A 144179-nucleotide genomic window follows, 5' to 3' on the forward strand; every position below is an offset into this window, starting at 1 on the left:
CTTATCTGTCAGCTGTCTCCTTCAGGATTTGGGGTATGATGTCATCAGCCTCCGTATAACAGTCCAGAAAAACATGTGCCATGTTGCACTGGATCATGCATGGTTCTCCCTTTGCCCTTTCAAAGCCGCATGGTGTTCTCCCTTCTCAAAACCCCACGGAGAACTTAGCTAAAATGCCTGCCGCCTGTTTTTAAACCCCTGACTGCGTCCACTGATGCAGTGGGTGTGGTAACCAGTTCTGACCATTCACAGCACCTTGCACAGACTTTGTGTGCTCTTCCACACCATCCCATGGTCCAAAACCCCTCCCATCTTCTTGGGGCCTTGGGTCCTGATGTCAATCATGATATTGTTCTGTCTGGTTTTGTTGCTTTTTTGGGCCTGGAGCTGAAACAAAACTGAGGCCTAGATGTCATCTCTAGTTTGATGAAAATTCTGTCTCTGTGATCCGTAGACCTGAGGCTTTGATCCTAAGATTATTTGTTGTGGGCCAGAACCTCATTGTCTTGAGGGCTTAATGTGTAAAGAAGTAGTCATGCAAGAGGTTATATGGGAGTCACATGAGGCTATTCTCCAGCCCCTTATTTCTCCTCCAAGGGGGTCTACCACATGTCTAGTCATATGCCAGGGAAGAAAAAGACAGAGAAGGGTACGAACTTCATGACCAGTGATATGAAAAGTCAGGGGGATCTAAACGACATAACAAACGATATGCTCAGGGGTTTAAATCGTATGACCAGAGATATGCTAGGGGAAGAAAGGTCACCCTCAGTGCGAGGTACCATCCTACAATTGTTTGCTGTGCTTTCCACTCTGGATGACCTTCCATACCTGGTCTAACATTTTTGTTTTGCTCATGCCTGTCTAAATGCCTACTACAGTTTCAGGAGCCTTGTTTGTATCTACTTCGTGTTACAAGAAACTATTTGCCATCCATCTGAGGTATATAAAGGCACTGTGAATTAAACTTTGGTGACTTTGAATGCAAAAGCATGGAAAATCCCATTGTTCTTTATTACTTATTTATAAAGAAAATGTATGATGCTCATATTGGCTGCTTACTGGTTGACTTCAAGTACTTACATCAATGAAAAACGGTTATAAATTCAGAGCTGGTGTAAAGGTCCACTCAGGTTAACAGGTAATATTTAATTTTGCATAAGGCTGCCAATTTTAATGCACTGATGGTCTGTGTTTTCTCATTGCAAAAGCAAGATTATATATAGCAATATTGATGAAAATGGGAAGAAAATAATTTGAAGGTGGTGGTTCTTGGTCCTAAAAGTTGGGAAATTAATAGCAATAGCTAGAGCCCAAAATGTAACAACTTCCCCTAGTGCATCAGGAAAATAACACAATGCCTTTTCCAGTCAAAGGTTTCTACTGTGTGAAGATAAATGGTTATAATAATATTCAGCACTTTCAAACAAAGATCACAAGGTATTTTACAAACCAGTATGTCATAGTCTCAAAATGGGATAAATATATGGGTTCAAGAAATGTGAAAAACTTAAATAGAACTAGATGTTCTATTTTATAAAGTAGTATTATAAACAAGCTTCCAGAAACCTCTGGTCTCTAGAGAAGCTTCTTTATAACTGCATTTGGAATAGCTACATTTTTGTTCAATCACCATATTTCACAGAATATTGTAGCATATATTATTTGGAAAGTTATTAAGGATATTAAGAAAATTGTTGTACAGTTGAATTAAAAGGATAGATAAGAATACTTAAAGTATGAATATATTATCTTGTTTTTTAAAAGAAACTATATATATATATATACATATAGGTATAAATGCATGTATATATGATACAGAAATGTATTCACAATATGTTCACAGTTGTTATCTGAGTAGTAGAATAAAAGGTGAATTATGAAAATATAATTTTACTTAACATTTTGTAATCATACATATTACTTATGTAATTGAGAAATAACAAAAAGCAGAGAACATTTTTAATAAATATAATTTTATTTATTGATATTGAATTTATTGGAGTGACATTGATTAATAAAATTATATAGGTTTCAGGTGTACAATTTTACAATATATCATCTGTACATGTATTGTGTTTTTGCCACTTCTAGTCAAGTCTCTTGCCATCATCATTTATTCTCTCTTTACCCTCGTCTACCTCCCCCAACCCTTCTTCCCTCTGGCAATCACCACAGTATTATCTGTGTCCATGGTCCATGAGGGTTCCTTTATTTTTTCTTGCTTAATCCCTTTACCCCTCTCACCAAGCCCCTCTCCACTCTGACAGCTGTTAATCTATTCTCTGTATCCGTTAGTCTGTCTCCACTTCATTTGTTAATTTATTTTAAACATGATTTTAAATAATTATCTTATTTCAGAATCCACAACTAATATTTAGAGAGTCATGAGTCTTTTAGACCTTAGGTTATCATTTGTGTTAAAACTAATGCAGTGTTACAGAATATACTGGTTAAAGGTTTTTAATATTTGAATGTTTCCTCCATATCTTTATATATCAATTACAGCTAAACCTTAACAACACAGGTTTGAACTGCATAGGTCCACTTATACATGGACCTTTTCCAAAATACTATAATGTGTTTTTTTCTTTCTTATAATTTTTCTTAAGATTTTCTTTATCTCATTTTATTGTGCAAATACAGTATAATATATATAACACAAAAAATATGTGTTGACTGTTTGTTATTGGTAAGGCTTCCAGTCACCAGTAGGCTATTAGTAGTTAAGTTTTTCAGGAGTCAAAAGTTATAAACAAATTTTTGACTGGGGAGGGGGTTGTTCTAAGGGCAACTGCATATTTTTCATTAATTTGGATCATAATTTCAGTGCTGTGAAAGTAAAATTTCCATTCCATTGTCCATTTCTAAATGCCATCTGCCTTTTCTAGAAGTTCATAAATTAAATCATAAAAATTCAGTTATAGAGAATCTCATGTGGCAAGTGCACATTAGATGCATTACATGAATCATCCCACTAATATTCATAAAAATTACGTGACTTAGACATTAGTGTTTCCATTTTGTAGATGAGGTACACTTAAGATGGAAGAGGTTAGGATAATAGCCCAAGGTCTAACACCCAGAAAATATCGATACCAGAATTTAAAACCAGATCCATCAAAATCCAAAGCCATTATTTTCTACTGCAACACTAAGAAGTTATCAGAGGGACAATCAATCCATATGAATTTTGAAAACTTATTTAGAATCATTCATATATTAAAATATACTTCATGGTTAATTTAAAATCTCCTGGGATTTCTTTCTGACTCCACAGAACTTGAATCTTGAACCACCTAGCTGGCCATGTCATTAACAATGCAAACTTTTGGCAGAATTCCCTGACTAAAAGTGTCTCATGTTAATGCTTTTTAATATAGTTCAGAAAATAAAAGCAATTAACAATTTACACATGAAAATAAAGTATTTTGTGTACAATTCCCATGAATATTTGTCTAATCTGTCTATCACCTATCTATTATCTAATCTATATTTGCTAAAGAAAAGATATGCATGTGCTCTATAATCACATTTTTACTGAAGTCTTGCAGATAGAGCCTTGCCTAATCAAGGTTCTTCTATGTAGTCAAAGAAGAATCTGCCACAGATTTCCAGCCACGTCTTTCATTTTCATTTATTTGTTTATGACTTGCCTGAATCCTACACCTCATCTCACACTCTTGAGAATATCTTTGCATTAATGTATTCTTTAGATATTATCTCCACCATTCTCGCCGTGCTCTGCCAAATTCCTATGTTGTTACCCTTCTATGTTTTTTTTTTTATAATCATTACATGAAGCTCTGTAATAAGAAGACCAGTACAATTCACTCTGTACTGGTGTTGGATCCCAAGAAAACTATATGCTTCAAGTTCCAGTTTTCCTGAACTTGAATTTGATTCTGGGTCAGATATACTTTACAGAAGCTGAGGGACTTACTGTGACTATCAAAGATATCTGGGAAACTGACCCTGGCGTTAAAGCCATAGCTCTGGTCCAGAAAAGTGTGACCAGGCTGTTTTATTTTGTGGAGGATGCATGTGTTTGTTGATTGAAGCCTATGCTCTGGAATGACTGTACTGAATCTTGTTTTCATTATATTTCATGACATATAACTAAGATTGATGAACTTCCTGTGTCTTAATGTGGTGGTTCCCAGCAAATATCCACACAAGCCTACTTCAACTGCTCATGTATAGTCAATCTTAGAGGGAGCACTTCAGCTTTATGAACATCTGAGATGAGCCTCATTCATTCAAATATTGACATGCCAAACTGTGAATTCTAGGATGAAGATTTTAGGGGTCCACCAATATGCATCTTTATATCTACTTTGAAAAATGGTGCTAATCTTGCTTCTGAGTATTCTGCTGGTCGGAACACTAGTTTTTTTTTTGTCATTATGTTATGCAAGTAGTTTTGTACTTTACCTGAGTGATAGTAAAGTTGATCTCTCTACTAAACTGAATTTGTTCTTAACATTTGTCCAAACAGTACGCTACCATTGAATAGGACTAACAAAGACTCAGATTCATTACAGTAAAGTTCTGTGAGGAAACTAGGATAAACAAGGGGAAGACTATAATTCAGCGATGCCAAAGTTGTTCTACTAACCCAAGAAGGTTGGGAATGACTAAGGCCTTAGGATGGATAAAGAAGGTAGAGTTTAGGGAGAGAAGGGGGATAAATAAGGGAAGGGTTTAGTTAAAGAACATGTATAAATGACTCATGGACATGGAAAATGGGGGGGATATGATTGAAGGAGAAGGGGTGTGCTGGGTGGGGGAGAGCATTGGAGGAAAAATGGGACAACCATAATAGAAAAAACAAAAAATAAATTAATTAAAAAATAAAAATTAAAAAAATAAAATTAAATACAAAAGAAAAAAAAGAAGGTAGAGTTTTTCAGTGGAGCATAAAGGCTATATCATGAACTTTTGGTAGTCTAGCTCACTGGTAGATTCAAAATTTTACAATGACAGGCTTTTAGTAATGCTATAGTTAAAAAGATTTAAACCAGCAAAGGAGCTAATATAGTATAGATGAGATTACAAAATATGGCAGCTCATTAATAGTAATCCTTGAGTACTATGAAAAGGTGTTGCTAGGGCTTACATATCTTGGATAAAAATAAAGATTCAAGGTCAGTAAAACAAATAAACCAAAGCCCATAAAAGAGAAAACTTTCTTAGGATCAACAATTTAATAACTGCACAGCCAGATTTAGAATACTTGTATTCTGACTTTCAGAACAGTGTTCTTTTCAAACTCCTATTCCTCTCTTAATGTTTTTGTTTAAAGCAAAGGTAATCCTCAGGGCAGATACATTCCAAATTTTGCTTACCACTACTCAATTTTTTCTCCCATTTGTACTCAACTGAGTTCTTCCATTTCATTCAACTATATCCAATTCAGCTTGTCTGGGCACAGGAGTTTATGTTTTAAGACCTATCTATATGTCACCCTTTCCTGTCCTCCTGAGTTTCCAGAACTTCATTGAACTCTACCTTTCAGCCCCCAAAATTTGCAGAATATTTATATTTATATTATTTATGGCCTGTTTGCTGGATAAAACTATCAAATATTTACTATAATCAGGTTCAAGTGTATGCATACACGATTATGAATACATTATGCACAATAATAATAATTTCTTATATTTGAAAATGTATACTCAATTACACTGTGTTTACATGAAAGTAGGACTTATAAAAAACTGAAGGTTTATTAATTTCAAGGACTAGTTGGCTGTGTTCATTTACAGAGGATGTGTTCTTGTACAGTGTGTAATTGTGTTCATCATACACAATGGAATTACTACAGAGCATCTATTGTTGGCTTAGAAGGCTGCAACTTTGGACAATAATATGGGTATAAGATGTCACAAGTTATTCACTAGTAGGTCCAAACATATTACCTTCCCTTGGCTCTTTGTCAAGTTGTTTATCTTGTCCAAGTTATCAATAGTCTACAGGCACATTATTATTCTTTGACTGGTTGACATATCCCTAAAAGGTTAGGACCATAAAACTGCTGATTAGTTAACTATAATACCCCAAAATTCATAGAAACAACAGCTTTTAGGTGAATTCTGATGATTTTTATGATCTAAGCTTCAACTACTCTGTGACTAGGGCTTGAGAGATACAACAATAAAATGATTAAACCTTGCATTTCACATTAATATAATCTCCCAGCTTATATATCAGCAGAACATACAATGCATTTCATAGGATATAGAGTCTAGAACTAAGAAAAAAATACAGCATTAAGTTATTCTTTCTTGTGTCATAAAATCCCCAAGGTAACGTGACTGAAAATTAAGTTTGTGCTCTGCTCAAAAGTTCCTAGCGAGAGGTATGAGTGAGGGCAAACCACATTTTGTAGGCCTGGCGGTGCATCAGCCAGAAACATGTTTATATTTGTTAGTCCCTGTATTTTAAATACTTACAGAATACTTTTTAAATGATGGTAATATTTATTAATTATATAGCAGAACTGTAGGCACATTGGAGAATACAAAGATGTATAAGTCATTACTACTGTTTATTATCTGAATAGGCCCACAAATATCTTTATATAAAATTAATTAATAAAGTAAATAAAACTAAAACAAACATTATTCACAGAAATTAAAATTATTATATATACATCTTTTATGTGAATAAAATAGCATATTTTATTATTTCATGTGAAGAGAAAAAAATCAGAAAATACAAGTTAAAAAAATCAAATTTTAATAGATACTGTTTCTAAAACTTCTTGCCCTAATGGTATATATCCTATCAATTTGTATGTATGTATGTATAGGTATATACCTGACTGTATGTGTGTATGTATATGTTTGTACATTATAAAGAAAAAGATAGAAGGAATTTTGAATATCTCTTTCAACATAAGTTATATATATATAAAATCTCTTTCAACATAAATTATAAACACACACACACACACATTTTTTAATGACCACAGACCAATTATTTAAGTACAAATTTTCTTATTTATTTAAGCAATCCAATATTGATACTTTCAGTATTTACAAGTTTTTGCTATTATTTTCATATAATAATGGCATTTCTAAACATTATTAAATATTTAAAATATATTTTTAAATAAGAAGTGGCCAGGCCATATATTATAAATGGTTGTGAGATACTTGACACATATTGGAAAATTTCTTTCCAGAAATTTGGTAAGAATTCACACTAAATTAACAGTATATTAAAATGCCCCCACCAAGGCTGGGTATTGAAAAATAAAATCCTGAGAATTAAAGATTAATATAATGAAGAAAACTGTAAGTCCTTAATCCAACATGGATTTATTCTGGTATAAAATGCGATGTAGGGATGTGTGTGTTTGTGTGTGTGTGTGTGTGTGTGTGTCCATGTGCGTGTGCGTGTGCTTGATGTTAGCTAATAATTCTATTGACATATCTTAATTCATTTGGTCATCCTACTGATTTAAAATGCCAATTTAAGATTTATTAACTAAGTAATTATGTTTAATTACCTTTGCTTTTGACCTTTCATCATTCTTGCATTGACCTATCCATATACCCTGTTGTTGTTACTATACTTTCTTATTATTGGTATGTTTATAAACTTTGTAATGATTGTGAGAGAAAGCTCCTCCCATAATTTACTATTTTAATTTTAAGTGTGTCTATCCAAGTAATGTTTAGTCAAGTTTATGATGACTTCCCGAAGTTAAACTTCAGATTAAAGTTATCTTACATGTGAATAGTTATCTAAGAAATGTTGCTATATCTCTCTTTCAAGTTTTTCCTATTGAAGAAGAAAATATATTTCATCATTTTCATCTTTCCTTTAAGTTCCATGGAAAATTTATGTAGTTTGTGGCATAAATATCTGAGAAATTTATTTTAGTTAATTGCTTAAAATTTTATATTTTTCTTGTTATTATATATAGTTCCCTATTTTCTATTTTAACTGTTTATCATTAGTAAATGGAGAAATTTGATTTCTCTATCATTTTCAATATAGCTATGCTAATGTATACATTAGATCTAATAGGATTTTAGTTAATTCTTTGTGTTTCCAATGTAGAAAATGATATAATTAGCAATTAATATTTACTTTTTCTATTTTGGTTATAAATTAATGGAATTTTTTACATTTTGTTTTCCCAATTAACTATATTAGATATTCCAGAAGGTGTTGAAAAAAATAATGGCCATAATGTCCAATTGTTTTTTCTTCTATGTTTAATAAAAATGTCTCTAGTGTCTAGCTATTTAATACAAGATTTTTTTCAGCTTAGATAAAATATTATGTCAAAAATGACAGATTATTTCACCATGTCATTATAAATTTTGTTGTTTCTGTTATTTTAGCTTTGTTTCTGATTTAATTTGCTTCTAGTGCTTAATAATGAAGTATACTAACACCTTTTACTTTACATTTTTTACGCTCTTATTCCCAGTTAACTTTTTTCAATTAGAAGCACATGCTGAATATTGTTTTATTGGGCATCTATTATTTTGACTATAATATTTTTCTCCCTTGACCTACTGATAAAATGTACTTTATTAATAAATTTTCTTATACTATTCTTATTTTACTTATTAATAGTTTTTATATGCTTCTACTTTAAGTTTTCAATATATTTTATATATGAACATAGTTTGTAATTTTCTTTTCTTGTACTACATAGTTCAGGTTCTAATAATCAATTTCTATAGGTAATTTCAGTGAAATGAATCTGTAAAATAAGAACAATCTCCAAAATTGATTGTTTTAATATGTTGAAATTTACCAGCATAAAAGACTATTGCTTTATGGGACATATATTTTTATAATATAATGTGTTTATGAAATAGTTTCATCTGAAATGTGAGTTGCCAAAGTTCATTTGAAAATGTTTTCTATGTTTACTTATTTTTATAAAAATGAGAAAATCATTCTTCCAACTACCATTTAAGAAAAGAAAGGACTAAGGTTATAAGTTTAAAAAAATGAAACTTTACAAATAAAAATTTAAAAATGTAGCATACATTTTCCTCTATGCCATTTATATGATAGAACTATGGGGGAAATCATAACTGTAGAATTAGAGGAGCATGTATTTTCAGGTATGTAGGGTTGTAAAAGTCCATTCACATTTGTACATATAAATCATGAGAACTGTATACTATTTGGGCTTGTGATGATGAATTATCCAAAATATACTTCAGTTAAAGTTTTTCAGGAGAAACAAGATGGCGGAGGAGTAAGTGGAAGCTACACTAACTTCCTCCCAGAACTAGTCTGGATTTACAACGTAATTTTGGAGAAATCATCTGGAATAAGCAACCGAACACCAGCTGGAGAGAAGTCTTATTACCACGGAGAGACAGAAAAGGCCGCTACATCACAACGTGACCGGTAGGGAGTGCGGAGACGCGGAAGGGCTGGCTGGGCTCCCACGGGTGGCAGCTGAAGGGACTGAGAAACAGCTCAGCAGCCGGGGATTCCCCCTGAGAAGGGCAGGGTCTAAACCCCCAGCTGAGCTTCCCAGCCTACAGCAACAGAGTGGAAAGTAAAATAGTATCCAGCTGAGAAAAGCGAAAAGCCACAGGGTTTCTTGCTAGCTGGAGAGAAACAGCTGGAGAAAAAGAGCTCTTAAGTGGATCACATACAAAAATATTTTGGCCCCCACTTACCCTGGGCTCAAGCGGAGGAAAGGCAGAGAGGACTGGAGATGCTTGGGGAGAGTTTGGTGTGGTGGCTTTGAGGGGAGAGCTGGGGAAGTGGCCGGCTGGGTCCCAGGGCTGACTCATCCCCATACTGCAGGCAGACCATTCCCGGCCAAGTGGCGTCAACCTGAGGGGAAGCAAAGGCCCTGCCTACAGGAATTAAGCTGCCACACCCACGGTCCTTAAGCCTGACCGCTAATCACAGATTGAATAGATTAACAACTAAGAAGCCAGACAAAGGCAGTAGATCCCTGGAAGTCTCCAACAGGCTGCCTAGGCCCAGACTGGTACATGATCTGACACCACCAGGGGCAGATCCAGGAAGTGCAGATCATTCTAAGAAGCACCAACAAACAATAGGAGTCACAAAAATGGGGAGACAGAGAAATAACCCCCCATCAAAAGGAAAGGTAGAGTCCCCAGAAAGAGTGCTAAATGAAATAGAGGGGAGCCAACTATCAGATATGGAATTGAAAGCATGTATTATGGAGAAGCTCAATGAGCTCAGCGGAAACTACAAAGAACTCCAGAAAAACTACAGTGAACTCCAGAAGAACTATAAGGAACTTACTGAGAATTATTCCAGCATCAAAAAGGACATGGAAGCTATCAATAAGAGCCAGGAGGAAATGAAGAATACGATCTCTGAATTGAAGAACACAGTAGAAGGAATTAAAAACAGGCTAGAGGAAGCAGAAAATCGGATCAGCGAGCTGAAGGACAATGTAGACAAAAACTCACAGACAGTGCAACAAAATGAGAAAAGGCTGAACAAGACTGAAGAGGCTCTAAGACAGCTGCAGGACAACATGAAACGTAATAATATCCGTATCATAGGAATTCCAGAAGGAGAAGAAGAAGAGCAAGGGATAGAAAACCTCTTTGAAAAACTAATGACAGAAAACTTCCCTAACATGAAGAGAGAAAGAATCATGCAAGTCCAGGAAGCACAGAGGGTCCCAATGAAGATGAACCCCAACAGGCCCACTTCAAGAAAGATCATAATTAAAATGCCAACATTCAAAGACAAAGAGAGAATCCTAAAAGCAGCAAGAGAGAAACAACTAATAACATACAAGGGAGCTCCAATAAGGCTATCATCAGATTTCTCAGCAGAAACACTACAAGCCAGAAGGGAATGGCAAAATATATTCCAAGTAATGAAAAACAAAGGCCTACAACCAAGAATACTCTACCCAGCAAGGCTCTCATTCAAAATGGAAGGTGAAATAAGGAGTTTCCAAGACAAAAGAAGGTTAAAAGAATACATCTCCACCAAACCAGTATTGCAAGAGATGCTAAAGGGTCTGCTTTAAGAAGATGAAGAAACAGAGAGAGACAGAGAGGAACACGAGTACAAAGGGGGAAAATGACAATGAATAAGTACTGAAAGAAAGAAGGAACTTCTACCATTTGCAACAACATGATTGGAACTAGAGAGAATTATGCTTAGCGAAATAAGCCAGAAAACAAAAGAAAATTACCTTATGCTATCACCTGTCAAAGGAAACTAATGAACAACACAAACAAATAAGCAAAATTGAACCAGAGGTATGTAAACGAGGAATAAACTAACAGTAACAAAGGGGGAGATGGGAGGGAGAGAAGTGGTAAGAAGGGGAAGGGTCTAGTCAAAGAACAGGTATAAATGACCCATGGACATGGACAACTGGGTGGGTACTGAATGTGGGAGAAAGGAGGGACAGGGTGCAGAGAAGCAAGAGGGGGAAAAAAGTGAGACAACTGTAATGGAAAAACAAACAAACAAAAATTTTTAGTGGGGGGGAAAAATAAAAATATAAAGAATAGAAATGCAAGTTCAGTGAATATTAGAAGGACAAGGTTTTTCCTTCACACTGTATATATTTTCTCCCTATCTGATCCCTCCAGAATTTGGCACTCTAAAGAAGTAAGTTATGACCTAAGTTTCTTTGCATAAAACTAATAAGACCAGTTGTTAATAACGATTGTTTTGACTAAGACTTTGACTGGAATGTCATGCCTAAAGGAGACATGCTTGGGCTTTGGTTGTTACCAAAAAGCCCTGAGCAACTGGGACTGACTTTCAAAGGTAATAAAAGTCCACGAGATAAAAGGCCTGGTACCTTGGATGGATGAGCAGTCCATAGCAATCTTTCCAGGGAAGGAACGAAGGTTGTTTTCCTGAAAGATGGCTAGAAGGGACCTTAAAGCACAATGGAAAACCAGGAGGACCTGGAAAAGACAGGTGTTTACAGGCAAGGCTGTATGCCAGGTATGTGGCTCAGCTTCTGTGCCCTAAAGGGCAGACTGAAGGTCACCCTAAATGTTCCTTACGTAAGTTCCAGCAAAGCAGAACTAAAGATCATAAGTGATCATTTGCTGCTCTTGTTGTGTTTATGCAAATGAACAGGATAAATTAAAAATGAACTTAATGCAGTCCCTTTAATGACAAGGAGGGTAATCTTAGGGAGAAAAATCAAGACTCAAGGAAGATCACAATGCCCAGTGGTAGACTATAAAGTAGTGCAGCTAACCGTCTTTAAAGTTTCTTTTCATTTAAAATTTGTTTTCATTTGAAAGTTAAACTATGTCTGTGGCATTATCAAAGATGTTTAATTTATAGGCAAGAAGAATGTCAAATGCCTTGCAACTGGATGTCTTTCCGATAAGACAGTCCTACAGATCTATAAACTTGTGTGTGGGTTATGTTATATAAATTAACATGTGTTTTCTGTTTTCAAAGGGCATAAGCCTATGATCTCATTACCTGAGTGATTGTCTGTACCTATAGGCCTCACTTAATCCTGTCTGCATTGTTGCCTCCTGAGACTCAATGGTTTGGCTGAACTAAGTGGCTGGGTTGGTGAAGAACAGGGTGGTCTGTGGGCTTCACTTTAAAACTGGTTTCTCTTTTCTATCCTAATGGCTTGGACAGAAAGAGCCCAGAGGCCTGAGAGGGGGGAAACCTAAAATATTTCTGTCAGTCCAAACTAAGTATAATGGGCACAAGGGTTTTGGACAGGTGAGATGTACCTGGCATACCTTCCTCCAAAGAAGCCCTTCTTTTCCCTAATGTGGGACATTGAAAAATTAATACCTGTCTTTTGTCATCTAGTGGTTACGGATTGAATGATGTCCTTTAACCCTGTTGCCCCCAGAATACAACAAGGATGCCAGCCTGTTAAACCAAGCATGCCATTGTCCAGAGACAGCCAACCAACCTGGAGTCTGCACGATCCTTCCCCTTGTAGGAAGGCCACCCTCCCCTCCACACCCCCACTCTTATTAGGGATTTCTTGACCCAAGGGTAGGTAGGACGACGACCATGTCCAGCTTGAAGCAGCTAGAGGAGCTCGAGACCTTCGTCCATTGTCCTTTATAAGATTGTAAAGGGTCTTAAGTCTGAGAGGGAGGGATTGTTATTTTTTATTGTTAAAATATTTAACTAATTAATTAATTATTTTTTAAAAAAGGAAGAAGAATATATGAAAGGGTGAGCCATGGGCATGGACTTGGGGAGGGGATTGTCGAAGAAAGGGGGTGCTGGGCGGAGGGGAGCAAAGGGGAAAAAATTGGAACTATTGTAACAATATAATCAATAAAATATACTTAAAAAAAAAGTTTTTCAGAACCATGTGTTTGTTCATTTCTTTATTAAAATTATAAAATCTATTTTTCATGAAAATATTATGTTAAGCATATGCTTTTATACTCAATCATAAAAATAAGTATATAGGGAGATTGAACTTGTCCATTTTTTTTTTCTGTGGGATATGCATTATATTTTATTTTTTATTCCCCACAAGACTGTGTAACTGATATGAGAACACAGAGTACAAAATATTGAAGAACCTCAGACCATGCGAAACATAGACATTTGTGTTTATAGTCCATGGAAATATTGAATCAGATGTAAAAGACAATGATTATAATCTGGGAAACAAAGTAAAAAGTAATACTGCAAATGCAGTAATGAGCCTGGGAGGATTTGACAGAAGTACTAAGTGGGGGTTAATATTGGGGATAATAAAAGATACAGCACAAATGCAAATAGCTCACGCAGGAAAGCAGGAGCTATTTCTATGACTGTTGAATATCTGCCCTCACATTTATTTCTTACAAGAGTGGGCACGTCAGACTGTCAAAGAGATCACACAAACATGTTTAATTAACAAGTTTTATTAATAACACATTGAGTTTACATTGCTCTTTTCTTTAAATGTAAGATAAGAAGATTTATTTTTCAGCAAACATCTATGGATTACCTGTGGTTATAGATCAAATCAGAAACCCCACCTAAGTTTCCTCCATTTGTTTTCATGTTGGAATGAAAATATCAACAAAGAAAAGGAGAAACAACATTATTTTTTAAAGTAGGGACATAGTTAATGGCAGTAATTCATTATAAAATAATAACAAATTAATAAAGGTTGGACACATTTGAGGAGAAAGAGGGAATTGGGGAAAATTCACAGAATCAATAAGTAACACACATTTAACCAAATAAAAATGTGACAAGAAAAGACATAAAGGGAAGTTAATTACAATTTAATTATATCTTTTTATGTGTCAGATAATGTGCCAGAAATTTTCACCTGCATTATGTATTTTAATACTCAAAACAACCATGGGACATAGTATTATTTCTATTTTAATGTGAGAAAAATCAGAGGTTCAAATAATAAAAGTCAATTACCACAGTCACTCTGTTAGCAAGCTTCAGAGTATAGGTAAGAGTCAATCCCATTTTACTCTGCAGTTACAAAAGACAGGCTGTGAGCAGATTTTTGTTTAGCACAGATATTTTTAATTTTAAATTACTGACCAACATTTTAAAAATAAGGACTTAAAAATAATTTTTAATCAGATATTTGTCAGTACTGAGCTGATCTGCAGAATCTAGGTAGTAGTGATCCCAGTATAGAAGCTGCCATTCTTGTTGGCCAAATCCCCATTGCTAGTGCAAGCATATGCACCTATAGCTTTCTGAAACAATTCATGTTTTCACATTACCCTCTGTCCTCTGATGCACAGACATCTACTAAAAAGAAGCTAGAAACAATGCCAGGGGAAAAAAAGTGAGATAATTCACTTAACATCACACACAAGCACAAACATGACAAGCTATAAAATATAAAGGAGACTTTTAAAATGAAATCAAGGGAAAGCTGAAGAAAATAAAAAAAATTTCAAAAAAAAAAAGACTTTAAAAGGGTCTGGGTTCTACTAGACTGATACACAAAATTTAAAATAATGTATGTTTAAATTTTAATTTATTTTTTGATTATTCTGTAATTGGAATGTCCTCCAACAGTTAAGTTAATGTATGCTTTTTTAAGATAAGCATGTCAGAAAAGAATTCTGAGATAATTAACACATAGTGTGGTGGGGGAAGTTCATACATAATGCTCCAAGGCTGAAAATCATCTTGCACACAATAGCAAGTTCATTGTTAAGCATTCTTTTCATGAAGTGTTCTAGCAATTATGCATACACAAAATACGCATGGTGATTTCTAAAATTAACTAACACATTTTTACACATGTGGGAAAGCATTATTTTATTTGTTTATAATACATTAAAAAACTCAGAGGATTGATGATGGTACCCTGACTTCATAAAGGGAATTACTTGAAGAAAGTGAATTAGGAAATTTTTCTTACCATGCTGTATATTTATAAAACTATATTTACACCAGCAATTCATATTATTCTATATCATTCAAAAATTGCTTAATCTGTTATTTAAGATTCTTGAGTATTTTGCTTCTGCTGTTAAAATATGGCATGAATGATGTGATTTCTTTATAATCATCAATCTAATTTGATTATTGGATATTAAAAACCCATAATTCAGATTCCTCTACAAACTTTTTATGTGTTTGTTGGTTTGGTTTGGTATGGTTTGGTTTGATAGAGCAGTGCTTAAGTATGAATTCAGGAACCAAGCTGCCTTGATTCAAATCCTGCTTCTGTCATTTACTAATTTTGTGACCTAATGCACTTTCACTTTCTTAGTCTATGTTAACAAATATTATAAATAAATATATAATCACAATACCTCTCCCCTAGACTTTTAAGAGAACTAAATGAGAAAAATGTATATAAGATACTGAGCAAATAAAAGTCTAATATATGCGGTCTGTCTGGAAAAAGCCTAACCATTGTTAATATAAGGAGAACAGTTTGCATGACATCAATGTAACCTGGCAGCCAAGGAAAGTGGACTGGAATGTGCATGCATGAACAGCGATGACTTCACTGTACTAATAAGTGGAGGTGGTAGATGCCATTGAATGAGCATGTGTAGTGTGTGGCTGTCACATTCAAAATGACTGAGAGAATAGAGTAATGAATCTGCATCAAATTTTGTATTAAGCTTGAACATTCCTCTATGGAAGCTATTCAGATGAATCAGAAGGCCACAGATATAGGCAACTGGTGATTGGCAGGTTCATCACCACAATGCGCCTGCTCATACATCACATCTCATACAGAGTTTTTTTGAAAAACATTAAATCACCCAAGTGGCTCAGCCCCACTAGAGATCAGATTTGGCACCCTGAATCTTCTTGCTTTTCTCAACATAAAATCACCTTTGAAAGGAAAGAGATTTCAGACTGTTGATAAGATTCAGAAAAATATAGCAGGGCAGCTGATGGAGATTGGGAGAACTGTGTGAGGTCCCAAGGTTCCTAAGGGGACTGAGACGTCATTGTCCTATGTACAATGTTTCTTGCATCTTGTATCTTCTTCAATAAGTCTCTCTATTTTTCATATTTCTTGACTGGATGCCTTCTGAACAGACCTTGTATACCAAATACTTAAGAAATATTAGCTATTATAAATGTTGTATTAATTAAACTACCCTTCCAACTGGCAAATTTCCACATTACCTCAGATGCTATCTTTAATAGAAGAAGGGAGAACTCAAAGGAATAGATTAATTTAATTAAACCTAAAAAAGTAGATTACTCAGAGGATAGATTCTTTCTATTCTAAGTTGTCTGAACACATCAGGGCCAGAGCCATCGTAAACAGATTTATTACATTCCCTCTGTATTAAGTGAGTGGGTTGAGTTTGCACAATTTTTCAAAGATTGAAATATGTCCCACAAGCACCACCAACTTAATTCAGGATTTGGTTTGCTTTCAAAAAATGGCAACACAGTGATAATGCATTTTATTTGATTTTGTTGTTGTTGCTTTTTCATTTGTTTTTTGTTTATACTTGCAACTTTAAGGAACACTAGGCTGAAGAGCCATTTGGGGATGATTAGACATAACCTTCATAACACCTTACTCAATAAAAAATGGTGATCCTAATTTTCACTTGATATGTATATAAAATTATCAACAGAAAACCAAGGGCTGGCAGTGTTTCATATTCCATAAGGGAGAACAAAGCTTTTTGATATGAGAGAATCAATAAGAAATAAGTTTAAACAAAACTACATCATTTGTTAACAGAACAGCCTATCTTTCCATTCTCATCTTGCTCGAGTTACATTGGCTTTTCAGGCCTTTGTGCTAATCATTTCTTTTGTCTGAAATGCTCCTTACTATACTTGTCATGTGACTAGCTCTTTGCATTTGAGGGGGGAGTTGACATAATGAATATCAGAAGTCAGCTCCTCTAACAGGCATTTCAGAGTACCCTAAATAAGCTACATCTCCTAGGCATGCTCTATCATCTTTCTTCTTCAACATGTTATTTCCATTATTCGTCGGCAGCCGTCCGTCTCGAGAGACGATGGTGTAGCTTCTTAAGAGTCTATCTGCACCGCCGAGAATGGCTGTGCAGTCCGACTCGGGAGTGACACGGTATCTGTCTCCTCCCGTGTTGAATCGACATCTTGCGATGACGCTGGAGTGTCCTCTCCAGTGAAGCTGAAGCTACGGAGCCTGGGCAGGGTAATATGGAGGGTCTGCTGTTGCCCATGCAGCAGACCCCCCCTCTCTTCGCAGCTGAAGGGTCCAAGGGAAAGACGGAGTCAATACAGCTTGGTTTCAGGTGCGCCGCAGGAGTTGCCGGTGTTGACTACAATGTCAAACCGCCTTAGGGACTCCGGCTCCGGATTTTCTGTCGGGGTTTACTCCCTTAGCCTTTCCCCTGAAGAGGTATGCCGCAAGGCAGCGGAGGTTTTTTGGAGTCAGAGTTTTCCTTCTCTGTATTTAGGTCTTATTATTTTATTTTTTTAACTTACCTATATTACTATAAAATTCATGAAGATAAAAACCCTTTTTGCCTAATTCACCACTATATCTGCAACACATAAAAATTTGCTGAGGCAAATGAGAAGAGTCCTTGAAAGTAGTCAGTCAATAGTTGGCTAAACCATCCATCTATAATGTACATGAACAGTAAGAATAAGGGGTCTATTTAATTGTATTTCTTAGGCTGGAATAAGCCCTTCATGAATAAAAGAGCTAACTTTGAAGATGTCATTCTCATGCTGAATTTAATAACAAAAATAGATAAATTCTAAGAGATGAATGCAATCAGCTATATGCAAAAGAGAGCAAAACTGTGTGGCTTTTGATTGTCTGGTAAAATTGTATAATTGAAACAAAAACCTTGGTTTTGGTACTTATCTTGCTAAAGTGAACAAAAGAATGTGAATAAGCTGACAGGAGTTGTTGAAAGCCATTATAGACAGAAAGAATCAACAAAGGAAAAAAGGTAAGAAAGAGCTTTGTGTATGGAGGTTGAATTAAAACACCTTTCTAACAGGAACAGAGAATTTGTGTTGGGCAGTAACTAGACAAATTTGGGTAAGTAGAGCATACCAAGTAACCTCAACCTTGAAAGCCAGATAAAAGACCTCAGAATTAATGTGATCATTACAAATTTCCCTTTCCATGCCACTCTGTGCAAATCTCTAACTTGAACTCTGTGTTCTGCCATGTCTGCAAATATATGACATTCTCAAGAGCAAGGACTGTGTGCTATTCATCATTGTACCCCCACACCTAACACAGCTGCTGACATCTGTTAATCACCCCAGAAGTTTTTTAAAATAATAAGCCATGAGAAACCTCTTAATGCCTTTGAACATTAAAATCACAACTTAATAGCTGTGTTTTATAAACATGAAATTCAATGATAGAATTCAAAGAGGAAATGTAGGAGGCTAGTGCCAGAAGGTTGGGATTGATACCTAGGAGATCCAGATTATCAGTGGTGGAAAGTAGGAATAGACTGAAAGAAAAAATACTTAAAAATACATAAATATAAACATAATAAACATATTAATGTATAAAATATATAAATATATATTTAAAATTAAAATATAAAAATAAAGTACATAAAGAATTTCATATATTATTGATTTGATAAACAGAATAAAGAAATGAACCTGTGAAATATGATCCCAATGTTTTGCTCATGGGAACTGAAAAAATAAATTTTTTACAAAGGGAAATTCATCATGAAGTGTGTCTAAATGGGTGCATAGGAAGGGGTTAAAATTATGGAGTGGATCATATCATCATCCACTTACAATTCTCTCTCTCTGCTCTATATTAGCTGAGAAGCTCAACCAAAAGTATTTTACTTGATTTCAACCAAAATAAAGGTTTCAAACAACTAAATGGAGTTGATGTAACAGTTAGAAGATCAAAAATTGAGCATGAGATATTCTTGGCTTTTTCTCCATAAACTTAGGGCTCTTGTACATTCTCCACTATGCTGCCCCCTGCCCCTTCCTCTTTTCTCTTTATCTCCCCTCACTTGCTATTTACAAGAAAACAAATCAAAACGTTTTCCAATTTTTATTACACAGGACAGTTTATTTTCACTTCTAGCTCATTTACAAAATCAACTTGTTTAGAAAGTCTAAAGGTTTGGGAAACCAAGAACTTAGTGAGATGATTGATGAGGATACATACAAAGGGCTGGCTATTTCCAACTAAGGCAGGACATCTCTAATGGACAGTGCTTGCTCTGGAGTGAACCATTTGGCTGACAAAGACTTGTCAAATGCACAACCTGATCTAAGGGCTCACCTTCCCCAATCCTCTCCCTACCCTTTACTTTCACAGCAGCAACATTTCCAAAATCCTTTTATACTCTTAACAACATCTTAAAATCTGCTTTCCAGAAAAATTAGATTGTGGCAGCTGGAATCTAGAGTACTCTGAGGAAGATGGTGCTGGGTTGGAGCTTTGCTAGAACATGTTCAGTCACCCTCCAGCTGGTAATAGTATCCTATACTTAGGGGGAAGTAATGTGTGGAGAGCCTAAGGAACTTGGTGGCAGTTCAATTTTTAAAAGTATTGCCCCTGATGAAAATGAATGATGTGGAAGTAAAGGTGAGTACAATGTCATGATACAGGCTTTTGATATTAATCTTTGGAGGGAGGAGTATAAACACAAGGATAGCAAAATTGCACGGTAATAACCATGATGTAGGCTAGTAATGGAAAACTAAGGGTTACTTGTAAATAATTTAAAACTGAGAGAGAATGTCTTGGTAGTTCACAAAGTAACCCTCTTATCTTGCTCTGATCAAATAGATAAAACTAAGATTAAGCCCTGGACTGGGAAAACAGTGTGCTGAAATTTAAAGATCATTTAATGTTTAACCATAATGATTCTGAGACAGGGCCCTAGTTGGGAAACCCTGGGACTCTGACCCAGGAGGGGGACATCTGGAGAAAATGCCCTGAAAGATTTTGACTCCCCAGATTTCTCTTAACACTCTGAACATTCAGAAATGACCCATTTTATTCCATTAAAATCTAGCAGTCCTCCAATATCAGAAAATAATACAAAGGGATTTATCCAAGGTAACAGCTGTTTACCCAGAAAATCAGGAGAGCCAACTCTTCTCCTGGCTTCTAGACCTATAACCAGAATTAACTCATAGCATAATCCATCCAGGCATTTATATGCCTGAATTGTCATGACAGATGGTAGAGGGTAGAATTAAAAGACCCAGGGAAGTGAGTATTATGTGAGACTGTTTCAGACACAGAAACTATTACCTGAAGAGACAACTGGATTCACATCGTGAAAGATAATGCAGCTTTGACAAGAATATACTGTAATGTTTCCTCCAGGCCTTTATCATAGACCTCTTTTCATTTACTTTAGCCATTACTTATTGACCATTTACTATACACTGGTAAAAGGGGACTACACAGAAGTTTTGAGGTAGTTGGGCACAGAATTTAAGTTGACACTAATATCTGATTAACTAAAGTGACTTGTGGCTCCCCTGATTAGTGGGGTCATGTGGGTTTAGGTAATAGATACCAACTAAAGTCCAATTTAAAATGTTCCACTGAGTTTAAAGACTCTGATATCTGAATATATATTTGGCATTAACATATTCAACCATTGGAATAACAGTTAAATTTGTATCTTTTACCTGCGGGAATAAGAGCAATTATAGTTTGGAAGGCCACAAAGAAATTTCTAAAATGCTTACCGCTTCTTCAGCTATGACAATAAAACAAACAAAAATATGTATTAAAACCAGAGGAAATAACAGAGATAAGTACCATGCTGAAGGATCTAAAAGATGCAGAAATAGTGGTTTCCATGATATCTCCATTTAATTCACTGTTCTGGCTCCTGCAAAAAGACACCAGATCAATCCTGAATGCCAGCAAATGACTATGGACAAGGGTGGACTTAACCAAGCACTACCTCCAGTGGCAACTATTGTAGCAGATATGGAATCTTTGGTAAAGCACATTAATAGATCTCAGGTACATGGTATGCATCTGCTAATTTGCTAACTATCCTCTTTGCTGTTAAGGCATCAGGAGTAGTTCTCATTCCCTTGGACTAAATAAGAGTACCCAGCTACAGCTTGTCCCAGAACGATGTCAACTCTACCACATTCTGTCATAATATAGAAAAGAGAGCTCTAGATTATTTGGATATTCCACAGAATATTACATTGATCCACTAAATTAATGGCATTTAATAAGGAAGGATAAGCAAGAAACAGCACCTAATTTGAAGGCCTAGGTAGGATATATACATTCTAGAGGTTATACGATAAACCCTATAATGATTCCAGACCCTTTCATTATAGTAAGGTTTTTAAGTCTCCACTAGTTAGGACCATGCCAGGACGTCCCCTCCAAGGTGAATGATAAGCTGCTGCACGTCGCACACCCTCCTACAAAGAAGGACATTTACCATCTACTAGGCCTCCTCAAATATGGCACTTCTATGAGTGCTGCACTGCCATAGATTAGGAGACAAGTGAGACTGCCAATTATTGTTTTACATCTACTTTATTTTTTCCAACCTTATTGAAGTGTCATCAACAAATAGCAATTGTATCTATTTAAGGTGTACAACATGATGAAGGCTGCAAGCTTTAAGTGGGGCCCAGTTTTGCAACTGTTCCAGGCTGTAGTGTGAGCTGCTGCTTTGTGAGCCAATGGATTCAATAAATCCTATGGTGTTGAACTTTGGATATTGGGGAAAAAAAAGGCAGAATGGTGTTTATAGCAAGCCCCACTGGGTTATGGGATTCTGGAGCAAGAGTGTGCCATCTTCAATAAAGACTTTTAAGCCACTTAAAATATAGTTCCTGGAATGGTATTGAGCACGGTAGAGAAGTCTGGACAATCTGTAACTGTCCAGCATGAGCTTGGTACTGTCAGATTCACCAAACCATAAGTTTGGTTGGTTCGGAAGAAATCATTTTTATGATAGAAACAGTATATCTGGGAGTAGACCAGGAACAGGAATAGGGTCAAAGGGCATAAGCAAACTGCATGAGAAATTAGCCCAGACTCCTGATATTCCCTCTACATTTGCACTAATTCCCCTCCTTCAGTTTATTTCTATAACAATTTGGGGAAATCATGTATAATCAGCTCCAAAAGAAGTAAAATCATAAGTTTATTTTACCTATGGATGAGCCTATTATATGGGAACCAGTTGATAAGGAGTGGTGGCTTTGTTACAGCCTTCCAAGTTTAGGCTTAAAAAACAGGCATGACATATGAGCACTTGAGTATTTACTTTGTGTGGAAGGAGAGTTAACCTGTGGTCATATTATATTCAGACAGTAGACAGTGACACATAACTGGGTCAGCTGGTTAGGGACTTGGGAGGAAAAATATTGGAAGATTGACAGCAAGGAGGTCTGCAGTAAAGCATATGGATGGGCATATATATGAGAATGGGTATAAAGAGTGAATGTCTATTAAAAAAGAGGCACTAGAGAAAAAGAAGAAATGTACAACCAGTTGATTTTAGTTGATTCAGAACTATCAGCAACTACCATATTACTGTCATGATGGGGATATGAAAGACAAGACTATCATAGAAAGGACATGAGCTATGCATGGGCCCTAAAGCATAAATTATTTTTTCCTAGGCTAGTCCAACTACTACTACCACTACTTCTGAATCTCCAAAATGCCTACCACAAAGACCAGTGCTTACCTCCCATATGCCAGTATTCCTCAAGCTGACCAAATGACCACTTGGTTCCAAGTTGACTATATTGGGTCCTTCTATCATGTTAGGCTATGTGGTTTACTTTCATAGAAGAGTGGAGGGTTGCTTTTTCTTGGTTCTTGGCTTCAGCCCGCACCAGTATCCAGGTGCTTTCAGAATGTTTGGTCCACAGACATATAGTTCCCAGACAGCTTCTGAACACAGGATTCACTGGTTGTAATGCATGATGTATCACCCAGATGCTGCTGATCTGACAGAATGCTAGAATGGTCTGCTGAAGGAAAAGCTAAAGCACCAGCTTTGAGGCAAGGTCCTGCAAGAATGAGGTACCATTCTTTAACCTGCTTTATATGCATTAAATTGGAGAGATTTATATATGTGAAGGCCAGTTATGCAGTTAATCATCCTGTAATGGACAACATAACTTCACAAACAAAGAATTATTCAGTCCTATGTGTCAATAGTGCCAAGACTGAGAAAAACTGTACTAAAGATACAAAGATAATAAGGTCTCAGGCCACAAAAACTTTGTTGCATAGGCTAACAGTTATTGGTAAAATCAAGTCAGGATAAAAATTTAGTACCATGTTATCCTGTTTCCTGTTCTTTCTCTTGTGATTAAACTGCTTTAACACTATTCATTTCAACTTGAATTTAAAATAGAGTAATTTTGGAGCAGTCTTCAATATTTCAGGTGATAACATCAGAGTGCCCTCTACCATTTGTGAATGAATAAAATCAGCCATGCTAGCTCAACAGTGCAAGTTCAAAAGAAAAAGGAAAAGAAGTTTCTAAAGGAGAAACTTGTTAAAATGTGAGATTTCCTTACTGAATAAGCTTGGAAACAAATTCTCTAACATGTGCACTGTCACAACTCCAAACAATGAAACTCTCCCCTGCCTTAAGGGACTTAAATATAGGGTTATGAAGACAAGGATGGAAATTTTAAATAATTTTTTCTCATAAGATATATATTCTCTTCTTAATGTTGTATGTGTTATCAGTGACATTTTGCACCTTATTTGCTAAGAAAAAGAACTTAAATGGGAAAACACAAGAACAATCAGAAATATGTCAAACTCTTACTATTTAATGTATACTCTTCAGTTTGGTAACTGTTTTTTCTGTTTTCCTAATTATTATTAAATAATCTATAAATACATAGTAGGAAATAGATCTTGGAAAGTCAATCGATTAGCAATTGTTCAGATATTTAGAATACAGATGATCCCCAAATTTTGATGATTCGACTTAAAATTTTTGGACTTTACCTTGGTGCAAAAAGCAAAATATATTCCAATTTTGAATTTTGATCTTTTCCTGGGTTAGTTACGGGCAATATCTCTCTCATGATGCTGGGCAGTGAGCCCCAGCTCCCAGTCAGCCACCTGATCACAATAAGCAACTGATACTCTACAGTGTTTGCATTGTGTCAGATGATTTTTCCCACCTGTAGTTTAATATAAGTGTTCTGAGCATGTTTAAGGCAGGCTAGGATAAGCTGTAATGCTTGGTCGGTTAGGTGTGTTAAATGTATTTTTTACTTAACATGGGTTTATCAGGACATAACCCCATCGTAAGTCAAGGAGTATCTGGATATCCAGTGTTTCCAGCTATAATATCTTCTTTTATACCAATGCATCATTCATACTGTACCAAATCATGCTGTATAGTTAGTTAGAGTGTAGTCTCTCCTAATCTCAGCTGCAGTATATGAACTAATAAAGTTTAATGCCACAGGGGTTGTATCTAAATATGCAACCAGTATAGTTATTTTGCCTGAATTTACTAGTAACTTTGAGTAGTAAATTAATTTCTCCTGCCAAGACATTTTATTATTTTTGGTTAAATTGAAAGAACTAAAGGTTACTTCAAGGAAGAGGTCTTAAATCTAGCTAAAAGAAAAAAGAGAAAATGAGATTTGTATTTTAAAAGATTTACTGTAGAATCAACAATGAAGCACACAAAAAGAAAGGTTATGGAAGGGAGAATAATAGTACATTAATAATGATACTCAGTGGAAAAGGCAATTTTTAAATGTCTCATTTAATAAAGTGCTAATAATAAATACAACTAATTAAAAGAATTTTTGGCCTTGTTATTAAATAGTTTGTTATTAAATACATAAGGCAATCCTAAAAATAAAAAAATAAACATAGATTAGCATTCCCTCCTGCTACATACTTAAGATGGAAAAATTATTGCTTAGTTATAGTATATAAATTCCAGTAAATACTATTTTAAAGCCCATAAAGAAACTTAAAAGTATTAACAAAATCCACTGGAGTTGCATATTTTCATAAGAGAAGAAAAATAAGGTATTTGAAAATGAACATTATTTCTTTCATTCTTTATCCTCTCAATTATTATACTTGTGAAACCAAATTGCTTTTAAATAAAGAAAAAATGTTAAATTTTCTTTTTAAAAATAAATTATACAGGGTAAAATGAATATCAGCAAATAAAAATAAAATAATTTAAAGACTGTAATGCAGTTCAAATTAAAAATTTACTAGTAAGTGAATAGAAGAATTACTATTAAAGTTCAAAATGAATCTTTCTTACTGAGTAGCAGATAGATTATTGAAACTGAAGTCAATTACCAGCTATGGAATTTATTGTAAGGTCATTTTTTGCTATATAAAAAATAACCTCAGAATCTACAACAACAATTTTTTTTTTAAAATAGCTCACAGCACTTTGAATTTCTTAGTGTTAACCAATCTTAGCTGGATTACAAAAATTCAAATGGACTGGGCTCCAGACTGCAGGTGCTTTCATAACTTCCCCAATCTTTCCTTCTAGACAAGCAGCACCCTCGGTGCTCTCTGTTCATGGCTTGAAAATAAGTCCAACAGGCAAGTGGTAACCTGGAAGCTTCATAACATCTCAGCTGGAAACTAGCATACCCTGGCTTATACATGCATCTCATTAGGTAAAGCAAGTCACACGGCATGACCAATATCAGTGGGTTAGGCAAATCTATTCTCGCCTCAAAGAGACACTGCACTTAAAAAAATAGCAGGCCAAAGTTTGCTCATGCATGACCTTGCTATGAGGGAAAGTAAAGAATTGGTCACAATAATTCAACATATGTCATAAATGTGATCTGTGTTTTCTCTGTATACTATCTGCCCTACCTTCTTCATATTATTGATGGTACATTTCATAAACAGTCATGGAATATAAATTGCTTATTTTTACATGCCAAGAACTCTGCTAAGTGCTCAATACACACACACGCACACACACACACACACAAATATATGAATCTTTTAGCTGAATGATACATTTTATTAGTTAGGGCATGCTATGCTAAGCTCATGTAATAAATAGACCACCAAATGTTAGGAGATTCATGCAACAAAATTTTACTTCTAGGTAACACAGAGTATATTTCAGGTTGTAGTTTTTTAGGTGACTGTCTTCTAAGCAGTAATCAAATAAACCACACTGCTAGTATCCCATGACGCCATCTTGTACGTGGTTTTTCTGGCTGTCACAGAAGTGAAAGAAAATGTGAAAGTTTGTGCAAGGAGTTTCAACTTCAAGCATGGAAATGGAGCACATCATTTCTTCCCACACTTAAGCTAGTCACATGACAATTATCAAGTTTCGATATCCCAAACAAGCTACTACAGTTTGGAAAATATAGTATCCAAAAAAGTCAAGGTTATTAAACATATAGGTATTTTATGACATAGTTCCCTTTTTTGTTTACCAACTATCTGTCACTTTTCTTTCTACATTTAGAACAAACACACTTTTTATGTTCCCTAAAAGGGAAAAGACAGAGTTTTATTCATTTATGGTATCCAGCTCACAGCCCGTGATGTTTAAGTCATACACAACACTATCCTTGGGGTGCTGATGTCCTGTATAATCTCCTGGAAGTCTCAGTAGTCATTCTCATTGACCACAAAATTTAGTTATCTGTAAGACCCATACACTCACACAATATATAGAGACTGGGTAACCAGAATCAATACTGCCATTTGGAGAGGCAAATAAGAGGAGAGCTCATGGTCATCGGTTTCTAGGAAACACTGCTGAGCTGAGATTGTGCAATCCCTCTATCCTAGAAATGGCAAGAGTTATTTGTTTTTTTGTTGTTGTTTGTGTGTTTGTTTAATGATATCTGAGTGTGTTCTGTGGTAGAACTATCCTGCAAATGGCTTTCTTTGACCCCTGGCCTCAAACTTTGGGAAATTCTTCCTACTTTATTACTTAATTTGTCTATATATAAAAATGTCTTGGAGAACATTACTCATGCAAACCCGTAGAGTTTTTGAAATGTGCATGTTGCTTAAGAAAGTGGAGGCCTGAGAAGTTGTTTTAAATCTTAAAATGTCTTAAGTTTTTTATGGTCCTAATTTTTCTCAGAACTTAGTAGGTTCAAGATCTATTTGCTTTCAGTCTGTTTCACACTTAATTTTCCTTGAGACATAGTTCTCAAATCCACTTATATATTTCTAATTTCTCATTCTCATGCATGTCTCATTCAACTTATTAGTGGCTATTTTTGAAGTTTTCAGACTTGAATAGGAATGCTATAATTTAATCTGCTATTGTCCCTGAGTGACTTGATTCAATTGAAATATTTTGCCAAGGGTTTGCTAGAAGATGTATGTCTTTTTTTTTTTTAACTTTGTTTTTTCCTTTATTTTTAAATTTAGTTTTTATTGTATTTTTTTATTGCCATTTACCTCCCTTATCCCTTCTTCCACCCTCTCCCCCACCCCAAATCACCACACTGTTGTCCATGTCCATGAGCCCTGTTCCTTTTCTTTTTTTTTCTCAATCGTTCCACCCACTAACCCTTCACCCCCAGAGCTTTTGGTGTGTTCTCTATCTATGATTATGCCTTTATTTAGCTTCTTAATTCAGTTTGTTCATTGGAATCCACATATGAGTGAAGTCATATAGTACTTGTCTTTCTCTGACTGGCTTATTTCACTTAGCATAATGTTCTCCAGGTCCATCCATGCTGTCACAAAGGATAAAATTTTCTTCTTTTTATGGCCAAGTAATATTACATTGTATACATGTACCACAGTTGATTTATCCACCCATTTACTGATTGACACTTGGGAAGCAGCTGAAGAAACCACAAACACCAATTAGAAAAAATATATATGCACCCCTATGTTCATTCCAACATTATTTGCAATAGCCAAGATTTGGTAGAAGATATATTTCTTAATTTCTTAATGTCAGTGATTTAAAATTAGTTTTTTTTTCAACAATGCAAAACTCCATAAACTCTTTATATTCTATTAATTTTTGTTCCCATTCTTTTAAATCCTCTCTTAAACTTATTTTTACTATAATTCTTTATCTATTTAAATTAATAGTAAATAACAATCTTTACTAAATGATGGGTTTCAACTTTCTTCTCTATACCCACAAGTTTCAAAGATACACAAGTAATCATTATGTTGCTGCTGCGTGACTCAATTCTTCCCCTTTCTAACTTCTGATTTCAATTTTATCTTTGTTCACTCTCTGAGTTCTAAGCCTATAAATTTTATTTTCTTGTAAGTTATAGCAACAATTCAAATTACCAATATCCTATTAGTTAGGGTAGTCTAGATTATGATGCATTAACAAGTAAATCAGACAACTTAATGGCTTAACAATATTTTTTTCTTACCCATTTGAATTCCAGTGTATGCCAGAGATTCTCTTGGATGCTTCCTTTAAAAAATGACTCAAAAATTCAGGCTGTTTCTAAATAAGTAACTGCTTTCCATATGACTGTCCTGGTCATCGCTGAAGTGGAAGAGATTGTGGAGGTTCACAGAGTAAGCCTTATACTTAGGTATAGAACACATTTATCCATATTGCATTATACAGAGCCCAATTGTATGGCCCTACTCAACAATATAAATGCAAGTGAAAATGGGAATCACAGTCCTTCTATACATGCAAAAAGGTGAAATGAGTTTGTTAAGCATCTTGTCAAGGCCCTATACCTACAAAAAAATCTTAATATGCATTATATTAGGTGAGTATAATCTTTAAAGAATGATTAGTATATACCTGAAACAATACAAATATCCAATCTTATTCATCTATGTTTTTGAGGATAATTGATAATATCTATTCATTTGAGAAATATTAGTATATACCCAATAAATGCAGTTTTCACACCAAATTAGGATGAAACATTTACATAGCCTATACAATTCCAGCTATTTCAATTTTAAACCATCCTAATGAGGCTATAAATAGTCATATTTAATAAAAGTACATGATTAATGGGCCAATCCAATGGGCATTAATGGTGTCCCAATCAGAACTACAAGAACAATGGATCAAATCCTCCTTTCACCTAAATTTAAGTAAATATAGTCTCTTATGGCTATTGTTTCAAAGAAAGTAGAGAGACTTAAAAAGAAAATAAAAAGAAAATGTACTGGCTATGAGTATGATATAGACATACTATTTTGATTAAATACTCATTATGTACTATTTAATATAAACAGTTATACACAAGGTTAAGTTATTATTTAGCCAATCACTGTGCAATATTTAACATGTAAACAAATTGCTATAATTACAGTGACAGGACAAGGAAAGCTAACTAATTTCACAGTGCTTATGGCAATTACCAAGAATGAGAAATTCTTCAGGCATTGTATCCAAGTGTGTGGATTTATTTACTCATCCATTTTTTCATGTATTTTAAAACATTGAATGAGCGCTCAAGAATCCTAAGCACTGTTTGAGGCACAAAGTTATATTAGACAATTTTATGGCAGAATACCAGAGAAGAAAAATGAAAATAGAAGAAAGATACATTTTTGGCTCATGTTTTTGTTGTTGTTGTTGTCTGTTTACTTTTGTATTTATTTTGAAAAGATGCTATCCTGGGGGAGTGTAAAGTAAAATCATGGACCAGGAATTGGAACACTCTTCCATATCTTGACCCCATCATTTTTTAGTCCAACAACATTTGACAGGTAATTACACCTTTCATGATTACTGGTCAGTGACAGGGTTTGGATAACAAAGGAAGTAATAACTACTGAAAACCAAATAAGGCAATGTATATAAAAGTAGTTTGAAACTAAATTATTATAAACTTTAAGGTATTATTATTATTTCTAAAATAGATTCTGTTTTAGGTGAGGATTTTTCTCCTTCTTTTACTGTCTTTTCTTTTTATTTTTTAACTTGTGTTTTAGGCCATAAGGGAGCCATTATTTCTAACCTTTTATCTTTTCATTCTTTCTATTTCTCCTGATGTATCACTCCACAACAAGCTATCTTTTCTAAACATGTGAAATGCATTTATAATCTTTACTAAAGGAAGACAGGAAATACAATAAAAATATTTTTTAAATGTATATCTACTGATCAGGATGAAAGATATGAGTGATTTGTAGTACAGCCTGTTATCAAAAGTACTGAATGCTGGGGAATGTATAAGACACGTTCAAGAATCAATATTAAAACCTTACTTAGTATAGTTTAAGAGGGCAAGAATGACATTCAGCATTGCATTTTACATTTTGCTAATGGATTAGAATAGCAACTGTCATTTTGAGCTCCTTAGCAACAAAATTCACTTTATTCTGTGAACTTGTACATGAAAGAATATCATAGCATTAACATACTTCTCAAGGTAGATTGAAATGCAAGGAAGATGATTGACAAAGTATTTTTCCCCTGTGTTTCATGTATTCTTGGTAATTCATTTTGATAAGAGAAATCTAAGTTAAACTTAATTTTTAAATGTAATTTATTGGGGTGATATTTGTTCACAAAACCATAGAGATCAAGCATACAATTCAATGACATCTTCTGCATACTGCCACATGTGCCCATTACCCAAAGTAAAATTTCTTTCTGTCCTCACTTCCACTTACTTTGCCCACCTCCACCTTATAATCACGAGGTCTCTCTGAGTTTTGTCATAATTGACTAGGAGGTAATAGATTCTAATTGTTAAATGCAAGTAATATGTAACTTTTGTTTGCATGACTGATTTAAGAAGTATCCAGAAGTTGAATTTTTACATGTTAACATAAACACAACATGAGCAGTATAATGAAGTGATTAAAAAAATAGGTAGAGCACCTGATAAAAATAGCTATTTCCTTATTTTTAGTTTTTCCTTATTTTTTAGTGGAGAATAAATCTTAAAAATATACCTGAAAATAATCATGTTATTTATATTTAATAAAGGGTTTTGTGTGGTTATTTCTATTCTTTCTCATCTTTTTAAATGTATTTCCCTGTTAACCCAAGTGCTATATGTATAAAAATATTGAAAGTAAATATATGCATGATATTATACTCTAAATTTATTGATTTTCTTCTGTGTGGAAAAGAAATTAAAATACCAAAATTCTATTAATAATATGAAAATGGCTTTTATTGTTCTTAATAAGGCTCTCTAAATTTCTATAGTCTCTTTCAAAATCATTATACTGTATTCTGATTACATTTAATGGTCATCCATTTCTTAAATACCTGTATAAAGCCAGGGAAATTAGTATGGCTCCATAAAACCACCATGAATAGGATTGGCATTCAAAGTGTTCTTCCTGCTCCTACTGGCCTATTGTCACACTTGAAAGACAGTTCTTGTATAAAAAGAGGTGAAAGGCCCAAAAGAAAAATTGTATGACTGTACTTTTGTTAACAGCTAAATGACAGGTATAGAGGTAGAAGCCAAATTTAAATCAATCATACTAAATCTAACACACATTCTTCTGGGTGTGGGAGAAGAGACTGCTAAAAATCTGGGATAAAATAAAGTAAAAATATTATGTTTCAAATAAAACACACAGAAGATATACAGCATGAATTATCTGCATAATCATGACGATTTTCCTTTTGCCTTATTCTGCTTTATTTCTTTTAGATTCCACTGTTATCAAACCCAAACCACCCTCTCCTTTTCTTTGTTTTCATAGAATAATATCACTAATTTAATTACTGAGCGTGCTCAGTGTCTTTCAGCAGCCAAAGTCTTTAGTATGTACCCAATAATTGCTACAATCCTCCCCTCCTCACTTACTTTTCATTGGTGTTTTATGAAACCTAAAAGCAAGCCAGTGAGTTAGCAAGCAAAGACCACAGACATCATTCCTATTTTTGCTGCATCTTGGATTGCCAGTATAATTTTCAGGAATGACAGCTAGTCAGCTGCACAGGCATAGAACCCCAGGTGAAAGCCTATGCTGCAACCCAAGATGTCAGTTGACATTGAGCCAATTACTTCAGCATCTCAAAGCCCGAGACATAAACTGAAGACATGAATAAAAATCTTGTAGGGTTATCAATAAGATTAGAGATAGTGTTTATAAAGCCTTCCACTTAGTGCTGGCACAGAGGAGCATTCAGTGAAAAATGGCTAGTAGTATTAAAAAGAAGGATTATATATATGGGACCCATACTTGGTGATATTTAAAAACTTTAAATATTTTTAGGTATAGAAAAAGTAAAAACATCATTTTATGTTTGAGTGCTTCTAGAGCACTAAACACTTTACAGAGTGGAATTAGAGGCATCCTTGATTTTTTGCTTACTGAAGTACTTGCTACTTGCTATTGATTTTACAAGCATGACATGAGCCCTTGGAAAGAAGAGTGCAGGTAACAATGGTTTAAAAAGGAAAATATACACTGAAGTTGGTTTTGAGATTTTTGTTTGTTTGGGTGCTAGCTCACAAAATATGTCAATGATCATATAAAATGTGTAATACATATTTAAACTTCTCAAAGATAGGTGAGGTAATTAGCAGTATGTGGCATGCCTGTCTATCCCTAAATTGATAAGAGTGGAGACCCACCCAGTTATCTAACTATGCCAGGCATTGGTCTAAGGGACTCACAAACTTTTTTATTTCAGTTTGCTGTATTCCTGACTTCTTTTTATTCCATAATTTTAGCATTGTATTCTGAGGTTTATAGAAAATAATTGTGTAAGAATATAGTTCAAATCCTTTTACTTCTTCCTTTTACTTACTTGTCCTCCTTATCAATGGGCTCTTCAGTATCACAACCAGCAACCCCTAAAATTATTTTGGCACCAATCCTCTCTTAACTCTTTTACCCATTAATTTATAACATCTTAATAGTATTGCCATTCTATAGTTCTTTTTTTTTTTGTCTTTTTCAGTATGATCTACCATAAAAGCTGTTGACTAGCTTCCCATCATAGATCTCTCTGCCTTTAATCCTTCCTCCATAGAGTTGATATAATTACATGTTTAGTAAACTATGTTCATGTCACTCCTCTGCTTTAAAGTCTCTGCTAACTCCTTAGCATGGCTTCTGTGGCTCTTCACAACAGGCATCTTCCCACACTTTGAACCTCAATGCTAGCCACTCCTCACACTACCACCCACTCCAAGCTTTATAAACATCCCATATAAACAGATTCCATATGTTTGCTTCTACAACATCAAACCTCTAACTCTTCCAAAACACAATACCAGGTCATGTCAGCAGTGAAAAATATGGCAGGAAATAAACAGATAAAGCAATAAAATTTATAAGCATAATTTTGAGGAAACTCTTGAAAGTAAAATCTTTAAAAATAAGCTTCAACCCAATCATCACAGAACTAGTATGATACAGGAACTGGAATGACGGGATTTCAAATAATAACTATCCAAGGTTGTCTCAAGATATCTGAAACATAGCCCCAGGAAAGAATGGTTATATTTATGCCAAAATTTCATCTGAACTTGGAGACTGCATCTAGAAATTCACTTAAAAACTAGAGATTAAGAGAAGCTTCACCGACCTGAAGATAAAGAAGTCTTAAACTGAGAAGTCAAAATGTGCATGTTTTGCAGGATGGCAGAATGACTCACATTATACCCAGAAGTGTAAAGAAAATATAGATTCTGTATTTTTTCTTATAACTTCTCCATCTTTCTCATTACCCTACAATGGCTAGGTAGCCGAAAAAGAAACTAAATCTTACTTTTATTTGCTACTTTCAATGCAATCCAGTCATTAAAATTTTTACATTAGAAAATGTGTCTTCTTGAGTGACTCAAATGCTTCAATCTTCTCATATCGTCTAAGATGTCATCTGGGTGTATAAGAGTAGGGTCATGCTTATGATATAATATTGTAATGCTGAGAAAAAGGTCTTGTCCTGTTAATTTGTAATGTGCCCTGGCTGATATGCTAATGTATAATTTACCTGAACTGCTGTTTTTTCTTGATCCTGTTAGCAAGAGCTGCTAATTTCTGCAGCAAATGATTTCTTATTGTTTCTTGTTTCCTAATATGTAGGGGCCCTCCAAGTTGAATTGACTATTTTAATTTTTGCTGTTGTTTAAATTGCTCTGTGGTCTAATGGTATCATCTACTATGAAATTACCTTGCCCTCCAACACATTGCCCTCTGAGCCTCTATGTGTCAGTGATGCACAGAAAGAGAAGCGCTTGAAAGTACAAGCTAGACCTTTTCTTTGCCTAGCAACACTGTTCTACACCGCGTCTATGAAAGCATTCAATGTTAGCTCAGGAACACTATGCAGTTTTCTCCCTGCAATCCAAATGATTGGCTGGACAAATCCCACACAGAGTTGACCTCAATCTGAACCCTGCCCCTCCAATCATCGCATGCTTTTCAATTCCAGGGCTGAAAATCAGGGCCAATGGCTGCCCTGATCTACACTTCTCCAGTCTCCTTGCTCCTCTACTTCTTTCTTACAAATTCCTGTGAAAATAGAGATAATAGAATTTTCTCTCTTTCTTTTCTTTTCTTTCTTTTTTTTTTTGCACTGTATGCCTTTCTTCTACTACATCAAGTTCTTTCATGTAAATTTTCAAGCTCAGACAATATTATGTTCTATAGGAAAATGGAAACACAACCTGTTGTCTCACAGCAATGCCTGATTTTAAATCTATAAATTTCAACATTTTAATTTAAATATCAGTTTATAAATAATCTTTCTTTTTCTTTGTATTCCTTCTGAACCATATCAATGTTGTTAACAAAAGTACCACAAGAGGTACTTTGCAGGGATGGAGATCTTCTTGTAATTTTGACACATACTTTCTACCCTTACGTAAAATCAAACAGATTCTTTACATAAAAAAAAAAAAAAGCCTAAAGAAGAGATCAAAAACAGGATAAATAAAAGTCATGTTACATAATGTATAAGACTGGGGGTAGCATTTTTAAATTAAGTGTAATTTGTTTAGTTTTACAATTTCTGTCTTTGTTTTGAAACTGAAGATGTTAAATATCTTCAGGTTATATACTAAAGGCTGATTTTTTTTCTACAGAGTCATTGCTGAAAAGTACATATCTGAATTAACAAAAAAAATTTAAAGGTTTTGTTTATTTTTAGAGAGATGAGAGGGGAAGGAAAAGAAGAGGGAGAGAAAAATCAATGTGAGAGAGAAACATTGATTGGTTCTCCTACATACCCTGACCAGGGAACCAAACCTGCCACCCAGACACGTGCCCTGACTGGGACTTGAACTGGCAACTTTTTTCTTTGCCAGATAATGCCCAACCAACTAAGCCACACCAGTCAGGGCTGAGTTAACAACATTTAAAAAAATATTACTATCTGATATATGGGAATAAGGTTTTTGTTTCTACAATGAAATGTACAATATTCTGAAGAGTTACTCTGAGAGAAAAATCATATAAATTTTCAATACAAATGAGAAAATGTCATATTAAAAACAGATTGATTAAATATTGACAGGAAAAAGAGAAATATTGAGAGGAAAAATAGAAATAAGGGGCCTACTTCTAGATACAGCATGTGGTATTGGAAATAGAGAATGACTAGAAAACCAAGACATAAAGCTGATCATTATTTAGCAGATCATAAGTGAGAATTACTCATTGTAATGCTCTATTTTTAATCATCTGTTATTTCCTTTTCATTAAAAGTCTTACTCAAAACTGACCATGTGGAGAAGTGTTTTGAAATTTTTCTATCTATAGGTTCAGGGAGCACAGATTCCCCCAGTGTGAATATTTTAAAAATATGTGTCTTTCACCTTTACTTAAGTACAAATTTAAGAGTAAGAAGTTCTATTTACCCTTGGACGGTGTGACCCAACAAACCAGATTTGTATTATGCAAGATTCTTTTTTTCAATATTATTTTAGAATAGTTTTAGATTTGAAGAAAACTTGGAAACATCACACAGAATGATTCTATATACTCAACATCCAATGCCCTCCACTATTAACATCTTCTGTAACTATAGTATGTTCATTGCAACTAATGAATCAAAATATACTACTGATGAACCAATATACATTTGTTCGAAAATAATAGAATACTAAATCAAAGCAGTACTAATTGTATTAAGAGTAGCAGTGGTGATAATTGAATGGTCTGAGACTATTTCAAGTGTTAAGCATGGGTGGAATCAGGCCTCAAATGCTGTCAACAAAATCCAGCCCCTGTTTTAAAAAATATTTTCTGCCATAAGTTGCCTCTGCTTTCCCTTTGTTAGTATCATTCAGACAGAAATTCCCCACATGGAAGAAAAATGCACAGCAGCTTCAGAGTCATGTCTATATTCTCAATAACCTGAGATATAATGTTTCCAATAAATCTTGACATTGATCTTTAGTGTACTGAATCAGGTCATGTGACCCTTCCTGATTTAGTCACCATGAAAAACTAGACATGTGGATTGGCTGTATCAGCATCACATTCCACCCCTGGATCTAAGGATGAGATAATGTTTCCTGAATAACTCACTCCAGTTATGGGACAAGTGTTTCTCATGAAAACAAAACAAAAGGAAAAAAAAAAAGCCTAAGGTGCTGATAGAAGGAGAAAGAATATATCCTGTATACTAAGAAGGCAAAACATATCTGATCTCTACTGCAGATGGGTAGGTGTCTGAATCTTTAAAGAATCTCTGAGTATATTAGATTATAATCATTTCTAGTCTTTATTTCAGATTTTTAAAAATATATGGTTGGGTCTTTCTATTTCTATGAAAATGGTTAGAGAAGAAAGATGTTTTTCTTTCTTTTGTATTCATTATAATTGCTAGTTGGTTTTCTCTATTTTTAAGTAAAAATAGAGAAAACCAATTCAGGCTTAATATCTAATGAATATTTCCCTCATCACTCCATGACATAGAATACCCTGAATTCTTCTAGCAATATATTTATGGTATTCTATATACATAGTGTTTTACAAGAAGATTAAATAATAAATAAGGATGTTTCAAGTTTTTATTCAGGTCACAAAAATTTTTCTTCATGAAAATAGCAACAATAGTTAATACTTATTAATGGTCCAAGAACTGAGCAAATATTTACAAACAAGATATTTTGTAACTCATAGAGCAACCAATTAAGATTATACAATTATTAGTTCCATTTTATAGAGGAAGCAACTGAGTCAAAGGGACAAAGTAAAAGGTCACAAAACTAGTAGGTAGTTTTATTAGAAGCCTTTAAAAATTTTTAACCTTTTCTGATGGCCTTTGGCTAATTTTGCACAACTAGCCACAGCCACAAAGATACCTTTGTGTGGATTCTGACCAAATTCAGATGACCACAGCATTATCATTCCTCTCCTCATGGACACAATGCACAAATTTTGTCCTTTGTCCAGATTTCTTGTTGATGTTGAGGCATAAAACTCCATGACAACATTTGGTCCCTACACCAATGCAACTTGGAATTGGAAAGAAATTTTAACTCTGCAGGTAAATTTTTGGTCAACATGAGAGAGCTGAAAGAAGAGAATACATTTTTCTTCTTTCTTCTTCTCCCATGCATAACCTTTTCTGAGAAACAATCAAAATAAGGCTTCTTGGGAGGTAAACTTATGATATCAAGCAATCAGTCACATTTAGTATCATGTAGTGGTGAGTTTGAGAGTGTACCCCTGAATCAGTTCTTGCTTCTTTTCTGCCTAACTTTCTTTGCCCTCACCTCTGTTTTCAATGATTTTACTTTTGAATAAAACATTAAGTCATTGCTTCAGGCCCTGTTTCTAAGAAACTCAGTCTGAGACAGTTTGTATCAGGAATGGCCCTAGAAAGTAGACCCTTAGGATAATACACTGAAGCTGCATTACTGATCAGTGTCACAGAAATGATTCCTTTACTAATGTTATGAAGGGCAGATGATTAGCTCTGGCATGTGCTGACATCATAATTACTAAGGCTTTCTTTTGTGGTTAATTGTCATAAGGTGCAGGTGAAAGATAAGACTTTATGATATGAGGTACACTTATATGGTATGGAAACAATAATAATAATGAGTGTTGATTTGGATGGCTTTTGTTAATGATACTGGAAGGTTTGAAATAGAAAATTATAGGCTTGCAGCAGGCAATTGCCAACCTGAGGGACTCTGAATGCCAGAGGGTCATTATGGCTTCATTTATACAGTCTTAACATCTATGGACACATGGCACTTTACAGAAAATCAGACCCAACATTTAATTTTAAGTGTGACAGAGCAACAAAAGGGACCAAATATATTGCGTGAGAGATGTCTTCTATTTAGTTCAGGATTGAGGCTGGAAAAGAGAAAGATTATGGAATTGGGATGGGAACATTTGTGTGGACATAACTGGTAATTTTGAACTCTATATTCCCCTGAACAAAAACAGAAACAGTTCTTCCCTCCTTGACAGAAGACAGCAGATTTTTTTCTAGCTTGGAGCACATGCAAATACCTCATTGTGGAAATGTTTCAAAAAAGGAGTTTGTGCTCCTTAGGAGCTGCCCTACCAGCATTTATTATATCCAGGCTCATTTCTAATCAAGGGAATTCAATACTTTATTCAAGACAAATTCATTTAATCACCAATTGGAATTGTAGGACCTGATTAAAATATACAGGGTAGGTAATTGTGGTGGTTGATCCTAAAAGTATCAGAGCATAGTACTGAAAAAAAAATCTTGCTATTAGTTGTTGTCCCTGGGAAAGAGACTCTGAGATGTAGATTTGCATACAAGTGGTTTTTTGTTTTTGTTTTTGTTTTTGTTGTTGGTTTTTTTTTGAGGTGTGCTCTTGGAAATAGTGCTTATTAGGGGCTTAGAGAGTGAGATTGGGCAAAGGAGGAGCTGAATTGGCATGATGAAACTAAAGAAGGGGCCTCCATCAATCCCACAAAGACTTCTGAAATTGAATGTCCAAGTTTTCTGGAATTAAATCAAGGAAAAGGGAATTTATGTGGGCTGACCCCTGGAGGGAAGGGATCTTGTTGAGGCATCTCTCTGTGGCCAAGGGCAATACTCAGAAACAAACTCAACCGTGAGGTATCAACCAACACTTCCAACAGTTGGGAAGATCACATCTCAGTCCTGAGTGGAGAACTGGGCAGTACATGATAGCAAACACTGTAATATGAGAGAATTTGTGGAATTTAAGGCACTCAGCGACTGAGAGTCAATTCTCTGTCAGGAAGTAGAGTTAATTTTCATAATCAGTTGAGATAATTCTTTGAAGCTTGAACACGGTCTCCTCAGCCTACAGTAAATAAGGGGGGATGTTAGTATTTCTGTGCTGAAATATGAACAAAGAAAGAAATACTCAAGGAATCAGTAATGTTAGAATAGATTGTGATATACACAGCTTGAACACACACCATCAAACTATTTTCCTAAGGTATTCCTAGAGGCCATGTCTATCACTGAAACAAAGCAATATGAAAGTCATTAGTAGGATATGATATGCAGTACGCTTTTATGGTATGAGAACAATAATAATAGTAAGAATTATTGATTGGGATGGATGTTGTTATTGATACTGGAAGGTTTGAAATAGAAAATTATAGGCTTGGAGCAGACAATTGCCAGCTTGAGACACTTTGAATGCCAGAACGCCATTATAGCTTCATCTTTAGGAAACTTCATGTTTATTGTCTTTTGTAGGACTTAAATGACAGAGGGAGATGATGCCACAGAACTGTGCTCTCTGGGATCAATAGCAGTAATAGTATTCTGGAATGGAAGGGGTAACATGAATAAAGTGGAAATCAGGGTGTCTTTATATACAGTTTCTATGATGGCAAATAGATGAAATAAATTGTGTAATAGACAAATTCCAGATTTAAGTCAGTTCACAGACCAAAAGACAACTGATTAAATGGGAATCTGGAAGGCTTGAGAATGGATTCAGCAATATCAATGCAAGTAACTTAAGTAAATACTCCCTTGAACTTTTCTAAAAGATACTTGTAGCTAATATTAGGATAACTGTGCAGTGGGAAACAAGAATGACAGATATTTTAAAGGCTGTTAGATAATGATTCTGAACTGAGGCTGATACATGAATGAGAGCCTTGGGTGCCAGGTGATCAATGGAGTATTTAGCCCGACTGTCACATAGTACAATGTAGCCAACATGTCCATACAACTAACCTCTAGTTACTCCCCTGGTCCTCAAGTGAATAATTGAATCTGACACATTTAACAACTGACTGATCCTTACATAGATTTATGATCTGCAGAGTAAAAGCCATCACAGAAACAGAAAAAGAATAGTTTATAGAATGTATAAAGGAATACTATATTGCAGGAGGTATTACGGTGGTGAGTATTACTATCAAAAACATAAAAAATACAGGGGGAATGGTTTCTATGACATTCACATTCAGTTTACCTACAGAGCTGTTAGGGAAAAAATGTTTTTAGTTGACCCTGATTGACAGATAACTATGTACTGACTGATTACCTTACACTTACTTACGCAGCGTGGTTTATTGGTGCAATACCACACCATCATGGGCACTTGGCACACATAAGTTGATCTGGCAATTTCATTCTTCTTAATTCCCAACTGTAGGGAGAACCAAATGCAGTCTATCATCACATGGTAGGGGCAGCAGGGCACATTCACTGAGTGCCCCATGGCTATGTTAATTCTTATGCTTACATTTGTGATATACTCTTCAGTAACATTGCTCCTTTTGCTATTCTGCAGAACATCATGTACGTCTACTATAATATGTATCATGCTAATTGGACTCAATAGTCAGGAAAAAACAAGTATCTATATGCCCAAGGAAGACAACAGAATGTCATAGAGTGAAAGGAAATCATATTGAAGATGCTGGGGGCTCCCATATTAGTGAATATTTAGGGGATCGAGTTGACTGGAGCATAGCAGAACACTCTAAGATGAATAAGAATTTAATACACCTCATTTTTCCAAATTACAGTGCTTGGTGGACCTCTGAATTTTTTGAGACAGCATATAGTATACTTTAAAATACTGTTATGATTCATGTGTTGAGTATCTAAAAGAAAATCTGCCAGTTTTTAGTATGGCCAACAGCATGAGAGCATCCTGCGCAGTTAAGATTGTGGTATAAACTTCACTGTCCCTTAAAGTATGTGACCCAGAATATCTGATAGTGCTACTGGTATCTATGGTATATTTAGGATGCTATATTGAATCTCTGACTAAATAGTAAGAAAAATTGACATGTAGAATCCTAAGCTGTAGAGCAAGGTCAAGATTTCTTCAGTGAAGAAATTAATCTTAATAGAAAAACAAAAAAACTTCTAATATACTAGTAGGTTCTAGTAGAGAGAGATCCTAACAATGGGGAACCAAATGTTGCATTACCATATATATTTATCCTAACATGGGTAGTGTTAGACCTGCTGAATAGTAAGTTTGGGAGTGTGAAGCTGTAATATACTGTACAATGAAAATGGTATGCGGGATCTAATGGGAGCAGTTCTAGAAAGTATGATAAAATCAGATTAACTAATGGTCAGAACTCCCATATCACCTGCTTCTATTGCATTGATGTCTTGCCTTCAAGAATATGACTAGTGTCTTTGAGAAGCATTTTCTGTGAACAACTGATACAGAGAAAAATAAAATAAAATCAGCCCTGTTTCAAAAAGGAATTGGCTTAAAGGAGATGCAGTCCTTTAAATGAAAATCTGTGACTGATTGGACCTGTACCTCACCTCTTGGGGAAGAAGTGAGGACATCTTAGAAGTGCTGTATTTTATTAAGTAGCTGTGTATTATGGAGAGCATCAATAGGTTTGAGGACCAGTCAATCAGACAGACACTTTTCATCTTATTGCAGATCATCTCTACTTCACCATTTCTGGAAACTTTGACTACTTATTTTAGACTAGGCCTCTATTGTGGTAACCCACTCTGTGTGGACTCCCACCAAGTTCACCAGGCAACGTCCAACATTGTCTCATCTCATGGTTATTCTGAATGCATTTGGATTATGGGTATACTCAGGGCCACCACAAATGCAGCTAAGAAATGCAAATGAGATTGCAACCCAAGAGATAAAATTTGATCATGAAGGGTTAGAAGCCAGATGATAAATTCTTCTGTTTTCTGGACCCAGGAATAAGTGTCCTGAGAAAAGCTTGTTTATTTGTTCTTTTGAAAGATAATCTCATGATTTTGAGTTATGTTTGACACACTAAGTAATGTCCAGCTTAGTAACATTTGCTCTCCTGCTTTTATTTCCTTTTTCCTCACTTTTGTTTTTATTTTTATTTTTTAAGGAGTGGTGCTGAAACCTTTACTTCAGTTTCTGCTATCTGGACAAACCAGGCTAAGATAGAGAAGATAGGATTAGAGACCAGAAAGTCAGATCTTAATTTGCTCTTATCTAGTACTATCCATGAACACTTCAAATGTCAATAACCTACCCTATGTTTGACCTTCTTCTTAAATAGCCTAAATAAGTATATCATTTTATGTTTTTCTATGTTTTATATATTTTTCTCAAGATTTGTTGTATCTTGGGAAATTAGATATTAGTCTTCTGCTAGTTAAATTCTACTCATCAATTCTCTGTGGTTATTTTAATATGCACAGTATAGTCCATTAAGAATTAAACTGAAACCATCCTATACATTCTAGTTAAGATTAATTGCAACTGTGGTGTCTCAGTCAGACATGGAAACTTACTTCATTGTCATAGTAGAAGTTATGGCACTAAATATCTATTAGGGTGATTAATAAAACCTCTAATTTTTATTAAATAAACACATTTTTTAAACATTAAGAAGAGAAAGAAGCTGAACAATTATATTGTGTAAAAAGCAGTTACTATAACCTTGAGTTAATCACATTAATTGTCAAGACAGAAAAAAGGAAGCTAACTTGACATTTTTAATAAAATACATTAGGAAAGAACAATTTTAATGGGCATCTATTATAACACCAAAATGTTTTTTAACAGTTATTCCATGTGTGTTTTTGTACAAAACAAGTGTTAAAAATTATTTGTGGTGCATTAAGATAAAAATACACATACAGGACTTCCAGCCAAGATGGAGACTTAGACTGACATGCTCTGTCTCCCTCCACAACTAAGAAGGACTACAACTACCCCCAAACCAGAAATAACCAGAAGTTCCAGAAAATAAAACTACATGGAAGTCCAACGTATGAAGATATAAACAGGCGGTTCTCGTCCAGATGCGTAGGAGGGGTGAAACAGCAGCAACAAGGATAGAGGCAGGACTGCGAGAAATGCCAGAGGAGCAGTCCCAGCTGAAGTTTAGACTCATCAGCTTGCGATTCTAACACTGGGGAAGACAGACCCCCATTGCTGTGGTCTGTGAGGCCCAGAGGGTGTGGGGATGGAGGAAGAGGCTCCCAGACTCTCAGCGCAGAGTAAGGGCAGGAATCCACCTTGGACCCCTGCCCCAACACGAAGCGCCACAGTGTGGTGGAAAAGGTCGCAGGGTTGAAAAACTGGACGAGGGAGAACCACTCCAAGACACATTATAATCAAACGGTCAAAAATTAAAGATAGAGAATCTTAAAAGCATCAAGAGAGAAGAAAAAAATTATGTACAAAGGGGTCCCAATTAGACTATCAGCTGATTTCTCAAAGGAGACCCTGCAGGCAAGAAGGGGCTGGAAAGAAATATTCAAAGTAATGAAAATCAAAAACCTATAGCCACGAATACTCTATCCAGCGAAACTGTCATTTAGAACTGAAGGGCAGAGAAAGTGTTTCCAGGATAAAGTAAAACTGAAAGAGTTCATTAGATCCAAACCACTGTTATATGAGATGTTAAAGGGACTTGTTTAGGAGAAAGAGGATCAAAACTATGAACATTAAAATGATAACTGTATCACAACAACCAAAAACAGAAGATAGGGAATTGAAACAAAGGCAAACTAAGTAAGCAATGAAAGTGGAAAAAGAATTGTAGGTATGGGGAACATATTGGGGGGAGGTCAGCGGAGATGAGGGAGAGGGGAAAGAGAGGGAGGTGATGCAGGAATTAAGAAGCACAGTAGGAGGGAATGGAGTAGACAGGAAGAGGTTGAGGAGAACTGTATGCACAACCCATGGACATAGACTAAAAGGGGGGGCAACTGGAGAAAAGGGGGTCACTGGGTGGAGGGGAGCAGAGGGAAAAGAAATTGGGACAACTGTAACAGCATAATCAATAAAACATATTTTAAAAAAGTACACACACACACATAAACAAATACAAAGATAATAAAAGACAAAAAGCTCGACAGTTAGTTCTAAGATTCCTAGCAATCAGGACAAGATGGAAACTATATATCTTGTCAACTGTCAAGGAAGTTAACAGACCAAATATGCTAAATAAAGACTATAAAATGTAAATTGTTAATTGAATTTATTGGAGTGACATTGGTGTATAAAGCTGTACAGGTTTGAGTATACAACTCAATAAAACATCATCTGCTCACTGTATTGTGTGCCCATTGCCCCAAGCAAAGTCTCTTTCCTTCCCCATTCTTCCCCGTTTGACCACCTCCACCTACCATCACCCACGTTCCCTCTGGCTATCACCACACTGTTGTCTGTGTCTATGTGTTATATATATATATATTTGTTTAATCCCTTCACCTTCTATAATGTAAAAGACTTTAAACAAGAAAAAATGCAAATACATTTATGATTTTTTTTTGCAAATAGATGGCTATTATAAAAATCCAACCAAAAATATCTTTAATATCTGCCCATTGCTTTATTATACTGGAAAATATTATGCAGTCAGAATTATCAAGAGCTATTCTTTTTGACATCTTTTCTTTAATCTAATTTAAATCATTATTTAAAATATATTTCCCGATGTTGGCAATGACCTCTCATGTTAACTAATGTTAACTTTCACAGAACAGATATGAAGATCCAGGGGTAACCACAATAGAAGAAAGAGATCTTCCATATAGTATTTCTATATTTATAGCATATTATGTTTTTTAAATAATTCTACAGTATAGTAAAAATAGCTTATTATTTTTGCTAGGTAAACATGGACTTAAACCAAGCTTCGGACATGTAATAGTTATGTAACCTTAAGCATGTCATTGACATTCCCTTTGTGCCTCAACTTCTCAAAAATAAAATAAAATAAGACTATATTTTTGATGTAAGCATTAAACAAATACCAACTATATGTTTCTACTTCTATCTTCTTGTAATTCCAGGATGGGTATATGGCAGTTAACACAAAGTCACCAGTTTAGAAGTCAAGGTCACTGCCATCCCTATTGAAATACTAGATTTTGTATTTGAATGTACAGGTTATTTACAACTATGAAAGGATAAATAATGTGTTTTTTTGGATTAATGAATACAGTTTTAGAAGTACAACCAATTATTCTTTTTAAGATTTTAAATGTTTCAATAGTTGTGATAATGACCAAAATTTTTATTCTAAATTACTCTTCCTGCTTTATTAAAAGACTTTGATTCATGTTCAGAGTGATCCATTAATTTGAACCTATTTTAATACCTATAACTCTGAGTTCGAACTACAATTTTGAGTGAATATCATATTATGATGTAGTTGTGTATAAGTAAAACATGAAAACTAAACCTCATGTAATGTTCCCATGATTTTTAGGCCAGATTTCAGAGGTCTTTGCTTTTTTTCTATACTGACACAATTTTTTAAATGTATGTTTTTCTTCCTGTAAACAATTTTAGCAAAATTTTTCTTATCACTAGTGCCTCTCCCAGTACAGATTTCAAGTAAGACAAACCTGTGTTCAAACTTCAGCTGTAGCACAGGCAACTCAGCCAACTGTAACATCTGTAGACCTGAAAATTTTTATTACTCAAATGAGACCCATAGTAACTGCCATTCATGGTAGTCATAAGCATACACCTTTTAAGCAGCAGGCACATAGTAAGTTCTCAACAACTGATAACAATCATTGTTAGGTGTTTCTAAATAGCTGATGAATAAATCAATAAATGAGGCAAATACTATGCATCTATCTCAGTTAGGTCAAGCTTTTTTTTTCTCTCCATTGTTCACCGTATATGAACTAATTCCAAAGGAAAAGAAAAAATAAGGTTTGTTAGTAACCAGGATACAATTTTGCACCACTGATTTCTTTCTTGCTTTGTTCATTTCTATTTATCTTGATCTGCAATGTTGAATTGACCTGTTGCTAACCTACAGTACTCTCTTTCTCCACACCTGCATTTTAAACCTTAGGTACAAACAAACAAACAAATGAAGGGGGGGAGCATGCATTGGAAATAACTAAGTAAAGAACTAGTATAACAAATGTAACACCCCAAGAGGTCTAACTTATGTACAAGGACAGGTATCTCTTAACTAAGGCATACATATATTCTTGTATTTCACATTTTGAATATTATTTGTTTCTCTCTGCTCTCTATTTAGTAATTTGTACAGGAAAAATTCTTTGTAATCTAATTGGTATCACAAAATGTGAGAAGAATGAGGAGAAAAGTAGGTCAAACAGTTAAGGTATTTGTTATTTTACCAGATTTCTCTGATTGTAATTTGAGTTTCAGTTAACTCGAGTTGCTCAAGTTATAGATTTGAAGAATATTTAAAAATTTGTTACATAATTATGAGATGTTTGATTTAATTGCTTTTAAATCATGCAAAATATGAGAGCTTGCTTTTTAATTGATCTTATGACAAGCAATATCTGTGCTCTTAAAAACATGACCAAAAAATACCAATTGTAAAATGTTCATACTTTGAAAAGACACTAAGGCATTTTTTTCATGTTAGAAGATGTCCCTCTCCCTATTCTGAAATTTTAGCTTTTCCCCTGCTGCTCTTCTGGACATTAATAAACACTTCATTAAATTATTACCTTGCTCCACTGTACTTATCACATTTTCTAAAATAGATGTTGTTTTTATACATAAAAATAAAAATCATAACACTTTTTCATTAATATTTTTATTTATCATTAAATTGTCTTCCTTCTTTAGGTATGATTGATAATGAATTATTTTATTATTTAAAATTAAATTGTGGTCATATTAGGGCATCTTTTAGAAATGTAAAAAAATAGTAAAGCATCTTTTATATGACTGCTAGCATTAGATCAAAAGAGTTTAAAATAGTCTTGAAATTTATTTCTATTATTCTTACATTTTTATAATTTTATATTAAAATTGACTAGGTACACTGTGAAGCAGAAATTCTAGCAAATATATTTAGCTTTCATAAATAGAAACTAAAATTTATGAGAGAATGGCTATTATTTTAGAGCATGAGTATGGTTTTTAGAACTCTACAGGTATTGGATCTTGAGGACTGTAGAAAAGAATTAAATAAGAATATAGCATAAATCCTTTTACCTGAAACTACTGCATACTCTCCACAGTTCAATTAATGGTTCACTTAATTTATAGTGTTAGAAAGCATAAAGGAGAATGTCCCTGAATTATAAAAGTTATTTTCATTTTGCATGGTATTTGACATCTATTTATTGAGCCTTGACTAAGAGCATGGCATAAGTATCATCTCAAATTAATCATCTGAGCATTGAAACCTCATTATTGGTGTCAGTTTTAAGTTAAGAAAATATAATATCTGAGTGATTTGGATTTGGTCGAATAGTCACTAATTGAAATTGCTTGCCAAAGAATGTGAAATTTTATGAAAAATGTGAAGTATGTGTTTTACATTCTTAGAACTTTGTTTTCAACATCCAGCTATAACATAAATCCTTAATACCCATTTTCTCTGTCTTAATAGTGTGAATTCATCTCAGAAGTCCTTCTATACTTACATGTGTTTAATGTATGAGATTCATATAGAATTGTCTGACATGTAAATTACATATGAAGTAATAACAATGGTTATCTAAATGTCAATGTTCCTTTGAGACTATATGACTAAAATTAAAGTTTAATTTTATTTTTCAATTTAAATTTTGAACATAAGGAAAGTGGAGAAATATATAGGCATGACATTTTTAGAACTTGTAAAATCATACATTTTCAAGATTGTAATTGCTTGGTTTAATTTAACAAAAAGGTGAGATACAAATTTTTTCCTAAATGCTACTCAGATCAATTAATATGACACCCAGTGTTAGTCTTTGTTTTCTCAGTATTTCCTTCTATTGTCCTCTAAACATTCTAGGTATTTAATTTTCAATTAATCTGCACATATTAATCATACATAGTTCTGTTAGTCTTGTATGATCATTTAGAAATTTCAAATCATTCCAAGAAAAAAATACTTAGAATTTGTAATATTCAGCTTCTGATATTGTGGTCATTGTTTCGTATACTAGCTAGATTACAGGAATTCTCTGAACTCTACCATTGTCGCTGTCATCAAATTGTTCAGCATTTTAGGCTATAAAGGATGAAGTAACACCTCCCCATTTCTTCACTCTTCTTTAATCTCATTGATCCTCAGTCCCCTCAACTGTGACAACTGAGGACTTCGATATCCATATTTTACATTGTCAGCAGACACTCCATTACATATGTGTGTTAGTCAGGGTAACCTAGGTTATGTGGCAATCACTTTTAACCCAAAATGCCAGTAGTTCATAACAATAAGATATGCTTTGCCTTCATGCTATATGTCTACCACCAATTGGCTGAGTACTCCATTCAAGTAGGTATGTAGAATGATGATAGAGCTTTAACACTTGTACAGCAGGTAGAGGCTTTAGCATGTTGCAAATTCATGCAGAGAAACAACTCTATAGTCCTCCCATCAACTCAAACGTTGCTGGTAGCTGTGTCAGAGGAAAAGATGAGCCAATAAATTGTACATTGGCTTTTTCTCAGATTATTTTGGTAACAGCAAGTCATAAAATATGCCTAACTATAAAGGGTGGAGAAAATGTATCCTGACATCTAATGAAATGGAGATTTATAAATATCTGGTGAGAAGCCCTAATGACCACATGTAAAATGTATAGTTTAATGATAACCCACAGTAAGAATTAATTATCTCAGTTGTTATTAAAAGGTTTTCATTTATTTATTAAACTAAATTTCATTGAAAATGTATTCATCTTAAGTACTGAGTTAGGCATTAGGAATATTTGGATGCATAAAACAAAGCTTCAAAACTTAAGGATACTATTGTCCAGTGTTTCAAGGAAAGAATTACCTCCTTTTCCAAACCATTTCACCAATTTTTTTTATTCCTCATGATTCATTTACAACTTGCCCAGCAAAGACAGTACCTGAGGCTCCTTTCTCTAACATTGGTAATTTTTCTCATTCTCAGAAATGTTACTATTCAAATGGAAGTCCCATCTGAAATACCAATCTCTGTTTCTTGCCCTCTAGTTTCACTCATCTTTAATTCTCCTTTCATCAGCTCTTTACTCAGAGCCATCTTAGAAGCTTGCCAACAACCAACTTCCCTATCCAGTATGGTGCTGCCACTCCCACCCCCACCAAAATTTCATTGCACCATATACCTCTTGTCAAACCATCACTATAACTACCTTAGCCTCTGTATTTTTCTTTCTAACTCTCCCTACTCTTTCTGGGTCCACTTAACTCAATTTCAAGGTTACTCTACTTCAATAATTTTTGTATTTTCCTTTTATTAAAATTATATTGTGTCCAAATGTTATAGTGAAACTGTCATCCAATATCCAATCTGAATCCACCTCATTTATCAGTTATCCACTTAGTTGCAGTAACAAAGAGCACTTTAAAAGAAACTCTCAAAATGCACAAATAAGATCTTCTTCAAATATGTGCTTACTGGCCAACCTGGTTTAGAGTCTGGTGAGCATCTAATGTATAGTATTACAAAGAAAATTAATGCATGGCCATGAGTTCACTTTTCTTTTCTTTTTCTCCATATGATTGTATGTCATTTCTCTTCTCCCTCATCTTTATATTATTCTATAAATAATTTCTAAAGTGTTAAAGATACTAAATGTTCTACCTATAAATGTGACATCACTGCCTCCCATTGCTTATCACTTATTCTATTCATTTTTTCTTTCAATCCAGCCATTCTTAGGGTCATAGAATTTTTTAATCTAAATATAATATAAACATTACATTTGAAATCTGGTTTAAATTTGTATTTTGCATAATCTTTCCTTACTAAAACATGCATGAAGGCTGAGAAAGAATTTAAAATTCACATCATAGACAAATACTATGTCTGGCACATAGTCTAGTACGAAACTCTAAAATACAGATAGAAGTAGAAAAAAACTGGCAATAGAAAAAACAATATCAAGAACAAGAAATCATGACCACAGAAACAACTCTACCAGATCTGAGTTGACAATACATTCTGACCTCATGTCATTAAACAGAAATCACCTAAAAATAAACTGTAATTTATGGCCAAGATCATAGTTTACATCAATCTGAATATTTATGCCAGCCAGGGATTTGTCGTTATTTTTAAGTATTAAATGAAAAGAAAAAAAAAGAAAATATCTGTCTCATAGTAGGCATGCATTATTTATTGAGACCTTGAGGTGTAATAATAACACAAAATAACCTTAATAGCATTCTACAATAAACATAAAGTAAAATTATATTCTCCAAGACCATCTTTTAAGTGGCCATAGAGCTGAAAATCAAATAAAATTAACTTTTCTTTCATAGGACCCCAACTTAGTTGATGTACATATTCTTTGAAGGCTAATAAGAGATCTTTGGAAGTAATTTCTGTTTATTGCATTACTAGTATATCTTTTCTATTTTCAAGGGGCAAAGTTATCCTCTTCTACAAATAAAAGTAAGTTATTTTCAGAGGATAAAGTTTTATCCATGGTGAACATTTTCTATCATTTTTTTCCAAATGTGCTATTTGCTTTGCCTTATTTTCTGATATATCATAAAAGTGATAAGCCATTCTTTTCTGCAGGGACATTCTTTTCTCTTAAAAAATAATCGTCAGTAGTTATGAAAAAATGGGGCCCAGAACAGCTCTTCTTTTAGAGTTGTAAGAGTCTAGTTCACAAAAAAGTACTTCAGCTTTGTTTACACAGGAGATCTAAGTCTTCAGAGTTTAATGTAAGTAGTGAAATTTTTTCTTCTTTCTTGCTGGTGACAGTTCTATGTATTTTCCAAGTACAGCCAACAAGCCAGTGTGACAATTTTCATCTTCAAGTCACAATACTTACCAGAAACAAGAAACAAGCCTCTCAAATTACATTTACAACAAAGTAGCAAGACAAGTATAATCTAACTATCAAAGGGATGTTTCACTAAAGTGCTCCTATTATTGTGAATACAGCCTAGGTATAGTTTGTCTTGATTTTATTTAGACAGCCAAAGTAGTGCTAAAAACAGTACTAGTTACCCACAGTTTTAAATACTAGTGACTCTGAAGGGCAAGGTCTGTTTTGCAATGATTTTGTTAATGATAACCCTGCCAAAAGCTTATAACAGTAGGTTTAAAAACATTCTGTTCCAAAGAGAAGACACGTTTTAAATACATTTTTGCCTGCTATTAATCTAGTTTAATTTTAGAAATTCAATACTTTTTCATGTCTATAAAATTGGTAGCACCTCTTTTTAAAATTGCATTAGGTTATAAACCATATACATTTGTTGATATTTGACTTCTTTTTTCTCTACATACAGGGGGATTTATGTAAGCCAATCTAAAAATTAATTTAATAACAAATTTCGGGGCAAATTTCAGGTTTCTCAAAAAAGTGTTCATGCAGAACTCTTCAGTGACTAGGTCACATGCCAGTTAGTGGTAAAATGATTAGAATGATTACTTAACATTTTCTGTGGAGTCAGAGTAGAATTTTTTTAGTTTGTCATGTCTCTCATGACCTTCCCTGCCTCTAGATTTCAGTACTTGGACTTCTGCCCTCCTCCTCCATTTTTTAGCTCATACTCATTCTCCAGTTTTTAGATTAGAAGCATTAGAAGAGAAAAGGCTTTCCTGACACCACCACAGATATGTCAAATCCTCATTGATTATTTTTCTTCATCACCCTCCTTTACATAATTTTCACACATGTAGTTACATAATAAATTGTAATAATTGGCTTGTTGTCTCTCATTCATGATAGATATATGAGAGCTCCATACCAGGAACCATGGCCACTGGGTTCCACAGTTTCTGACATAGGAAATTACAGGGTGTTCAGGTGTTTCCTATACTTGTTTACCACAAAATCATTTTTAGCATCCTGAAGAAATAGAGTTTCAGTTACCAAACCAGCAAACTAGAGTATTACTGAATCATTTGCATTATATTAACCTATTAAATGATTCACTGAATTTTAGTAGTTAAAAGAATATGAGATTTTGTTAACTAATCACCAAAAAGGAACTAACTCTACAGTATTAATAAACACATTTAGACAAAGATTGTAAATTTGTCATCATGTTTAAAACACAGTTAAAAATAATAATTCTTCATTTATAACTGCTATTTAATTTTTACTTTGTAATATAAATTACACAAGAAGCAACAACATACATGTTGGGCTTTATCCAGAAAAACCATGTGAGTATGTTGTAACATTTTAGAGAGGGAAATGTAAACATGTTCATTTAACAAAATCACATGAGTTTGCATTATATTGTGCTGCCTATCTTTACTAACTTTTAAATAAACTTTTATTCCAGTGAATAGCTTAATTAGTAACATACAGTAAACCATCTAGTAGAGAAGCTAATTGCTTGATTGCCAAATAAAATAATAACAATTTCCCCTACAGTGAAAGCTCCACCACTGTAATTTGGTTATATTATACTTTACTCTGCAGGGAATATTAAAAACACAAGATGAGCCAATGTTATCCACTATGTTTTTCTATTTATAGCATGATGCTAAATTGCTACCTTGATGTTAGAGCTAAGGCATCAAGAACAGAATACCAAGGGCACTTCTAATTCTCAGTCACATTTACTTTGTGGATGTTAACATAAATGTAGATATCAAAAGAGAATGGCTTGCTTACTAATCATTTATAGTAAAACAAATTAATAACAAGTTTTAAGATATGTTATGGACAAGAAATTTTTGGAAAATAAAGCTGTTGCATAGTTTTCAAAACTGATATGGTGGGTTTTTTTAAACACATATTACCCATTTTAGTGTTCTGTGTATGTGAACTTCAAATAAAATACAGATAATGTTGTCTGATAAACTCTAATAAAAAATAAAATTACAAAAACTTATATATGTTGATAAAAATAAATTTGTTTGTTACACTACAAAAATTAGTTATTTAAAAAATTCAACAATATTATCAAAATAATAACAATATGTTCTCATCTATGTTAATATAATTAGATAAGTAAAGTCAAAGAGCCTTTATCCTGCAAATCATTCAAGTAAATTTAAGTAATGATTAAAGGAACACACATGGGTAAAGTCACATCCTTAGATGATGACCTTACTGATTCTAAAATAGGTCACCTGTCAGGAAGAGGGATGGTTTCTCAGTCATCCTTATACCATGTTCATCACAAGAATCAGATGCATGATGCAAAGAAACTGTTACCTCATAGCATTTTGGCTTGTAATATATTTTTAAAAGGAAATATGAACACATAAAGGAGGCTTATCTTTTTTCCATATTGCTAGGGGAAAATGTATGTTTATTTGTTCATAAAATTTAGTTTGATCAAAAAAAATAAAATAAAATAAAACGACAAACAAAAGCCCTAGCAGTGTCTGAAAAGCTGCTACCCATAAAAGTGTTATAAACTCCTCTATGTGGAAAATACACAAATGTGCACATATACCTGCAAACATATACATACACAAGGTGTGACTATGAAATAGCAAGCTCAATTTTCTAACAGATAGTATTCTATGTTGTAAAGTTACGTGTGTGTGTGTATGTAGAGAAGGAGAGACAGAAAAACACAGGAATACATATATGAATATGTGTATGTATTTAAAAATATTTTAATCCAAATTTCTAGGTAAGACTTGACTAACAGATTTGACTGATTTTATCTTATCAAATTACTTTAACCACTGTTAATCTTATATTTTCTTTTCTCTCTGTAAAATAGTTACTTTTTAATTTTGTTTTTATAATTAACATAACATTTTTATATTTAATTTATTTTTTTTGTTAACAAACTTGTTTTCTTTTATATGGAGTTAATGTAATTTACTATCATTTGACTTAGTACAATCAACAGTGACTATGTTTATACATAAATGGCCATTCTTTATAGATACCTTTAAATAGGTTCTTGAAGAGGAATGACTGAAATACAAGTTATTAATTTATTATGGTTGTCTATGTACATTTCCATATCACCCTTAAGAGAAGTGTATAATACAGCTGACATTGCAAACTGAGCAGCATTTGATAGTAGCATTTAAAAATCTGGCAATGCATCCCCTGGCTGGTGTGGCTCAGTGGATTGAGCACCGGCCTGTGAACCAAGTGTTGCTGGTTCGATTCCCAGTGAGGGCACATGCCTGGGTTGCACACCAGGTCCCCAGTTGGGAGTATGAGAGAGGCAACCATACACTGATGTTTCTCTCCCTCTCTTTCTCCCACCCTTCCCCCCTCTCTAAAAATTAATAAATGAAATCTTTTTTAAAAATGGGTAGAATGGCAATAAAAAAATCTGGCAATGCAAAATGAAAAAAAATAGGATAGAAAATTTTATTTGTAAGTCTCAGTGGAAGAAGTTAAAAATTGCTTTACAGTATATGCATTTACATTTCCTGTTTTTTTTTTTTTTTTAATTTTCTCTTTGAGTTCTCCAACTATTTAGATCTCTTTTTACCTTACAACACATGGACAGTGTACATGCATGTTCACAATGAGCTTAAGTAACAGATGTTATTAGATACATAAGTGCTAGAACTGGATATCAAAAGTTGGGCTTTGGTCTTAGACAATGTCCTAATTTTATTTGCCAACACTGAGCCACTACTCATCATTTTAACCCTTCTCTGTCCCTAGAGACTGAAATATGTGGACTTTGTTAATAAGTCCCTACGCCCTACAACTTAGAGCGAGCAAATTGAGAATAGGTTATTTGTTTTCTAGTCTCCTAACTACAGAGTTGCTAAGGATTAGCTTAGTCCCTCCATCAAAAGTAACGTCAGGAAACTCTTCCACACATTCTCTGTGTCTCCCTTTCCAGACACTAACTCTATCCCTTTGACTTTGAGTTGAAAGACAGATTCCTCTCATTCTTACAAAAGCCAGAATTATAACTCAATTTTGCGTGTTCTGGTTTCATGTACTTTCTATTGTGGTTTCAGTAACATTTCTAATGAACAGAATACATAAGTTTTTCTATAAATCAAAGATAGGGATGGTTAAATTCATTTTGCCTTTACTCAAATATCTTAACTGTTATACACTTTTAGATTGATAATTATTTTTAATAAAAATTTGGGAGATATTACTTCATCTTCTTTTCACATCTTTTGAATCTGATGAGAATTCTGCTATTAAAATAATTGCTGTCCCATTGTGTCTTTTTTATTTTTCTCTTAACCTTTTCTTCTTTTTTAAGATTTTAGGATTTTCATTAATATGTGCAAAGAACTGCCTTTATTTTTATAAACCCTGCTTGGATCCTTATGTGTGTTTCAATCTGAAGGAACATTTTGTTTTTTTAATTTGGATAAATTATTTTGCATAATTATTTTGCATAATGTATATTTGCATGATTGCATAGTTTCAAAGTCTAGATTACTTGCATGATACTTGAAAAAAAGTATAATTTTACAATGGAAAGACAAGACAATGACCCGCTAACCCAACAATCAATAATAGTATTACTAATGACAGACAACCAGACAGCACGTGCCTTTCAGTAGGAACCTAATGCTGTTCATCTTGCTTACAGAATCCTAATTTTATAATCATACTCTTGATAAAAAGGAAAGATGCTTTTCTGAGAAAACTAACTCCTAAAATAGTATTGTCATGTGTAGCAATGCTGAAAAACATTTAAAATTAAAAGTAATTTAGAACTTAACTAATTATCCTTCCAAAAATGCTATACAGACTTGTGAGCTCTTAGAATTTTCTTTACAAAGCTTCCTACCATTCTCCCTCATTTTTTCTACTAACTCAAGTAACTGGGGGGAACCTTACCCTCAATGATAACGAAAATGTTTAGAATAGTTAAAAATAGTGTGCTTGCTATGCCATTAAAATATCAAGAAATATTTCTTAGCTCCAAGACAACCTTCACCCATCATGGCTGCTCCCCTGAGAGAGTTTGTATAGCTTTTTAACGCTTTTCTTTCTTATTCATCATGGTCACTCTCAATCATGATTGGTCAACTTCCAGGAACTTCTGAAGTCTTACAGGCTCTTCCTTACTCCTCACACTTAGCCACAACTATGGTTAACATTTCCTCAGCAGCTTACACTTTTTTTCATAAAGCATATCAGTTGTTAAAATTACTTCTGAAGAAAATTTAAGCTCTAGGAGAAAAATCATATATATTTTATTCACCCCTATATTCTAGTGCTTAGCAAGCAAAATTCCTGGTATATAGTAGGAATTAAACAAATGTTTGATGAATGACTAATAAATAAGTGAACACTTATTATTGCATTTTTGGTTTGTTATTTTATATACCTAGGTAGTAAAGTTACATTTCTCAATAATTAGAATGACTGACATATGGTACCTGGCTAACATATGCTTTTTTAGAAGTTATTTCAACTGCAACTTTAAAAATAATAGTGATATTTCAACTCATTGATGAAATTTAACAAATTTAACCATCAGTTATATTGGATTGCACTCATATTGTTCAATATCGTCAAAGATGTTTAATAACCTGATGCCAAAATTGACCACTTTATTAAATGTTTGTATTATAAGATACTGTAAAAAAGTTACTTGAAATTTTTTCCTCCAAATTCTGTATATATTGTCCACATATTTAATTTTTTTAAAGATTAACTTTTACTCTGTATTACCACCCAATAGGCAATGTATTCTTATTTTCATAATCTACTCTTATCAATAAGGATGATGTAAATTATAGTTTAATAGTAGTTTCTAGTTCCCATAATTTTCTCATTTGATGTTTGTTTAAATAAGATTTAATGTTATATATCCATGCACTTCAGTGAAAACTTTGGATTTGAAACTGTAAAATATTTATTATTTTTATATACTGGATATTGTACTCCAACTGGGAATGACCATTGCATGATATTGATAAGATAAATGGTGCAAAGGATTGTTCTAGTAATCAATGTGTAGAATGCTCTTCCTAATTTATGAATTCCCTGAGGGCACAGTTCTCATGATTAAAATTGTCCAGAGAGCCCTATCTCTAATGGAGAAGTATGAATTCCATTGATGATCAATCAAGAAATCTTCTCTTGGAAACCATAATCAGGAGGCAGTGTGGTGCACATGGTTTGGTGCCAGTTTTGTATCTTACTCTGTGTCCTTGGACAATGTTAACTACAACATTTTCACATTATCTCATATGAGAAGTGAAACATTTTCTACTCACATATCAAGGTTGGTGGGAGACATTTTAATCATTCCTCTTTTTAATTTTTTAATTTACTTTAAATTTCAAAAGCAATAAATTCATTTACTTTAACCAATGAAGCAACACAATGAACAGCTTATTATTTTCTTTCCACCATTATGTCTGATTCCAACCATGGTAAGTGTTCATACCCCTATGCATATGCCTACACCTTTTTCTTCTTGTTATGCAAACATTTACAACATATATACAGGCCACCTTATGGCCCAGTTTTTCCAGGAAAATCAGCTTAAGATTATTTTTCTAATGTAATTATTAATAATGCTGCTTTTGTCCTTAAAAGTATTCAGATTTGGACAATAGATTACATAGTCACTCTTTTTCAATTATTATTATTATACCTGTAGTTATTAGCATAATGCTTGTCATTTGGTAAGTTATACACAATGGCAGGTGTTGTTATGAGAATTCTTATTTCTTAGGCATCTGCCAAATATTTAATAATGCAGTTATAGGGAGAGTGGTTTAATAACATCAGGGTTTACAGTTGCATGGATTAAATGCTTATTATTAAAACACTTTGATACCTTTTTATGGGTAAAATTTAATATTGCTTATTCAAACAGGAAAAAATAAACTCTGTGATCTTTCATTTATAGTACTATTCCAGACTCTTATTTTATAATCTTAAATTGAGTGTAGAGGGAACCCATGTAATACTAAAGGTTCCAGCTTTCAGAAAAGTTAAATGATTTATTTCAGATCACACTGATATTTTGAGTCATTCTCTGCCTCAGATCCCCATTGAAAATGCATATACACAATGTGAACAACACAGGTAGAGACCCTTTCCTTAAGCTATTTTAAAACAGAATTTGATTACTGTAATTGTTCTCATCTGTTGGTATATATCACTGATTTTTTTTCCCTTTTTTATTGAATTCATTGGGATGACATTGGTTTATAAAAGCACATGGGTTTCAGGTGTACAATTATATAATACATCATCTGTATATTGTACTGTGTTTTCACCACCCCAAGTCAAGTCTCCTTCGATCACCATTTACAACCCCTTAACCCTCTTCTACCTCCCCACAACCTTTTTCCCTCTGGTATTTGTAATTTTTGTTGTTGTTGTTGTTGTTGTTTTTCTATTAGAGAAGATAGGTGTTTTCAACTTAGCAGGCAAATTTAGAAACACGAGGAAGAAGGGTGTACCTGCCCAGCCAGGTAGAGAGCAGAGTTAGCCTCTTCAGTTAGCAAGCTTTCCAACTTGATTCAAACATCCTGCAGGCCAGGTTTTAGTATGTGTTCCCCACCTCCCCAATAATCACTGAATAATTTTCAGAAAAGTCAAAGAGACAGAATTTTTATGAAACATGTTGATAAAGTGACTTACTAACAGAATAATTTATTTACTTGTCTGTTTTTAAAGTTTTCTTTGTCAATTTAGACTCCTATTTTCAAATTTTATAAGTAGCAAAGGTAACAACAACAACAAAAAAAAAGGTAAAAAGGTATCCTAAAGATAAATGTGCTTTATTAAAATGGATAAGAGAAAACTTTTGGTAAAAATCAAAAGAACAAATATAATCAGAGGCTTATGGGTGAAGAGCTCATTTTGTTTTGAAATAGAGTATATTTCTTCAGTAATTCTGCGGGATTACTGTCACTGTGGTTAAGAAGATAAGCCATGCTATTGAAGAGATAGTAGATATATTTGAAGTTCATATAAGAGGACTGTAAAGTATGCAATCCTTGATGATATAAAGTGAGAGAAAGTGGGGAGAGCAGGTATCAATATTTCAAAGATAGAGAAATAGTGAGAGAAACAAAGAACTTCATGAGGAATTTTCCTCTTTTTTTTTTTGTATATTTTATTGATTATGTTGTTACAGTAGTTCCAATTCTTTCCCCCTTTGCTCCCCTCTGCCCAGTAACCCCCTTCCCTCCAGCAATCCCACCCCTCTTAGTTCGTGTCCATGGGTCATGTATATAAGTTATTTGGCTTCACCCTTTCCTATATTATTAACTTCCCCCTGCTTATTTTGTACCAACCGATTATGCTCTTAATCCCTGCACCATTTCCCCATTTCTCCCCCTTCCCCCTCCCAGCTGATAACATTCCACATGATCCCCATACCTATGATTCTGTTCCTATTCTGGTTTGCTTAGTTGGATTTTGTTTTTATTTTTTAGATTCAGTTGTTGATAGTTGTGAGTTAGTTATCATTTTAATGTTCATAGTTTTGATCTTTTTCTTAAATAAGTCCCTTTGACATTTCATATAATAATGGCTTGGTGATGATGAACTCTTTTAGATTTATCTTGTCTAGGAAGCACTTCATCTGCCCTTCCATTTTAAATGATAGCTTTTCTGGATAGAGTAATCTTGGTTGTAGGTCCTTGCTTTTCATCACATTAAATACTGCTTGCCAGTCCCTTCTTGCCTGCAAAGTATCTTTTGAGAAATCAGCTGATAGTCTTATAGGCACCCCTTTGTAGGCAACTCTTCGCTTCTCTCTTGCTGCTTTTTTAATTCTCTCTCTATCTTTCACCTTTGGCATTTTAATCATGGAGTCTTGGTGTGATCCCCTCTGATTCCAGCTCACCCAGGACTCTCCATGCTTCTTAGACTTGTATGTCTATTTCCTTCACAAAATTTGGAAAGTTTTCTTCCATTATTTTTTCACATAAGTTTTCAATTTCTTGCTCTTTCTCTTCTCCTGGCACCCCTATAATTCAGATATTGGCATGTTTAAAGTTGTCCCAGAGGTTCCCAAGCCTTTCCTCATTTTTTTCATTTCTTGTTTACTCATTCTGTATTGATTGACTGTTTTTTTCTTCCTTATGTTCCAAATCATTGATTTGAACCTTGGTTTTCTTCCCTTCACCATTGGTTTTGTGTGGATTTTCCTTCATTTCACTTAGCATAGCCTTCACTTTTTCTCTTATGCATTTGCCATACTCAGCATATCTGTCAAGCCTATGAGTATCTTTATCACCAGTGTTTTGAATTCTGCTTCTGTTAGGTTGGCTATCTCCTTATCTGCTAGGTTGGCTATCTCCTTGTCGCTTAGTTCTCCCACTGGAACCTTGATCTGTTCCCTCTTTTGGGCCATACTTCTCTGTCTCCTAATCTTGACATGTTCCTGTGTGTTTCCCTCTGTGTCTTAGGTAGAGCTATCACTGCTGTTATGTTGTAAGAGGCGGAGCCTTAGGAATTCATCAGTATGGGGTGACCTGTCTCACCACGTTGCGGTGCAGTATGTGGGGGAGGGATCTGAGAGGGAACAATGCCACTTGCCCCTTTTTCAGGCACTTCTCCCACTTCCATATGGGACTGGCACCCCTCTAGCTGTTGACCTGACTTTTGTTCCCAGAGTGAGTGGGTCTGTGGGTGTTCTAGGACCATGGGAGCCCTTTAAACAAGCGGACGATGCTGAGAGATAGGCAGTTTCTGCCTCTGCCCCAACTCCCACTGTTTTGCACACTCAGAAGCAATGAGTCTTGATTTTCCCCAGTGCTGGAATCTTGAGCTGCATGGTCTGGTGAGGAGCTGGGAATGCTCCCGAGGTGTCCCTCCTGATTTTTAAAAATGTGTAACTGTGACTTCCGGCCAAGATGGAGGCTTAGACGGACACACTCGGTCTTCCTCTACAACTAGAGAGGGATACAACTACTTCAAAACAAAAGATAACTAGAAATTCCAGAAAATAAAACTACACAGAAGCCATACAAAGTTATAAACCAGCGGCACTCTTCTGGCAGATAAGAAGAGCGAATCATCGGGTGGTGCTGTTTGCGGTAGCACCTGGGACAGTGGCAGGGAGAGCAATCCTGGCTGCAGTCAAACCCTGGCAGCTCGCGACCCCAACGCTGGGAAAAGAAGCCACCACATTGCCTGGAACAGTGAGGCCCAGAGGGCGGGAGGATGGATCCCGGTCTCCTAGCAGAATAACTGCAGGAATCCATCTTGGACCCCCGACCCCACACAAAGTGCCACAGCGCTGTGAAATAGGTTGCGGATCGCCACCGGTAGCTGGTCAGTGACGACAAAGTGCCACAGCACAGTGAAAAAGGTTGCTGAACTGCCGCTGGTCGCTGGGTAGCGACGACAAAGGGCCACAGCATGGCAAAAAATGTTGCGATCGCTGCTGGTCGCTGGGTTGTGACAAGTACACAGGCACTGCCTGTACAGCCAGCCCAAGAAAGCAAAATGCAAATTTATCAAAATGAGGCAGACAGCTATAGAAATCCTGGTAGCGCAGCTCACCAGGCAACAGATGAAGAATCTGACAGATGAACAAATAAGAAACCTGTCAGAGGCTCAGTTCAGGGCCATTGTTATCAGGTGGCTTACAGAATTAACAAAAGATCTGGAAAAAGATGAGAAAGGAGTGAAAAACACTCATACTGAAAAGAACAAAACCACATATGAGACAGATGGTGAGGAAATAAAATCCAGAGTTCAAATCAACAAACCGGAACATAGAGAAGGAACAAACAGTCTACCAGTGCAGAGAGAGGAAACAGGAAGCAAGGAAAATGAGGAGAGGATCAGAAACCTCTGGGACAGCTATAAAAGACCGAACATAAGAATAATTGGTTTGCCAGAGGGCGAAGAAGATAAACTAGAAATTGAAAAAATAAGTGAAAATATAATAAAGCAGAACTTCCCAAACTTGGGGAAGGAAATAGACGTACAGGTCCAGGAAGCACAGAGAGTTCCAGAAAAACTGGACCCAGTGAGAAACACTCCAAGAAAAATTATAATCAAAATGTCAAAAATTAAAGATAAAGAGAGAATCTTAAAAGCAGCAAGAGAGAAGAAAAGAATCATGTACAAAGGGGTCTCAATTAGACTATCAGCTGACTTCTCAAGGGAGATCCTGCAGGCAAGAAGGGATGGCAAGAAATATTCAAAGTAATGAATATCCAAAACCTACAACCACTGATACTCTATCTAGTGAAATTGTCATTCAGAACAGAAGGGCAGGGAAAGTGCTTCCAGGACAAAATAAAACTGAAGGTGTTCATTAGATCCAAACCACTATTATATGAGATGTTAAAGGGACTGGTTTAGAAAAAGGAGGGTCAAAACTATGAACACTAAAATGAAAACTGTATGACAAGAAACAACAACAGAAGCTAGGGAATTGAAACAAAGGCAAACTAAATAGGCAACGAGAGTGGGAAAAGAACTATAGGTATGGGGAGCATATTAGGGGGAGGTCAGCAGGGAGGGGTAAGGGGGAAAGGGAGGGAGGTGGTACAGGAATTAAGAAGCATAACAGGAGGGAATGGAGAAGATAGGAAGAGGCTGAGAAGAACTATATGCACAACCAATGGACATGGACTTAAAGGGGGGGGCCAACTGGAGAGAGGGGGGCCACCAGGTGGAGGTAAGCAGCGGGAAGGGAAATTGGGACAACTGTAACAGTATAATCAATAAAACACATTTAAAAAAATAAAAAAAATAAAAAAAATAAAATGTGTAACTGCTTTTCTCCAGCCTGTGGCTACTGCCACGGCTGCCTCCACCACACTTTGTCCTCACTACCCCGGCTCCGCCCCTCCTACCTGTTTGGATGAGTATTTTTTTCTTTATATTTTTGTTTGTTGGACTTCCATACAGCTTGATTTTCTGGAATTTCTGGTGGTTTCTAGTTTTGAGATAGTTGTATTTCTTCTTAGTTATGGAGAGGGATGCAGTGCATCTGTCTATGCCTCCATCTTGACTGGAAGTCCAGAATTTTTTAATTGGTTCAAAAGTTCAGGTAAGAAAAGCTTCTCCAGATGTAGATGGTCTCTGGAACCATATTCTAATTTTCAAAGGAGCTATTTCTCCCCCCCCCCCCCTCTCTCTCTCTCTCTCTCTCTTGAAGGAAAAATGAGCGAAACTCCTTTTATGATGTTTTTTGAATGGTTATTTGTTAAAATTAGCTACATTGTTCAATATCTCTTTAAAAGGCTCAACAATATTAAATACATGTATATTTATTAAATATATCTGTATAGATTTACCAATATGCTCTGGATTTTGACACACTTAATTTTAAGTATTGTGTAAATACTAAAGATATTAGTAAAAATGATAATACTAGTAAAAAATAATGTGTGCGAGCAGAGGTTTTAAACCCCTATTTATAGTTTTCTTTTTGGTTAAAATTTTCCAAATACGACTAAGGACAGTTTGGGGGATTTGTTTGGCAAAGGGTGGGGCAGTGGGGTATTTTGGAGTGGTAACCGCATAAACAATAATAACATATGTTAATATTTATTGGATACTTAATATAGGTCAGGTATGTATTTAGCATACACACACACACACACATATATATAGTCTCACTTAATCCTCTAATCACTCTATAGAAGGTGACTATTTTTATAAAATTTAATGTTTTGAATGCACTAAAATGGACTACCTTCATTCTATAGTCAAGGAAACTGAAATTGGGTCCAAGGTAATAAAGATGAACTGCTAGAGCTACGTCCAGATAGTTTGGGTTCCAGTTTTTGTTCTGTGATGTAGTATATTTGATATAACCCACCACATTCTACAGAAAGAGCATTATGCACACATGTTAAGTAGCCATCCACCTCCACTGTTACCACGTTTTCTTTCCAATACTACAAAGAGTGTGAAGAAAATTTTTGTTGTCACTTTTAGCTGCATAGTGGAATGTCTGGATGTTTACAAAAATAAGTAAAGTCTCAGAACATTTCAATGATTGCTTATTAAGGTACCTTTCTTTTTGACATTTTGAATGTATGTTTATCCATCAATACCCACACAAATGTGTGTGCGTTTGTGTGTGTGTGTGTGTATAGATAGATAGATAGATAGATAGATATTTTATTTTATTTTTTACATACACACATGTAAAAATCAATGTCTATCAGTTTCTTCCTGCTTTGACTTTTTGGCACAAGGGAAGGAAACTAGTTGAATTTGGTTGAAATGGAATTGGTTCAATCCCCAATAGCTGTTGTCTCTTCCTCTCTTCAATCACTGGGTTCATCAGAATCTGTAAAACCAGTCACCTTCAGTTATATTGGAGTATGTAGTTGATATTTGACTTTGTATGGAAACCCAGTCTGTATGTTACCCAACCTAACCTACTTGGATCTAATTTTTTTTTTTGCAGGAAAAAATGAGCTAAACTCTTTATGAAAATCCTTGATGTTTTGTGACTTATTTTTCCTGAAAATGTGCTGCATCGGTCAAGAACTCTTAAAAAAGAACTACTAGGTCTTTCCTAAATGTATACTCTACATCACTTTTTGGACAAGCATTCTAATTATTCATGACTTTAGCAATTTTAAATAGCGTTTCATCAGTCATTATTTATAATGTTTTTATAAAGTGCAGTATTACTGTAAAAGATAACCATATATTTTTGTTATATATTTACATTTTCTGTAGTAGTAAAGAGGAAGAGCAAACAGTATCAAATTAGATCAGTCAAATTTATGACAAATATATGCAATGTAGTTTATATATATATGAAAAAAATGAATATTACCAACTATAGTTCTATTAAGATGTTGATAAACAGGCAAACAGGTATTAGAATGTTATTTCAAAGAAGAGAATATTAAGAACACTCACATTGGGATAAACACTCCTCAGCTCTTACTTGGGCAAGTTAGTTGATTCTGCTGAGCTTTTGTTCTCTTATGAACAAAATGGGGATGATAATACCAACAACTACTTTTATAGTATATTGTGTATCCTATGGTAAGGCCTCATGCATGATAACTAAATTTCACTGCAGTGTATAAATAAGTTTATTTGTCCTAAGTAAGTACAATTCTAATACGTTGCCTATAAATGTGTTTTTTTTTTAGTGTACATTTTCTTCTATAATAAGAAAATGCAGCTCCTCAAATATCTAATACTGTTTAAAGTCATTATTTACCATCTTGTTGAATATGAAAGCCTTCCTATCCTACTTTGTCTTTGTGGGGTTTTATTCTCAGAATTATACATTGTCTCTTTTTCAATGTTTGAAAAATTATTTTGATGCAAACTGATTATAATCTTCAGGGCTACCTGGATTTCCATAAATGAATAGTTCAAGTAGAAGACACTTGATTCACAGAATGACCTTAGTTTGAGCTCAATCAGAAGGAACATTTTTAAAGATGTAAGGTGACTGCCCATACAGTAGAGGTAGTGAACCATTTTTTATAGCCTAAAATGTCAAATCCTTTCATTATAGTTAAGAAGAGTAATATAAAAGAAGGTCATATGCCAACATCCAATTTATGAGAATGTGATTTGTATTAATCTAAATCATTGAAATTATGGCACCTTATAAATTTCTCTTGCTACAAGAGTATCATCATTTAACATATTAAATATTGATAAAATATGTTTAAGAGATTACTTAAACTATGTTACAATATGTAAATAGATTATTTAGTATTTCAGAATTACATAAATGAAAGATATAAATGAGTGAAGTATGTTAGGTTTCTCAGGGTGATGTAGGTTAACATAAATACCTAAATTGTCAGAAAGTTTCAGAAATAAAAACCTTAAAGAGAAAACTTCTTCTCAGGCATGTGGGTGAGCCATCTTGGAAGTGGCTCCTCCAGCCCCAGTCAAGCCTTCAGATGATGTGAACTTAGTGGAAATTATGACTGAAACCACATGACAGACCTTGAACCAGAACTACCCAGTTAGATCACATCTGGATTCGTGATCCTCAAAAACTGTGTGTAATAGAAATAGTTTGCTGTTGTTTTAAGCTGCTAATTGGGGGAGGTAATTTGATCTGCAGCAACAGATAACTAATATAACCTTCTAAACTGAGTTAGTCACTTTTATTGAAAACTTTTACTTCAATAATTGAAATGATTTAAATTAGGCATAAATGTGAATTATTTTCCCTATTTTATTGCAAGCTACCAAAATTCTCACAGATAAATAGTACATCTTGATATTGGACTTTTGTATTTAATCCTTCGTACTAGCATCTCAGGAAGAAGAGACATAGCTATCCTGGTGATGATGATGAATGTTTCATTAGAATTACAGCGACCCTCTTCAGAATTGTGTGTGAAATAACTTTAGGGGAAATGATTACTAAGGTGAGATACGTAATGCTTTAATAGAATGATAAAAATTGTTGAACATTTGAGTTTATAACCACTTGAAAATAAATTGAAAAACTGTATTATTCTAGCAAAATAATAATTATTAGTTTAATAATAAATATATTGAAAATATGCATTAAATCCATCTGATCTATTGTGTCATGTAAGGCCACTGTTTTCTTGTTAATTTTCTGTCTGTAAGATCTATCATTGATGTCAACAGGATGTTAATATCCCCTACTATGACTGTATTACTGTAGATCTCTCCCTCTGTGTCCATCAAGATCTGCTTTATATATTTAGATGCTCTTGTGTTGGGTGCATAAATGTTTAAAAGGGTTATAGCCTCTTGTTGAATTGATTCCTTTATCTTTATGTTGTGTCCTTTGTCTCTTATTATAGCCTCTGTTTTAAAGTCTTTATGTCTGATATAAGTATTCGTACTCCAGCATTTTTTTTTCATTTCTAATTTCATGAAATATCTTCTTCCATCTCTTTATTTTTAGTCTGTGCTTATCTTTGGTTTTACAGTGGGTCTCAAGACAGCCTATATATGGGTCTTGTTTTCTTATCCATTCAGCTTCCCTATGTCTTTTGATTGGAGCATTTAAGCCATTTACAGTTAAAGTTGATTGTTGACAGGTACATATTTATTGTCATTTTATTCTTTCTAGCTATGTCCCTCTGTTTTTGTTTTTGTTTTTTAATTTCTTCTTCTTAAAGAAGACTGTTTAACATATCTTATAATAGTAGTTCAGTGATAATAAACAGTTCTGGCTTTTTCTTTAATTGGAAACTCTTTATTTCTTCTATTTTAAATGATAACATTTTTGGGTAAAGTAGTTTTAGTTATAGATCATAGTTCTGCATTACTTTGAATATTTCATGCATATCCCTATTAGCCTGATCTGTTTCTATTGAAATCAACTAATAGTCCTATGAAAGTACCCTGGGACTTATGGCCACGATGGAGGCATAGACCAAATAGACCGACCCTCTCTGTCTCCCTCCACAACTAAGGAGGACTAAAACTACCGCAAAACCAAAAATAACCAGAAGTTCCAGAAAGTAAAGCTACATGGAAGTCCAATGTATGAAGTCATAAACAAGTGGTGCTCATCTGGATGGGTAGGAAGGGTGAAACCACGGCTGACACATGGAACTATGCTAGAGGGGGCAGCTGCAGCAGTGAACAGCGGGACCTGGTAAGCAGACACCCATATTTTGGAGGAGGAGAGGAGCGCCTGGAAGCCAGCCCTGACTGCAGACCAGACCTGTCGGCTCATGATTCGAAGGCCAGGGAAGGCAGACCCCATTGTCTCAGACTGTGAGGCCCAGAGGGATGGAGGAGGAAGCTTCCAGGTCCTCATCAGAGAGTAACAGCAGGAATCCATCTTTGGCCCCCGCCCCCACGCAAAGCGCCACTGTGTGGTGAGAAAGGTTGCCAGGTTGTGATGAGCACACTGGGCTCCATCCAATATAACGTAGGAGGTGTGCCAGCACCCCACCCAAGAAGGAAGTATAAATAAATCTGTCAGAATGGCAGAGGTAATGATTGAAATATCAATCACACAGCTAATGAAAAAACAAATAAAAGACTTGACTGAATAACAAATAGTGAATCTTTCTGAGTCTCAGTTCAGAGCTATAGTCATAAGACAGCTTACAGACCTAACAGCAGGGCTGGATCAAGACAGGGAAGGAATGAAAGCTAGTCCTGCTGAAAGGAACAAAAATACATAGAAGACAAGTGGTGAGGAAGGGAAAGCCAGGGATCAGATCAACAAATCGGAACATAAGGAGGGAAATAATAGTCAACCAGTGCAGAAAGAGGAAACAAAAAGTGAGGAATATGAGGAGAGGCTCAGAAACTTCTGGGACAGCTATAAGCGAACAAATGTTTGAATTATAGGATTGCCAGAGGGTGAAGAAGAAGAACTAGAAATAGAAAAATTATGTGAAAAAATAATGAAGCAGAACTTCCCTAACTTGGGGAAGGAAATGAACTTACATGTCCAGGAAGCACAGAGAGTTCTGGATAGGCTGAACCCATGGAGAACCACACTAAGACACATTATAATCAAAATATCAAAAATTAATGATAAAGAGAGAATCTTAAAAGCAGCAAGAGAGAAGAAGAGAATTATGTACAAAGGGGTCCCAATAAGACTATCAGCTGATTTCTCAAAAAAATACTCGGCAGATAAGAAGGCACTGGCTAGAAATACTCAAAGTAATTAAAAGCAAAAATGTACAGTCACGAATACTCTATCCAGCGAATCTGTCATTCAGAATAGAAGGGCAGAGAAAGTGCTTCCAGGACAAAGTGAAACTGAAGGAGTTCATCAGCTCCAAACCACTGTTATATGAAATGTTAAAGGGACTTGTTTAGGAGAAAGAGGATCAAAACTATGAACATCAAAATAAAAACTGTATCATAACAACCAACAACAGAAGCTAGGGGACCAAAACAAAGGCAAACTAAGTAGGCAACGAGAGTGTGAAAAGAATTATAGGTATGAGGAATATTATGGGGGGAGGTCCGTGGTTGGGGTTATGGGGGAAAGGGAGGGAGATGGTACAGGAATTAAGAAGCATAGTAAGAGGGAGTGGAGTAGACAGGAAGATGTTGAGAAGAACTATATGCACAACCAATGGGCATGGACTAAGGTGGGGGACAACTGGAGGAAGGGGGCATCCCAGGGTGGAGGGGAGCAGGGGGAAAAGAAGTTGGGACAACTGTAGCAACATAATCAATAAAATTAAATTAAAAATTGAAAAAAAGGGAAAGTACTCTGGAAGATAACTAAATGTCCTTCTCTTGCTGTTTGTAGGATTCTCTCTTTGTCTTTTAACTTTTACCATTTTAATTATGATGTGTCTCGTGTGGGGCTCTTTGTTTTCATTTTGTTTGAGACTCTCAGCACTTCCTGGATGTATGTGTTCTGTTCTTTCACCAAGTTAGGGAAGTTTTTCATCATTATTTCTTCAAATAGGCTTTTGACATCTTGTTCTGTCTCTCCTTCTTCTGATATCCCTATGATGCAGACGTTGTTACACTTCATGTCATCCCAAAGATCATTTAAATTATCTTTTATCATTCTTTCTTTCTGTTGCTCTGATTTGTTTTTCTCTTCTACCATGTCCTCCAAATCAACAATTTGATCTTTTATTTCATCTAACCTATTTCTTATTCCTTCTTGTGTATTCTTCATTTCTGATATTATATTCTTTATTTCTGACTGGTAATTTTTTATGGTTTCTATGCTTTTTTTCGTGCTTACTATCTCATTGTTTAGATTCTCACTGATTTTAGCCATTCTTCAAGTTTCTTGAGCTCCTGTTATAAACATTATTTTGAACTCTAGATCTGGCATATTGCTTGCTTTCATTTCATTTAGCTCTTTTTATGGAGATTTCTCCTGTTTTTTCATTTGGGCAATGTTTCTTTTTCTCCACATTTGTGTTTATTTCTGTGTATGAGGTAGATCTTCTATGTCTCCTTACTGTGGTAGTATAGCCTTATGTATAAGATGTCCTGTGGGGCTCAGTAGTGCAGTCCCCTTGAGCACCTGAGCTAGGTGCTCTAAGAATATTCCTTGTGTGTTACATGAGCTCTTTTGTTACAGTGGAGCTTTGATTGCTGTTAGCCTATCCATAGGTGGAACTGATCCTCAGGTTGGCTGTGTATGAGGATCAACCCTGACCACAGTGTATGAACTGCTGTGCTACAGCTAACGTCACAAAGCAGAATTTAGTCCAGCAGGGTCTAATGCCTGAAAAGATGACCCTTTGTGTATGCTGCTTATGGAGCTATTTGAGTCATGCTCTGATATGGTTGTCCAAAGCCTGCCACTAGGTGTGTTGGTTCTGAGGACTCTTGAGAAGAACTCTGGTATAAGTCAATGTTAGGTGATTCATGTGACAAGCCCTAAGCTACTTGTTTGGAGCTACAAAGTAATCCAGTGTTTAGCTGCCTTTTCTGGGTATACATGGAAGGTCACCAGGCTGTGTACCAAGGCTGGCTTCCACCAGTTCCAAGCCCAGGGGAAGATCAGCAAAAGGTTCAAGGCACCCTGAAATCTGACTTTGCTTGTTGGCTGCCTGTTAGGCTCAGTCCCTGAGAAAGCCTCCATCCGTAAGCAACATGCATGGGTAGGTTCTCATTAAATCACAAGGCAGGGGTAAGTGGTGTTCAATAGTGATGTCCACATATTCAAACTCAGTGCAAGTACTAGACTTTTGGCCCCTCAGCAAAAGTCTCAGGCTACACCAAAGTCAGCATCACTTGCCGGGAGCCTTCAGACCTTTGTGGTGGGGCAGGGTTTCAGGGTGACTTCACAGTGAAGGCAGCAGAGTTCATCAGACTAAAATAAGTTAAGATTTGGCCATGTTGAAGGAGGGTTCTGCACAGAACTGGTAGTGCTATTTGGTGGTGCAAGGGAAAAATGGTCCTCACCCAGAGCCACAAAAGTCAGTCTCCCCTTGTCCATCTCTTCCACCCTCTGAGTCTGCCCAAACCTCTTTGAGAGCCTTTCAAGAAAGTCTGCAATGCAAGCCCTGACTGGCCACAGCCAGCTGACCCACTACAAGGTGGGAGCATGCCAGGGATGGGCCACTGGAAGTCAGGAGGGTGGGGCTAGTGCATTTTCCCAAGTTGATGCTATATGCAGGGGAGTGCTAAGCCCAAGAAAGATGGTATCTATGGAAGATAGACTCAGCACAGGCAAAAGTGGGCCAGTCATGTTCAAACTCAGGTCAGGGCTGGCTATGTGGATGTGGAATACAGGTGGTGCCCTCTACCAGAAATTTATCTCAAGCCCTGGAGGATAACCTCATTCCCTGTGGGTAGAGGGTTGTACAAAGTCAGGGCTGGGACTGATCTGGGAGCAGAAGGCCCAGTGAGCAGAAACAGAGCAACTAAGCAACTGGGCAGGGCAGGCTTGAGACCTCTGGACCAGCAACTGGTCACCGTAATTGCAGAGCTCAACCCAGGTCATGAAACAGCAGCTGGTGGACACAGACCCTCTCCCTGTCACCACCAGTGAGGGGCAGGTGTGCCACATCACTGAGGGCCAGAGAAGGACAGTCATGAATGTGGCCACCTGGGAGTCTGGAGACCCAGGACCCATGGGCGGCCAAAGAAGGAGACCACCCATGAAGCTGCTCAGACTCCACAGCCAGAACACAATTTCCATCTCCAACCCAGAACAAGGTGCTCACCTTAAACAAACCACGCTGGAGGACCTGGAGCCCAAGGAAGCACAGCTCAAGGGTGAGTAGGTGGGGGAGGTGGGGGGGTGGAAGTACATGCGAGCTTATGGGCAGGGGTCAGTGCCAGACAAGGAGCACCTGTGAGCCTTGCCAGGAGCAAAGACCAGCCAGATCACCTGTGTGTTGCACTATCTGTGGGGAGGTTGCCCTGGGGTGGGTTGTGGGCTCTGGCTGTGTCCCATCTGAGGGGCGGGTGCACATGGAAACGCAAGCACATGGATAATCTTTGTTTCCTCTTGCAAACCCAGCATGAGCACAGGAGGTAGAGCCCTCTTGTTTCAACACCTGTCGTACATCCCGAGGAGCTCGATGCAGGGACAGACCACGAGGCCGCTCCAGATTCAGAAGGGTGTCCACCTCCAGCTGTCATGCCACCTCCAGAAGCCCTTCCAGCTCTGGCCTGTGCAGCATCTCCTGACCTCGCTGAGGCCCCACCAACCCCTGCCTGAGAAGCCCTCCCTCAAACCTGCTCTGGTTCCTCCTCAGAGGAGGAGCTGCCTCTGGAAGAAGCAGCAGGGCCAGCTCTTGAGCTGCCTATGGAGCCTGTTCTCTCCCATCAGGTGAATATTTTTACCTTCATTCTTTGATCTTTTTAAAAAACTATTTTTATTGTTATGTTTTTTATTTCTCCATGGCATGATCCAGATTTTTGTTTTTTTTAAATTTTCATTATTTGGGTTTTTTCCTTGTATTCTTTTCTTTTCTCTCCTTTTATCCATTGTTTTTCCATGATGTGATTCATTTTAAGTAATAAATAAAAGTTATTGTTTGTGTTTTAAATTGTGCCATTCCTGAGCATGACATACATTCACAGTGCTATGCAAGCACCACCACCACTGTCTAATTGCAGGTTGTGCTGCCACCCAGAAAGGAAACCCTGCACCAGAAGTACTCACTCCCCACTCCTGCCCCTGGCAACCCTTGCTTTCTGTCTCTGCTCCTTTACCTATTCTGGATGTTTCCTATAAATGGAATCTTACAAATGTGCCTTTTTGTATCCACTCACATATTTTTTTTTAGTTTTTATATGAAATAGCATTTTGATTATTTCAAAGTGAAATTTCAGATGGAGTAGGGATCAAAGGTTAAAAAAAAAAGACAGAAAAAAGAAAAGGAAGAAGCCCTTTAAGTCAGTGTGTCGATAACCTTGGTGTAGAGACCACTGTGCTAAGTGTGACCCCAGAGCCAGAAGCCAATCAGGACTACTCTAAAAAATTCAAGAGAAGGGAAGACTCTCAAGCTCATTATACCAGGTCAGCATTACCCTAATACTAAAACCAGATAAAGACACTACAACAAAAGACAATTACAGGCCAATGTCCCTGATGAACATAGATGTAAAAATCCACAACAAAATATTAGCAAACCTAATCTAGCATTACACTGAAAAGATCATACACTATGATTAATTGGGGTTTATTCCTGGGATACAGGGTTGATACAATATTTGCAAGTCAATGAACATAACACACCACATAAACAAAATGAATGATAAAAATTATATGATCATGGCAATAGACACAAAATGGCATTTGATGAAATTCAGCACCCATTTGTGATAATAACTCTCAGCAAAGTTGGAATTCAGAGAACAATCTGAACAAATAAAGGCCATATTTGACAAACCCAAACCAACATCATGCTCAGTAAGCAATGATTAAAAAATATTTCCCTTACTATCAGGGACATAATAATATGGATGTCCACCTTCACTTCTGTTATTCAGCATAGTACTGGAAGTCCTAGTCACAGCAGAGAAGAGAAAAAAAAGGCATCCAAATTGGAAAAGAGGAAGTAAAACCTTCATTATTTATAGATGTCATAATACAGTATACACAGAACACTAAAGAGTCCATCAGAAAAGCACTAGAACTGCTCAATTGAATTCAGTAAAATAACAAGTTACAAAATAAATATCCAGAAATCAGTTGTACTTTATATACCAATGATGAACTATCAGGAAGTGAAACCAAGAAAAAAATTCTATTCATAATTGATTCAGAAAATAATACACCTAGGACTAAATTTAACCAAGGATCTAAAAACCTGGACTTGGAAATTATAAGACAATGTAGAAAGAAATTGAAAAGATAAAAATAAGTGAAAGCATATACCATGTTCATCAATAGAAAGAATTAACATTATTGAAATGATCATACTACCCAAAGCAATCTACAGATTCAACACATTTTCTACCAAGATACCAATGACATATTTTACAGAACTAGAATATTTCAAAAATGTGTATGCAGCCACACACACACACACACACACACACAATAGCCACTGTATTCCTAAAAAAGAAGAGTACAGTGGGAAGAATCATGCTACCTGATAGAAAAGTATATTACAAAGCCACAGTAATCAAACAGCATGGTACTAGTATAAACACAGACTATACATCAATGGAGCAGATAGAGAACCCAGAAATAAACCCACAACTTTATGGTCAATTAATATTTGGCAAAGGAGCCAAGAATATACAATGGAGTAAAGACAGTCTATTCCATAAATAGTGTAGGGGAAATTGGACAGATATGCGCAAAAAAAAAAATGAAGCTAGACCGCCTTATTAAGCCTTATGCAAGAATAAACTCAAATGGTTTAAAGACTTAAATGTAAGACACAAAACCATAAAAATCCTAGAAGAAAACAGAGGCAGTAAACTCTCACACATTTATCTTAGCAATATATATATATTTTTGATATAGTTTTTGTATAACAAAGGGAACCATCAACACAACGAAAAGACAGCTCACTGAATGGGAGAATATTTTTATCAATGATACATCTATTAAGGGGATAGTATCCAAAATTTATAAAGAACTTATACAATTCCACACAAAAAACAAAAAATCCAATTTAAAAATGGGAAAAAAACCTGAATAGGCAATTCTCTAAAGAGAACATACTGATGGCCAATGGACATATGAAAAAATGCTCAGTGTCACTAATCATCAGAGAAATGTAAACTAAAACGACAATAAGATACCACCTCACAACTTTCAGAATGGCTATCATCAATAAATCAACAAACAAGTGCTGGTGAGGATGTGGAGAAAAGGGAACCCTCATACATTGCTGGTCATAATGCAGACTGGTGCAGCCACTGTGGAAAACTGTATGGAGTTACCTCAGAAAATTAAAAATGGAAATGCCTTATTACCCAGCGATTCGACTTCTGGGGATATATCCAAAGAAACCTGAAACACTAATTCAAAAGAATATATACACCCCTACGTTCCTAGCAGTGTTATTTACAGTAGCCATGGTTTGGAAGCAACCTAAGTGTTCATCAATAGATGAGTGGTTAAAAAACCTTGGTACATTCATACAATGCAATATCACTCCTCTGTAAAAAGTATGGAAATCTTATCTTTTGCAGCAGTCTGGATGGACCTAGAGAGGATTATGGTCAGTGAGATAAACTAATCAGCAGAAGACAAATACCATATGATTTCACTTATATGTAAAATCTAATGAACAACAAAATAAAAACAGACTCATAAATATTGAAAACAGACTGACAGCTATAATAGGGGAGGCAGTTTGGTGTTGGGTGAAAGAATTAAACAAATGAACAAACAAACAAAAATCTCATAGGCACAGAAAATAGTATGGTCATGGCCAGAGGGAAAGGGAGTGAGGGAGGTAAAAGAGGGTAAAGGGGAGACAAATGGTGATAAATGAAGACTTGATTTCGGTGTTGAACACACAATACAATATAGATATGATGTATTATAGAGTTGTGCATCTGAAATCTGTGTAATATTAACCAATGTGACCCCATAAATTATTTAAAATTAAATAAAAGGAATAAATGTATTTAATGTTTGTATTATGTGCTATCTGCCTTGATATTTGAGTTTACAATAGAAATACAGGTATATAAGTATTTAATTTAATTTAATTTAATTTTTGTTGAATATATTTGGGTGATATAGGTTAATAAAATCATATAGATTTCAAGTGTACAGTTCTATAAGACATCGGCATATCGTATTATGTGTTCACAAATTTTAGATGTTAAGAAATCATAATATGTAAGACTGCATTTAGCAATCAGGATAACTTAGCTCATGGTAATTGACATATGTATAATTACAATTTGCACTAGTTACTTAAACTTAGATACCCTTGATCAGGTTGAACATACTGTGAGTAGAAGATCTCTTTTTCCAAGACATAAGATGGAGGAAGTCTTTGGAGAATGGCCCATTGAATTTGTAAGTTTGTTTTCTCCAGATTTTGGTGATGTCCCCAGTTCTTCCGTAATTCCACAGTGCTCTGGTCATTTTCTGATAAGTCATGGTCTTCTGGTTGCCTTTTCTTTTCACCCAAAATTGGGCAAGTTTTACTTTGTTTTTGATGCAAACTGGAAGATGCTTTTGGTTTTACCTACCCACTGAATACAAGGTGACATCTCAGGATTACACAGGTATTCATGAAGGTATTTGAACAGTTGGGGCTTCTTGCTGTCTTTTACTCGCTTTTGCTGGAGAACAGGAGGATGTACCAGCTGGTTTTCAGGGATGGTCTCCAGAGATTGATTAATATTTCCTTCAAAACAGAGGTCCGCAGCATTCTTTATTACTGTTCTCCGATTATAGACAAGTACCTCTGGAGGCAGCATACCATAGCAATTGGAATTTCCTCTAGTATGGGAACAGTGCTTGATGAAAGTCAGGCTTTTTTTTTTTTTTTTTTTGTAATCTGAGGAATACTGAAGATCTCCAGTTAAATGTTGCCACAGAACCTCAGAAGCATCTTCAAACACTTGACCTAGCTTATCTTGTTCAACACAAGCCATACTTCATTAATAAATTGACAATTCAGGAAGACATCAACCTTTTATAATTATAAGCATCATTTTTGTTTCATTAACATCAGAGTGGCCAAGGCAGAACTGTCAAGAACTCATATTCTCTTTTAATATTATTTGGTGTTTATTTTTATAACTGGGAGCACCTAAATTTATTTATTTTATCTCATAAATAAGGATTATGATCTTCATCAAATTGCACAAAACCAATTGATTCTACTTCGGAGCTACAATAAAAATGCTGCATCTTGGTTCTTACATAGAGCAACAATAAAATGTTTCATTCTTTATTAATGTTCAAAGTTGTATCAAAGGAGTGTTGCTATTTTATAAAAGATAAAGAGCAATGACTTTGGGATTCTAATTCTAGCACTAAGCTTCATGACTGCTTTTCCATATACTAGCAAAGTGGCCTTGGACATGTCACTTAAACTTTGTGAGTCTTGATTTCTGTTTTTCTATAAAAGTGGAATAATAACTTGCTCTTATTAACTATATGATTACTGGGAAGATCAAATATATAGTGAGTATTAAAGCATTGTCAAACTTAAAGCAGCATTATTATTATTGCTCTTTTGTTTGTTTTTATCATGTCTTTAACAAAAAGAGGATGCATTTTAAACTAACTGTTGATAATATGTCACAATAGATAATACTGTAGTAATTAATAAGAACAGGTATAATAATCAGTATTGACATTGATTCTGAATTAATATTACTGGGCATGTGAAATGTTTACAAGTGCATTTAAGTTTACCTGACAACACAATCATTTAATTATTAAGTAATATAAAATATATTATTCATGTTAGTTGAGCACTGTTGAACAAGTTAGAAGTGACATTTAAAAGAGAGTGGAGGACTTAAGTGTGAATCAAGCTCATATTTGCCAAAATAGGTACCTGCTATTTCTACATATTTTATGGATAAAAATATTTTATAGTTTATTCACACTAGACATATTTGTCTTCATGTAAATCCCTGTGTTGTAAAGGCTATTTCTATAACAAGTTTTGTACTGCATTCATTGACATTAATAATATATTGAGATAAAAGTTTTAAAAGCTTGGATATATTTTGGAGAAAAGGAAGGACTGCATGAAATCAAAATTAATGTAACCATTATTTAAACTGAGATTGGTTTTCAATGCCATGAATTCTCTTTTTTAAGTATATTTTATTAATTATGCTGTTACAGTAGTCTCAACGCCCCCCCCCCAACCTGGTACCCACTTCCCTCCAGCAATCTTCTCATTAGTTCATGTCCATGGTTCGTGCATCATGTAAGTTCTTTGGCTTCACCCTTTCCTATACTATACTTAACACAACCCAGTCTATTTTGTTCCTACCAATTACGCTTCTTGATCCCTGCACAATTTCCCCCCTTGCTCCCTGTGAGGACAATAGAGTCTGTCAGGCTCCCTCACCCCAGATGCCCAGGTGTGGGCTGCTAAGAGATAATAATTAGATTCACATGCGCAGAGCACTCGCAGTTATATAAGCATTGATGTCATATTTTTGCTAGTAGCTGGCTTTGTCTATGCATAGTATATAAGTGGTGCCAAGTGACAGGGGTGGAGTGCACAGCGAGTGGTGAGAGGTTGGTGCAGCGAATAGTGGGGTGCATGCATGAATACTGTAATGTCTGCAATAAGGGAAATGTCAGATTCCCACCTTGCCTTGCATATTCTTCCAATTGCTGGACAAGAAGGGCCAGCCTTGGTTTCAATGACACTCCCACTTCCTCCTCCCAGTTGATAACCCTTCAAATGATCCCCAAACCTTTGATCCTGATCCTGTTCTGGTTGTTTTCTTTGTTTTTGTTTTTTGTTTTTGTTTTTTAGATTCAGTTGTTGACAGTTGTGACTAGTATGTCTATTTGCTTGGCCAAATTAGGGAAGTTTTCTTTTTTTTTTTTTTCAAATACATTTTCAATTTCTTGCTCTTCCTCTTCTCCTGGCATCCCTGTGATTCAGATGTTGGCACATTTAAAGTTGTCCAAGAGGTTCCTAATCTTCTCTTTATTTTTATTTTTTCAATTCTTGTTTTTTATTTTTGTTCTGAGTGAATGTTTATTTTTTTCCTTTTATTTCAAATGGTAGATTTAAATCCTGGATTTCTTCCCATCACTGTTGGTTCCTTGTATGTTTTTCTTTATTTCACTTTGTATAAACTTCCCTTTTTTCTTTATTTTGTGGCCATACTCAGTCATTTCTTAGAGCATCCCAATCACCAGTGTTTTGAACTCCGCATCTGATAGGTTGGCTATCTCCATTTCATTTAGTTATTTTTCTGGACTTTTGTTCTGTCCTTTCATTTGGCCATATTTCTTTGCCTCCTCAATCTGGCAGCCTCCCTCTGTTTGTTTTTCTGTATTGGGTAGAGCTGCTTTGACTCCATGTCTTGGTAGTGTGGCCTAATGTTATAGGTGTCCTCTAGGGTCCAGTGGCACAGCCTCCCCTATAACCCAAGTTCGGTACTCACAGTGCACCCTTTGTGTGAGCTGAGCACACCCTCTTCTTGTAGTTGAGCCCTGATAGCTGTTGGCAGATCAGTGGGAGGGATTTACCCAGGCCAGTGAGCTGCAAGGACTGGCTGTGACCACTGACCACCTACCTCTGTCTGCTATGGAAGATCAGCTGTGCAGGAGCAAGGTGGTGGTGCTCCAATGTGGTCTGTAGGTGTCCACAGGGTGCATTGACCCTGGGGGTTTTCAAGTGGTGCAAGCCAAGGTCAGCCCCCTACCTGTGTTTTGCCTGGGGCACTGTGACTGAGCTGTAAAGCAATCTGAGATGGCTACTGCTTGTGCTGGTTTGGAGATCCCAGGGGAAGACAAGCCACACCTGGAGTTCACTGCAGCCAGCTGTTACTTTTTTGAGAGGATTTAGGAAGTTTTGAAGCATGAGCCAAGACCAGTCATTCATATGGAAAAGAAGTTTGGATGGGCCTGTAAATTGGGTGGGAAGAAGTCTCTGGGGAACTCCAAGGCAGGTCAAAGAGTGTTAAATAGGTTGATGGACTCTCATATATAACACCAACTACAAGCTCTGTATGGGGGAGTGTTCAGAAAAGGGACAATAGCCTTGCTTGCCTTGATGCTAGATACTTCAGTTTCTCCTGGTATGCCACTGGTGCCTTTCAAGCTGCTACCCCAATGCTGGAGTTCAGACGGAGTGAGTCTGAGAAGGTGAGTCTGTGTATGAGTTCTTTAAGAGGAACTGCTTAGGGCTCCAGCAGTTTCTTCCACTGAGTCAATCCCTGCCAATTTTTGCAGCCAGAGGTTGTGCGGACTTATATTCCTGGCAATAGAACGCTGGGTGAGGTGGCCTGGTGTGGGGCTGGGACTCCTTGCTCCTGAGATATACCTCCCAAATTTTTATCCAGCACATGAGGGTAAGACACCAGCCAGTTCTGCTTCTGTACCCCTCCTACCATTCTGGATGGATGTAGTTTCTTTAATTCTGTAAGTTGTCAGACTTACCCTGATTTCCTATGGTTCTGATGTTATTCTACATTTTAGTTGTAATTTTGATGTGGTTGTGAGGAGGGTGAGCAATGTCTGCTTACACCACCATCTTCAGTGAGATCAATACAATGAATTCTTAAATGACTATAAATTAAAGGTCTAAACAGTGAACAAGTTTTAGATTTGTAACTAATATTACTAAGTAAACTTTTAAAAATGCTTCTTGTTCAAAGTATTATTTCAAGTCTAACATGTTTCTTGAATTTTTTCATTGACAGGTAGGTAGCTGAGGTGGTTAAGAAAGGACTCAGCCAGAAAAGTCCATTTAATGGCTTTTATTTGAAGAGAGACACTGTCCAAACAGACTGCAGCCCTGAGGGAATGCGTAGAGGGAGGGCGTGAAGCAGACCCTCAGGGGGATGGCTCACACTGCTGGTTGGCTCCAGAGTCTTTGTGAAAGAACAATGTCTTGATTAGGGATGGCTGTCAGGAGACACATTGTCCTTGTTTCTGGGGCATGATTAAGGGAGAGGGGAAGGGGCAGTGGGGGTGTAACTAGTCCTCAGCAGGATGCTGGCAGGTATGCCTTAGTTGCCTCTGATAAAAGGGAACCTGGTGATCAGGAGTATGGCCGGTGACGCAGACCTTCTTTGTTTCAGCGCAAGTGGTGGCTCAGGTCCTGTGAGACTGCAGGTCACAGCTCCCGAGAACACAGTGACCACGGGCCATAGCCTGTCTGCAAGGCCTGACACAGGAGGCAGGCAACAAGTCAGTCTCTAGCCCTAACCGTCATCACATGAACTTTCCTCCTCCTGGTGTTTCTTCATGTTAGTACTGTTGAAAGATTTATTTCACTCAATTCTAAAGCAAATAAAAAATTCTTAGAGGAAATTTAGATGTCCAGGTTAGATAGAGTGATACAGAAGTCACTAACTCTATGGCACAGAATGAATTATACTTTGACATCCTCATAATTTTAGTTGCTCTGTAGGAAAAAAAAACCTAGTTCAAATGTTTTGTGTTAGATTAAAAATCTATTTGTCCGTTCAAAATTTTACTTATAAACACTTAGCTTTGATCAAAATACTTCTTTTAAATTAGGAAACTGATGCTTCATTTCTCATCCTCAATAAATATTTATTGATATTTGATTATTATATTGATAGGGTAAATATAAATGTTATTATTGTAAACAATGAGTCCTTTTTCCCTGGCTGTAATTGGCTATAAAATTGTGTTTAATATGTATACTATCAAGATTGTTCCTCTATTAGCTATTTATTTGTTACTCTAAAATGGGGGAGCAATGAGTGTAATATAACTTTTGTAAATATATTATATTTTTTTGTTGTACAGATTTAACAAATCAGAAAGGCATATCACTTTAATTAATGAAGTACCATTGATTTTGAGTCATAAAATACACATTTAGATGTTTTATTTGCACTTTATAATTTGTAATTTTGACAAATTAAACTTTTATTTTCATCATCTGCAAAATGAAATTAGTGAATACTTATCTCACAAACCATCTCAAAGGTTAAGTTGAAGAAAGCTGATAAAACACTACTTTGCAAATTATGAAGATCTACAGAAATGTCTTGTTGTTGTCATTTACTGTTGTTAGGTGGGTACATAAATAATTGGACATGACAAACGTAAAGAAGTGGAGCCAGTCCAACATAAGTAGAATCAATCTATTCTGATACTTTGATGTAATTTGCATTGTTTTGTACTAACTCTAGTGAAAGAAAAAAGTAAGGAAATCACTATGGAAACTGTGGTGAGCTACTTTAGAATGAACAAAACAAGGCTCCTTATTTGCTGCTACTCAAAATACTTGTCGAGTAAGAGCACTATTCAGGAGGTGACGGCAAAATAGCTTCCACTTATCTGCCTTGTCTGTGGGATCTCTTTACTCTGTTCAATGGTTAATTCAAGCTTCCGACTCTTCAAAACAGCACAGGCAATTTTCCCCATGTCCCATCCCCTTGAAGCTGATTTCCAGAGGTCTGTCTGTGAAGAGGAATGGTGCAAGCAGGATGAGCATGTTCATTATCTCTTTGGTAGAAGCAGAAGCTTCAGGAACGTTGTGGGACGTTGACACACCTTGCTCTGCACTTGGGACAAGTGGAAAACTGTTTGCTATGCATCATTACAGTTTTACAGGTAATTGTGTTGACAGAGTGTGAGGATAGAGTGTTGTAGGACACCTTTGGTTCACATGGTCCGAATCCTGGCCAGAGAGAGTCCTATCAGACTTAGTGAATGTGACACACATAGGATCTTGATTTGTATCAGTCTTAAGGTGCATTTCATTCCAAATCATCTCAGTATCTTGTGTCTAAAGAGGCTTGGAGTTTTTTGAAGATACTGACAGAATTTAAAAGCATCACGTATCCCATTCTCAAGAATGAGAACTATAGTTTACCATACAGCCTTGTATACATGAAACTGTAATGTATGCACAGTGCTTTCTTTATTACTATCTTTTCTTTCCTATCAGACAACTCATCTAGTAATAGGTAATCTGGGAGCTAAGGACATAGTCTTGTTTATCCTGGCTCACTGTTGTGCCTCTTGGTTCTCTTGCCCCATGTAATCTGTGCTGGATTGCTTGGTTCTTTTTTCAGTATCATTACTAACTCGGAGAACAGTATTAATATCAAAGTTTTTTTAAAAAATTTATTTCTCTGGAAATTTTGGTTCTCTTCAGGTAGCCACTATGTCTCCATAATGCTGCAGATTTCAGACAATAACCTAAGATTTGTTAGTCTTTGTTTTTTTCAATAAATTATTCTCTCCTGAAGTGATCTTTTGATTTGCTGTAGCATTGTATGCAGCATTTAAAGAAAGGTCTTTGTTGGGAGAGTATGATCCATTCAATTAATATTTATTGAACACCTACTATGTGCCAAGCATAGCAGAAAAGAAAACAAGCAAAAAAAGAAAGTCTTGGAGCTTATCTTCTAATTGGGAATAAACAAAAAACAAATAAATATGTAAAACTATATGCAGGTGCTAAGGAGGCAATCAAGAGCAATAAAGAAAAGGAAAGGGATATGACAAAAGGTAGGGATTCAAACAGTGTGGTCAGGGATGATGCCTGCTGATGGGGTGTTTGTGCAAAGATTCAAAGGAAGTGATAAAGACACGTGGGTGTCTGAGGATAAGCAGCCAAAGTAGAGGAATATAGCATGGGAAAAATCTCTGAGGTGGGAGTATGTTTGATATTCCAGAGGAACTGCAAGGGGGTCAGTATTGCTAAAGTAGAGCATTCAAGAAAAAATGTAAAAGAAATAAAAATTAATGAAATAACAGAGTAAGGAGTGCAGTGTAAATTTTGTAGTGCTGTATGAGCTTTGCTTTTACTCTGAATGCTATAAGAGGCTATTGACTGGTCTTGACCAGAATGTTGGCATCATTCATTTATTTGTCAAATCATTATTGGAAGTCTTATGTGGGTCTGACACTAATCTAGGTAATAGGCATACATCGATAATGCAGGAGACAGGAATTCAAGCCATATTAGTGAATACATTCTACTGGTTGAAGAGGGTACTGTTTGTTTATTTTTGCCACTGTAACAAATTACCATAAGTTTTAGGGATTCCACAAGAAAGATTTATTACCTTACAGTTCACAGGACAAACATGTGCCACTGAGCTAAAAATCAAAGTTTATTTCTGGAAGCTCTAGCGTGAAAATCTTATTCCTTTCCCTTTCCAGTTTCTAGAGGTCACCTTTTTTCTCTGACTCAGTCTACTCCACTGTCTTCAAAGCATCAATATCAGGGCCCATCCTTCTCACACTGCATCTTTGTGGTTCTCTTTTCTGATTACTTCCTTTGGTTTTAAAAAACCTGTGACACTTGATAACTAGGGACTCCTGATTATCCAAAATGTCACAAAGTTTAGGTCAGTTGATTAAGAATCTTAACATCATCTCATCTGTAACCTTAATTTTCCTTGGTATGTAGTTACAGTTTATGATTAATGAGTATAGACTTCTTTCTTGGAGATAACTGTTCTGGATACCACAGGAATGAAATAAATATAATACATATGGTAATGATAACATGCTGACTGCTCTCTTAGAAATAGGTTGTAAGAGGAAGGCTGCTAGCCAAGAGCTTAGAAACTCTGTAGCTCGTATTGGTTTATCTATCAGCCAGACTGTAGTCAACCACATAGCAGTGCTGCATATTTCACTTCCTTTTGAATTGCAGTTAGAAACAAAGGTATCTTGTTTTAACTATGACCTTTTGCCCTGTGTTCCAAGGAAAGCTGAATCAAAATAGACTGAACATTTTAAATTGGCATGTTTTAGTTATCTCAGTGGTTGACAATGGAAAAGTATCAAGAGTGCTTAAAAAATTCTTTTTAATGAAAAATTATATTCACATTGTCTAGTAAATTTACTTTCTATCATATTTGAGTAAAATCTAAACACCTTACCCATGTGTCTAGCCCTTGAAGTTTTCATTTCTGCCTACACCTTTCCTTTCAGTTTTCCACTTATTTGCCTAAGGTCAGTCAGCAGCCTTCCTTCTATTATTAGTACATGCTGGGACTGTTCTTGCCATCTGCAAACTCTTCTCCAAGACTTGTTTTTATTTTGATTCCTTCCTGATACTTAGGCCCCAACTTAAGTTAATTACTCCCTAACCACTCATTAATCTTTGGAGGGTTTTTTTAGACCACTGAATATAAAGCTTCCCCCTCACCATAAACCGGTCTTCTTTTTCAAAAGACCTTTATTTTCTTTTTCTTTTCCTTCTAAGCATTTACCACTGATATTTTCTTATCTGTATATATGCATTTTTCGAATGGCCTTTCTCCTTATCCTTAAAGGCAAGTTACATCTAATCACTATTATCCCCCTAGTGCTTAGAGCAATGACTGGCACATATTAGATACATAAAATAAATATTTTAATGGATGAATGAAATGTTGAGAATTTTGATCACATATAGATCACATAAGAAGGAAGTATGAAAGAAATAAACTTCTTTGCTATAATCACAGGCAGGGGAAATGTAAATCAAAGAGAAAATGGAATCAGGTAAATGAATAAAAAGTATAATTAGGAAACTAGTTACAGGCCCTAGTTCAAGCACATATTTTCCTATTACTATAAAATACACCATTAACTAAGATCTAGTTGGATGAAGACAGGGGCAAATTAAATATTTTTTAAACAAATTATTTTTCCTTACCTAATATTGCCACCCATTAGTGGTAAACTACATTTCTCTGATTTCATCTAATTTTATAAATGTGGGTTGAGGCAGCTGAGAAACAAACACAGCTGTTTTCAGTGGCTTGCTTCATGTTTAAATTACTTTAAAATGAAGTGTTTGAATTATGATTTTTGTAGAATAATCATCACTGACATTTGCTTAGTATCTTATAAAAGAATGTTTATTTTCACATTGATATTTAATCTTCACAAAATTCCTATGAGAGAGGTGTAAGAATCCACTGTCTTCATTTAATAGAAAAGATAAGTGACTGGTTTACTGCTTCTGAGCTGCAAGGGACCTAGGCAGACCCAGACTCAGGTGGTAAGCTGCTGAATATGAAACTATTTATGGACATTCTTCGCAGACACATGCTTTGCAAACTGTGAAGTACTGACAAGTATTAGTTTTTGTTCCTTAACCATGTACATACAACCACATCTTTCAACATCTTTATATTATATGTCATTCTAATGAGTAAAATGCTTAAGAAGGTGTTAGTTAGCTATTCTGCCCTATTTCACAAAATTTGTTTCCAAAATGTACCCTATAAAGATTTTATTTTATTTTTATTTACTTACTTTGAAAAATTATTTCTTTGTTTGTTTGTTTGTTTATTTATTTTATTACTTTTAGAGAGAGGGGAAAGGAGAGAGAGAGGGAGAGAAACATCACTGTGTGGTTGCTTCTCACTCGCGCCCCCACCTGGGGACCTGACGTGCAACCTAGTCATGTGTCCTGACTGGGAAGCAAACCAGTGACACTTGACTTGAAGGCTGACGCTCAATACACTGAGACACAGCAGCCAGAGTCCTATAAAGATTTTAAATGTAAAATGACAATATCATTATGCTTTGTTAACCATTCACAAGAAATATTTCCCATTTGTGAGTAGCCCAGTGAACTGTTGCTTAATTTTGTTTTTATAAACATAAGAAAGTAAAAGGTTTACTAAATAATAACTATTTTGTGTCAGAGATATGTTGATGCTTCACACATATAAATTTCAAAGCCTGAAATCTAAGTGATTAGAACATTATTGGTATATTTCACTTGATAATAAAACAAGCAGTGCACTAGAATTTGAAAAGACCATGTATAATGTTGCACAATATATTCAGTTGCTTGGAATAGAATCTGGAATTCTGTCAAATGTATCGTACATAAGACTGATTAGAATATGTAGATTTTGCATTTCACCTTGCTTTTACTTGCTTACTCTTATCTTTAACAGCATATAGAAGACCTGGGCTGCTTCATTTTGAAAGCATGCTAATTAAATTAGGACTCATGCTAAGACATGTTAGTATATAAAATTAATCTTAATACCAGAAAAAAGTACTTTTTACACTTCTTTAAGGATAATCAAAATAAAAGGCAAAGAGATAGGATCTACTAACTTTGATAACTCAGGTTATATAAAAAAATTCAAGTAGCCAAGCAGCAAAGGTTTATTTAATTTTAGTAATATTTAAAATATTTAAAGCATATAATATTTGTTATTTTGCTTATGGATAGAACATATCATGCTCAGAAAACATTGCCTTTACTTGATTAATTTATTTTGCTCTGTGGTTTTATACTGTATGGATATAATTTTTTGTTCTATGTAAACTAGAACAATTAAGACATCTCAAATGCATTATAGTTCAATGACTTGTAACAACAATAAAAAAAGTACATAAAATTAAGTTAACCAAGACAACAAAATCTATGAAATACCTAGAAATCAATTTAACAAGAAATCAACACAAGCTATATGCTAAAAACTATAAAATTTTATAGATGGGCACTAAGAATACTAAATAATTGAGTTCAGTCATGTTACTGAATAGGAAGACCTACTATTTCAAAAATATCTCTCTGTACCTTCTATGAATATAGTTAATATACTTTTAATATGTCCAAATTATTTGTTAATACTCATGCTCAGCTGGAAAAATAAATATACACAAATATGATAATAGGCCCCCAAGAAAGCAATAGGGAGAAACAAAATGAAGGAAATAAGTTATACCATATAACCAAAGTGTATACCAAAGTTACAGCAAATATTTGCAAATAAATTAGTAGAACTTATTAAAACATCAAGAAACAGATATATATTCCAATGGGAATTTAGGGATTAAAGGTGATAGGAAACAGATGGCTTATTTAATAAATTATACTGTGGCAACTAACAATATGTCTGGAAGACAGTTTAAAATTCAGTCTTTACCTCACAACATTAAACATTTTAATTGATTTATGATGCCTAAAGAATATTTCAAAGCACAGAAATACTGGAAGAAATAAATTTTATTTTCTAATACAGTGGTTGGAAAATCTTAAGCCATGGATAAAACTTAGAAACCATAGCGGGAAAGATAAATTTTACCAAAAAACCGACCAGAAAAACAAAAAACAACTATTAAAACTCTATATGGTTAAAAATTCTCATAAACAAAATTGGAGAGTGCCTTAGTTCAGATCCACTGTAAGAAAACCCCAAGTGAGAATTGGAGGTGGGGTGTTCAGATCAGAATACGGGAGACAATGTGGGGAGAACAATGAGGCAATATGGGTAGGAAGAGCCTTGAACTTTCAACTATACAGTTACAAGATAATTTCTGCAAGTCTGATGCAGAGTCCTCAAGACAATGTCACACATAGAAAACACCAGTTCTCAGTGGAATGGGACTATCTTAATATCCCCACCTGCTCAGTCACTGGCTGGAGCAGCTCTTGGTGAGCTTCATATGTAAGTGAACCTAGCATTTGATCTAGTAGGGAAGCCCTTGGACGTGAGTCAATATTGTTCCTCACTAAGATAGACCTAAGAGTCACATTTCAATTTCCATTTTATAAGATAGGAAAGAAAAAGACAAACACAAATCAATGAGAATAATATGCCCAATAGAAATGCATAAGAATATGAGCAGACCTAGATGTAAAAAATATGAGAGAGGACCTTCCCCAAAATGGAATTATCTTCTGGAGGGTGGGCCCCTTGTAGTACAAGCTTCCCTGCTAGGTGAGTGTTCTAGGAACCCATCTGTATCAGTGCACCTGTTGGGGTTATTGTGAGAGGCTGCATTTGGCTTCAGGAAAGATTTTTATGAAGACTCTTCCAACGTGTCTGCCCATTTCATGATGGGTGATTTATGAACGTACCTGCCCACAAATCACTGAGTTCAACAGTTTTTCTCGAAAAATAGCATGACCTCCATGACCCACCCTCGCTATTCATTAGATCTCTTCCCAAGTGGCCTTTACTTGTTTCCCTGGATGAAAGAAGGCTTCAAACGGAAACGTTTTGCTGATGTGGAAGAGGTGAAATAAAAAACGGCAGAAGCACTCAAAGACAACTAATTTGACGAGTTCAAAAACTGTTTTGAACTACGAAAATATGTCTTGATGGGTGTATTGCATTGAATGGAGAGTACTTTGAAGGAGACTGAAGTTTAAACATAAAAATAAATGCACAATTTTTAATAAAAATTCCATTTTGGGGGTCACCCCTCATTATATTCATATCATTCAAAAAAATCTATGAAAATATGCTTAACTTAAAAAAATCAAATAACTTTTTTGTCAAAGAAAGAAAAAGACAATGTCATTTAAATACAAATTTTCACCTACTAGATTAGGAAAAATATTAAAATACTTCAATTTGTCATTATCATATATGGCAGTAAGCAATTTTGAAGGGAAGCTGGGCCATAATTCTGAAAATAAAATTAATAGCTTTTTTTTTTTTAATGAACAAGTTCACTTCCAGTTTTCTAGTGCAGGATTTATAATGATAAAAATATTTCAGATATCCTAAATGTCCACCACTAGAAGAATGGCTAGGTAAAATATTAGAAATTACTTATATTAGTTCAGTTTCTAAATCAATGAAAGAGGTACAATTCTCAATTTACTGATTATTTTTGTGAATGTGGATTTAGATATGACATTTAAAGTACTCATAATCCTAACCGACGTATAGTATTTACTTAGTATTTTATTACACTCATTAACACTATGGAATAACATGGAACTAAAAATAAATTAGACACATAAGCATATATTACTGAAATGGAAATAATTTTTTATTTTATTGACTATAAAGGGCAAGTGGCAGAAAAATTATAGTTTAGATTATATATTCATGTATATAGAAAAATGAACAGATATCCTATTAACTTTTTATAGTAATTAACTCTGGAGAATGAGAAGAGGTTGAAGGTGGGGCTTTTATTATTTACTCAATAAATTCTGTATTTTGGATTGTAGTTTAAAAATAGCATTTAAAAATTTTAATTTATGAATTTTAGAAAAAAGAATGATATTAGTAGTATTCCAATAATAAAACTACACTAAAATTAACTACTGTGCACTTAATAAACAAACAAAAATAAAAAATGTTTTGAAACTAAATATTTAACTTAAAAATATGCTAAATGTAGCCCAAACATCATTTGTCCAACGTTTATTCATCCTGTAAAAGAGAATACTTACTTTCTTTTGACTTGTTTTGTGTTTTTCCTATGAAGGCCTAATGTTTTTACAAATTCTATATTTCTAGGTCACTATAAGAATGGAAAATGTAAGTCTAATCAGGAATTTGTGATGTAATTTGAAGTTAAAAAGTGAATATACATTCTGTAACCAAAATTCTTACCAATATTTTTAGAACTACCTTTATTAGATGTTGTAGTGTGGGTCTGCTTGTGCTAGGTTGACCAGTTAAAAAAAAAAAAAAAAATTACTGTAGAACTCAAACAGCCCCAGTTTTTATACCAGAAAATGCTTGCCAAGCCAATTGCTTCAAGAGTTTTAAGCAAATCATAGTGGTTGCCACCATGATTAATTGGTTGTGTCCATGATTTGAACTGAGACAACTATAATATTCTATTTATTTATTGCTTTTCTGGAATTTGGTAATTGTGAAGGAATCTCCCTTCCAGTTGTTGAGCTTTTAGGGTGTGAATCACAACTTGCCCTGGTCTGTGTGGAAACTAATGAAACACAAAGAAAAAGATGTGGGGAGGGCTGGGAGTGGGACAGGAAGAGACAAGGACAGATATTTTAATGACATCCAAGTTCCCTGTCTAACTGTTTCAATGGAAATTATGGATAAGGGAGGCGAAAGTGTGGAGAGTAACACAACTCTCATTCTCAGAAAATAGTCAGAGAGCTTTATGATAATGGTGTCTTGTTCTTTTGGTTAATGTACCACCTATAGACAAGAAAGAAAATTCAGCAAGTTGACACTTTGCATGTTGTTCCCACAAGAAGTAATTATTAATTTATTTGCCAACTAAACCGTCTGTAGTTTTCAATGTGTTACTGAAAAGAACTGGCCAACAGTTGCAGTTGCAGGGTCCAAGAATTCTAAGAAATATTACTGGTAAGAACTTTGAAAATTTCATTGATCTCATGGATCTAAGGCATACCAAGGAAACAAGTGATGTGAAATGTCTTTTTCATCATAATTTGACAGAGACTTACATATAGCATTTAAATAATCCCCTTTAATATGCAACAAGAAGCTGTCTTTAATGACTATTGTTAATTTAGCAATTAGCTTGGGAGAGAAAAGAGAAGAAAACTTAATAACTATAAAGCAATTCAAGATCATTTGCCCCTTTGTATATTCGGATGAAAGAGGAATTCTAAAGTTTTCCCACATGCCTACATGTCTTATTTTCTTAGATTTCAAGACTAAATGTCTATCACTATAATGCAGAGTTATAATTTTCACATACAAATTTTCATACATACATATTAATTGTAAGTTGGAAAAAGGCAATTCAAATCCTATTAGAGACTTGAAATATTAACCCTGAATTCAACTTTAAAAAAATAATTGAATGAACACCTCTGCATAATTTCATCATTGTTCCAGGATTCAAGTTTTCTCATAATGGAAAAAAGAAGTTGAACAACATACTTTTAAAATTCTTTTTTAGCTTCAAAATATTATGAAGTGAAGATTTAAGATATATAATTTAGCAAGGCTGAATAATAATTGCTCCCATGTTATGTAGAAAGAACACACATTGGTTAATCTTTTTTGAAAAGTATAATTGCAGTTAGTACTTTTACCTTTCTATTCTTTTCTTAATGTAGATTCATGAAGTTGCTCTGACATAAATTTAGCAAGTGACCTTAAAATAATTAGGTAAGCAGAACATTTGTGAAGACGAGTTGGTAACTAAGTTCTTTCTTTTCAAAGCCTGTGATTAATTCTTTATTTTTTCTCTTTGCTTTCTTAAATTTCAATGTAGTTTATAGATATATAAATAGATACATATAAATAGATACATATATGTGTGTATGGATGCAGGCCGTATCCCCAAAGACCTCCTCTACGGCGAGCTAGCAGAAGGCCAGAGGATGACAGGGCGCCCAAAACTGCGGTTCAAAGACATCTGCAAAAAGGACATGACACAATGCTCCATCAATCTCAACACATGGGAAGTTCAAGCAGACGACCGCCTAGCCTGGAGGCTCGTGGTCAGGCAAGGTACGTCACGTGCAGAGGCTGCGCGCAAAGGAGGAGGCACTCCAGAAAAGATCGAGGCGGAAGCAGCGTCAGCAGCAGCAACAACAGCCATCTGCCTTCACCTGTAACAAGTGCGGCAGGGATTGTCACTCCCGAATCGGACTGCACAGCCATTCTCGGCGGTGCAGATAGACTCTCAAGAAGCTACGCCATCGTCTCTCGAGACGGACGGCTGCCGATGATGACGATGATGTGTGTATGTGTATACATATATAGGTATGTACATGTAAATAATAAAATTGTGTGTATTGCCTTAACTAAAGAAAGATCTTCACTTCTATTGCTATTTTCTATGTGAAATGCTGAAAAGGAGAATGTCTCAAACTTAAGTACAGTCAACTACATTCAGTTAAACCTCACAGAAATTTATATTTCACTGTTCTGGAAATTGGAAGTCTGAGATCAGGTGCTATCACAGCTGGGTTCTGGTGAGAACCCTCTTCCAGGTTTCAGAATGCCAACTTCTTGTATTTTCATGTGGCAGATAGAGGTTTGGCCCTCTTTTTAGGAGGGCATTAATCCAATTCATGAGGTCTTACCCCATGACCAAATTAACTCCCAAAGACTCCATCTCAAAATATCATCACATTTGTGATTAGACTTCAACATATCAATTTGGGGAAACACAAACATTCATTTCATATCAATGTTCTTTCTGCAGATAATTTCGAAGAAGCCCCAAGTGATTCTTGCATCTGATTAGTCAAAATTATTTGCCATCGGCACCCTTAGTGCCAGTGTTAAAAGAAGACCAATTTTGTTTGGGTGTATTCCTCCACACCCAACAAACTGAGGTTATTTACAAAGACAATAAAAATGGGTATTGAGTAAGCAATTAGAATCATATACCACAACACATATCACCAGTGGCAAGGAATTTAATTTATCTTATTCTCAAAGAAGGGTTCCAAATGCAAACTGGCTGGTCATGAATTACTGAAAGGGAAGATTCACTTACATTGATGATTAAGTTTTCATTTCTGGTTTAACTTCTCTACTGCTTTTTATAGGTTGTGTTTTTTATGGTGAATAAAGAGGGCTAACCTTAGAGAAATGGCATGAAATATTTATAACATGGAAACAGGCTTAATTATAAAAACTTTTTGAAAAAGCTTACCACTTTGAGCTGTTCATTTTCTTTCATGATAGTACCTGTAGAGTTTACATACATTTTCCAAGATTTTGCCAGTGAGACTTGTATTTGTTGTCACAACTTGGTGACATATTAAAGTTAGCTGTTATTACCTACCTTACAGATGAGAAAACTGATGTTTGGAGAGTTAGTGACTGGCCCAAGATAATGATCTTTTATTGAGCATATAAAAGTTGTAAAATTTCTTAGGGATTAATATCAGAATTTCTTATTTAATAGTAAAACATTATATTAGTGAAACTGAGTCCCTGTGGCAAATTAATAGAGATAACATAACTGTTTAGATACACAAAGATAGGAGTTAATATTTAAGTGACATGAGAACTGAGATATATGTCATTAAAAACATGAACAAATTACCATTACTGAGATATGTTGTTCCTAATTTTCTCATGTGCTTTTCAGAAAAGCATGTTGCTACTTGGATAAACTATAAACAATTTAATATTAATTCCAATAAAATTAGGGTAAAATATTTCTGTAATTTATAGCTTGATGGATGGTTCAAGCTAGAGCTCCATTCCTCTTTTCATGAATAACACTTGTGACTGAAAAATAGTGAAAATCATTATAAGAATTTAAAAATCCTACATTTTGAGCCTTTATTATGAACCAGGATAGGAGGCTAGGTCTATTTGATGACAAAGTTCTTATCTTTTTAATCAACGCCCAAGGAAATGACTTTATTGATTCTAAGAAAGACGAAGGGAGAGAGAGGGAGAAACATTGATGTGAGGGAGAAATATTGATTGATTGTCTCCTATATGTGCCCCAACAAAAGGATCAAACCCCACAGTCTAAACATGTGTGCTGACCAGGAATCAAACCTGCAACCTACTAGTGTATGTGTAGACCCTCTAACCAACTAATCCACTTAGCCAAGAAAGTTATTATTCTTAATCATCATGATAATCGTTCATGGTATGCATTGCTATTCTAATTAAAAAATATATATTTATTGAATTTATTGGGGTGACATCAGTTAATAAAATTATATTGGTTTCAGGTGTACCATTCCATATGTCATCTGTATATTGTATTGTGTGTTCACCACCCTAAGTTGCCTCCTTTCATCACCATTTATCCCCCCTTTATCATCTTCTATCCCCCCCCACTCCTCTTTCCCTCTGGTAATCATCACATTGTTTGTGTCTACAAGGTGTTTTGTTTTTGTTTTTTGTTTTTGTTTTTTTTTTTTTTTGCTTTATATATTAAACTTCTTTGCCAAGCCCCTCCAACCCCTCTCCTCTAAGAGCTGTCAGTCTGTTTTCCGTATCTATGAGTCTGTTTCTATTTTGCTGGTTTACTTTATTCATTAACTTCCACATGGAAGTGAAGTCCTATGATATTTGTCCATTTCTGAGCAGCTTATTTCACTTAGCACAATCATCTATGCTGTCACAAAGGTAAGATTTTCTTCTTTTTAGTGGCTGAGTAGTATTCGATTGTGTAAATGTACCACAGTTTTTTTATCCAACAATCTACTAATGGGCACTTGGGCTGATTCTATATCTTGGCTATTGTAAATAATACTGCAATGAACATAGGGGTGCAGGCAACTGTGTTTCTAGTTTCTCCAGTTATATTCCCAGAAGTGGAATTGCGAGGTCATAAGGCAGATCCATTTTTAATTTTTTGACAAAATTTCATACTGTTTCTACAGTGACTGCATCAATCTTCATTCCCACCAACAGTGCCACTAGGGTTCCCTTTTCACCACATCCTTGCCAACACTTGTTGTTTGTTGATTTATTTATGACAGCATTTCTGACAGGTGTGAGGTGATATCTCATTGTGCTTTTATATAATTTGCATTTTTCTGATGATTAGTGATGTTAAACATCTTTTCCCATATCTATGGGCCCGCTTTGAATAAGTAAGTGCCTATTCAAGTTCTTTGCCCATTTTTTAATTGGGTTGTGTTTTTGGTGTTATTCTATTTTAGAATAAGGAAATAGCAAATAGGGGATATAAAGTCATTTCTTCCAAGACAGAAGTGGGGTTCTACTGCAAATCTATAAAAGGTAAATCTCTGAGCTCTTTCTGTTACATCTTGTAGCCTCTTTATAGTGTTACTCCTTACTAATATTCAGTGATCATCATCATTATTATTATGTCTTCTACCTAGGCTCATTTTTTCCAAATCACTGAGTAAACTGATACCATCTTGTCAATTTCTCCTTAAAGATACTTTTCTATGATATTGTTTTGAATTGCCCTTTTTAAAAAAAATCATTTAAACTTTTTTGCAAAATTCTGGCACATTTTGTTTCATAGCACCTCTTTTTCATGGGCTTCTTTCCAAATTTCCTTTGCTGATATGAAAGAAATTAATTTTTCCAAGTTTATTTTTAGTACAGAAATGTTTGGCATTGTCTGGTATACACCCACTCCTCCCATCCCCCACAGTTTGCTTAAATGTATCACTTAATGCATTTTTTACAAAACTTTATGATTATAGTTTTTCAATACAAAAATATCTATTTGAGGCAGGGATCATTTAGTTGGAAGAAACAGAAATCAGTCATCCAAGTTTGAGTTCATTAGAGTGAACATCTCTTTATTTGAATCCAAGTAAAGAAGACACATTTTAGCTGACCTTATTATAGGCTTAACTGGAGGTAGGAGGTAAAGTCAGGAGCTGAGACATACACCTCTTGATGACTGTTTGGCCTTTTTTCTCTCCTTATCTTCCAGGCTCTCTCTTCTTCTTCTCCTTGTGGTCAATTCTTTCTGCTAATGCATGGCTGAACAGATTTGCCTGTCCCAAATCTATATGACTTAAGTGATCCCCAACATATTTTTTTCAGACTATGTTTTCTGAATCTCATTAATGATATTCTTGGAAGATAATATATAGGAAAAGAAAGGCTGTTCTGTTTACTCATAGGTGATATTCTTGGAAGATAATATATAGGAAAAGAGAGGCTGCTCTGTTTACTCATAGATCAGCTTTTCCCTTCTGGCATAATCAGCTATAGTAACCCAGAGGTGTTGCAAATAGAGTTCCATTAGTGGGAACTGTTGATAAGAAGTCCTTTCAAAGCAAGGATGTGGTTTTGACAATGACCCCAAAATTTAGTACTTTGAACACTTAACAGAGTAGCAATAAAAGATAAAATATCTGTCAAGGGGGGCTGATATGGGTTCAGTTCACCCATATTCTTTATAATAGCAGAAATTAACTCTCAAATGCTTACTATTTACCAGTTCTTTGCGTATGATATTCCTCACAACAGTCTTGTGAAGGAGCTATTAATTTACACTTTATAGAAAAGGAGGCTAATGGAAATTTATTATTATCCTCATTTTACAGGGAAGGAAATTATATATAGAAAGAAAGTGAAGGAAATATGCTGTTTAGAGAAACCAAATTATTTACAGACTAGCAAATAGAAAAGCAGGGATTTGAACCTAGGCAATTTGGATTCTGAGTCCACAATCATAAATTTCAAACCACATTGTCTTCCATAACTGTTTTTAAGGAAAGTAATTCTCTCTTTTGCCAGACTTGCCAGATTATAGGGCTGTTAAAATTATTCAACTTAAAATGTTTGGCTCACCATTTTAGCATTTTAGAGTTTGCTCCTTGTATGTAGACATTAAAATGTGGGAAAGTAAAATCAGGCAGAAAGAAAGTTCTTGTTAATGACAAGAAAATTTAAGAAACTGTATTTTCAGAAAACTGAGGTTGAAGGCAACTAAAAGCCACTGGAGTCTGATGGCTCTTTGGTGGTCTGTATGATACATGTTGGTGGTTTCTCTTTTGTTACTCTTGAACAAATGTTCAAACCACTAAAACCACTTAGGAAATTGGCACTTGTAATAGGAATAAAGTCAGCTCCTTATCTTGGGAATCCTTTACCATGGAGAAGAATCATATCAGAAAAAAAATGTTTTAAAAGTCCAAAAGGGGGGGAAATAACCCACAAACATTTTCTATTGCAGCATTATCTCTCCTTAAGAGATTTCTATTTTGAATATAAAATATTATAAAGTAATATAACAGAGACCAACCACACAGGCAAACAAACCTCTCCTTTTCCTCTCCATCACCTCCTTTCTTTTTCTCTGTGTATCGAAAATTATGATTTCCAAGTTAACAACTGCATTTAAAAAATACAATATTAGTTTCAGGTGTATACCCCAGGTATTCAGCATTATATGACTTCTAACTAATTATGCCTATAAATCTCATACCCATCTGACAGCACACAGTTATTAGAGTATTATTGATTGTATTCCCTGTGCTATACTTTACATCCTCATGACTATTTTATATATATATAAAAAAATTGTAGTCTTAATTCATTCACATTTTCCACCCATCCTCCCAACCCCCATTCTATTTCACAACCATTAAAGTGTTCTCAGTACCCACGAGTCTATTTCTGCTCTGCTTTATTTATTTTGTTTTTTTGATTCCATTGTTGAGAGATAGGAATTTATTGCCATTTCATTGTTCATATTTTTATTTCTTCTTCCTCTTCTTCTTTTTCTTCCTCCTTCTCCTTCACCTCCTCCTTCTTCTTGAAAACGACCCTTTAACATTTCACGTAATACTGGTTTGCTGGTGATGAACTCCCTTACCCTTTTCTTGTCTGGGAAGCTCTTTATATGCCCTTCCATTCTAAAGATAGCTTTGCTAGGTAATCTTGATTGTAGGTCCTTGCTTTTCATCACTTTGAATACTTCTTGCCAATCCCTTCTGGCCTGAAAAATTTCTGTTTAAAATTAAGTTGACAGTCTTATGGGAGCTCCCTTTTAGGTAAGTGACTGATTTTCTTGCTATTCTTAAGATCTTTCATTGTCTTTAACCTTTGGCATTTTAATTATGATGTGTCTCAGTGTGGGCTTCTTTGGGTTCATCTTAATTGGGACTCTCTGTGCTTTCTGGGCTTGTATGTCTATGTCCTTCACCAAGTTCAGGGATGTTTTGTGTCATTGTTTTTTCAAATAGGTTTTCAATTTCCTGCTCTGCCTCATCTCCTTCCAGCACCCCTATAATGGAAATATTGGTATGCTTAAAGTTGTCCCATAAGCTCCTTACACCGTTTTCATTTTATTTTTTGATTATTTTTTATTTTCACTGTTTTGATTGGGTGTTTTTTCATTACTTATATTCCAAATCACTGATTTGATTCTCAGTTTTATCTACTTTACTATTGATTCCCTATAAGTTATTTATATCAGTTATTGTACTTCACTTCTGACTCATTCATTTTTATGGTTTCCATGTCCTTTTTATGCTGTTGAAGCTTTCACTAAGTTTATTGAGCATGCGTATAACCAGTGTTTTGAACTCTGCATTTAGTAGAGTGCTCATCTCCATTTTGTTTGGTTCTTTTTCTGGAGTTTTGTTTGTTCTTTTATTCAGCACCTGTTTCTTTGTCTCCTCATTTTTGGCAGCCTCCCTGGGTTTGTTTCTGTGTATTAGGTAGAGCTGCTATGCCTCCCTGGCTTGGTAAGTTGACCTTATATAGCAGATGTCCTCTTGGGTCCAGTGGCACAACCACCCTGATTATCTTAGTTGGGCACTTCAGGAGGGCCTCCCCTCTGTATGGGCTGTGTGTACCCTCCTGTTATAGTTGAGACTCGATTGCTGTTGGCATAGCAATAGGAGGGATTTACTCCCCACCAACTGGCTGCAAAGATTGTCTACAACCACCAACCAACCATCACAGAGGATAGACTATGCAAGGGCCCACCCCACAGAGCAGGACTTACTTCAGCTGGGCTCTGGTGCCCACTGAGTTGCTCCTTGAGTGTACCACTTGTGGAGGAGGTTGGTTGGTGCTTTATAATCATCTGAAGCTGTCCACCAGGTGCACTGGCTCAGGCATCCTGGGAGATGCTGGTTAAGGGCATCTTCCAACTGTGTTCCACCCAGGGCCACATGGCATGAGCTGCAAAGTGATCTGCCTAAGGCTGCTACTTGTGCTAGGCTTGGAGGTACTCAGGTGAGGCCAAGTTGTGAACCAAGGCTGGATGCTGCTAGTGCCAAGACTGAGGCCATTTAGCAAGAGGTACAGGCACAATGGGTCCAGATGCTGCTTGTTTAAAATATTTTTTAAAAAATCTGAAGCATGAACCAAGACAGGCTATTCATACGGAAAAGCCACTGGAAACAGCTTAGGTGAGCCTGCAAATTGGGTGGAGCAGGGTCTCAGGGAATCAATCACCAGGGTGGGGTGCACAGTGTGAGTCATGGTTGATGGGGACTCAGGTATGGCACCCACCTGCTGGCTCTATGGTTAGTGGGGAGGTCCTCATAAAAGAAACAATGGCCTCTTCTAGCACTTTTGTCTGGCAGAAAGCTGCCTTTCTAGCGTGCCCTGATGTCTAACAACTCAGTTTTTCTATATGTCCCTGGTGTCCTTCAAGCTGTTGCCCCATGCTGGAGCTCAGAGAGAGTGAGTCCAAGTAATTCTGTGCCTGAGCCCTTTAAGAGGATCTACTTGGGACTCCAGAAGTTTTTCACCCAACTCAGCCACAATCCCTGCTGATTTTTGCAGCCAGAAGTCACGGGGACTTCCTTTCCTGACACTGGAACCTGGGATGGGGGTCTGGTAAAGAGCTGGGACCCCTCACTCCTCAGGGGAGACCTCTGCATCCAAGGTATCCATCCTGATTATCTGACACGCATGGTGTGAAACCAGCGCATTCCATGACTTTGCCCCTATTACCAGTTTTCATGTAGTTTCTTCTGTAAATTCTAGTTGTAGGGCTTCCATTTAGCTAGACTTCAGGTGTTTCTGAATGATGGTGATTCTGTAGTGTAGTTGTAATTATGATGTGGTGTGGGAGGATATGAGTACCACATTTACCTATGTTGCCATCTTGATAAAAATACAGCTGCGTTTTTATAACACCAATTCAGAATATCTTACCTTCAATAATTTATAAACATACACATTAGAGAAGTATCTATTTGGGTCTTTTGCCCATTTTTTAAATTGGATTTTCTTTTTTTTTTTGGTGTTGAATTTTATAAGTTCTTTATGAATTTTTGTATATGAACCCTTTATCAGATGTATCTGCAAATATGTTCTCTTATTTCTTGAGTTATCTTTTGGTTTTGTTGAAGTTTTCCTTTGATGTGCAAAACTTTTTAGTTTGATGTAGCCCTGTTTGTTTATTTTGTGTTTTTTCCCTTGCCCAGGGAGCTATATCTGATGCTATGAACAATGTCTGAGATTTTGCTGCCTATGTTTTCTTCTTGGATTTTTATGTTTTCATGTCAAATATTTAAATCTTTAATCCATTTTGAATGTATTTTTTTACGTGGTGTAAGAGGGTGGCCTAGTTTATTTTTTCTGCACATGTTTGTCCAATTATTCCAGCACCACTTATTGAATAAACTATATTTAGCCCATTGTATGTGTTTTCTTCCTAGAGGACATACAATGGCCAATAGACATATGAAAAGATGCTCAATCATCAGAGAGATCCAAATTAAAACCATAATGAGTTGTCATCTCACACCTGTCAGATTGGCCATCATCAATAAATCAACAAACAAGTGCTGGTGAAGATGTGGAGAGAAGAAAACCCTTATGCAGTGTTGATGGGAATGCAGATTGGTTCAGCCACTGTGGACAGCAGTATGGAATTACCTCAAAAAATTAAAAATGAATCTGCCTTTTGACCCAGCAACCCCACTTCTGAGAATATATCTGAAGGAACCTAAAACACTAATTCAAAAGAACGTAAGCACCTCTATGTTCATTTCAGCATTATTTAAAATTACCAAGACATGGAAGCAGCCTAAGTGTCCATCAGTAGATGAGTGAATAAAACAACTATGGAACATTTACACATGGAATACTACTCAGCCAGGTTGTAAAAAAGAAGAAAGTTTTACATTTTGCAACAGCATGGATGGACCTGGAGAACATTGTGCTAAGCGAAATAAGCCAGTCAGAGAAAGACACATACCATATGATTTCACTCATATGGAGGCAGACTCATAGGTAGAGGGCAGCATGACAGCTAAATTGGGGTGTTAGGGGGCGAGGGTATTGAACAAAAAGGGAAAAGGACTCATGGACATCATGGACATTAGTGTGGTGATTCTGAGGGGAGGGCGTATAATGGTAATGAAAAAAATACAATAAAAATTAACAATGAAAATAACTAAAAATTAAAATAAATAAAATTTATTTTTGTCACTTGGTTAAAAAATACATGATAGAGCATATTTCTATAGTTAGAATTTTAATGACTATTAGAATTTGAAACCATATAGTCATCAAGTTGCTATAAGGATACAATTTAACATTATGCACTCAGTATTTTGTCATGAGTTATATAATTCTCATTCTGTGCTTGTAAATCATAGGCTTTAGTTGAGGAAATGAAGAGTGACTCATATAAGTTATACCATAATTTTATAGTTTTTCATATGCCCTAATAAAATGTTCATAATGCAAAATCAACAGGGTGCGGATATGTACCTTTATAATGAGACTTAAGTGTACTAAATCTTACAGTGTTGAAAGAAAAACAATTATATTTTAAAATGTTTAACTATGTACTCACAGTATAAGCTATTTTTTCTACTTTAAAATCTTTTCACTTTGAATTATTAAAACCTAAAATTATAGTGGGCCACTCAATTTGATACAAATGTACCTTTTATTTTTTAAAGGTTAGTCCTGGAGCACAATTCTGAGTCATTTAATTAAGTTTAGGAAAATAATATGCCTGTGCAAAACATTTAAAAACCACCTATTTGAACTTTCTTGAATGACTTAATTTCTGGCACTATTCAGTCATCATTTTGTCCCTTGTGAATGAAAACAATTATTGTGAAAAGAGACACAATTTTCAAAATGAATATTTTTAACTTTAATTACAGCAAGATGGATAATCTGGATATGTTTAAAAAAATACAAAATTTTTTTCAAGCTTTAATTTGGAAAAGATGTTCATTTAATATATATAGCTGGGGATCAGATAAAAAAAATTAAAAAGGTGTTATGATACTCCACTTAGAATGTTGTAAAATTTTCATGTAGTAATTATTTGATTTAGCTTCTTTTTAAAATTCTGTATAGTCTACTGAAAGCAAAGGGGAGACTTTACAAAAGAAAGAATACTTATCTACTCTCAGAATATATTTCAAAAATTTTAAATTATGTATATTTAAAATATATACTTTTGATAATAAAAATAAATCCTTTTATTTTAGAAAATAAAAAATAAACAATTTAAAATGGCTCTAGGTATTATAGTACATACTATCTGTTGTTACATATAAAATACAATATCAGGATATATGGGTAGATACCCAGATATGTATATACATATATATGTACACATACATGCAAACACATATATAATTTCTGCTTTTAAATTAATATTGTAAAAGAATATAGTTCTTTCTTTAAATATTTTTGAGAAAAAATATATTTACCACTAAGTAGAAACCTTGGTATTGAAATGCAATTTTTTGCAGTATGAATTCTACTATTTCTGTTGCATTTTGCTAATTCTGATATTAATATTGTGTACCTTTTTTCAATATTAATTTTACCTATATTTCTATCTCTCTATTCAAAAAACTGATTTAAAAAATGTATAATATATTCTTTTATCTCCATCTTTTCTTCCTTTCTTCCTTTCTTTCTTTTTTTCCCTTTGGTATGGCTTAAAAGTAACATATATTCTTATAAAGGATATAGCAGGTGTTTGTAAAAATGTTTCTACTTTCTGTTTATTTTTCAACATCGTTTCAAGCTGTAACTTCCTCTACATTTCTCCCATTATTTTGAAATATCTTGTTTACTCACCTTTAAAAGAGCACTTGGATATCTGGCCCACAGATTTTCTTTGTTCCTTTTATTCATTGACCCTGCTGACATCTACAAAAAACAGGAATAACCCTGTTCCTTTGTTTCAGTGTCCAACAATGCTTCTTTTTCATCCTACTTTCCATTTCATTCTATTTTCCAAATTCCTTATTACAACATGGCCCATACTTACCCAGAGAAATCTGAGGATTTTAGTGAATTTCTTTCAGAATGTTCCCTACTTATTTTCTTTAATACTGCTATAGTTTGAAGGATCAAAGTTCAGTTTAACCATATATATCTCCTTTTTCTACAATTGTATCAACACAATTTATAGGCTATGAATTTCTTATAATTTTTGGTAGTCAAGAGCAACCTTTCTAAATTTCCAGGAATTTTTGAATAATTTTCCTTACTTTAATTTTTCTTTTTTTTTGACAATTTCTGTTAAGAGCTTTGGCAGGCTGAGGATTTAGACATGTTGCTGACATAGATTTATTTGACTATTGTGCATTACAATATAGGTTGCATATAAATTCTGTAAAATTTTGCATTCTAAATCTTTTCAATCTAACAACATGCTCCCAGATTCTTGGACATTAGTCATTTAGCCATCTTCCCTGCTCGCCACCCCAACTGCCCACATATCCACTAGTTACTTTGCATACAGTAGGTTCTCACAAAATGCCTTTGACTACATTCACTGAAATTTAGGTTCCCTCCTTCTAATTATACCAAAAGATACATAGGCTGTATTCAAACAAACTAGATGGTATGCCTATATTGCTTTTGGTCCAATGTATCTGCCACCTAGTTAGCACAAAAAAGGGTGGAGAATGGGACTAACATCTCTTTAGTCTGGATGAGTGTATACTATATTTTTTTGTATTATAGGTTTGCATATCCCTTATTAAGTAGAGATTGAACTGAGAGCCTTTGGAAATAAAAATACCTAAGAAGCACTGATTTGACTCCTCAAAAAAATGTGGCTTTCAGTAATAATCTTTACATTTCTACTACAGAACAAAATGAGAAAAATGTGTATAGATATTTTTACCAAATAAATCAATGTTAAAATAAAAAATGTATTATTTATTCACTATTTTATTAATATTCATAATGTATATATTTTTTTTCTTTTGAGATGAAGTATTAGTTGTTAGTAAATATGAAAAAATATTATTTATTTAAAGCTCGAGTTTAAGTATGTTGAGTTATAATTTAGAACAAGATACATTCAATATAAAAGTATATTTACCTCATTCATATTAAAGTCATATTGGTATGTTTTGAAAATAACAAGATTTTAAAATGAATTTATAACCTAGTAACCTATGTTTGTCTGAGTGAAAACTATATTTGTATATATATATATATAATTCAACCTCCTTACAGATTTGAATGTCCAAAGAAATAAAAAGTCTAAAAAGTAAGTAATACAAATGCAATACAGTCTTTAATACTGGACCTTTAAAAGGCATTGTTGGGAGGCCCTGATTCATATCCCTCAGTGACACTTATACAAAACACAATGTTCTCTTCTTTCCAACTTTTCCACATCTCCTAGTTGCCTGGGAGATTCCTTCTTTATAACTACCTTAAATCTTATCTTTCCACTGTTTCCCCAAATCCCTGGTCTGAGTCTTTTCATTCCTGGATTCCCTCTATGACTCCAGTTTCTGTGGAACAAAAGCCTGAGAACCAGGGGAAAAATCCCTTAGAAAACAGGATAAGAAAAATAATTGAGCAAGGAAAGTGTCACCTCTGTGCTCTGAGTGCTTATGGTTTGGCATGACTGCATGTGTATGTCTGAGAAGGCCAGGCCTGGTGGCAGGAAAATATTTAGGTGCGGAACACAGAGTGTTAATAAATCCTTTCCCCATCACATTCATACTCATGATCTAGATCCTTATTATATACATGTTTTTATAGCTTAAGTGAAACTGATGAACATTCTGATTAATACTCAGAATAGTAATAAGAAATTGTATAGATGATCTCATTAGGCACATCATTTCACCACTCTTTCCAGAAGATTTTCTGTGAGAAGTCTTTCTTAATGATTTTGCCTTTTGAATACAGCAATAATTGTTCCATTCCTCATTTAAAATGTAACAAATTTAACATCATAATACTTTTAAATAAAATTTAATGAGACAAGGGCTTGAAAAAACTAAAATAAAAAAAATACAGATACATGCACACGTGAGTGTATATTTTTATATTACAATTACTTTTTAAATTATGAAGAGGAGGAAAGTTGCCTGGAAACAACAGGACTTTTATCACTTATCACCAGTCATAGAAAATTGACCATTTCACACACATTGAGCTTAGCAGAATGAAGTGGTGAAGAAAGTGAAGGTCCTGGAACAAATCAACTCTCATGTATTGATATTGATAATTACATGAAAAAAAATTTTTAAAATAGATATAGACTTGTTTTGATTAACTTTAGATATCCTTCTATAAAAATGAGGTGAGTCTATAATTTGCTTATCAGAGAACTGCTAAATTCAATACCCCATATGATATGGTTGTCACATTTCTCTCTTTTGCTTCTATCTTAAAAATCTACAATTATTTTACTCATTATAATACTTTTATGGTATTATTGGATATTATGTAAAACACATGCAATGATTTGTCACATGAAAATAAATAATATGCAATACGTTTCACGTAGAAATGTAAGATTAAAGGGCCCACTCTAATAATTAAAAATTAGTTTCTGAGAAGATACTACACATTTTTTTTTTGCACCATTCACTAAATAGAAATTTCTCAATTTCAGCTAAATGTTCACAAGGCCCTGAGCCTAAGGAAAAAGGCATCACAGCTGAGAAAAAGATTTTCCCTCCCCTCCCCTCCCCTCCCTTCTCTTCTCTTCTCTCCTCTCCTCCTCTCTTCTCTTCTGCCTTCCTCTCTCCCCCTTCCTTTCTTCCTTTCTCTCTTTTTATTTATTTCTTCTCTTTCTTTCTTTCTTCTTTCTTTCTTTCTTTCTTTCTTTCTTTCTTTCTTTCTTTCTTTCTTTCTTTCTTTCTTTCTTTCTTTCTTTCTTTCTTTCTTCCTTCCTTCCTTCCTTCCTTCCTTTCTTTCCTTTCTTTCTTTCTTTCTTTCTTTCTTTCTTTCTTTCTTTCTTTCTTTCTTTCTTTCTTTCTTTCTTTCTTTCTTTCTTTCTTTCTTTCTTTCTTTCTTTCTTTCTTTCTTTCTTTCTAGAATATTGTTGAGCACAGAGACTCAGGAGTAAGACTGCTGCCTGGGTACAATTCTCAGCTCCAATATTTAACTGCCCTAAGACCCTGGGACAGCTAATCAAACTCAGTCTTCCATATCTCAGGTTTCTTAGATCTAAAATTAGACAATACCTATATATTGTTAAAGCACTTTAAAAAACTTAGAAAAGTAGTGTTTCTGCAATCACTCTTATGCCTAATTTGTAAAAGAAAATACAAAATTACTCTGGATTGAGAAGAAGCAAAAGTAGAGATATACTATAGTTAAAATCTTGCATTAGATACTTATTAATTTTTAAGGTCAGAAGACAACAAAATCCCATAGGAACCACTACATATTTTCTCTCAACTTATATTTTACTTTTATTTTTAAAATTTTGTTAATTTATATAATTTGATTTTTTTAAAATACATGCTTAAAAGAACTTGGTAGAATGCATTCTTTGTTTTCATATCAAATTGTTCTCTTTCCAAAGTACTATATGCAGCTTGCAGTTATGTTGGGGTATCATTGGTAACTTAACATCACCCTTTTACATCCTTATTATTGGCTTTTTCTTTTAATAACTGGAAGAATGGAACCATATAAGTTTCATTACTTATTCAATTTTTAAGTTGATGAAAATTACAGTGCCTTACAAACCATGATTTGCTTCATTAAATAATAAATACCAGCCTTCAAAACATGGATCATTTTTATGTATTGTATTGTTTTAAAATCAGATACCATCAAACATTGAGATACATGTTTAAGAAAAATTGAGATAGGTCTAAAAGTTTGATGAATTTGGTTCATTTAATACAGAGACATGATACCTCTTTGGAAAAATATTAAGATATGGTTATTATTTAGCTATTTAGATCAGCTATATAATCAAATATTTTTGTAGTGTGTTAAAGTTACTTTTAGTTTGAGTAATGGTATTGCTTGGGTACTTGTATACACATTAGACAATATGTTAGTTAAACTTTTGGACAACTGAATAAAATACTTCTTGCTATTTTTGAATGCTTGAAACAAAAAGTATGTTAGTCAGAGTACCTGAAGAAAACAGAAAGCACAATCAGCAATGATTTTAGGGAATATAAGTAAGGGGTACTTTCCAGAGGAGTAGCTGGGTTAGGGGAACTGATGAGTGATATTGAGTCTCCCAGATTCTAGCCATGGTGGAAAGCTTAATGGGCACAGGATAAGTTGGTATCATGAGGGGCCAATATGAGTTGAGCAGGAACTATGGGATGGCAATGGCAAGAAAGGACTGTAATTTTACAGCAATGCAGCTGCTGCCAAGAAAAAAATCCATGGTGCCAAATTAGAGAGCAAATGGAGCAAAAATGGCACCACCTTTATTAACAATAAGAAAAAATTATTCAATTGTTTCTCTTACTGTCTACTCTTTTTCATTCCCTGCCATTGATTGACGATACCCCAACAGAAGTCAAAGGGCAATGGATACCAGGTGGACGCAGTCCCTGAAAGTTGACCCCTAGGATGCAAAGCAAGGTGAAAGATGGATATGGGATTTAGAGGTATGGGACAAATAAAAAATAATCATCACAATAAATGTTTTAAAAATATATATTATATCAAATTCCATATTTCTGAAGCATTTACATTTGTGTAACTTAGCATTAACCACATGGTGATTTCAGTGGGATAACATTTAAACCATGTACCCACAATTATCACAAATATGACTCCACTCATTATAACTCCAAGAACTGAGTACAGTCAAGACATTTTTTCACTGTTTTAAGGTTTCCTAAGCAGCTTTCTTGGTGGAAAATCATCTATAACAAATTAGGTAAATTAGTCTATTAGAACTTTGCCCTCATTGACCAAAACAATAACTGAAGGGTAGAGGATTATCCTTATTTCATATGACACACTGAAGTGCATGATTTCACTCTATTATCAAGTTGTTTCTATTAGTAGTTTGTGCCAATCTGCATAAGTTTAAAAGGTGGAAAAAAGGAGAACAAATTAAGTGTACATCATTTCTACAAACTGAAGAAAAAATAGAAAAGTGAGAGAAACTACAACTGACAAATCATACCCACCCATTGAGGGGTCACAGTGTACCTCCTTTAAGCATTGTCTCCCTTGGAACAGGCCACAAGCTTTCCCTGATGTCTATTTCTTCTCCCTTATTTTCAGTTCCACAATATGGAGTGTTTTATCATTAGGAAGTTTTCCAACTATGCTATTAACATGCTTAAAGGACATAGTAGAACAGCAAATTATTGCTGTAGAATTGCTTTTGGTGTCCTGAGACAAGAAAGTACTTAACCCCTTCAAACATCCAAAATAAAAATGTAAATTTGGGGATTTCTTCTACTCACAGCAGGCTGTTAAAAAACAATTATAAGCCTAAATATAGCAAGGCTAACTAACATTTTGGTAAATGAAGCAGTGGTAAAATAAAGGAAATCTAAAGACAGACGAATTTCTGATGACCGATATTTAAAACCATGCTTTTAAGACCTTACCTCATATTCCCTTTTTATTTCTGATTCACAATTGTTATGGTTGTTTTAAACACATGGTTCAATGACAATGACCAATCTAAAGAGGTTGCTGCCTTTTAATAGTAAACATATAAAAATAACCTAAAGAGGATATTTCCTTTTCTTTTAAGAGAGAAAAATAAACCAGGTTGTGCAGATAACTCTCCAGGCTTGGTACAATCATCCTCAGGATAGATGTCTCAGTCTAATTGTAGTGAATCACTAATATGTCACCACAATAAGCAATTAACAATTAACACGTAATATTATTAAGTGAGGAGGGAAGCAGGAAGGGGGTTGAGTACAATCCTCACTCTTTCATTGTTTAAAGTACCCTCTGTTCTTCTAGAGGGCACCAAAGGATAGTTGTATGGAAGCAAGAGTAAATCCTCCCCAGGGAGCACTGTCCTGGGAGATGCTAGCTTGAGCTGAAGTTGAGATGAGTTTCAAGTTGCTGAACACCCCCATACAGCAGTAAAAAGATAGAAGATATTGACACACTCAGCTGCATCTTGTTAAAAGCTTCCTGCGGATTGGCAGAATGAAATCTTTATTTAAAATACACAAACTATTGTCAAGGGAAAGATGCAAGAGAGAAGACAGTAAAAGGGCCAAATGCTTTGCTTAACCCACCAGAAGCAGCAGAAAGGGAGAAGTGGTCACATTGCCTTTGCAGCAACAACAGAAAAGGTGGCTAACACCACCGCATCAGCATCCATCAGCTCTTCCCATGGTTTCCAGATGCATTATTTCTTTTATTATTAATTATATGTGTTTCCGAGGGAGGGCAGATATATTATCACAAATAGCAGGAGAGGAAATCATTTCTGCTGCCACTTGACATTAAGTACAGTAGTGCATGTAATGAGTGAGTGATGACAGGAAACATAGCAACAGCATTGAGCCCCAGCATCCCTCAGACCAATCCGCTCCAGCTGGCTCTGGAGGTTTTCTAACTGAAAGTTCATGTGAAACCATTATTGAACACTGAGAGGAAGGAACTGAGACAACTGAGACAGGGAGAGTGGTGTGCATTTGTGCAGAGAGAAAGAGGGAGGGAGCGAGGGAGGTGGGGGAGAGAACGAGTTAGTTATCATCTTGCACTGACAATACCATAAGGGGGCAAGTGCTTTGCATTATTACAAAGATATGTATGACACACTTGCACACATGGCATAAGTCTTTTTGGCTTATATTCTATCGTTTCGTAGAACAGCTTTAAGTGATAACACTGTGTGCATATGAACCTTTTTGGGTGAGTGAGCTCATCGGGTTTAAGGAATCTGAGCAGCGGATGGGTTCAGGAGGGTCACTCCTGAAGAGCAAAGGGCATAGCAAGCAATGAAGCAGGCATGAAAAGGAAAAGGTGAAAGGACCTTGGGAGGAAATGTCACCTATATTGATTAAGCTTTATTTTTCTTTGGGACAAAGTGACATCTCTGCTGTTATATCATGGACATTCAAGGCAAGTAAATGTGTCACAGCTTTTTGTCTGCCTCACAGTGCCTGCAGCACCTTTGACCAGAGGGTACCTGGAAGGCTCTCAGATGCATTAATGCAAACAGGATAATTATGTTTTTGTTGTTGTTGTTTGTTTTTAAAGCACTAATTAGTGACAGTGCTCTTCTTAAGCAAGACAGCGTTTGTTGCCTTAGCTGTATGCTCTGATCAGACGTAAGTGCCGGCAAAGGGATAAAAAGCCTTCTGTTAGATTTCTTCCATCCTGCCTACCCTCTTCCCAGGCTCCAGTCCCTTTTTCTAGCTGTGCTCAGGGGGCCGAAGTTCCTCTTCCCTTGTTCCGGAGTCGGTGATACATCACCTCAGAGCCCCCGGCCAGTCCACGCTGGGGTACTAAGCAGGTGGGAAGAAATCGTCCCCCAGTGCCTGTCCTCATCATCTTCTCAGTAGCGAGGTTGGCAGGTTCCAGCAACTCTTAGGCAGGTTTTTCCCTTTTCAATCACCACCTGGCAAAGCCCTCTCTCTCCCCCCAGCCCAGGCTGGCTGCCAAGCACCGCAAGTGAAAACTACATCCAGTATCTGAGACGAAGAGCACCCCGTGCCCACGAAGCCTCCGCTCCTCTTCCCTACTCAACTAAAGAGGGCTCTTCCTAAGCAGGGACTGTACTGCAAATTAAATCACTGTCCCTCGCATTTTTAACTCTCCACCCTGACCCTTACCATCAGCTTCCCTTCAAAAAGAACCCACAAAATCACTGAGAGCACGCGAACACCTGAAGAAGCGCAATCGCGATCCACACCTGGGCAAGTCGTCTGTGGCTTTAGCGGCGGGGAATAGCCCGTGCCCAGCCGGTCCTTGTCTCCCCGCGTGGACGGCGGTGCCCCGAGCCCTGGGATCTTGCCAAGGTCTCCGGGTGGCGGGGTCAGCCCGGTCGGCTCCGAGGCAGCTCGGGGTCTCAGCCGGTGTCCCCTCCTCCCGCCCCAGCTCGCGCGCCCGCACCGCCGCCGCTGCTGCCGCCTCCCGGGCGGGCGCTCGGAATATCCCGCGCCGTGTCCTCCCCGCCCTGGCTCCCGCCCGCTGGAGCCCGGCCCGCGCCGCTGGCAGCCATCAAGTGGCTCGTTAAGGAAATGCAGGTGAGTGCGCGCGGCGGAGAGGCTGCTGTGGAGACGTGGGGTGTGTGTCTGTGTGTGCGAGCGGGAGGAAACGGGAGCGCCTGCGGGAGAGCGAGCGAGCGCTGGAGCGGCCGGGAGATGCTCGCCGCCTCTGCCCCCAGCCCCGCGGAGCCCGCACCCCGCGGCCCGAGCGCGTGGGGCAGCGCCTCGCCCTGACAGCCGCTCGTCTCCACGCCAGTCGGCGGCTTCTCCGCTCCGCACGCGCTCCCCACCCTGAGCGCCCGCCGGCCGAGCCCGCCTGCGCTCCACCTCCCACCCAGCCTCCTCCCCTCGCCGCGGCCGCCAGAGTGCAGGTACTTTGCCTCCAGAATAACTGGCAGGACCCAAGGCGGCGTTCGGAACGCCCTGATTTCCTTCTGTCTTTACCCCTTCCTTCCGGAACAGAAGATCCCACTTTTGAAAAACACACCCAACGCGAAGCACCCTACAAAAGCCGAAGCCCGACGGGCTTTTGTGCTTGTGCTGTCCTTTCTTGCAGTTTATTCGGGGCCTGTGTGGAATAGAGAGACAGTTCTTTATCTGACTGGTAGGAAGGAACAGAGAAGACTCCTCAGGGTTTCCAAGGAGGACCAGAGCAGCTGCTTCAGTAAGTAAACTGAGCTTCTGTCTTTCTTGACTCTGAAGTGAAGCAGATGCTGAAGGCTTTCCCCCACCATGGCATAGCCAGTTGGTTCGTTTCAGCGGGGCAGAAGTTGACTTATATAACTTCAGTAGTTCCTAAAGGAGAAGTGATTTGCTAAGCGTTTTCTTTTCTTTTCTTTTTTGAGGGTGGGCATTGAGACTTCAGTATGGCAGTCTGACTGGGGATATGATTTTAAAACGCTTATTGTTCAAGGGCTATTGGGAGCCTGGATTGTGAAACGTTAAGTCTAAGAGTTAAGGATGGTTACTTAGAAAACGCTTGAGAATTCTTACCCTACTGGTTTACTTCTCTGGCTACTGTCCCTCTCAACGTCAATCCCCACCAACACCCACCATTCTCTGACTTCACTCGGTTGCTTGTTTTATCTTTGGTTCTGAAGAGAGCTTGCAAATAATTGGGTCAAGGGAAAGTTAATAAAAAATGCTTTGAAAAACCGGGAGAAAATCCTGTTGCGGCTTCTCAGTGCTTGTAGGCAGGATAAGATGTGTTGCACAATCCTGGAACTAACCTAGTTTGGAGAATTTGGATGCAATTAATTTGGAGAGGGACTATGAAAAATGATTTGGAGAGGGCAAGGGCTGGGACTGGGACTTTGACACAGCAGGTTATAAACTGTGACAGGGGCTCAGCCAGCCAGTGACAGATTTAAGGTATCTCCTAGGGCTGAATATATCTGCATCAAAAACTTTTGCAGGCAGTATTCCTCTTGGGGCTAACATCACCTTGTCAGTAGCTGCAGCATTTCTGTAAAAACAAGTGGGACACTCTTCTCTTTGTGAACGCATAGATAGAGTGTAACATTTGCCAATATTTATAACATCTAAATAAAACCTTTGTGTTATGTCAGGAAAAATATAGTTGAGTCAATTTGTTTTGCACAGAGGGAGAGAATCAATAACATTTCAGCATTTTTTCCCTCATCACTGCCAAATGGACTCCGAATCTAATTCTTCTTGCATTGTTTCATATACAATAGATACAGTAGAATTTTCGATTTAGATAACACAGAGCTGATTCTAAGCAAATTCAAAACTCTTTGACACAATGGCACTCTTAAAACCAATACTAGTGTAGAATAAAGATAAGAAAAAGTTTGTCTTATCTTCAACTTTCAGGTGTTTGTTTTAGAATACAATATACTTTTCTAATCAAATCTTTTTAAGAGTTATAAACTAGACTGACAATTAAAACTATTTTTTCAACAAAACACGTTCTTGTCAATAAGTAACTGAGGGCTGTCTTATATTTAGTTGTTGATCATGGTAAAGTGAAAAAAATACCTTTATAGTTACTCAAATGAGTATATAAAAGCAGCTATATTCATTCAGCATTGATTTAAAACAATTAAGAGTAAACTGATGTACAATCGCTAAAAAAAAAAAAATCTTTTAGAGTGTGGTTATACAATATTGAACCCCCCTACATATCTTGGGACATAAGTTTTTAGGGTAATTAAACAAGAGTAAGACCATTGATGAGTTTGTTGACATGAAGTTATCATCAATGAAAATCACTTGCGAAAGGTATGTAATTGTTTCTTGTACATTACTTTATTACCGACCCAAATTAGTCTTCTTAGAGATATTATTGCTCTCAGCTGCCATTTCTGTTATTAGTTTAAATTAATTTAAATAACTTTAAATGAAGCCTTTGGTTGATCAGTTTTGGATTATAGCATATGACCTCTATCCATCTGTGACCTCAAAGAGCTGATAAAATGTCTAATGTTTAAAAAAATAATTGTTAAAAAATAAGATTGTACTGAAATAACCAAATTTAAAAGTGACTCAAACATGTTATTCAGCTATTACTATAAGACATGTTTCAAACAGTAAAAAAGGCATGATAGAATTGACTCTATTCAAACACCTGAAAGCAAAGATTTACAATTAACATGAACTCACCTAATATACATTCTACCTCTGTTAGAATTATGTCATAGTGCTGAGAAAAATGTCCTGAATTAAACCATTTCTAGTAAAGCTGGCACATATTATATATGATCACTGTCTTTATATAGTAATAGAAAAAAAAAAAGTCAAAGCTGAGTGGGATGATTAAATTGTCACATTATTTTGACCACCAGCTTTCTGTGCAATAGAGGTGGTTGCAACTTTAAAGTTGAAAGAAGAAAGTTGCTAGTGTCAGCAGTAATGTGTTTTATTATGCAATTGTTCTTGTTATTCAGATCAGATAATGGCCCCATGAAATACATAAGCAGTCTTAAGGGAATGAATGATTAATTCCTCTAACATGTGCTTACTAAAGGAGTTCTTACTAATAAAGCACGGTATACCTGCATTTGCTTACAGTTGCAGTTGGTGAAGGCAAACATACTTCTATTTTCCTTTAATATTAACATTAAATTTACAGGTCTAGTCCTGTAACTATAGTAACTTAAAGATGATCTTATAGACCACATGGTTATATGTTTTATGGAACTCTTTGAATATTATTATTGACATAAAACATTTAATTTAGAAAGTAAAACACTGTTAATCAGATGTGTGGTATCGGAAGACTGAATTATTGTCAAACATTATTTTGTTTTTCCCATATGGGATGGCTTTCTCTATCTTCTGTATATTACTAGTAGGGTTCAGATTCAACCTGCCAGTGCGAAGGACATTTTTCTCTAGTAATGTTCAATGTAAGAGTAAAGCTAAAATATTGCTGGTTATATAAAAAAAAAATTAGCTGAAAACTGTTAAAATTTTAGAAATGGCAAATATTACACATAGCAATTGTTGTGTTTACTACCAGTGTAAATTGTTTAGTACCTAGAGAAATATCATTAATGTAACTTTCAATATTTCTACATTCCAAGACTGAATTATGAGAGCATGAGGGGAATGGACAAATTTTTTTATGGTAATTTAAGAACAGATGACCTGAATTGCATGCTATACATATTAAATTTACCCATTTAGTATCTTCATATATATATATTTAAATTGTGCTTTTCACAGTTGCTTGATTGAATATACCTATTGCTATGCTTTATAAATATCTCATGTTTAATACAACAAATAACTTTATTTCAAGAATCCTCTGTGGTTTGGAGAAAATACCTTGATTTTAGTAATGTCTTTTTGGATTTTCACTTATAAAGAATTTAATAAACTTTAGAAATGCAAGTAATATGGTAATATATATTTGATTATTCTAATTTAATAGTAATATTGAAAATTGGATTGATAATATTTTGTGTCCAGTTGAGTGACATTTGAGTTTGTTTATCATTATATACATTGACATGCAAATTCTCTATAACTACTGTCAGTTCACTGGATATTAATCAGACTGTTCAAAAGCAATTTGGCACCCATAAAGAATAAATGAATTACCACTAGTATAATCAAACAATGTACAAGTTAACTGTACTTGCCATAATGGCTATGCTTTTTCAAACTCTTCATAAAAGTGTGTCTGATTAAGAGTAAAATATGAACTTTACCCACTAGATGAACACTTACATGGTTGTGGAATCAAAGTTTGAGTTTTTCTCTCAAAATTATAATTGGCTGTGTGACCTTAGGGAGGTAACCTGGACTCTCTATACCTGCGCTTTCTCCTTGTCAAGTAGAGAAATTGGCCTATAAATTGAGACCTATCAACTGCCAAATCTGATGAAACAAGCTTATAATAGTAGCATTTAGCAAATTTTCATATTACACTATGGCAGTTTGAAAATCCATACAGGAGTTAGGAGCAACCGTATTGTTTGAAGGAAGGCTAAGGAAATTGTGCTGAAGTCAGGTTATCTAGGCCTGGACATGTGGATTGAATGTTTATTTGGAGTGGCTTTGGAGGAAGAGAATTGAGATTATGCAAGGAGGGGGGTAGTTACAGTTCTTCTTAACCACTTTTTGATACTGAAAGAATATTACACTTATAAATATTTTTGGATTTGTTCCTCTATTTAATTCCAGAAGGGAATAAGAAGATAAAAATAAAAGAAATTGCTTAGTGCCTTTTGATCTCCTAGTCTCTACTCTTAATTTCTTTATGTATGCTAGTTTACAATATCATGTTTATATAAATATGCACAGTTTAAGTAAAATCATATTTTGTTTTTGAGATATGTTATGGATTGTAACACTTAGTAGGAGCCATAGAAAATTGTTTCAGCCCTGCATTTTTAAGAGGAAACTGAAGACTTCCAAGATCAAAAACTATAAAGTTGAAATGAATTTCTCAAGTTTACAGAGAGATTTTACATCACAGAACAGTAGTATCTAAGATCTCACAATGGCAAAAATTGCATAGACAATAGTTTATACACCTATTGGTATATTACCAATAAAATTATTTTATTTATCATGTAGGATACAATTCATTTCATCTAAAAAGATTTTGTTATGACAAAACTTCTAATCATGGAAAATGAACACAGAGAACTATTACATATAATGTTAATTTTAAGTGATTGCTTTTCTTATAGAAAATCAAGACATTATTGCTAGGTAGAATTTATGTGATATAATTGATGAAATTGAAAACTTTTCCCTTTCTAAGAAAATCAGTGTGACAAATCATTTTCCTCTCCTGATGTAAATATTTGGGTGGTAGAAGTGAACCTATATTTCTATAAAATGTTTTATATTTTAAACCATTGAAGTCTGGGAGATTGTGCAATATGTAAAATTTATTTACTTCTGAATCCAAGATAAACTGATTGATTTAGGGCACTTATTTTCCTTTTATTTTGTGTGTTTGCATGTGTGCACATGTGTATAGGTCTGTTTAAAATACATCTATTCAGAATGTAAGTTAGTGAAAATAGTGTACTTAAATTTTTAGAAGTGTGTATAATTGAATAGTCAAAGAGAAATAACATACATTATGGTGTAATGAATGGAGTTGCTCTTAGATTTCTTCATAAATCCAATGAAAGTTCAAGAATACACCATGTTACCATGGCCTTGCCTTTTTTATAATAACTCTATATATTTTCTAAGCATCACATGGTAATAATTTGATATTCTTAAGCTTTAGATGTATAGAATTACAGAGAACATAACTGCTGTTCTTTCACATCTGTTCTTGTGGACCTTACTTGCCTGAATTAGTATTTGTGCTTACATTAGGTGCTTAAAAAGGAAATAAACAAACTCATTTAATTATTACATGGTTGGTTACTTAAAGGCAACCATCTTGAATTTAAAATAAACTTAAATGTATGTAATTTTAACAGTAATGACTTGTAAGAATCATTGCATATATGATGCTATCTGATTTATTTTGTAAGAAAACAATAAAATATGATACTTAAACACAGAATTAATGAACAGTTATAAAAATTCCTTTTTAAGCATTCAAATATTTAAGCAACCAGATACACAAGTCCATTAATTCATTCATTTTGTTGGAACCACTGTGAATTATACTTAAAAAAGAAACTATCCAAAGTTAAATTTTTCAAATGTAGTTTGTATTTAAAAGGTGACTCCTTCAACAGCTATGTGAACAGAGAACAAAGCCAGACTAATATCATATACATATATTCCTTTTTACAATTTACCTAGTAAGTGGGATTTGTATCACAGGATATACTCCTAGTTCTTTGGTTAGATGGTCCTAGGTAACTTAGGATAAATACCTTGAACACAGCTTCCTTTTAGTTTCAGGAAAGGTTAAGAATTCATAACCCCCCCAAACAGAAAAAAAGTAAAATAATGTTTACTGTTCTTAAATAAACTGGTCTAGACTACTTGTCCAAGAATGTTTATAAGGTAAGAGGAAAAATACTCACACAAACTTGTGTCCCTGAGATGCTGTCCCAATGCAGGGACCTACAGTCTTTATGATTAAGATTAGAAATTCTACATGGAAGTAGAATAAAAAATGGAGAGGGAAGAGAATGGAAAAAAAAAAAAAAGACTTGTTACTATCACCCTAGGGTATATATTTTTCCACTTCTTATTCTTCCTGCAAATGGATATCAGAATCAGAGATGTGACTTTTTACGTTGGGGTAAATGTTATGAGATTAACAAGGGAGTTGGCTCATATCTTCACTTTGCAATAGTCCCAGTTTTTGCCATTACTATTATGTATCCATCTGGAACCACTGAGAAGATGATTTTATTGGTTTATGATCTGTATTAATTTATTTTTGACTTTACCACAGAAACCAAGGAAAGGACAATGATTTAGGCATCATAGCTAAATTATATCTTGCTTTTAGAAGTTACACCTTCTTCTATTTTCCAATTTGTATATATTGTCAAATCTGAATCGCTTGTTGGGATTATACAGTATGTACCATATGACAGTGTAACTCGTATACTATTTGGTCCTCAAATAGTTACTGAGTTTCCTATGTACAAAGCTGTGTTTGGGGCAATATAAAACTGCCCAAATTGTGACCACCTTATATTCTTATGAAATGTTTCAACATTACTATTAAAAAAAAAACAACAACAAAAAATAAAAACACCTTTGCACAGAGGAAGTAAAATATCTAAAGAATCTTTCCTTTTAAGTCACTAAAAGTTTTCCAGATATATGCCTTCCCTTACAATTTCCCTCTCTCATTCTCTATCATCCTGATTCAGAAGCATCTCTTTTGAATGGTGAGTGGAATCCTTATCAGTGATTTAGCAGCTGCAGGCTTTGTATTCACTGGAATGAGTTGACATCCTTTATCATCTTCAAACCTGGATTACTCCAATGCTAATTCTTTATGTCCCCCACATTCCATAGTTTAGAAAAGCAGTAAGACATAATAAACATACTATACCATCTTCATATCAACAAGATATAGAAACCACAAATAAATCTCCAGACCACTCTAGTATGTTATAGTCTATGTACCAATCCCATATATTTCCAAATTTCATAGAATACAATACATGTTATAGTCTAGATTCATGTTATTTTTTCTCCTGTAATCAAAGCACCATAGGAGGATAACATTGGTTTTCTCAGGAACAGAGAAAAGAGTAAATTCTACAGGTACATTTTCATGTGTGAGTTATTTTCATGAGACCATATGACATGTACTTTGAATCAAATAATGAAAAAAGATAGAAAAAAGTGTAATTTAAATATTTAGAAATTTACTGGCATTGTTAGATATTTTTAAAGTTAAAAATGTACCCTAAATTTACCTCTTGATTTCTCTAGAAGAGATAATGGAAACATTTCTGATTTAACTTAAAGAATTTCTACTTTTATTCCTCCTAAAAACCCTTATCAAAGATTCACGGATGGTACTAATCAATAGGCACATTCAAAAAAACATTAACCAGGTAATGTATTGTTTTAACTTCAAAGAATCTTTTATATTTTCAAATCTTAATGGTAGCCTGTGTGCATCACAAAGATAGAAAATATATTTTTCCATTATTTGGAATTTCCCATTGTATTACATAATTCACTCAATCAGTTCTTTATTAATATTTGTTCCTGGTATTTATTCCAGTGGATAATTGCCTGTAAGAATGTCTGGTGGGTTCTTCTCCTAGTGGATGTGTTAATTCTGTGTCATATGTGCTATTCATTTGCTTCCTCATAGGAAACATGTGGTTAGCTCTGTAAGATAGCCTTAGCCTCATCATTTATACCTGTGTGGTCGAAGACAAGAGAGCTTTCCTGTAGTAGAATTGTGTGTTTTCAAAGATTGAATTCAGCAGTTCAGTTTCCCATTTTTCTGCCCCTCAGGAGGGAAGGCCTTCCTTTTGTTTTATAGGGCATTAATGCCTTCCTATTTTCCATGTACCCCTTTCACTGTGGGAACTTGCCAAGATTTTATAAACTACATTTCCACATTTGCTAAGAAAATATTGGTTCTTACTGGCTTTTCAAAATATTTCGTTTTAAGAAAAATTCTAATTGTAATATCTCTATCATTATCATTTATTCATATATATATGTGTGTGTGTGTGTACACACACACACACACACACACATTCATTTCCTTTCACCTTAATGAAAACCTGGTGTTGCATGAATATAGAGATGACTCTGTTGGTCATATGAGAATCTAAAAGGGTAGGTGGTAAAGATTTAACAATAAATGTAACCATTGTTTATAGTGTGAAATTCCCTTACAGCCCAGTCATCCCTCTCATCAATATAACAGTTCACATTTCGTAAATACTCTATTACTTCTTATGGTGGCTTAAAAAGAAGGAAGAATTTTTTGTCTAATCAGAGATGACCTCAGAGTTTTATTTTTTCCTTGGGTTCTTGGAATAATTTTGTCTCATAACTCCTTTTTTGAGCTCTGAAGAAATCTTTAGATAAGAGGTGAAAATAATAGCTAACATTTACTCTCTTTAATTAATGCCAGTCACTATTTTAAGTGCTTTATATTTATTAACTCATTTATTACTATATCAGCCCTGTGAAGTTGATACAGTATCTTTTTATAAATTTTATTTTTCAGTTACAATTTACATTCAATATTATTTTGTATTAGTTTCATATGCACAGCATAGGATATGCTTACTATCTTTAATTTATAATGATGGAGCTGATGTACATAGGTGCTAAGTAAACTTGCCCAAGGTATCATAGCAAGGAAAGCACGTGTATGCTCTGCCTGCCAATCCCACATTTTAAATCACTTTGCTATATTGATATTTTGGCACATAGATTTATATGTTTTCCCACAATTGCATAGATTGCATATATAAAAAGTGGAAAAAGTGAGAGACCCAAGCTCTGTCTTTATGATACAATTTCTTTAAAATGAACACAAGTTATTGTAGGTAAATGATAACGTATGTAAATAGAATATTGTGAAAGTGTTGTCATTGGTAGGAACATACAAAGGGAAACTATCTCTAGATGTCTTTTCTCAGAATTGAGTGAGTAAGCGCAGGCTTTTGAGTGTATTATTTTCCTTTCTTGCACATTTTAATATAGTAGTAAGAGAATCTGATGTGCTTTCTGCTTTGCTCTGTGGTTCCCCTCCAAGCTCAGTTCGCTTCCCAGGAGTACATTGGTCAAAGTGGTTTCCACTACTCAGGCTTCTGTAACTTCTGGTCACAGATTTTATGCTCTATCAGTGCTATATATACCTTGCTGCACTTACTGAAAGATGACCAAGAGCCATGGTTTTTAGGTATCAACCAAGATGTTAGCATCAGTTTGCCTTACATAAAAGACATAATGGAATAGATATAGAGAGGCAGGGAAGATGAGCTCAGGATGTACTACAGAGTGAAGTGTGGGACGGGGCCCCACCTGCCAGTGAATATAGTTCAGAGAGCCATAATGCACATTTCCTGTAATAATGAAATGAGACAGTAGGCATAATTAACTCATGTAAAGTATAACATAAGGGATGCTAAGTAGTAAAGAAATAAGAAAAGTAAAACCAAAAATTGGTCCTATAAGAATCACTTAATTATAATTATTTGTGTGGAATCTTACTATTTATGCCTCACTACCAGGTAGTCTAGGTATTATTTACATCATTGCATCACATTGTATTTGATTGCAATAGTATATTGTGTTTTTTCCTACAGCAAGTTGATCACTGTTTTCAAATTTCAGTGTGACTACTTAATTGAAACTTAACGATAAATTGAAGGGTTTTGAGCTGTTGTATGTTAAGATTTAATTTTTCAATTATAAGGGCAGAAGAAATTAAATTGTTACCTCTACATTGACCAAATTAAGGAAAGATTGAATAAAATAATTCTTGTAAGTATTTATTGGGTTTATAATTAATGAGAAATGCTTTATGCATATTGATGGAAATCTGGTCCCTCTATTTTGAAAGAATGTGATAAATATCTTGGATGATCTTTAAAATTATCAGAAATGCTGTGTGACCTTTTAAAATCAAGCAATAATAAATATCGTTGCTTTCTTTTCAACTTATTGAATCAATACTTCTTATGTTTTAGATATACAATTGTCAAGTTATAATTTTAATTAACACTAATAGGTGGCAAAGCACATACAAAAAATTGAGGGGAAAACATGATACCCAAAACAGAAAGTTGCGTTATGACTCATATTTCAAGAGGTTCAAAGGTTTTTTTCTTCAAGTGTGAAAGACACTTAGTGAACAGGGTAATTGGATTATCTCCCCTTGTCCCCCAGGTCGTCCTAAGATCTTCCTTCCCTAAGGTGTTCTGATTACTTGCTAGGAAAATTCAATGAATTTTTAGTTGTAAATGAGAACTGAGAGGTAGAAAATGTGCCAGCCTGGGCAATTTTATAATGCAGACTTGTCCATTAGAGACCTTCATAGAGCTATTACACTGTTAAACTCTTTGTTACAAACTGGAATTTTGGCCTTCTGTCACTGGAAAGCTTGTAAGAGGAAGAGTACTCAAGACTGAAAAACAAAGAAGCTCTGGAATCGTTAATACTTTAGCAATAATATCTTTTTATTTATTTTCAATTTACAACAAAAAAAGACATAATCTTTAGATGCAATGTGGTCCTCATTATTCTTGAAATGTAATATATTCATATATACAATATAATTTTGGTATGCAGCATGAATAGTATAAGATATCTTGGATTGGGTCTCTATAGACAAACAGATGTAATAGGTATTGGTTTAACTAAAATAAGCAAATTTGCAACTTCAAGATAACATTTTTTAGATGTCTGGGTTGCCTCATCAAATTTATGGCAGCATCCATATTTAGCTCAGTGGTGTCCTACCATAAAAGGATTCCTTTCAGTTCCAAAGTTCTGTCAAGTTCACCTTTTATTTTCTATCAGATTTTTCCCTAGGGCCATAACTTTGCTTTAGAGTCCTATCGAATTGTCATAGTCCATTTGGGCCGCTATAACAAAAAATTCCATAGATTGTGTAGTTTACAAACAACAGAAATTTATTTCTTACTGTCTGGAACCTGGGTAGTCCAAAATTAAGGTGCTGGCAGACTTGGAGTGTAATGAGAACCCATTTCTTAGTCCATAAACTGACTTATTTTTGCTATTTCTGCGCACGTGGAAGGGGCCGGGAAACCCTCTACCATCTGTTCATAAGGGCAGTCTTTTTGCTCAAGAGGGCTCCATCCTCAAGTCCTAATCACCTGAAATTGCTACCTCCAAATACCATCCAATGGGGGAATAGGTTTCAACATAGGAAATTTGGGAGGACACAAATATTCAGTTGATGGATGACTGTTTCCTGTTTCCCTACCTCTACTTTTTCTCCTCTATTTTTTTTTCTTTGCCACCAAAGGAATTTTTTTCAAGGTGAAAATATGATCATGCTTAAAACATAAAGATATTTGTTTTTGCCAGGAGTATAGTTAAGAACAATCTTGATGTGATGTAAAAAGACCTTCATTACCCAGGTAGCAAACTACCTATTCATCTATTTCTTGCCTGCTCCCCAACCCTCCATGTATTCTATAATAAAGTCATATAAACATCTTGAAGTTAGAAATTGGGTAATTTAGGTAGTTCATGAAGAAAATGATGGTAGTGATGAAAAAAAAATTATAATTGTATTTTTCCTCTTCAAAATTTTGTAATATTAGCTGTATATGTCTTTAAGACACTAATTTTGAATCTGACTCCAGAGTATTATTGTGAGTGTCCTTTGCAGCCAATGGCATACAGAATGCCAATTTTCATGGGACATCTTTCTTTTTGTGGATTGCTCAAGCTGAACCTCCTACTACATTACTTCTGCACAACAAATTGATCAGGTTTTTTTTTTTTTTTTTGCTTTCCAGCAGCAGCCAATATCTGCTGTATAAAGTAATGATCTCTAGCAAAATTTTATGTTGTGTTTCCCTTGCCAGCTCCAAAGTGGTCAGCCTCCTTTGGCTTACCATCTTGGAACTGTGTAGGTTTCTTACAGTAGCCCAGCTCCCATAGCCACAGGCTTTGCTGCTCACAGCTGGCTGAGCTCCAGGTCTTTGTTACTGGAGATGCTACTGTAACATCTGTTGAGTATGGCATGTATATATTTACTCTCATTAATCTTAAGAATTTGGGTGTACTTTCCAGGCATGTGCACACATTATATAACATGAAATCGGTCTTGAAGAGAATGTTGCAGATGAAAAAAACAGGAACAGTGTATGATACTAATAACTCAAAATAAATAAATAAAACCGTTGAGTATTTAGATAGCATATGACCATTTTCTGTGCAATTACCAAGTAAAAATGATACTTTTAAAGGAAATTTGTTTTTATAATGGTTTCAAAAATCACTGATTTTGTTAAGATAATCCAATTTGAATGCCTTAGGAAAGTACTGATTTTAAAGTAATATAAAATAAAGCAAGTCATATAGTCACAGCTTCCATCTCTCTATTCATGACCTTTGAAAATATTACATGAATCCTTTCTTTAGACCATAAGACAAATAAATAATGTGATGACTATGAACATGTTGATTATATCTACATTGAAATATTTCTATGATTTAAAGAGCCTATACTATTGGGAGACCTGCTTCTTTATATCAATGACTAAAGCTAATAATTACTAATTGTGATCTTTTGGAAGATTTTAAATACTCAGAAGGGTAAAAACTTGTGAGTCAAAGGGGACAGAACCAAGATTTTCTGTTGTTGATGAAAACTTTATATAACTCGAGAAAAGGCTTTAAAAAAATAAAATAGAGTAGTCTTGAATGATCTCAATTGTGTAAAATCTTGGAATTAATTTTTTCTGGTTAAGTTAATTAACAACCATGTGATCTGAGGAATAGTTGGGATAGTTGAGAAAATTGTAATATATTTATGACCAACTTTGAAAATAATTTGCAACATTTGTCCTGGTAAGCAGTTTTTTTTTTATTTGTTTGTTTGTTTGTTTTTTGTTTGTCTTTTCCCTTTAAATAACTAGTTGAAGAATTTTAGAGTCCATCTCTCATATTTTAGGTCATATGTAAGTATTCCTAACTGAAATAAAATCAAGTAAATTTAAGGACATTATAAACAGACATGCTTCAATGCAAAAAACAAAGCAGTTGTAAAGTAAATAATTACAATTTAAATAATTAGCATTCAACATTGCCCAAGTTAGATTACAGACTAAGCTACTGCAATCATAAGACCCCAAAACAAAGTATCTGAAATGAACTAGAATTATTTTTCTCCCATCATAGTCCTGAAGTGAGTGGTCTAGCCTGATGGGGTAACAGTTTTGCAAGGGCATTCATGGACCCAGGTCTCTTACATTTTGTTGCTCAGCTATCAATCTAGAGAATAGTTCCCATCTGCATGTTAAATTTAAATCATAATATATAGGAAGTCAAGAGAAGCAGCTTTGCTTTAAGGGCATTTTCATTCCAATCCCATTGAATTTAGTTATATGGTCATACCTGGCTGTAAAGGAAACCAGGAAATGGAGCACATGGCTGAGTAGTCATGTGCCTTGCTGAAATCTGGGAGCTGCTCTTATTAAAAGGAAGAAGAGGAAAATAGGTATTGGAAGGAGTTAGTATTGTGCACTTTACCCATTCAATCCCCGTCTTATCAAAAATGAGTGATAGCTTACATTATCGTTTTTTCTTATTATATCCTGTACCATTCTCTGAATCTTGAATAGTCAGGATCGTTTGCCAACTATACTGTAGTTAAGATTAGCAAGAAAAAAGCCTTGTGCAAAATATTTAATTGCACTAATAAGAAAGAAGAGACCCCAAGAGGTTCAATGCCAAATTCTTATAATTAGTTTCTCAGAAGTAAACGTGAAAGTAGAACTCAGGTAACTTAACCCATAGTCCAAAGTTCTGCACAATAAAGAGTATTATTGGATTTTTTATATAATTTTGATTCATTTTCTACACAGAATTACCCAAGGAAGTATATTTTAAAGAAGATTGCTAAAATGTTGTTGCTATTTCTTCAGCTTCATTTATTCACCTTTATTCATTCTTTCCATGCTAATGAATCTGTGTGGGTGAACACTAAGCAGAAATCATGGGCAGAACTTTATTTACTTTAAACTATGATTATGATAATAAATTAATTCCCTTTTCTGAGGACACATGTACTTTGAGCTAAGAAATTCAAAATTCCTAATACTGATGATAAAATTGAATATATGTCTAGTATGAAGTCAAAGAATGACTTCATAAAAACATAGAATTGATACTTTATGGTTAAATCCAAGTATTTTTATATTTTGTAAAATTTTCTGAACTTAGGGAACTGAATCTCAACTGTGGCTTGCTGGTCACTCATCCACAATTCAGTTTTCTGATAAGACACCTTGGTTTCTGGTGTACCTGCTGGTAAATTTGTTGAGGGCAGAAAATGCCCATATCTTGCATCATACCCATCAATCAGGAATGCATTAGCCCTCATGTTATCCCAGAGAAGAATTATTATGAAGTTGTCTAGAACATTTGAATAAAATGAATTCTTATAGCAGACCACACAGAAGATCCAATGTTCAATGGAAGTGATGTTGTGTTTTTAATTTACACTGTAGAATTACTTATGAGAAAGTATAAAGTGCTTCTTGCTGACATTTTAGCTGTAAATAATGCAAGAGTAAACACTTTAATAATTTCAATTAATTCTGAAGTGTAGCTTTAATTTTTCTAATTACAGCTGATATTTCTAAATTTGAGACTTCTGGCGGAAGTTAATGAAATCTTTGCTTACCATTGCAGTTACATTATAGAACTTGCTGTTGAAGTGCAGGATGCTTTAATTAAAAATATTTTCTAATCTAAAATGAGCTGTTTTAACTCCTTAAAAAGTCTGAAGTCATGAATTATTTTAAAATGGATATTAAATGAATATAACTGCATTTCTAAATTTCTGTTGATTTGCTATTTTAGTGTTAATAAGATGTCAGTTTTTCTTCAGGGAGTCAGATGATAAATCATTGCATTAGTTTAGTAAATTCATTTGAAGAATGAATCCTGGATAGTGCTTGAAGTGTATTTACACAAAGCATAGTTTCTTATAAATTTATTTTGGATAGATAAGATCAAATAAGACATTAAGTTATTATAGGCTATAAATAACTACTTAGTATATATAAATATATATGTACTTACATATGCTAAACTATTTTAGTGGACAGTCTTGGTACCAAATACTATAAATATTGAGAAAACATATCTGGGAAGCTCTTTTATATTCTTTCTTATTTTCTGTCATACTGGTAACAAAGCATTTTTTGAGGAATTTTTAGTATCTCATTTGATATTTATAATAAAAAACAAATCAAACAATTATGTTGTACCCCAGAGAAAACTCCTTAATTACACTCATATAAATATAGTTATATAATGTTTTTCAGCTTTATTGGAGCAGCCCTTTTAGAAAACACCCATATATTTTTTAACGTTTTGTTAATTTACCTGGCAAAAGTTACATTATGACCTAAGGCTTGGTCTTCATAACCAATCAAATATTGCATGGTTTGCATATACTATACTTAATGTTCATGCAGTATAACCAAATGTTATTCTAATGTTAAATACAGATACTGTGAACAATTATAAGACTTTTAATTTGCAGTTTAACCAATTCTCACATAGATAAATTATATTTCTCCTAACAAAATAAATTCCTTTTCTTTAACTTCCACTTTTGACTATAAGCTTCTATTCAAATTCTACCAGCTCTTCAACAGGTTTACCATTACACCTAATTTGAAGCTAAAGGTAAATTTCACCAATGCCCTAGTTAATAAAAATAATTAATGCATACATTAAGTTATACACCCATAAGAAATAATCTACAGACATTTAAATATGTCTGTTTTTTCTTTGTTTCCTTTTATTTTATACTGCTTTTAGAAATTGGTCATTATTTATAACCACAAAAGACAATAGTACTTAAGAAATAAATTATCTTAGTAATTGATAGACTATCAGCATCTAATCTATTTGCCTGTGTATGACAGTAACTCAGTAAATGTGAGTAAATTAATTAACATATATACATTCACACATATGTGTGACATAAATATAAACATAATTAAGTACTTTAGGGAAATTTTAATAATTTTTTTCTTTCTGTGTTCAATATAAATTCTGTAACAAAATAAATGATTAATGGACTTGATTACAAAATAAGCAGCCATTTTTAAATACAGTATTTAATAGTATCATTAATAAGGAACCTGGGTTTTAGAAATAGTCACACTCAAGCCATTTCTAATTCTACTAATTACTAGATTCTTGATCTTCAGCCATTTACTAATGTCAGCAAATTTTAGTTTTCTCATTGGTAAAGCAGATCTCTTATTATCGACTTGAATATATTTTTGTAGCATTAAGTCAGAAAGCAGTGTATGTATGAACACACAGGGATATTTGTATGTATATAACTAATTATATAGGACTGGAAGAAAATTATTTGAAAGGAAAATAGCTTTAATTAATTTTTTTTAACTAGAAATTAGTGCATTGGGGCTTAAGGTAATGACAAAATTTGGTCCTTTCTCTTTTAGATTTTATAGTTCTTAATTCATATACACTGGACTAATGCTTATTCATTTTTCCTCTTAATACATAATATTATTATATTATGTTCTTTATTTTTAAAGTTTTATCTTAAATTTCTTATGAAAAATTATCTGTTGTATTTGCTTTTTTCCCAGTAAAGTAGCTACAGCTCATAGAAAAATATTTTAAAGTACACTATAAGGGGAGCTTTGCAACACAGCTAGTGCAGATCACTGACATGTACATAGTTCTAATTTTAATTTATTATGGAAATGCATAATGACATCCATTAATTAAATAAAAAAGTTCCCAGAACTATTAAGTAATGTGAACAATTGTATTTTAAGGTATAGATATGACTCTGAAACTAGACAACATAATGAGTAAGAAAAACAAAATCTAATTGCCTATGGAAGATCAGCTTATTTTGTGAGCCAACTGAGAAGGAAACATGTCTTTCTGAAAAGCCCGAGTTATGTTTACTTCACTTTGTAGAGATTTTGAAGCCAAGAGAGCTTATTGAATTGTCACTAATTTTTTCAACTTATTTGAAACTAATTATTGGTTATTTGAGGGAAAATTCATGTAAAGCTATTCAATTAGTTGTAAATTGCCTCATTATCTTTTATAGTTCATCTCTGTTTTTATTTTTAATTTACTTTTCACCATTAGTTTTATTTGATTAGCAATTAACTTAAAAAAAAACTTCTTTAAAGAATCTGCCTAGATAATTAATACAGTTCTAGGGATTTCTGTATATAAAATATTATGTTAATAGATACTTGGATTTGACCTATGCGTCTTTTTTTTTTTTTTTTTTTTACACTGAAAATGTACCTGGAGTTATACAAGAACCACACAATGTGAACAAATTAGTTATTTTAATTCTGAGGTTAACATATGGTCTAATTACCTACTATAAAATTACCATTTGAATAATCAACTCAACCTGTCATTGAGCTTTGGGTTGGGGGGGAGTACTCTTCTGAGTGTTGTTTTTTGGTTTTTTTTCCCACTCCTTGACAACTTGAAAATAAAATTCACATCACTTTCTGCCTCTTTAAAGTGCAAATTATTCCTTAAAGAAGTAGCATTTTTTGTTTAATTATATACAACAAAGACAGGCTCAGAATTTTGTATCCATACTTCAGTGTAAGGATACCAAATAGTTTATCCTCAGCTGCCCTTACCACATGCCTTTGGGCTAGTAGACATCTTGTGACACCTCATTAGACAGAATAATTGTGGCAAGGTGTAACCTTGTACCTCCAAAGCAGTCTCTTACTGGATGGATGGTGTGAATCTCATTGGATGGATGGTGTGAATGACTAAGTAGGTCAGTCCCAGAAGATTGCAAGCCATTTGTTCTCATTAGGCTGCCAGACATAAAATCCAACAACATACCAGGTTGTTTGAGAAATGCAGCAATTTATTGGAGGCATTTTTATACCTGCCTCTCGTAAAGCAATCAGCAGTTCAAAGAACATAAATTAACTGAAAATTCAGCATCAACAGCATCACTATTTTTGCTCTGTTAAGCTCCTTGCTTGCATTTGGACTGATTTGATATTAATCAGTGATCATAATTTTATAGGTGCTTCACCTTTCCGAGTTTAGTTAAATGAAGATTGAAATATAAAAAGGCATTTCTGGTGTCACTAGTAAATACTGTAAAAGCAGTCTCCAGACATGTGCAATATAATTCCTCCTTTATTTATTTTTAAGGGAAATAGGGAGTCTAAACTCTCTCAAAACTAGAGGGAAACTGTGTTTTGTAATTACCAGTGAAGGAAATTATATAATCTGCTTGTTTAGATATATTCTACACAATGGATGGCGACTAATACAAATGATTAACTAGGAGAGATAGAAGCATGACTCAAAAAGGAGTTTAAAATTTCTTTTTAGGAAGAAAAGGAAAAATCTAAATACTTCCTGTTTTAATGATAATGTGATTTTCCTATGTGCCGAATATATGTTTTTGAAAACAAAGAAGGCTGTAATGACAATGAGAGAGAAATTACTTGAATTGGAAAAAAAATCAAACAAAAAACACCTTCCTGGGGTAGAAGAACATTTTTAAAAAGGTAAATTTTCTACTTTCTGTCCTGAAAATAAGAAAAAATATATTTGTCAAGGTTACACATAGGCTTAGATTTTTAAAAATAGAATTGCATATCTTGCTTTAAGCTTTCCCTTCATTTGAAAAATAGTTCATTAAACTCTCTTTGGCTCAAGTTCCAAAATGCTGTCTGCCCACATTCTTAGAAGAATACCCAGTTCTCTTTGTATTAATAGGAATTGTGTCATATGCATCAAAACAGGGTTATTCATGATGCATCCTAAGAGAAATATAGACATATTTGGAACAAGAACACAGTTGTGAAGCCACTCGGTGACCTCTAAATCCCTCTACTTTTTTAATATAAAACTTGATTGTCTACACTTAACCAGTCTGTAAGTATAAAATGAGGTCTGAGTCTAAGCTGCGGCTTCAGTTCCTCACCATGTGAGTTTACCGTGGCTGTTTATTACATGGTAGGAGAGAGAGAGCAAGGGAGGTAGAGACCAATGGGGAAAAAAAAAATGCCATGCTGTCTTTTGTGACCTAGTCTCCCAGCTACAGCATCACTTCCACCTGATTGTGTTCAATAGAAATGAGTCACAGGAGTTTGAAGTCATTGGCACCCTCTTGGAGGCTGACTTTCACAGGCTTTTTCTCACCTTGGTTGGTAAGTGGTCTTCCATCAAGATATGACCATGTTCTCTGCTTCCAGCAAGGCAATATCACCGTAGTGTACAATAAATAAGGACTAGACATACATTAAGATTAACAGTGGGTCTTTTTTGCATTGTTTTAAATACTCTTCCCAATTGGGTGACAACTCTTCAGAAATCTCTTCTGAAGCCTTTCCATCTCAACTGCTCATCTCTTACAAATAACTCACAAACCTAAACAAGACAAAATCAATGACCCACAGGATCTTTTCACATTTATGAAAAGAATAGTATAAGCATGGATGATGCCATTTACATATATATAAAATAAATTAATATTTTTACCTTAAACTTATTCTCCACTTACAGTACTGCCCCCCGCACACATGCAGGCATGCATGCATGCATGCAGATGATTTGCATCATATATCAGGTATTCACTTTTCAATAGAAAGTATCTGCATCAAGACTGATAGTGTCTATGTGGTTCTCCACTAGAAGTATTTGGGTGGGTTGCTGGTTTACATTTGTGAAACTAAAGAGATTTGAATGGGTTGTTTAGATAATGGAAGAGACTACTTCAAAAATGATAGAGAATGGATAAGCATGTAATAGTGTAATCACATAATGGAGCACTATACAGCGATAGAAAAGAATACACTACAGACTTACTCATGAATATGAATGTCAGAATACTGCGTGCTTATTGAAAGAAGCCAGAGACAAAATTACATATAATATGTTTTCATTTATCTGAAGTTCTAAAATAGACAATACCAATTCATTGTGTTAGAAATCAGACCAGTGGTTGCCTGAGAGAGGGGAAGATGTAGAAGATAGACTACAAATGGGCATTTTATAATTTTAGGATAATAAAAATGTTCTATATCTTGGGATAGTAATTACATACATACGTATTTGACAGTTAAAATGTTAATTTAAAATGGGTGCATTTAAATTAATTGTACATAAGTTATACCTCAATAAAATGGATTTTAAAAATGTAAAAAGGAATTGAGTTTGCTAGCTCACATTGTGTGGACAAAAAAATTTGCAATAATCGAATGTCATTTTCCAATTTCTATCTACTGTTGCAAAATAACATGAACTGAGTTTTCACCTGAATATTTTGATTCGTATGGCTTTGGTTAAGGCATTACATTTGAGTCTCATGGTTTATCACCTTTATTAGTTAAACACACCTCAGAAGTTTGATTTTGAAAGTATGGCATTGTAGATTGCTGCTTTTCTTTGACACAGGTATGAAACTTGGATGGTAAGATTTGGTCATTACTTTAAAAAAATTTTTTTTTAATTTTTTGTTTTTTCAATTACAGTTGTCCCATTTTTCCCCCATTGCTCCCCCCACCCAGCCCACCCCTTCTCCCACAATCATATCCCTCCCCGTTGTCCATGAGTCATTTATACATGTTACTTGACTAAACCCTTCCCTTACTTATCCCCCTTCTCTTCCTCCCCCCTCCCCCCTATTATAAACTCCACTAAAGGTCATTACTTTTTAAGTGTTTTATTTATTTTTATACTTCTTTCTTTAACTTGAATTTCCATAGGCCTCATTATCCACCAGTTACAAATGGTGTCACATTAATAGTAATAACATACATTTAATTTTTTATTGAAATATTCTAGTTTACATATATTCTTAGGAAAATGATTCCCAAGTATTTTGGTGAGTCCCAAGCAGATATTTCACATGTGTTCAAGTACACATTCAACGAGATGACAAATCAATTCTCCCTTGGCTTACGCTAGCTTTCCTCTTCCTGACTCTGAGCCTTGTACTATGTTCTATCATGCGCACCTGAAATCTTATGGCTGCTGCCGAATCTGTGAGGTTCTGCTATCTCTTATTAGGAATTTGTTGGGCTCAGAGTTTCTATTCTGTCTTCTAGATGAAACCCTGGAGAGGCCTCTTGATGTTTACATGCTAATTAATCAGTAAGCTAGACAAGAATGCGTTCTACCTGTCCCCTCTCTAAATGTCTGTCATATTTTACTGTAGGATTGCTGCTTATGCTCTAATGACTTAGTCATTTTACTGAAGGAGTCCCCTCAGTTTTACTTATAAGCTCCCTTGCAACTCTTTCTTTGCTTTATTAAACTCACATGTGAAACTGAACTTGTAGCTCTTTCTTTGCTCCACTGGACTCTCATGTGAAATGGAACTCCAGGTAATTTGAAAGTCTGGTTCTACACTTCACTGATAATGTCCTTTCTTCTCCTGTAACTAAATATTTTTTACTTGGTCAAGTTCAATAGGTTTGCCTCTTTTCTCCTGGGCTATGTTTCATTTCAAGAATAATCTCAGTTGCTATTGATACCAAATTTATCCAGATCCATTTGACTTGTTTATTAGACTCACATGGACATTTCTGAAATCCCTGTTTAGGTTCATGTGAGGATTCCTACTATTTTTTCTGATGCTCAATTAGATATGATACCAACTTTATATAGAGTTAAAGGCCTGAGTCCTGATAAGATCCTATATAAGAGAAAAATGTAAGAGATTCTTTTGTATTGTGGCATGTTAGGTCATTGAGAAAATCTTTACTCAGTTTCTCCATCTGCAGAATGAGAGTGTTCTACTTCATTAATTCTTCAATAAAGATGCCCTCCCTTGATAAACTTATTATATTATTAAATTTAAACATATATTAAATGTTATTATTAAGTACTAAGAAGAGACACATAAAGCACTGAAGGCTTGTAAGCAGTGTTGGAGTAGTGTGTAAAATTTAAATAGGGGGCCAGGGAGGCTTATTTAGAAGACAGCCAAGGTGATACTTTCTCACATTGAAATATACTTAGTAATTCTTTTTCAGGAGAAAATTTTAATAATCAGGAGTGCTCCTATATTCAGTGTATGCACTTTAATTTTGAATACTGTGTTTCTAGTCTTAACTATGATGCTCTTCTACCCTCCAATAGCATCAGTATTACAATATGAATTCAAATTCTATGGCTGAGCCATTTACCCAGGAAAATTAGATTAAAACTCTATTTTTAGTTTAATCATTTAGTTGTGTGTTTGTGTGTACACCAAGCTACAAGGGCACCTTAATGGTCCCATATAGGCGTATAATTACTAAATAGCATTGGTAAAAGTACCTTCAAGTGGAGAAGCCCCACTTCTGAAATCCTTATTTTGTCATGAGCACCATTTTAGCCACTTTCTTGGAGTTAGACACATTTTGATCTGAATCTTGGCTCCTAAATTTAATGGCTGATCAGGTGCTGAGACCACTTAATTATTCGTTGTTGATGAGCACACATTTTGAACTGGGCATTATGTAACATACTGAAGATAAAAGTGTTCCTAAAATGTCACTGTCATAAAATTAAACTTGCATTCTCATGTATTAGTTATCACATTCTCTTTCTAAAACACCTTTAATATAGCCCTTCATAACTTACAAAGTATTATCTCCACTGACCTACTAGGTGCTCAGCACAATGGGTGTGGAATCTATCTGTGGGGGTAATCCTTTTGTAGAAGCTATATTTCTGTAAAGTAAACTAAGAATGCAAATATTTTTGTCAGCAAGATCTGCTTTCACTCAATTTTTGGTTTTATCCCCTATTTTCAGCTTTCATTGAGGTCTATGTGTTTTTCCCCCCTTCATCTGTGTTTGTGGAGCACTTATAACTTTGCCTACCTATAAACCTCCCCTGGAGTGACTTCTCTTTGTTTCCCCAGATGAAAAAAGTCCTCAAAGGGAACCATTTTTGCTGATGTGGAAGAGGTGAAACAAAAAAATGTCAGAAGCACCGAGAGTCATCAAAATCAATGAGTTCAAAAACGATTTTGAGCAGTGGAAAAAAAACATCTAATAGGTGTATATCATGAGCATATGTTCCCAATATATTGTCTTTCCTATAATTTAGCTGGGCAACTGCTTGGCTAGCTACCTACTGAACAACTCAGCACCAAGGAATAGGCAAGATTCACATGAGGCCACTATGCTGTTCACTCAGCTTTTACTGAATGAAGGTTTACTCAAAGTACAACAGCAGCATACATTAATATCCTACTCACACTCTAACAATCTAAGAGAAATATAACACACACAAAAAGCAGTCAGTGGGAATAATGATCCTGAGTCCCAGTCTCAGTATGAAGGTTGGAGACCATGGTGGGCAAGAGAGCTGTCATCATCTTGCAAGGAAGAATCTCTGGAGCCAGGTGGGTAGCAGGGCAGATGAAGTCCTTAGTCCATCAGGCCAGAGACTCTGGTGGCTGATGTCAAGGAGGTCAGCATGGCATGGAGCAGCACTCTGCTCTGTGTGGAGCACAGTTGTCTCAGCAGTGGTCTGGAGCCTGCCTCAGTTATACCCTTGAGAGTGGTGTATGTACTTCATTCTTCTGGGTCTCTTGATAAATGTCTTTGCACCCCTTATGGTAAATGGGGGATTTCCCAAGGAGCCTATCTATGGGTGGTCCCACTCTGAATACATAGCTGTTCTGGTATATGTTCAGATATTTTAGGTGTTTCTCCTTTTCAGATGTGTCTAGCATGACATAGGTAGTTTCCCTCTTGAACCAAAGTGTCATGGCTGACTGACAGCCCTCTTGGTTGACATGAGTAACTCCTCTTTGTTTTATATAGTTTATGCTAATTTTATTGGAACAATGCCATTTTATTGGTCCTGCTCTCCATAGTCTATTGCATGAAATGGAGAGTACTTGGAAGGTGACTGAAGTTTACACATGTAAGAATAAATACATGATTTTTTATAAATAAATTCTGTTTATTGGGGAGTCTACCCTCATATATGAAAATAGTCCTTAAGTGGGGAAGTATAAGTGAGCATGTTATCCTCATGCTGGTGACAGTTATGTGCTTCTGCCCATTTAGTTTCTCCATGTCTCAGCTTCTTCTTCTGAAAGAATCAATGTAAATGTAGTGTGCCGATCAAAGGTTGTTGTGAGGGATAAATACAATAATGTGGATCAGGCCCATTTAAAATTTTGTCACCCTGTAAGCCTTCCCCAAATGTTATTACCTCCTCTTCTCCTCCTCTTCTTCTAATCTAACTTCTCCTCCTCCTTATAATAATGATAATGATAATAATTGCTACTGTCATTATTATATTTTCACATTTAGGAAGATGCTGTTTGGATTAAGTTGAAAAGGCTGTTTATACCATAGATACTCATTAATTCAAGCTGTTAATGTTTAGTAAGCCCTTTATTAGGCCCACAGCACTAGAATATATGTTGCACAAGTACCAGTGAGTGAATACCATTTTCTCTGGAATATAGTTTGGTAGAGAGCATTTTAGTGTTCCCACCCATGGAAAAATAACCCTGAGTGAGGCAGGACTACAGATGCCTGGGCTTCTCTCTGTGTCTTTCTCCTAATGTAGGACCTTTGTCTTCAGCTGCCCTGACTTCCCTGTACCTTACCTGTCACAGTGCATCTCTTTATGCTTCTGCTTCACCACTTCACTTTATCAACTTAATAACATCTCCAGTGATTTATTATTAGTGCTAAATATTACCTCAAGATTTTAACACTGATTCTGTTTATAAGATATTTCATTTCTAGGATCTTGATGGCCAAATAGCCTATTTTTAATGTCTTCTCTTAAATTTTATAGAGAAATATAGCCAAGATAGTTTCATGTAAAATGCAAAGGATAAAAGAGCGAACATTGATTTAACATTTTATAGGGTTAAAAAATTTTTTGTAAACTGAGAGTAGTTATACGTCTGAAAGTTTAATTATCCTGACAACAAAAAAATCATTTATAAATGTCATGTGTGTATAAATACATGCATCCATAAATTTTTGAAAAATCATATGACAGTTGACAGTACTGTGATCTTTTATAAGCATCAAATAAGAGGAAATAACAATCCATACTCTTTAGTCATTGCTGCATTTTGATTTTCAAGACAATTTTATGCACACAAGCTAACTTTATGAAACATATAAGAATGTAGTTTATTCTTTTCAAATTCTTACTTTCAGTGTGGTTTGTTTCCCTTATGACAACCTACGGAAGATTTATTCTCACAAGCTACTTTAGGTAGAATTGTCATGTAATTTTTATGCCCCTTAAAAAAAGTGCTTTTTGACATCTTTTCTGAATATTTTCATTCTCACGAATGTTCCTTTCTATGTCACTTTTTATTGAGCTGAATCTAGCGATTTGAGTTTGGCGTGATACCAGTCTATATTTAGCATTCTGTCTTGTAAAACTCCACTCTCCATCTCTGTGCAGGCTACAGAGATATAAGGTTCACATTTTTTTTCATCTTATGCTTGTAATTTATGCCATTTAATCCTAGAAAAAAATAATTGTGTGTCTTTATTGAATCTACTGAGTCTCTCATTGCAAATTGTAGAGACATTTATTTGTCTGATAAGCAAAACCATGAATCTCAGAATTTTTTTTGATTATTTAAATCTCTTATAATTTATTTTTATGTAAATTTTATTGGATTGTGTTTTGGAAAGCACATCTTACCTATATATATAGCTTCAAATAAATATCTTATGTTAGGTATGAATCTTTTCCTAGAACATTTATATTTATAGTTTTGTGCTCACTGTATTCCTTTCCATTTATGTACATTAACTTTCAGGTTCTCCTTGCTAACCTAGTTACATCACTGAATATAATTCACTTACATATGACTTTGATGCATTTTTGTTTAGTTTGTGAGATGTTATTTGTTATCTAAGTTGTTAAAATATCAAAAGTGGAAAAGTCAGCTGTTATCCTGAAAAGTTTCCAATATTTTGAGAGAGGCCCACTTCCCTAGTCACTTATGTGTGTGTGTGTGTGCATGCATGTGTGTGTATGTGTATTTTATCTGCTAATCAAAGCTTATATGTTTGTAGTTGTAGTGCTTAGAGACCCTTTAAAATCCCCCCCCCACTTTTTTTTACTTAAAGAAAGAAACAACATATAAAACAGACTTTTACATTCAGTATACCTGTTGCTTCAATAGTTAACATGGTGCAATATGAAATTTCTCCATTAAATTTTCAGCCCGAAATCTTTTTAGGTTGGAAGTATTCATTTTCTAAAAGCCTTTCATGGAAGTGTAAATATTTCCATCTTGAATTGATAATATGGTTAATTTTTTACTTCTAAAGATTAATTTATTTAATCAGATAATTTATCATCGAATTATAAGATTGGATGTGAGTTAGAAGGGTGTGTGAAAGGTATAGAATATGAGCTACTCTCTAAAGATGGCTTCGAATGGAAGAATTGCACAAATAGTGATGAATGGGAGAAAAACTAATAATTATTATAAACTATTTTACAGTTTATTTTAGGGTGTTCAAAATTTTAAAACATGATTCAAAAAATTAAATTAATTTATTTGAGATCATCATTATTTATTGTTTGTTTGAAAGCTCAAATTTATTAAGTGGTATATAATGCTATTTTTGGCCTAAGCATAGTTTGGGTGATGCTGTCAAAGGTCCAGCAAAGAAATGAATGTTTCTTTTGCAATGGGGTCAAATTTCTGGTTCAAAAATAATCCAAGAGTTTTCCCCTGTTAAACAACTGGAGCCAGATACTCCTTATTGTTCATTCATATAGTCAAAGCTCTTCTGCAGCCAACTCTGTGTTATGTCTTTGAATGGATGAACAGGTTCTGGTCCTCTCCCTCAATGGATTATATCTACTCATGTACGTTATTTGTTGGGATGCATATAGCTTACTCCCACCACTATGTTAAAAAATAATTATAGTAATTTAGTAATTGTAAAATGGAAAAAGTACATGTATAAACATTTCTGACTATATTTATTTGAAAACAAATAAATTCACTCTGTCCTATGGGTTTGGGGAATGAGGTCTTGATGAATGATGAACTATCATTCTTAGTTGAAGCATATGATTTTATTTCTTTTATATTGAGACTTGATTTTGTGAAATACTAGAAAACATAATTAAGCAGAATATCAGGATATATAAACATTCAGTTTTGCTTGATGAACTTGGGTCAGTGTTATAATACACAAATCACTCAATGTTCTCATCAGTAACTTGGCTGAAATCATTAGCATATTGATTATACTTGCAGATTTTTATAAAATCCATTATAAAATCCCTATTCTAACTGCCAAGTGCATGGGTGCCACAAGCCCATCAGTCCCTTTTCAGTTTCCAGTCTTTATCTCTCACTCTATACTCATCTGATTTCATGGCTCATTTTTTGTTCTCTCTCTTGGTAATAACTCACATGCCATTATTTTCATCAGGTTTTTTATACTGTCTTCTTCTAGATTTTATTACTCATAAGCCACACTTGCCTGGCTAGACTTAATCATAGATTAATCCAATATTATTAGTTCACGTTCTTGTCTCTGTCAAAAACTTGTTCCTCCTTTGCCTCCCCCACCCCATCTTATTTCACTTCCATTATTCCTTTACATGTTAGCTAAAATATTAGTTTCTGTTAGGTAAACCCTTTCTGTCAATGCAGACTAGCTTGGATTACCTCACTATTGACTTTCAGAGTAGCTTTGAATTCTTTCTTTTCAGTGTTCCAATTATAATTGTGTAATTTTTTTCTTTTGTTTGATGTTATAAATTCTTCTAGAATATGTTTTCTAGTCAGAAGTTCTGTACCTGTCTTGCTTAAGCAGTTATCCAGAGCATATGGAGAATTCAATAAGTTTATATTAAATAGATAGATACATATTACATCTGCTCTAAAATGGAAATAATCAAGAATGCATGGGTAGTGATACCAGAGATGTGGTGGAGAAGACTTCTAGACCTCATCAAATTCTGAGTATGTACTCGTTCTAGAAGAAACTGAAAGAACAATTAATTTATCTACATAATATGGGTATAGTAGAAAAATACAATAATGAACTATAATTTTAGTAGTGTGAATTTGAGAATTGAAGTATTAATTCTAAAACAATATAAATACACATCAGTTTCACAATTGTTTAAATCATATCTTTTAGAGTGGGACAGAAAACCAACAGCATAAGCTATGCTAAAAGAGAAAGGAAAAATTAAACGAGAGTAGAATGAAAAATTCAGATCCAGGTATAGAAATCGACCTCCATTGATGAAAAATGGATAATGGCTCATGCTGCTTATTATTGACCAAGAGTTCTGCCCAGATGCCCGTTAATCCAGGACCATGTTGAGCTGCATTTCACTAATACATGGTTTGATTTTACGTAACATGGTGTACATCCTGTGAAGAATGAAGGCAAGAGTTCTAAGAAGCATTTGATCAAATCTCTAGAAAAAACTATGTTTGCTTTTTCACCTCTTCCAAAAGGCTACCATACTACCCCAAACATTTCTTACTCCAGAATTCAGGCATCCTTGAGAAGCAGGAATTATAAATTCAGTGTTCTTGGTTTGAATTTTTTTGTTTGTGGTACTGTTAGAGGATTCCACTTTCTTATCAGAAATGTAGCTTGATGGTGAGTATCTTGTGATAAATATTAATAATATAAAACCTATATTTGAAAGTGTCTGTCTATGGGAAACTTAAATGTATTCAGTTTAAAAAATATCACTTCACTTCAATTGAATACTGTGATATACCTCCGAAATGACCTAAACTTCTGTGATTAAACTGAAGCACAGTGAAATAAAAAAAGTTGTCTTATCCAATTAGCACAGCAAGTGAGTTGTCTCACTCTGGCATGTGGTGGGTAATTGTACACAAATACACAAACCCTTCTGAACTGGCATTAATTTAATTCTTGGTTACTAACACTGAGGATTGCATTATAGTCCTAAATGAGCAGAAATTATGAATGCCCCTGCTTGGTCACTCTTTGAATATTAGCATAATAATGTTTGAGAAACAGTTCATTTATTTAACTGCCCCTGCCATGACTTTCATCATAATGTTAAAAGAGGAAGTTTAAAATGTTTGGCTAACTCTATGAATAAACTGATGGACAATCTATAAACTTGACAATCTCCTTTCAGCATTAGTGTGGTTATAATTATCTTGTCTTGAATTTCATATGTGTGTGTGTGTGTGTGTTTGTATCCATATCTTTCCACAAAATTTAGAATACAATCAAATCCACTGCTTCATTTTAAGATTAACATAGTTCTTCTGAGACTTAATATTATTGTTTCTTATTTGAACAAATATTTCTACAGTATTTTATATGCATCGAATACTATTCTAGGTACTTTACAAGTACTAACTGTTAATCTTCATAATAGTTCAATGTGGAAAGGATGACTTCTGTCTTCATTTTGGAGGAGAAGTTGAAGTGAAGATATGGCATGTAACTTGCATAAATACACACTTCTGGAAGGTGGAAGAAGCAAGATGGGAACCCAAGCAGCCTGGCACCTAAATCTACACTCTAGGCTCTTGTGTTTTGCTGCCTCTAACTGAAAGAGTTATTACTATGGATTGAATGTTTGTAACCCCCAAGATTCATAGGTTGAAACCAGAATGTGAGGGTGTTTGAAGTTGGGGGCTTTTGGAAAGTTTATAAGTCATGAGGTAAGGGTTTCCATGATGGGATTGAGTAGTGTCTTTATTAGAAGAGGAAGAGCGCTTGCCCTTTCTCTCTCTGTTGTGTGAGTTTACAATGAGAGGAGGGCTGTCTGTAAACCAGAAAGAGGTCCTTCACCAAGAATTTGACCATGCTGGTACCCTGATCTCAGACTTTCAGCCTCCAGAACTCTGAGAAACAAATGTTTGTTGTTTAAAACACCCAGTCTATGGTATTCTGTTATAGTGGCTCAAATTGACTAAGATAGCAATGTTTCTTTGACAAACATTTCCTATATTTGAGGAGAATCAGTGAACTATTTGGTTTTCATTAGACATGCATGTCTATGTTACATTAAAATCTATGTGTGTCTGATGGTACTTTAAATGTAGCAGATAAATGATACTGTGGAAATAAAATTGATTTAAGTATCAAATACTCCTAGATATATGTACACATACACTACCTATATGATTCAGTGCAATTATTTTATCTCCCTGAGACCCAGTTTCTTCCTCTGTGGGTTAGGTATTATAATTCATAAATTTCAGGTATTCATAACTGTTTCAGTATATGGCGGTATGCAAAATTACACAGAACAATTATTAATAGTACTGCTATAACACTTTCTAGTACCACAGTTCTGGTAGAATTTTTATTTATCCCATATCCAAAAAAAAAATTGAAGTGATATATATTAGCGAAATTTTTTGTTTTAATAAAGAGAAAAAGTAAAGCAAAGGAAACAAAGACATTTAAGAGATCAAAAAAATGTTTGAAGCCAGTATTATGTTCACAGCATATAGACATATAGACTTATATTTTATTTTAAAGAATGGATATATTGATACAGTTTGATATATTATTGATTGAAATAAAAACATTATCAAGACACAATGTAATGTTTTATTTCAAAAAGGACATAATCATATAAATATTATTTTTACATTCTAGGTAACACATGTTAGAGGATTTATAGTGACAACCAGTGTTATCTCATTGAAAGGTTGTTTAACTTTATATGAGCTAGATATTTTGCTATAATGTGTTATTGGTACTATATGAAAAAGGAGCTAGGTTATGTGCCCTGAGTTAATATAAGACAAAAGTAAAGTATCCCATTGCTATCATGCATTAAGCAAGAACAACCAGAGATTTAAACTTCTCGTTTTGATTTCTATTGATTTCAAAATTGAACAGAAAACTAGTATGAATGGAAATGACAATGCTGTAGATTATTACTGATTCACAACATACATTTGGGCATATAGTAATCTCAATTAAGCAAATCTTAATTATTTACTTCCACAGGGAAAGAAATGAGGTTCTGAATTCCCAGTTATTGATCAGTATCATATTTTTGTAAAGTTACAGATGACTCATATAGCAGCTGAATGAACACTTGGTAATCAAAAATTCCTGTTGGACTCCTTCTGCATTTTTGTATAAATAAGTGAAACCTCTAAAATAAAATAAACACACTGAAAGCAATTATTACTATTAGGATCTAACATAAATTTTGTAAGTATGAATTTGTACTGTTTTTCCCTTGTGGTAAAATATTAGGTATTATAGTATATTCCTAAACCCAAATTACTGTCATCTGGGTCCATAATTGTCTCTAGATTAGAAGCTTCAGAAAGTGTTAAAAAAAATACTCATTGTATTTCAATATACTTTGAAACTTGCTTCTATACTGTAAACATAAATTATAATCTTTGAAGAGTAGATTGTATTTTTATTACTGTAAGGACCTCTAAAATTACTTTAGTGATGATATCGACATTCTATATTTATACTTTAACTTATTATAATCAATAAAGTTTCTTAGATTCTGTATTGATTTCCAGTTTACAGATAAATTCTTAACCACCTAGCTTAGCAAATCATATTTGATCAATGTATTAGCTTCCTAATATTTCTGTAACAAATTATTATAGATTTAGTGACATGAAACAACTTAAATTGATTATCTTTACATTTCTGAAGGTCACGTCCGGGCTGGGCCTCACTGAGTGAAAATCATGATGTCAGCAGGGCTGCATTTCTTTAAGAGGCTCTAGGAAATAATCAATTTCCTTGCCTTTTCCACTTTCTAGAGGCTGCATGAACTTCTAGGTGTGTGACCCCCTTCTATCTTCAAAGTCAGTAATTTATTACTCAGTCATCTTTTCCTGGCTCTGATTCTTCTGCCTAGCTCTTTCACCTTAGGACTCTTGATTACATTGTTACCATGAGATAATTCATGATGATCTCTCCATCTCAAGATCTTTAGCTTCATTACATCTGCAGAGTCTTTTTTTCTCTGTAAGGTAAAGTAGTCAAAGGTTCCAAGGATTAGGATATAGGTGTTTTTGGAAATGGAAAGGGCATTGTTTTGCCTGCCACAATGAGTACAGTAGATATTTTCAGGTGGGGGTGGATAGGTATCCACCTAAACCAGGCTCACTTCCATTCTTGGAAAA

General features: G+C 34.9%; 1 pseudogene; it reads right to left on the reverse strand.

Moving 5' to 3' along the window:
* Positions 1–76176: 76176 nt before the first annotated feature.
* Positions 76177–76958, reverse strand: LOC150013004 (transcription factor Spi-C pseudogene; annotated as a pseudogene).
* Positions 76959–144179: the final 67221 nt, after the last annotated feature.

This window comes from Furipterus horrens, unplaced genomic scaffold (assembly GCF_987537825.1).
Source record: "Furipterus horrens unplaced genomic scaffold, mFurHor1.1.pri manual_scaffold_4, whole genome shotgun sequence".
Taxonomy (NCBI): Eukaryota; Metazoa; Chordata; class Mammalia; order Chiroptera; family Furipteridae; genus Furipterus; species Furipterus horrens.